Source organism: Hyaena hyaena, unplaced genomic scaffold (assembly GCF_003009895.1).
Source record: "Hyaena hyaena isolate Hyena2069 unplaced genomic scaffold, ASM300989v1 scaffold_159, whole genome shotgun sequence".
Classification (NCBI taxonomy): domain Eukaryota; kingdom Metazoa; phylum Chordata; class Mammalia; order Carnivora; family Hyaenidae; genus Hyaena; species Hyaena hyaena.
The window spans coordinates 799072-943250 of NW_024080791.1; the positions used below are offsets into that span (position 1 = coordinate 799072).

The window sequence follows — 144179 nt, forward strand, 5'->3', positions numbered from 1 at the left end:
GGTATGGCAAAAATGGCCATTGATAAGTTATGGACTTCTTAAAATTTTTCTAGGGGTAAAAGAAAATTCATTTTGGAATGAATCTGACCAGGAAGTGGGAATCTCACCTGATGTAAACAACCCTATTAAAAAAAAAACCCAAACAAACCTTGATTAAGGGTGTCTGGGTAGTTCAGTCGGTTAAGTGTCTGGCTCTTGTTTTGGCTCAGGTCATGATCTCAAGGTTAGTGGAGTTGAGCTCCACACTGGGCTTTGTGCTGACAGCATGGAGCCTGCTTGGGCTTCTCTCTTTTCTTCTCTCTATCTGACCCCCTCCCTTGGGCATACACCCATGTGTTTATCAAAATAAACAAATAAATATTAAAAAATAGATACATGAAAATATTGTATTATTTTCATAAAATATTATTTCATATATATTATTTCAATATATACATATTATTATGTATATATTTCCTAAAATATTAAAAAATAGATACATAAAAACATTATTTTCTTTACAAAATTTTAAACAACTGGAATTTCAGGTATATATTTTTCCACTTAAATTAATATCTGGTTTGGATGCATATATATTCATATAGCCAAAGTAACCGGGGTTTCCTGGGGTGGCTGTGGAGTAGGGTGGCTGGCTACAGTAGACTGTATTTAAGAAAGACATTCAAATTTTTAAAAGCCAAATTGAATTTTAGCAGTTAATCAGCTCGTGTGGATACATATGGCTTTAAATCATTGCTGGCACAAGGCTCACCGTTAAGCACTGTTAGTGTTTAAAAAAGCACTACCAGCCATGTTAGTTAATTTAGTTTGTTCAACAGCACTTATTTATTCAATCGCATAAATCATACAGATTTATGCATACAAATTGGAAAGAATCTCTAGACTCTTTCATTTTGCTGATGAGGAAACTGGCATCTAAAAGGCTGAAGCAATGTAATCAGAACTAAAACCCAAGATGCCAGCTTTCTGGGTCGATGACCACGATTGACTGATTAAGAGCTAGAGAAAGTTGGACCAAATCTATAACAGTTTTATTTTGCCATCAGTCCTTTTAAATATCTCTGCCAATGGGTCTGAGATTGATTGGGGTTGATTGATTTTAATCTTTGTTGCTAAAACTTAGCTTTATAGAACATATAACTTGATCTCTTCGATGTAGACGTTTCATAAACAGGAAGGAAAATTTTACTGCTCTACTATATAAGCCAGTAGTCATTCTCTGACCATGGTTCTGTAAGAAATTTGGTGAGAAAATGTGGTAATTGTTCTCTTGACATGTATTTCAGTGGTTAGGGTCACATGCCAAACACCCTTGATTTATTTCAATGTGTGATCCTATGGTCTTTAAATTTTTCTAATTACTTTTGGATTCCTGTGTGGTTGGCCTATCCTACTTTTTCTAAAAATCGGATACATAAGTATATTAGGCAGTATAAAATGATCGTGTTTCTTCTTATTGTTATTCTATATCATTTCCTTCAATTGATTTTGAGTGGGAAGGTAGCTTGCCCATTCATCCATTCATTCAATTATTCATTCATTCATTCAGGAATTATTTACTAAATATTATATGCTAGGCACTGTATGGGACATAAAAACCAGATATGGTCCCTGATTTCATTCTGGTAGGGATAGAAATAAATTAAAGAAATATTCACACAAATAAATACTTATTTATAAAATGTGATAAATATAGAAATATATAGGGCATTAGGAATGATTGTAATAGGATTACTAATATTATATCAGTTATCAGAGAAGATCATTCTCATGCTTATGAAAAAGGAGAGGAAAGACTGTTACACTTAAAAGAACTTTCTACTGACATCCTTTTTACATCTCTATAGGAGCTGGGGACTTGGGAAACTGGACTTATATGTTCTGGTGTATACGACAGTATAGTGGAATAGGGACAAAATCCCAAAGTTCTATCTTCAGTTCCCTCAAGAGCTACGTTTAAGACTTTAGGGAAGTCATATCGTATTTCTGACTCCAAGTTGGTTGTACTTGTTACCTCCACCACACACGGAGTATATATTCTTACTAAAAATTATCACTTTTTTTAACCTCTTCATATCATTCTGTGAGTTTATTTTATCTGAGTTATTTTAAGACATTATAATCCAGAGAAGTTAAAATATTCACCCTGACATTATACTAGGCATACCTTTGAGATCTTCTATAAATTATGACAAACTTGTAGAATTTGGACCTGAAAAACATGAGGAAAACTCTCAACATATTTAGTTAATATTCCCATTTAAAATACATTATTTTCGGGGCACCTGGTTGGCTCAGTCAGTTAAGCATCCGACTTTGGCTTAGGTCATGATATCACGGTTTGTGGGTTTGAGCCCCGCGTTGGGCTCTGTGCTGACAGCTAGCTCAGAGCCTGGAGCCTGCTTCGGATTTTATGTCTCCCTCTCTCTCTGACCCTGCCCTGCTCATGCCGTCTCTCTCCCTCAGAAATAAATAAACATTAAAAAAATTTAAAAAGATAAAATACATTATTTTACTTTAGTTATAAAGGCATTCAACTAAAATGTAAATTTATTTATCATGTTCAATTAAACCGCTTTTTTGCAGCCCCACAGTAAAGCATATCATTTCTTACTGATTCTCTTCCAAGTGGGTAACCACTTGTATAATGTAATAAAAGGTAGCCAGAATCACAAGTAAACAGGCCCTTAACCCAAAATGATTGCTTGCATATTTCTTCCGAATCTCTTTGATACATTTTCCAGACAATCATATTGCACATTTTGTTTTCTGAAGCATAAAGCATATACTTAAAATGATTTTACACTTGAGATACTGTAAAGCATCTCAGAAAAATTTAAGTGCCATAATGTTAAGTAAAAACATCAGTTAAAAAGTTGATGCACAACATCTCTTGTTAGTCTTATTAATTAACCAGGGCATGAGCTGATCTTGTAGAAAAGTATTACCACAAAAAGGATATGATGGTAAAATTGATACAGTGCTCACTATTTTACATTCATGTATATTCCATTGAGTGAATGGACCATAATTTACTAAAACATAGCTTTACGTTGGACAGTTTGAGTGGTTTCCATTTTTATATAGTATAAATTACACTGGGATAAACATTGTCAGACATATGGCATTTTTTAATATTTTGGATTATTTCCTTAGGATAGATTCCCAGAAGTAGAATTACTAGGTTAAAGGGTATGAACATTTTTATGACTCTTGAAATACATTGCCAAATTGCCTTCCAAAAAAAGGTTGTATCAATTTACAGTGCCACCAGCAATATAGGAAAGTGCTCTTCTCATAATATTCTCACAGGTATTTGACATCTTAGAATTTCTAGATTTGCAAATTTTGTGGACAAGAATGTAGTGCCTCATTTTAATAGACATTTCTTGGTGGTTTTTTTGGTTTGTTTTTAAGGCAATGTATTGTTATGAATAACTTGGAATTTATAACATGTTATTTAACTGTCTGTAGTGATCTGATAATTTTATAAGCTTAAACAGAATTATGTGTGATTATATTAAACTTTATATTGCAAACCGTTTTGTCTATTTTGTTGTTTCAACTTGGTGCATGTATGAAAATTTTGACAAATTCTAAAACAGTCTACTTGAATTTTCATTTCTTTTTGTTTATAAATAACAATTTAAAAAACTGTTCATAAAAATATTTTTAAAAAACTGTTCAAAAGGGATTTTCACCAAAATATATGCCTCTGCAATTATTCATATCTTTTTTTCATTTTAAAGGTAGCACCAGCCTATTTAAAAATAATTAGAAACATAATACAGACTGAAAAGAGTTATTCATAATTGCTCTAAAATAGGGCACAGTTAACGTTTTGGAGTATGTTTCTTTCAGATAGTTTGCTTTGCTAGTTGTAAAGATGTGGTGCATATTTATTTGATAGGTATTTATTGAGCAATTACTTTGTCCCAGATACCTTAGTAGGCATCGAGTCAGGCTTTGACCTCGCAAAATAGACAACTCCTGCCGTCATTAACATTTTATCATAATTCATTTTTGTATTTTGCATACTCCTCATATATCTTATTTTAATAAGTGCAAATTTCATTGTGTCATGTGAATCAGTTTGAGTAATCATTTTCCTAGAATTGGACATTTCTAATTTTTTAATGCTATTTTTTTCCACATTTAGAATGTCTCCTTAAGATACTTTTCTTCACATGGAGAAAGTTGGTTAAAGGCTATGAACACATGTAAGCTTCTTGACACAAACTTCCAGATTGCTTTTCAAAAGGTTAGTACTAACTTTCACTGCCAGTGGAAATGGACAAAGGGAACTTTTTTTTTTTTAGCAATTTGCAATGATTATATCACTAAAAATTGTTTTTGTTGATTATTTTTAAATTTTCCTTTTTTTGGTAACTAGCAAGATTTGAGTTTTTAAAAATTATTTTATTTTTAAAATATTTTATTTTATAATTTTTTTAAATCTTCATTTTTTTTGAGACAGAGCATGAGCAGGGGAGGGGCAGAGAGAAAGGGAGACAGAGAATCTGAAGCAGGCTCCAGGCTCTGAGCTGTCAGCACAGAGCCCGACATGGGACTCAAACCCATGAACTGTGAGATCAAGACCTGAGCTGAAGTCAGATGTTCAACTCACTGAGCCACCCAGGCACCCTGAGGGTTTGTTTTTTTTTTTAATAAGTTTAAAAAATATGTAGTTCTTTGAAAATTTTTCTGATCATGCTTTTGCTCTATTTAAGATGCTTATGTTTTATTTTAATGTGTATGAACTCTTTATGGAATAAATACATGAGCCTTTTTGGTATTTACCCTCAGAGTTATCGCAAAGGAGAAAAGCAGGAAATGATTGCTGAGTTTTGGGCCCTGAAGTCCTTGAAGTCAAAGGGAGGTTTAAGCCCCTGTCCATTTCCAGGGCCCGGCCTAGGGTCTAGCACACCACAGGCTTTCCATCCACGATGCAATGGAGGAAGCATTGCACAGATGTCAAGCAGTGCACTGGATCTTGGAGACCTAGAGACACTGAGACTAAGAATGGCAAGCAAACATGGCTTCTAAACTAAGCCTGGGCCAAGAAATGACTTCCTTGTAAACCAATCCATTTTTATGGGTAGAAGGAAAAAAATGTATTGCCAGAGGATGAAAGGATACAAGTAACTAGGTAGCATCTGAAACAGCCTGAGAAAAAGAAAGGGGTAAAATGAAGGGATGTGGAGTGGAAAGAAACAAACAAAAGCATTCTGAATGCAACGAAAGGCATTTGGTGTTTATTCAGTCTCCATTATGTTGTGAGGTATGGTGCTGGCTTTGGTGGGTGATTTAAAAAGATCAGTAGCCTCACCAAAGCTTATACAATACATCAATTCAGAAACTGCTTAGGCAACACAAATGATATATTCCTGTAAAATTCTTAGTTGTACACACATATATATTTATGTACACATATAGCACTGAGACTCACTTCAAGTTTCAAGAGAAAGCATCTCCTAAACTAAAGGATTCTGGGGCCTGCCTTCTCTCCTCTTATAAGGAAAGGTCTCTTTTGGTCACATAATGTGGGGGAAAAGGAGAGAGAAGGTAATTATGGTGACATCTGTTGCCATTGGATTTGGTATCTTTCTTCTTACCTCTGCCTCTCTCAGGGTTGTGAGTGAGAAAGTGGCATGACCCTACACCAACAAGAGAGAAACAGGAGACTGAGAGGAAACAATCCTCTTGTGGTAGCTGGTGTCTGCTTCGTGGCACTGTTTTGAGGGGTCATATGGGAAAATTTTTATTACGTACTTTATGGAATAATTCGCGGTAGGTCAAATTTATATGCCTATAAAACATGATCCCTAATTTCAAGGGTAGACATGGCAGACACAAGAAGCAGATAAAATAATTACCAAAAAAAAGGTGTCTTGTGAGGAATTGTTTCATGTTAGAAACAATTCGTAATTTACAAGTTCCTTAATTTACAAGTCATCTTATCTTGCAGACCTGTGAGCTGGAAAGAATCACTTGAATGACATGTTTAGTCATTTAGTCCGGTGAATAAAGGCAGCTGGGTACCTAATATTTTGGGGGCAGACCACTCTTCCCCCTAATCTTAAGGAGCCATTCATTTTATAGTGACTTTAGCAATATGATAAGTTATATTTATTGAACATCTATTATGTCCCAGTTACTTTGCCCAGAGCATTATCTATATTACCATCCATTCATTCCTCCAGGCCCAGTTCACTGTTATGTCTTTTGACCCACCCAGGACTTCTAACCCCAAGCTGAATTAATAATTCCATTACCCATTAACTGATAATAACACTCTACTCATTCTGTTAACTCCTTTAATGGGGCACTTACCTGTCCATAGCCTACATTTCCAACTGTCCCAATACCTACTGAGCTCCAGAAGAGCAGCACCCATGTTTCATTCTAATTTCCCGACATCTGGTCGTGCCTAAGTACCATATTCTGTTGAGTGAATGTGGAGTGGAACTTCATGACTTCAAACACGTTGAGGAATCATGTAAGTTTAAAATTTTTTTTTCAAGCTTACTTATTCTTTGAGAGAAAGGGAGGGGCAGAGAGAGAGAGAGGGTGGGAGACAATCCTAAGAAAGCTCTGCATGGTCAGCACAGAGCCCTGTGTGGGGCTTGAACCCACCAACCATGAGACCATAACCTGAGCAGAAATCAAGAGTTGGATGCTTAACCGCCTGAGTCACCCAGGCGCCCCAGAATCACGGAACTGTTAAGCAAGAGAGCACTTAGAAACTTTGCAAGCTACAGGCTTCTTTTACATATGAGAAGAATTAGTCAGAACAAGTAACATGCCATAGGTCACATAAACCTGGTAGAATGAGATTAGAATCCAGTTCCCTGGCTTTTCAGCCCAAAATAGATGCTACCAAAACACAACTGAATATCTTTATCTCCCAATCTCTTAGCCCCACCCCAATCCTATCTGCAATGGGCCTCTGGACCCTCAGGCTACTTCTGTGATACGTATTTTCTAAAAGAATCCACTTTTACAAATAGCTTTTTTTAAAAACATTTTTTAATATTTATTTATTTTTGAGAGAGAGAGAGTGTGTGAACAGAGAAGGGGTAGAGAGAGTGGAGAACACAGAGTCCGAAGCAGGCTCCAGGCTCTGAGCTGTCAGCAGAGCCCAACATGGGACTTGAACTCACAAACCAGGAGTCACGACCAGAGTTGAAGTCAGACGCTTAACGACTGAGCCGCCTAGGCGCCCCCAAATAGCTTTTCCTTCAATAGCTCCCCATTCCAAACTCCAAATTGGCTGGCTTGTCCTGTAGCCTCAGTGTAAAAGTTGGGGGGTACCTTCTGTCTTAGTTTCACTAACAAGCTTTCCACAGGCACCCTTTGATCCACGCAAATCGAAATGCTTGTCAACACACACGTCATGCTTTCTCTTTATCATTTCTTGAGACATGCTGTTCATTCTGACTGGAGTCGCCTTCCTCCTTATCAACCTGGGGAACTTTCATGATCTGGTCTCCTTCTGGACTGGGGAGCTTCTGGCACAGAACAGAGAGAACTGGCTTCAGTCTCACACAGCATTTGAATGAGTGGATTTTGTGTCCAGCACGTAGCAGCACAGCCCTCCATAAAGCTCACTGAAAGACTCTGTGTCTGGAAAATTACAGAAATGTAACTTACTGTTCGGAGTTGTAAGCAGCCCTTTACCAAAAGTTTTCTGTTTGGAGGAAAAATAAGTAAATACGTTGGCTCATTCAGTCTTTTTTTAAATTTCCTCCTCCTTTTTTCTTTTAGTCTGGTTCATCTCTTATGACTGCCATTGTCACTCCCTCTGTGAACTCCACATTCTCCCAGCACCCCCCCTGCACACTTGTGGGAGAGGAATCCACCAATTCCTCTGGGGCTCCATCCCTGGAGCAAGTTCTCAGTAGCTGGAGGAGATCTGGACTGCAAACAGGAAGTTTTTGTACTTCTGGCTACTTTATGCCTGGGGCAAAAACTGCAGCGTTCACCTGGACACTCTAAAAGAGAATGCTAGAACAAAACTAACCTTCGTTATCCCCCCATCTTCAGTTTCTGTGTGTGTGTGTGTGTGTGTGTGTGTGGACGTTCTGACCCAGCATCACTCAGGGCTTCTTTTTCCAGAACTGTTATCTAGCACGCACATCCGAAGGGCCCTGCAAGAAAGTCAGGTTTGAGCCCCCCCTAAGTCCCTTTCTTCACTTTAAAAAATCTGGAGCAGGACATTTAAAATAACGTTTTGAATTTTTAAATGTTTAAAGCAATCCGAAGGACTGCTGCCTTTGGTAGGCTGAGGGCCAAAGAGAAGCAGAGATTGGTCCCCTAGTCTCTAAACCCTCTTTTCCTCCTTCAGTGCCCTAGACTTCATCTTGCCCCTGTGGCTCCCAGGGGGCAAGGGGCAGTTTTCCTCCGCGGGCGTGCCTGGCCTCGTCAAGGACACCCATGAGTTCCCGGCTTTCCAGGGCAGAGAGGGACTCCCGACCACGCGTCCAGGGCCCTTCCCAAACGTAGGGGCCTCGAGGTCTACGCCGGCCCCAGCGCAGGCAGAGGGGATGTGGCCAGCCCTGGGGATGACCTCAGCCCGCCTGCCCCTAAGGCACCCCGGGCCCAGCCTGCGGGGCGGGTAGCTCAATGGGCAGCCTTGCTCTGGAGGCGGGCTCAGGCCGGAAGCCACCCCGCGGCACAGCGGCCCCGCGAGACGGCGCCCGCGCCCCCGCCCTCTCCGGCACGGGCTTCACGGCCAAGGGCGGCAGGGGCCAGCCCGCTGGGTCCCCGCCGCGCTCTTTGTCCTGGCCGCGCGCGGGCGGACGCGTGCGCCCCCCGGGTGAAGGGAGGCGCGGTGAGAGAGCGCGGGAGCGCGCAGGAAGAGCTCGCGCCCGCCGGGCGTCGGGGGCGCGCGTCCCTCCGCCAGGCAAGCAGCGAGCACGCGCGCCGCCGCCGCGCCCGCCCCTCCCCCCCGCGCTCGCCTCGGAACTTGCTGACTGCGCGGCCGGGAGGAGCCGAGCCGGGCGGCGGCGGCGCGAGGCCACAGCGCGCGGGGGTCTCCCGCGTCCCCTCCGCCTCGCCGGGAGCTCGCGCCCTCGCCCAGCCGAGCTCCTACCCCCCCCTTTTTTCCGAAGGCGCTGGGCGGCGCCACCCTCCGGCCGGAGCCCGGCACTGCACAACCCCCTCCGACTTTCAATGTTCCACACTCCCCGGCCAGAGCCTCCTCGGCTTCTTTTTTTCCCTCCCCCCCCTTTCCCCCCCCCCAGCTGCCTCCATTTCCTTAAGGAAGGGTTTTTTTCTCTCTCCCTCCCCCACACCGTAGCGGCGTGCGAGCGGGCCGGGCGGGCGGCCGAGGTAAGGCGGCGGGGCCGGGGGGCCGCGTGGGGGGCGGCCGGGGCGGCGGCGGCGGCGGCGGCGGTGGGGGAGGGGGCGGGGGCGGGCAGCTTTGTTCGCGCCGGGCGCCCGCGCCGCCGGTGTCCGCGAGCCGCGGCGGGGCCGGCCGGGCTGCTCGCATCACTTGGCGCCCGGCGCGGCGAGCGCTGCCCGCGGCCCCCGCGCGGCCCTCCCCACAAAGGGCCGCGGAGCTGCGTGGCCGCCGCCGCCGCCGGCCGCGGCTCGCCTCCGCGGCGCGGAAATTTGTTGCACTTCTTGGGGCTTTGTTTGTTTGTTTTGCCTCTGATTTTTTTTTTCGTTATTTTGGACAAAATGTCGGTGCGTGATGTAAAAATTGAGCGAGGAACCTTGATGGCATTGGGAGCTTTGCAGAAGGTGCAGTTTGGATTCTGCTTTTCCCAGGGTGGCAGCTCGGTCTTGGCCGGATGAATCTTCGCTGCTGGCCGTGGAAACGGCTAAAGCGGCTTGTTAGTTGATTTTTAAATTCCTAAGTGTTGTGTTTAAAGGCTTACGTGCACAGAGAAGGAATCGCCACCTTAAATAAGCATATGGGCGATTAACAGGGTATGTTTTCCTCTCGGAAAGGGAATTTGGTAGCTTTGACCAATGTCAGTGTGTAAATATTTAGACGTTATTAGTGACTTTTTAACATTTTTCAGCGAGATCTGTTATTTACAGCGTGTCATATGTTATTAATGCTCGCTGCCTAAGTTCCCTGGCAAATCTGCTTCGTGCCTTCTGAGAAAGTAGACAATTGATAGATTGTCCAAGGGATGGAAAAAAATGTGAGTGGGTTTTCTAACTTGAGTTCGGTAAATCCTTGAACGCTGGCGTTGTGAAGACACATCACCTCCCCAGTAACCTTGCTGTGTGATGAGATAAGTGTGAGCACTTTGAAGTGTTTTCATTAAAATAAGGATTTTGGGTGAATATTGAGAGAAGAAACTGCTACTGGTCTATTTCTGAGACTTACCATTTCCTTTCTCTCCTCCTTTTCTCTTTAAAAGTTTTCCAAGAAATAACTTCACCAAGATGTCCAGTGATAGGCAAAGGTCCGATGATGAGAGCCCCAGCACCAGCAGTGGTAGTTCAGATGCGGACCAACGAGACCCAGCCGCTCCAGAGCCTGAGGAACAAGAAGAAAGAAAACCTTCTGCCACCCAGCAGAAGAAAAACACCAAACTCTCTAGCAAAACCACTGCTAAGTTATCCACTAGTGCTAAAAGGTAATGTGTGAAAGGATTAAGCACATTATCAGGTTGTCTTCCAAACGGTTGGACACTTTTGTTGGTTTTACATCAGTAGCAATAGTTCAAAAATATTTACTTCATGATCACTTTTATTTGCACTTGACTGAGTTGTCATTCTTTAGGTGGTACATAAACCACCTCCCTAGAACTGTACTTTTAAGCAAACTTACTCTGTACTTTGGTAACTTCAGTAAGAAAAGTGTCCTTGAGTAGAGATTGGACCAACGTTTTGACAGATTGTTTTAGGAGTTGGCAAGGAAAATTTGGTGAGCCCAAATTAGCTGGTACATTGAGGATGTTCCTTTTTATGAGTCATACGCTTCTTCATTGAAAGTGACACTTCTAGAGATCAGCAGCACCTCTCTTCATGAAACTTAATGATTAGAAATGATTATGGTTGCTAGAAAATTTGTAAATACAAGGCCTTGACAACATCTGAAGGCAGACTTAAAATTGTGCTCCAAATTTGCTTTCAGTTTTACAAACGTGACTTTAAGTCACGCATCCCAGGTTATTACTTTTTGTAGTTAACTCACGGTTATGCCTCTGTTTTCTTGTGAGTGTAAATAAAACTGCGATGTAGCCATTTACAATTTTGGGTGGCAGTGGGCTATTGAAAACTTTCATTGTGCTTGTGACTCTTCACTCTAAAACTTGCGGATATGCTTGACATGTTAATACTCAACAGCAGAAGAAACATTTTGTTGGGTATATGTGAAAGGTCATTTGTTTCCTGTTGATTTATGTTATCTTTGATGGCAAAAAAAAAAAAAAAAAGATTGTGTCATTGAGACTCCATTGGTAGTTGTAGGGGAATATCCATGAATTCTATTAATTATACATTGTATATGTTTGTAGCATTACCCAGTATTGACATTTTGTTGATTTTTTATTGATCACAACTAAAGGAAAAAGAAGTATAAAACCTGTTCACATATTGAGTTCTCTGATTTAGAAGCACTCTTATTTTTCTGTGGATTTTCACCTCTACTGTATCAATAATCAAGTATTAAAAACTTGAGAATATTTTATTAAATAACAGCAGTCTTTTAAATAATTCAGAATTCTCAGTTTGCTGTGATCTTGTTGAGGAATATATAAAACACATCTTAAGTTTTGAAAGCATTTTAAATTTGAATAAAATCAGAGAACTGCTTCCTCCCCCCTTAACTCAAGGCTATATATCTTATTATTTCTTTCCCCTCAAATTTGTTCAATTTTAGTGCTGTACTTAAGATTAGGGAAAACAAAATTGGTTAAATAAGGTCAGAGTCCTTTAGAAGTTTTTCACTGGTCAAGATGTGTGTAAATTTGAAACTTTTTTTTGACATAAAATATTGTCAAACCTGTTAGTGTGCTCATATAATAGCTTGCTAATTCTTACCTCTGTAAAAGTGACTTGAAGTCATTGTCAAATATTCTAGTGCTTTCCCTCCTCCCTTCTTGTCTCATTTGCATATAAGCTTGAAAAGAGAATTTCTTTGGTAAAAAGTGTTTTAAAATAGATTTTATAGCCTCTATTGAGTACTAGTAGAGGACTATTTCTAAAATGTGGTGTGAATGTCATACTTATTTACAGTAGCAAGTGAGAAAAAAAGCTGCAAAGTTTCTGTTAAGGGATTTGGGTTATGCCTCTGAGAACAAAGAGGAAGCAGCCATGTTAGCATTACTGAAGGCAAAGAGAGCCTTGCATTTAACTGCATGGTGGTAGAGGGCAGTGTAATTCCCCGGTTATTCTGTAGACTATCTGAAATCCTTTTTGTCTGTTCTCATTTCACTAACAGAATTCAGAAGGAGCTAGCTGAAATAACTCTCGATCCTCCTCCTAACTGCAGGTAAGAAACAAATTTTGTTGTTTTGATTTCAAAATGTGCAAAAATACCGAGAGATTAATGGATCGGCTTGGGATATGTGTGCTGCAGAAGCAGCTACATTTGCTTCTTGTCAGCTTTGCAAGTGCATGAAACAAAAATTGTCTAAGGTGAATTAACCAAGTTTGGGGTAAAACACTCTTTAGCATATATCATACATTTGGAATTTATGTATATACTGATTTTGTGCTTCTTAACTGAGATTAGTGTGAATGGTGCTGATTTTTGTTCTCTTGTAACATTTCTGTAGAGTCTTTATTCAGAACTATATTGCAGAAACTTCTAAAATTTTGCTAAGCTTTAAAGTTACTGCTTGTGTGCAATCTGAACTGACCTTCCAAATTTAGAAATTGCTGAATGTGGTGTTACAAAATGTAAATGCAGTAAACAAGGGTATAGTTTCTGTTTGATTTATTCCGTAATGTGCCTTAAGGACAAATTTTATGTGCTAAGCTCATGCTTCTAGTTGTTTTCTGGAGAATGCATTCTTGGAATTATTTACATTTTAATCGAATGTCTTAATTACTTGGGGGAAATTCTTGCTAATTTTGGTCCTTGGAATACGTGTATGAAAAGCAGCATATGGATTGGAATTTGTAGGAAGAACTCATTTCGGTGAAACTCCTATGGAATAATTTAAGATTGTCGGTATAAGGTGCATTAAAAGTAACTGGTTGATTATCTTTTTCGTTAAACATTTTTTCAGTTTGTCTTACTTAATGCTTTGTTTTTCACCAGTGACTTTATGGCTTCCAAAATTTATCAAAGTTAGAAAAAACAGTTTTGTAGATAATTTGCATAGAGATGTGCTCCAGGGTGAGCGTGGCAGCTAGAAATCAGGCAGTGTTATGGTTTGATGTGAACATGTTTTCTTGTCTTAACCTATATTTTTGTTGCAAGTTGTGTTCACTTGTGATGATCAGACCTATCTCCAAAGTCTCCTTGAGATATAATTGGGTATAATTCAGTTGCTTCTCATGTGTATTAAACCAGACCCTTAGATAAGGTGATCTGATCCTGATCTGTTCAGTGAATTAACAGTTTTGCTCATATTTGTAATCAGCTATGTCAGCTCAAAAGGCAAACAGGAACATAAACTAGCTTTAATCAGGTAGTGGTATGTCAGCTCTCAAAGTATTAGGAGCTGTGCTGTCCAGTAATGCAGCCACTAGCTACTTGTGGCTAGGGACCACTTTAATTGTCCAGCATGAGATGTGCTGCAAGTAAATTTTGGAGAACTTCCTATGAAGAAGAGAATGTAAAATACCTTATTGTTTTTAAAAAGTAATCTATTACATGTTTAAATGATAATATGTTGGATATGATAAGTTACATAGAATGTTTTAAAATTTTACTTTTTTACCATTTTAATGTGCCTAATGCAAAATTTAAAATTACGTATGTGGCTTGCATTATATTTCTATCGAACAGTGCTGCTTTAGAGAATAAATAAATCAAAGTTTTCCTTCTAGCCTTCTCAGTGGTGTGTCAAATCTGTAGCCATTTAGCGAGGTCAAGTTAAATTTGCTCTCTGGAAGAATTACTTAACTTGCAGAGTGTGTTCTGATATTTCCCATTATAAAAGATACAAAGATCTATCAATTCAAAATATTTGAATGTTTTAAAATTACATGTAAGGTCAAACATTTTTAAAGGTTTCTGTTGATTTTCTGCAAATGGCACAAACTAGCATGTGTGTGCAAGTCTAGAGAGCCTAGTAGAGAATGTGTTGAATGAATGCCCTTGGAGCAGAAGTGTAATGTTGCAGTTGCTGAAGAAGTATGCTTTACATGTTTAACCCAGGAATAGTTCCACAAGGTCACTGAGGATTGTTTTAGAGGAAGTAGAATGTTTCTAGGAGGCAGAAAGTTTAACTTGTTTATTTTTCTCCTTATATACCATATGTTGTTTCAGTCCATGAAATGCTTCACCTTTGGTGATCAGTGAATAGCGAACGTGTGGGCTTGCAAACAATAACCTGGAATACATCATCTGCACGTTCCCTTGTCACAACTTGCAATGGCTGTAAAGTATTGCAAATTATATATTTCAGTTCTCTGATTCTTTTAGTACACGAATTTCTTTGTGGCTGTGTGACTAAACAGAAAACAAACAGAAAATGATGAGTCTTAACTGGGAACCGGGAGAAGTTGTGTCTTACTAGTTGGGGACAGTCTTATTCAGGTGCCTGACATGTAAAACAGTTAGATACTTTCGTGTCTTTTATTCTAAGTGTCTTCAGATTTTCTGGGGGGTGGAATATGATCTAGTTCTTGTCCTTGAGCAGGAATTTAGAATATTGAGTGTTCAGTGGAGGCATTTCAAGATTTTGACAGCTAAGTCTGAATTTGTATTGTATTTTTGCCATCATATCCAATACGTGGCAGATTGTGGTGCTCTTGTATTTCTCGGGAGCATGGGTAAGAATTTTAGCTTTATGGTAATTGTACAGGTTAAATTTATTAATGTTATAGTTAAAAATGGGATTCTATATTAATAAATCCTAAAACGTATGAATTCATGTTGCCTGAAATCTGTGAAACCTAATACTTTTCTGACTTTGATGCTTGACTTTCATGTCTAGTTAATTAATCAGAATTCCATTATGGTTTTGAAAATAATTTTTACAAGCTTGTCAAAGTGTTTGACGGACTTAATTTTTCCTCAGGGAAGAAATGTAAAGTATGTTTGTGTACATTCAGGAAAAAGTTGATTGAAATACCAGAAAACTCAGCAAAACCAAAATTACTCCGATGAGAGTAAGATTTCTCTTAGATCCCTTCCTCCTTTCATGTGTTTTATTTATAAAATGTTCTGTTTGTTATGTTATATATTCCCTTAGTATATAGCCGTGTCTAACATGAGTACACCAAGGGTGATCTTAGGATAGACTTACCTGTTGAATTAAATGTGTGGCTTTAAATGTGTTTGAATATATTTTGATAGTAATGATATTTCTTTTCCTGATGGAATAAAAGTTTGATAAATGTTATTTCCAGTGATTTGATGGTATTTCACTTTTTAGTATTGGAGTGCCTTAGGCCAGAGCATTCAAAATGTAGGGATATAATATTTATATACTGGCTTTAGTTTATATTATTTACATACTGTGTTTTAGACTATGGTATAAATAGTTGATACAACAGTGAGAATGGAGGGAGGTTGTGTTATGGGCATTTCTTTGTTTTTGGAGAAGGTGATTAACTAGAATTGTTGAGTAATGTGCTATTGAGACATTTATGTTCCATCTGTTTCCCAGAGGGTGCCCTTGTCCGCTCACAGTAACTTCTTATATGAGTGACAAAAGTTGAGGAAGTTGCTGGATTTTTAACTCCATCTCTAGTTCTTTCCATATATGAGAAAGCACAAATAATACACTCAAAATATTCTTTAATATGTTCAGATTGAATCTGTGCTAAAGTTACACATTCATAGGCATTTGTAATAGTTTTTAGATGTAGGAAAGGCCTTATTTGGAGGGAGATATAATAATACCAAGTATTTATTATAATGTGTTCACTTGCAAAACCTGAAAAGTACTATAATACTTGTAATTTTGGCAGCATTTTTCTTTTAAATACAAAATTATTAAAGGAAGCAATTAAGTTCTAAACCAGAAGCTGGCAATCCCTGATTTACTCATAAGCTTCTCATTGTCTAACGGTGGGTGAGCTCTGCCTCCTTTTGAGGGTCACCACCACTTGCCAGCATTTTCTAGGGTAGATTAGAACTTTGCTTGCCCACAGGGTGAATCTTCAGATCAGCAATGTCTGCAGCACAGGTAAGATCGTCAGAAATGCAAAATCTTGCCTCCCCCACTGCAGAAGTACGGACTCAAAAACTGAATTTCAGCAGGATTCCCAGGGGAATTGTAGTTTATTAAGGTTTCAACAGCATTGGTTTGGGTCCAGTCCCCACTCTCCCTTTTACTTAGCTGTGTTATCTTAGATCAGTTAGGATATATTTCTGTCTTTCAGTTTTCTTAAATGGAAAATGGAGATTAAAATAATCCCTCCCCCCCCCCACAGGTTTATTGTGAGGATTAAATGTTAATATGTTTTAAAGTTTGGTAATGGTGTAAATTGGGTCAGTAAAGTGGCCACAGCATGATGAAGGGAAAGAGGAACTTACTTAGCCAGACGCCCTCACTCTTGCTGGCATTTTCTCCGGTGCATCAACATGCTACTATATATGGGAGTAATTTTATTTTAATCAACTTAACATCTATTTGTTTGAGAACATGTAAACAAAATTTTACATGTCTGTAACTAAAAGGAGTTCTTGGAACTTGACTAAAAAAACCTAAGAACATTGGGCAAAGATGAAGAAATAGTGTATCCCGTTTAAAGGAATATGCATAAAGTTAATGATACTTAAATCATGGAGAATGCTCTGTCTCTCTCTGCAGTAAATTGTAATGAAAAATTTTGAAATAAAGGTGATAGTTATGTTTGCCCTTTAAAATATTGTTATTAAAATTTACAGATTTACTGAGAATGAGGTTATATTAATATTTGAAAAATTAGATTCTGAATTGATGTAGTTTGCCAGTAACCTAAACAGCGACTTTTTCTCCTTGTCTGTGGCTTTGGAAGCTTTTTGTAATTGGTTTAAGAAAACAGGTTATAATCAAAGTAGCACATGATATCTATAGCTTAGTTGGTTGCTTATACAGCACTTGACTTTAAATCCCCCACATATAGATAGCTTTTTTCTTTTTTACTTATACATTTGATTTTTGTTATTGTTCATGTTAGCGTGTGCTCTGTAAAGATACCCTATTTTTTAAAACAAAACTATCTCGTTTATCCATTTAATTCCTTTCTTCAAAAACCGATCCTAAAACTCTTTATTTTAATAAAAGAGAGACTTAACTGTCTCTTAACTGGAAGTTTGATTTCTAAAATAGATAAATACACAATCACTCTGATTGAAGGTGTTTTCCTTACCACCCCACTGTGGCCATATACTGATGCGTATTATTATTTGTTACGTTTTGGCATCTGCACAGTCTCTCAAAAATCATGAGGATTGGGGTGCCTGGGTGGCTCATTCGGTTAAGCGTCCGGCTTCGGCTCAGGTCATGAGCTTACGGTTTGTGGGTTCGAGCCCTGTGTCGAGCTCTGCTGACAGCTAGCTCAGAGCCTGGAGCCTGCTTCAGATTCTGTATCTCCCTCTTCCTCTGACCCTCCCCTGCTCATGCTGTCTGTCTGTCTGTCTGTCTGTCACTCAGAAATAAATAAAAAACGTTAAAAAAATCATGAGGATTTTTTTGGAGACTTGGGCATTACTGATAATTTTAAATGATGTTTTATGTTTTCTTAAGCTAATACTAACTTGAGCACAGCTGAAATACTGTGGTGTGTTAATGCTGTATATGGTGATTATTTGCTTTTTTATGTCTGCTTTCTGCAAGAGTAAGTGTCCCTTTGAAAGGAGGATGGGCTTATACATTTCTGTAACTCTTGCTTTACACAGTGTTTTGCATGTGAAAATTTGTTAAATTAATAGCTAAATTGAAATCTGTCAAACTAACAGGAATAGAACTTCCAGGCAAAATGGTGACTTTGGATTGGAGAAAATCAATTAAAAATCCCACATAGTCTTTACTTTTTTTCATAGTTAGAATTTTTAATATGATTATTCAAAGGCATTTAGCTTCTACTTCTATTATAAATGGAAATTGATAATCATAGTGAGCCTAATTATTTCTCTCATATGTGCCAGTGCAGCAGGAGGACCCAGCGCTGGGGTGACTAAAAACTTTTTCCAAAAGAATGATGTGTTTGAAAACACTATTCTTCCCCCAAAAGGTCACGTTTGTATTAGGGACCTATTATGCTCAAAGCAGGTAATATAGTTAGAAAGTAGGTGAGAACTGTGGACATTTACTCCCAATTGTTTTGTTGCTTTCTATAGCTAACCAGTTGGTACCTTATTCCCTCTTTGAGAGAGTTGCTGTAACAACAGATGGATATGTTTAGCTGTGAGAAAGTCAACAACTGTTTCATGCTTGGAGTGCAGGGGCATTCAGATTGAGAATGGAGAGTTTGATCCTACCATTCTCATCTTCCCTACAAAACAGATTAAAAACATACAATAAAGCCACTTACAGATCGAGAGAAATAGAATGTTTTCTTTCATCTTTTGACAGGGAAGTATATTTGGTATTTTATTAGACTCTAGAAGAAGAAACTTGAAAAAAAATAATTTTTTTTTAACATTTATTCGTTTTTGAGAGACAGAGAGACAGAGCGTGAGTTGGGGAGGAGCAGAGAGAGAGGGAGACACAGAATCTGAAGGGGCTCCAGGCTCTGAGCTGTCAGCACAGAGCCTGACGTGGGACTTGAACTCTCGAATCATGAGATCATGACCTGAGCTAAAGTTGAATGCTTAACCAACTGAAGCGCCAGGCACTCCCAAAAGAAGAAACTCTTTGAACTTCAAATCTTCCTTCTGCCTCTGGATCCGTGGTTCTCAATTGGGGGTAAATTCTGTCTCCCTTCTCCTCCCTGCCCGCCCTCCACCCCCCTCCAAAAAAAAAGCCTAAGGAACAGTTGGCAATGCCAGGCGACTTTTTTTGCTTTCACGACTGGGGGAAGAGGGGTTGCTACTCATACTTAGTGAGTAGAGGTCACGGGTCCTGCTAAATGTCCTACAGTGTGTAGGACAACCCCTCTACCGCAAAGAATCATCTGGATTAAAAGTCAGTTGTGCTCAGGTTGTGAAATCCTGCTGTAGATAGTTATTCTGATACCTAGCCTCCTGACTTGTTGGATAGTTTGCCTTTTGTCATTTTCCTGTCGTATTAGTAATGACTGCTTAGTACATTGTCTTGCACCTTTTCTAGAGCTGATGGCTCTACCTCTGCTACTCCCATACCATGGTTTACATTTCTTGTATATTTTTTGACATAATGTGTGTTGTTTTTTATGTGAAACCACAGGAATGGCTACATTGAATACCTACTAAATTATGGTCTGTTGAGGCCAGAAATGCTTTCGGCAGTATTTTTATTTCTTTTCTGTTTTCTACCAGTTAATTATACCCCTGCATGATCTAGCTTTAGGCTGCTACCAGAAATATTGAAGTACAGTGTATCAAGGAGAAATATCATTGGCAACTCATCAAAATTCAGTTTTACATTGAATTACAAACAGGTTAGAAAGCCATGCTCTTGATTTGGTGTTTATTTTTATCATTAAGACCATACAGAGAATATTCACTTCTATTGTTGTTCTAAGTCCACATTTCTTTTATTTCCAACCCTTGGGGCCAGATGTGTTTCAGAGTACAGAAAATTTTAGATTTTAGAAAGGGAGTATGATGTGTTTGCTGTATCTTAGGTAACATCCCCAGTGGGATCTTCAGACGCATCATATTTCTACACCAAAAATGTATGAATATTTATACTAAATGCGATAAGTAGAAACTACAGATAGTTTCAGGTTAATTCATGTTTGGTGTCACTGCTAAATTATTTTTCCCCAAACTTTGAATTTAGGGCTTTGGGATTTCAGAACTGTGGATAAGCAGGTGTGGTCCTGTACTACCTCTATTACAATGACAATTGACTACAGTCACTTATAGTGAAAAAGTGTTTTAAAGTTGGTCTGCTTTTCTTTGTGTTTCCGAATAGCTGTTTTTAGTTTTTCACTTTCTATTTTTGGATAATAGCTTTTTGTTGTTGATGTTGTATAACTTGTACGCTTAACTAGAAAAAATTTAGACACTTGATTTTTAGAATTCTTTCCCCTTAAGGTGAAATTATAAATACCAGTTTCTTTTTAAGTTGTTTGTATATGTTGGATTACTTTTCCAGTTTATTATTAAATATTGTCTTTTGATCATTTCCTTTTTTTCTAAATACATAAAATTATACTGAAAACAAGATGTCCTTTAATATTAAACAGAGAACTTGCCAGTTTTATGTATGCATTTTGTCCTGCAGCATTTGCATATAGTTGGGCTACAAGAGGATACTTTAAATTTTGCCTTGTTCGCAAACCCAGGTGGCTTATACTCATAAACATATAAAGGTTTATTTCTCTTGCTCATATGAAGTCCACTGTAGGTCCAGGAGCTCTCCTGGGTAGCTCTTTCATGTGTGGACTCCAGTTTGTGCTGCTTGCTTCTTGTAGTTCTGCCATTTGAAACATGTGTCCAGGCAAAGAGCTGGAGGGTCATGTGCCAGCTTTTAAGTGCTCTGGTCTAGAAGGAAGACGTGAATTAATCACATGGCCTCAACTAACTGTGAGGGGGCTGGAAGATGTGGGGGAGCATATGGATATTCAGTGAGAAATCAGGTTTTCTGCCACAAAGGATGTGTATACTTCCAAGAATAGATGACTTTCACTCTCACTTCAAAAGAGGAGATAATTGAGCATCCAGCCTGACACTGTCCTGGATTCCATACTATAGTGCCTGCAAATACAGCAACTTGTCCAGTTCCCAAAAGAACCCTATAAAGAATCATTCTTGTTAAGATTTCAAAATTGAATCTTAGAATGGTTGAGAAAATTGCCACATGTCACATACGTAGTGCATATATTTAATAGGTGCAGGGCAAAAATCTAGGCTTACTTTTTGATATAAAAGTAATCACTTTTGCTTTTGTACTGTGCTGCTTGAGAAATCTGGTAAAAATATTCCAAGTTGATTATGGGTCTGTAGGTTCATACTTAGTTTAAGCGTATCCCATTTGTTTGTTTATAGTTTCTTGAAGGATCCAAGAATACTCTTCGTGTAAGGTTTAGAACCTGGCAAATAAGGTTCAGATGATGAGTTGGAGAAGAAAAGAATTTCCTTGGGGAGCCTGGGTGGCTCAGTTGATTGAGCATCCGACTCTTAATTTCTTATCAGGTTGTGATCCCATGGTTCGTTAAGATCGAGCCTTGCTTCAGGCTCTATGGTGACAATGCAGAGCCCGAACCTGGCTTGTGATTCTCTCTCTTCCCTTCCCCACTTACACGTTCACTCTCTCAAAATAAATATTTAAAAAAAAAAAAAAAAAGTTTCCTTCTTTGGCTTTGGGGTACTAGCCTCTTGCTTTTTTTTTTTGAATCATTTAAGCAGTTTCTTTTCAGAGAGCATTCTCGCAGTTGTCAGCTCTCCTGCCCTATTCTCTTCCCCTGTAAGAAAGAAGGTCAGGGACTGAGTATGATCATAACAGAAAAGGCAAATCTTTGTTCTCTGCTATGTAGTTCTTTGTGTATGGCTTTCCTGTGGGCAAAGGAATATCTTTAAATCTACCTCTACTTTTTTCTCTAGGGTATTGTGAAGCAGTCCATGTTTATGAATTGCTTTGAAGTTGGAGAAAATCCCTCTGCAGATAAGAATTTCTAGCTTTATGGAGAAAAATCTGAATCCTATAGGATTTTAGGAGAATTTTAATGCTGATTTCTCAGCAGCATGTGCACCACTATTTTTTAATACTGGCTCTAGATCTCACTTTTTAACAACTTTGGCTTCATATTAGATTCCTCTTAATTTTGTCTTTTTATAGTTCATTTAATAACTGTTTTTCCTAAATTGTGAATTTATACAGAAAATTTTCCCAGATAGTAGTATGGGGATTTGCTTTTCCCTTATGGGTCTCTTTGGAAAAGCAGCTGGTCCACTTAGCAAAATAGACCTGATGTTCGTAGGGTGACCTGCTAGGTTTATATAGTTCCATTTTAGATTAATGAAACTAATGAGTTTTATGTATCAGTCTGTGCCTTGCATTTTGTCTAAAGGCGGTATTAAAGTTAAATTCTAAAGCTTTGACATATTTCTCTTTGTTGACACTTCATTGGTTTTATAAGTGTATATAGATAAATAGGATAAGATGAACTAACACCTGTTTCAGATGTGGTGGTCCGTAGGAAGTGATTAACCTCAAAAATAAGAGCAGTAAGGCCAAAGTTCTAGGATCATTACATTAAAAAAAATTTCAGTCCCCTCTTGATCCTTGGTGTATATAAAAATTATTTTAATTTAATGGTTATTTGCAGCAAACAAAACTTAAAGGAATTGCAATATTTCCGTCTCCATTCACTGTCTGTGGTTTAGCCTGCCTGCTTTGGAGAGATTTGGAGCAGTTATGCCATTCCAAAGTTTCTTTGCCGCTTCACTGTCCCAGAGCAAATACACTTTGTCATTCTGTTTAACTTCTAGCTTGTCTGGGGAAAAATAAAGACATCTCTTGTCTGAAATTGCTTTTGGGAGTATAGCTCCACATGTTTTGGTCTGAATGAAAGGCCTAGGGAAACATGAATTTTGTTACCTTTTTATTTTATTTTCCTTCACTTATAAATCATCATGATGATTCTCCCTTTACATCCATGCTCTCACTTTTTATAAACAACATACATTCCCTTTCTGAGGGTGGTTATTTGTAGTTTGTTTTGCCATTTACAATCTTATAGGTCCTTTACAAATGGATCATTTTTTCACATTAAATTTTAGTAGGTCAAGAATCCATTTATTCAGGGTCCCCAAGAGAATCGATCTCAGAAGATTGTGGCTACATATTTTTTATGGCTTCCTATTGCTTTCTGTAGTCTTCTCAATTTAAACAGTAGCAACAGCAAAATATAGAGGGTACCATAGGGCCTTGGCTTTATGGTTTTATTTTTGTTTCACACTTGTTTCTAAGGGTATTAGTAATATTTGTTGGATTTGTGATATATATGCTTGTAAGTTTACCTGCTATCGCAATGAGGAAAAATCTGGCATTCGATGGGTTTGAACATGAACTTAGATGCATGTGTTCCATGTGGAATTCAGTGGCAATTTTAACTAGTATACCTTTACATTTTCTTTATTTTATTTACACCAGTGTCTGTTTACAATTTTAAAAGATATTTCTTATCTTCCCAGATGCTTAATATCCCAATATCCATTAGAGGACTATGCCAAGCATTCATTTTCTTTTATTTTTTAAACCCTAAAATCAATATGTTGCAAGTGATTGTTTTCTCTTCCTGATGAGGTTTCTTTGTTTTTTTTTTTAAGTTAACTTTTCGTTACGGACAATTTGAAGCGTATATGAAAGTAGACAGACTAGTATGATGAATCCCCATATAGCCTTCACCCAGTTTGAGTAATTTGGACAATGTTGTTTCATCTATAATCCCATTCATTTTACCCCACCCCCCACCCCATATTACATCGAAGCAAATCTCAGACATCATTTCATCTGTGTTTTTAAAAAAACAGGTATGCACTGTGCATTTTCAAAAGATAAGGACCCCTTTTTACTTAATTCTCATTCCCTCTTATTTTCACAATTTATTGAAAGAACTGGGTGGGGTTTCTGAGAGTCTGGATTTTAACTTATTGCATTCCTATGGCATAGTTTAAAGCTTTCTTTGGGTTCAGTATTTCCTCTAACTTTTGGAGTTGAGATCAAATTCAAGTTTGGGTTTTCTTTTCTTTTCTTTTTTTTTTTTTTTTGACAAGTTGCCTCTTAAGTGCTTTTCTATCAGGATATTTGTAAGATCTGATTTTCTTTCTGTCATGTTAGCAGCCATTGGAGTAGATCTCTGATGAGAAACTTAACCACATCATTTCTTTGTTAACCCAATTGGGTAAGTTACCTAGTGAAGGTAGAGTCAATGCTTAATTCTTTCCCTTGTACGTTTCCCTTGTATGTTTAACAGTTTATTTTTAGTTTTGTTTTTTTTTTTCCAAAATTATAGTTGGTTTTCTAGTGTCCTTTTCAGAACATTGTGAACTCAATATTTATTGTGATTCATATCATTGCAGTACTTCCGTATATTGCCATTACAATCCTTACACACTGTCTTCATTTTAAACTTCAGCTTAAATTGCTTTGCCTTAGGAAATTTTGGATGTATAAAAATTGCATGGACATATAGAGTGGTAAAAAAAATAATGCAAATACATTGAACCAAACTATTGCCCTAGATATTATTTCAAAAACTGAATGCATAGTTTAGTTATTTTTTTAAACATGGTGACATTCTCCTAGCCACTCTTGATCATTTGTTAATGGATACTTAGAAAGTCTTAGCATTAGAATGACTGAAATACTCTTATTAGAACAACAGGTCTATTTTTAAGTTCTGAATTAAAATAAATCGAGGTGGAATGTAAGGGCCTTTATTGGAATCAAATTAATTTATCACAAGAAATGAATCTAAAAGTCAACCCTGTTATGGTAAAAAATATGCAGGATAAGCAGCCTTCCTTGTCTACTCACGGTGTTTCTCATCAGGGGCCCCCTTGGCATTTTGGGCTGGATTGTGCTTTTCCTTGGAAGACATTGAGCATCCTTGGATTCTTCTGACTAAATGCCAGTGGGGCTCCTTCCAGGATTATGGCTGCCAGAAACCACCTTCTCCCATTTCCAGATGCCTTGAAGAGGAAGGGGTTAATCACTTCCAGTTAAAGATTACTGGTCTAGGAGAACCTGGCAGGCTCAGTCAGGTAAGCATCTGACTCTTGATTTTGGCTCAGGTTGTGATCTCATGGTTCCTGAGACCTATCTAGCCCTGCGCCGAGCTCGATCTCTGTGCTGACAGCATGCTGCCTGCTTGCGATTCTCTCTGTCCCTCCCTCTTCCCATGTGTGTGCTTGCTCTAAATAAGTAAGTAAAGTAAATAAGTTAATAAACCTTAAAAACTAAGTTTCTAATGTAAAATCTGTCCTGACCAAATGTGTGGGATTTTACATCCTATGTCTTCTATGCAAAAATAGAAGTTTTCTTCCTCTAGCCTTTTTCTTTTTACACCTGCCCTGAACTCTGAACTCTTATACTAAATTTGAATTTTGTGCATGAGCTTAGCATAGCTTATGTATTACACAGTCTCTTGCAAATACGTGTCTTTGAATATTCTTTCAATCTTTTTATTGTTTAGTGAAATTATATTTTATTTACAGGAAAATCTGTGTACCTAATGGGATTTTTCTGCTAGCCCATTGCCTCAAACTCAGTGTTTCATTTTCTTTTATTTCTAATCTCTCTATTAATCTTTCCTGTTTTTCAGAGATTATTTAAAAGCACATTTAATTCTGTCATCTTTTCTCTATTTCCTACTCTCCAGCCCCCCATTCATCTTTATTGAGCCATGTGTACAGCCACTTCTACACTTTTCTGTCTTGTGTTTCTTTCATCTTTTTGTAATCTAGCTTTTCTTCTGTATTATTTCAGAAATGTCCTCTGGTAATCTTAGCTGTCAGTGTTTTCTTCATATGATTTATTTATAGTTCATTTTCTGTTGTTGTTTTAAGTGCACACCTTGCTTTGTTTCTTTACTTTTCAACTTCTTTCTGTTGTTTCTGAAATATTTCTTTTCCTAATTACTCTTTTTTAGTATGTAGTATTTCCAGTTACACGTGGTATTATTCTTATTTCAAGAGTGTATCTTTTATCTCTTCTTGTCTCCCCTGGGTACTCTTGCCACATTGTGTCAGAGGGCCTTTTGATTACAGAATTACCTCAGAAATCGCAGGGATTGACCATCAGCCTATTCTGCACTTGGCTCCTGACTTTATTTGTATCTTCTGTTGTGTATAAAAGCCCTGTGCTCTAGTGTCAGTGGGTCTGTTTCCCACCTTCTGGGCATGAAATGGGTTTTCTAGGCTCTGCAATCTTTGTTTATCTTCTCTCATCACCTTGATTGGCTTTCATCCTCCACGAAGTAGTGAGCCGGGAAGGCCCATTCCAAATCCTGCATTTTGTGAAGCCTTTCCTGCACATCTCTTTTTCAAGAGACTTACACATTATTATTTATTCTCTGCTACTTACTACCTCTTGTCATTTGTCCTTTCTTTCCAACTGGACTGGGCACCAGACCCGAGTATGGGTCTTATGTTTCTTTGTATTTTCAGCTTTTAGCATAATATTCTTGCATTACACTTCAGGATAATTTTAATGAAATTGTTGGTTGAAAGTGGTTCTGAAACTAGCCAAATTCTCAAAGTTTGGACCACTACAGGAACCCTGTTTGACCATACATCCTGGCTTATATCTGTTTCTCAGTGAGTTATTAATAGCATTTCTTTTCATTTTCAGACATACCCCAGTCAGTATGCTAAATTATTGGGTCATCTTACTCTCATGCTGTATGTGGGCAAGGGCATTGTTCTGGTTTGGCTTGGTGAATCAAGATTCTTATAATCAATTATTCAGAGCAGACATTTTGATTTAGGAGTTCCAAGCCTGGCCTGAGAATGTGTATTTTAAGAAACATGGCTTAGGATCAGGTACTTGTGGCCCTCTCCTCATTTTTTCACTCTGAGACTTAAGGTCTTATTTGGGATGGCAATAGTGGGAATGGGGCAGAGGAGATAATAAAATACGATTTATTCTTGGTAAAGCTAGAGAAGAACAGTTAAACTCATGTTTCTTAATTAATTTTAATGGCTAGCTATTTTCTTAAGCATCCCCTATACTTTGAATGCCAGTGTCATAATACCAAAGTATTGGTAAAAGTATGTGTAGAGGGGTCTGCTAAACTTAGGCTCTGTATATGTGTATGTAACTAATGACTTAATGAGGATGTGAAATTTTAGTGCAAACAGCTGAAAACAGAAGTAAATCAGAACTTAATAAGATGCAACCTTGGAGGAAGATGAATGAGCTAATAACTCCAGAGACATCTCTAAATCTCACTCATATGTTTTTATTTAAAAAAACAAGAAAATAAAATAATTCAACAGCAGTCTCTTAAGGTAATTAACAGAAGATGATTCATTTGAAAACATGAATTAATGTATTTGTAAAGTGACTTAAAAATGTTTACTTTATACTTTTGTTAAATACTTTTCTCTATAGATTTACGGATAAGATGTTTTAAACTTCTAAGTTGTAGATATTTTCTTATCTCTTACTCTAGAGCATAGGAGAACATGAAAAACTACCTTAAGCCTGTTTTGAGACAAGTATAATCTAAATCCCCAAGCATGATCCAGTGCTGCCGAAATGACAGTTGTCTGACCTCATCATAGACCAGCAGTATGAAAATTGTAAAAACAAGTAGAATTCATTTATTAGACTGTTACTTCTCAAACAAGGGAAGCTTGTCACAACACTGTGCAGAGTGGCAGCTTCCAGTCCTGTGACATACTACTATAGTAGGCTACAGAAGAAAAATTATTGAACATTTTGAAATTTAGAATACCAAATGAAAGCATTGGTATATTTTATCCATTTATCAGTTACAGACATTTGGGTCATTTCCACCACTGGTTGCTCTGGATGGTGCTACCATGGACATTTGTGTATAAGCACTTGTTTGAATACCTGTTCCCAGCTCTTTGGGGTATATTTCTAGGAGTGGATTGTCATGTAAGCCTCTGTTTATCTTTTGCCAAACCGCTTTGCACCAGAGCTGTAACATTTTAGTTTCCCACCAACAGTGTCTAAGGGGTCCAGTTTCTTTACATCCTGCCGCACCTCTTTTCTGGTTTTTTGACTCTAAGCATCTTAGTGGTGGTGAAGGAGCATCTCATTGTGGTTTGGATTTTATTTCCCTAATTGCTTGTGATACTGTGCATCATTTGGTATGTTTTAACTGACTCCCAATTTAAACATTGAAGTAGAAAGGTATTCTCCCTTAAAATAATAAAATACACTTCCCTTTAACAAAAAGCCAATTTCTGCTTATAGAAAATACTTGTGAACAGTTCATTTAATTTGAGGGGAGTAAAGCCAAGGATGCCACCATTGTAGTTGTATGATAACTGACTATAATATAAAGTTTGAAAAAGAACAGGTATAAATATTGGGAAGGCGGAGACAAGGTAGAACCTCTACCCACCCATCAGGCAAAATGTCCTTTACATTGTAGAACTTTTTGTCATCATCCTTGTTGTTGAGAGAGAGAGAGAGAGAGAGAGACAGAGTGTGAGTCCGGGAGGGGCAGAGAGAAAGACCAGAGAATCCCAAATAGGCGGTGCAGAGACTGATACAGGTCTTGAACTGACTCTTCCATCCGCCGTTGTCCTTTTTAATATATCCTGGAACTGCAACTGACTTAGACAAATATAAGGTCAATCCCAGCTTCACAAAGTAACCGAGATTTTGAACAAGTTATTTACTTTCTCTCTCATAAATATGGGTAGTAATCTTATTTCATCTGTTTTTTAGTATTAGATATTACATAACTGCTCTGTGTTACATGTAGTGGTAAATGGCAGTTGTTACGTGGAAAAATAAACCGACATATTTATGAAAAATGAGATATTAGAGTCAATTATGTACAAAAGTTAAACAACATTTCTAGTCCACACATAGCAAGGGTGAATGGGACTTAACTAAAAAAAATTATGACACGCTCTGGTCATTGACTGACTTCTGTGGTAAGACTAAGATTTTTGTGTTCTGTAACCACCTTTTACATTTTTTATTGCCAGCAGTTAGCACAGTTTCTGGCATTATGAATGTTTTTAAGTTCTGTTGAAAAGAAGTTCAGATTGAGAGACTTAGTGTATTAAACAAACCTTTAAAAATACTGTTAAAGTAACTTTTCAAAACGTGGAGTTAAGATTACTTACTAAGTGAAATTAGAATAAACAATTTTTTAAAAATTATTAATCACAACTTTTCGAATATAAGCTCCAGATGGATGAAAATCTTACGTATATTGTAAAAAGTCAAACCGTTGGAAAACTTTGGAAACTCGGCATATATATTGTCAGTTTTTCCAGAACATCCACATTGTACAACTCCAGGGGGTGTCATTTATACTGTATTGTGTTCAACACACCACAGCACAGAGTTTAGTATAAGTGACACTTTTGGTGTCAGTGCAGTGTGGTGGCCATGATTAGACCCCAAAGATTAACTTTAGGTTTGAATCCATAAGCAGAATTAAGGAGATGATTGAAATTCTAATATGTAAAGTAAGAGCTCTTGTGCTGTGTGAAAGAACAAAACTTTAAAAACACAGGAAAAATGTTTGCATCAGCATTGCAAAGAATAAGAAGCTCATGTCCATAATAAAGATAACAAGATTCATAATGATCAGATGAAAGATATGAATTCACAGAAGCTCTTAAAGAGGCAAAAACCGGAAGCAACATTGGAGAGGTTGCGCTACTTGGACTGCTTCAAAAACCTGTTGAAACCTATGAACCAACTGTTCAGAAAAATACTTTCTAAACTCTGGAGTTTTATAAATGAGTTGTTGCATTTAATGTCAACTAGTACAAAGAATCAAAATAAAATGTCACTTTTTGAAGAAAGATAGGTGGGAGAGAAATAACTGTATAACCTCCAGAAAATTGAGAGCTTGTATGTTGAAAGAATTTAAAGAGCTCCTTAAAGGGGAGCTTGGGTGGCTCAGGCGGTTAAGCATACGACTTTGGCTTAGGTCATGATCTCATGCTTTGTGATTTCAAGCCCCGCTGACAGACAGCTCAGAGCCTGGAGTCTGCTTAAGATCCTGTGTCTCCCTCTCTCTCTGCCCCTCCCCCACTCACCCTGTGTCTCTCTCCCTCTCACACTCTCCCTCTTGCCCTCTCTCTGTCTCAAAAATAAATAAATATTTAAAAAAATAAATAGCTTCTTAAATAGGTGGGGAAAAGAAAAATTATGTTTTGCCTTGAGTCCTGGAAGTCCACCTGCCAGGTCTGAATGTATAAGGGAACAAGAAGTAGAAATATAATAAAAGAGGATTCCGAGAAGGGGTGGGTTCAAAGAGCACCTCAAGTGCAATGGAAGAAATAGGCAGAAAAGTAGAAAAAAAATAGAGATTAGGCCTGGAGTGGCTATATGAACTCTCAAAACTGAAGATAAGGATCCTGATATGTAAGGGCAATGGGAAGTCTTTGCCCGGTATTGAAAGAGGAGTTGAGATTTAGAAGTAACGGATTAGCCTGCAACTTGAGTTGATTAAACAGACTTGGGTAACTAATTGACAAGTAGATGATTCTGGGGGGAAATGATCTGGATGCAGTTCGACTTCAAATCTGTTCATCTATTTTCAAATAGGGTTGTGGAGATTTGACTGTTTTATTCCTGTAATCCTCCAGTAAGATGGTTTTCTCCAAAATATTTTGTTACTAAAGAATAAAACTGTGATGTTTGTCCATGTCTCTATGTTTTAATACTGGAAGTTTACAAGGAAGTTGTTTGTGCTTTTCTAGCTGCTGCACATGGAGATTCCGGGGCTTAAATATCATAACAGGCAATACAGTAGATACCCCGTTGGCATTAGCTGGAAGTCTACGCGGCCTTCTACACCTAGCAGGCAGATGGAATTTTAGGAATTGGATTGACTTAATGGTTGGCCTCCCTAACTACCTCATGGAGTAGATGGTTTTGTGGATTTTTTTTAATGAAAATGTGTTGTCAGTTGTTGGCTGCATGATAAAAACACTAGTACATTAGTAACAGCATAATGTTTTCTGATCTATTTTCAGGAGTAATCTATATCATATTAATTACTATGTTTATTTTATATCATTTGCTGCTGTTAGCAAGGCATCCTGAGAGGTTGTATGAAAATGTGTGGGAGAGGAACAGGAAACATAGATTGTGTAAAGTGGCACATACATACATGTATACAACTTTATTGGTAAAAACAAGTTTAGAAATAATTATAAATGAAGAAAAATTTTGACTTTTAAGTTTAGGTGCCATGATTTAAAACAGTGTTGTGTAATAAAAACATCATATAAGCCACCTATATAATTTTTTATTTTCTAGTATCCACATTAAAAATTGAGAAATAATGTGAAATTAATTTTAATATATTTTTATTAACTTGAATATCCAAAATTATTATTTCAGCATGTAACCAACATAAAATTATTAATGAACTATTTTAACTCTTTTTTGGTACAATATCTTTGAAATCTGGTGTATGTTTTACACTTGACTTACTTCAGTTTATACTAGTTACTCTGTAAGGGCTTACTAATAGCCATGGGTAACTACTGGCTACTTTAATGGATAGCCTGTGTTTAGAATGTTTGCCCTGTATCCATCCACATACTAATGGATAAACTTGCCTTTCACTCCCTTTTACCTCTTTTTACTGTGCATAGATTTCAAGAAACAGGCACACTCCTGTTTATAAAAGGAAGATTAATAACCCTTTTTGGCTAGAGGTAGTTAGATGTGAAAGGTCCAAAAGTTCAGCAGTCAGTACAGAAATGCAAGCTGTTTTCCAGAGGATTTTGTTTTGAAACACGAATCTCTCTGCCCATGATTGTTCGTTATTGGTATCTTATGGTTGTATATGCATAATTGAGAGAGAGTCTCTCTGTTCTTTTTTCATTGGCTTTATTGTTTTTCTAAGCTGAAAGATCATTTGTTAGGAGTTTGATTTTTTTTTTATATTAACACCTTCTAAGCAAACATTAACTAGCATATTTATAAATGTTTTATCTTATTATAGATAATCTTGCCGTTAGCAATATTCATGTTTCAGACAACCTTTAAAGAATAAATGTAGTGTTCTCACTCTGGACATTTATAGAAGTGCTTTGTAAATAACTTTAATTCAAATTATTTATGTCTTTCTGAGAACTTCTAGGAGGGATGACATTGTCTCCCGATTTAAAATTGACTTAATCTAATTATAGTTGGACTTTATTTGATATAAACTTTAAATAAGATAGGGTTAGTTTCATTTTTTGACTGTGATTTTTATTCACTACCCTAATGCCATAAGGCAATTTGTTGTTTTTGAACACTATATTTTAATGTTTAAAAACTTCCTAAAACAAAATTTATTTGTACATAATACATGATAGAACCCACCTGTATTTTCCATGACCTCTGGTCTTGTACATTTTTATTGCCATTTACTGTTTTCTTGAATTATGACCCGTGTCACTTAATTGTAGGTGTGCATACCCATTTGAAACAATAGCTATTACTTACTGACTATGTTAGGTACTTTGTTGGGTAATTTACAGGTAGTATTTTCACTTCTCTCAGGGAGATGCTATTATCTTTTTAGAGATAAGAATAGGGGCTCCTGGGTGGCTCAGTTGGTTAAGTGTCCAGCTTTGGCTCAGGTCATAATCTTACGATTTGTGAGTTCTAGCCCTGCATCATGCTCTGTGCTAACAGCTCAGAGCCTGGAACCTGCTTCGGATTCTGTGTGCATCTCTCTCTCTGCCCTTCCCCTGCTCATGCTCTCCCTTTCTCTCTCTCTCTCAAAAAAAAAAACAAAAACCATTAAAAAAATAAGAATAAATCTTTTAGATTTATTAATCTGAAATCTTATGCAGCTTGTCTAAAGACATACTGATTAATGGTGAAAATAAGATTCAAACTCAAGTCTCTGATCCCAGTGGTCATGCTGTTCATCATACTGCCTTAGATGTTCTGATGGCATCAGGTGTGTGTGGGTGTGGGGGGTGAAAGAGTAAGGATAATCTGTTTAGACAGTACTCTGTGACAAAGACTACTTGTCAGTTTATGTTTGTGTTAAATGCACATGCTTAGAGCTTGTTTCTTTTAAAGAGGTGAAGGCATTATAGTCTATTGTGGAAAAAAGTAATATATGTTCTATAGTAAGTGACAACCAACACTGCCCTTGCTTCTTGGCCTTTTGCCAAGTGTAGTTTTGAAGGCTAGTGTTTGTATGTTAAATCTTAAGGTAGGCTATATCTTGTATAGAAAATGTTTTGAAAGAATTTTAAATAAAACCCAAAGACTTACACTTGCGTATACTTGCATATTGGCAACCTGTAGGCCAGACTCAGCACTGTGTGTTTGTGTGAGTTATTTTTAAAGATTGACTTTGAATGCCTTTATCAAGACTCAGTTGGTTGCAGTAGTAGAAACCTCAAACCAGACTGGCTTAAGAGACACATAAGTTTGTAGGGTATAACTGAAAAATGACACAACCGAATAAGTTGTTTCACATTACTGAAAAGTTCAGTGTAGAACTGGCCTGTAAGCATGTCCCCAGCATCTGACTTAACCTCCCATCTGTTGGCTTTACTCCCATTTAGTTGACTCCATAATGAGACTGGTTTTCTTGTTGGAGACACCAGGTAACTGCTGGTATCATCCAGCTACATCCTTCAGATTCAGATGAAGTATGAAATAGTGTGAGTCCTGGCTCCAATATTTCCATCACAAGTCTAACTGCATCTCGTTAACACTAATTGGATTCATCATTGAATCAGTCACAATGGAGTGAGTGGAGTGGAGTGAAGTGAAATGTTACATGCATATGGTTCATGCCTAGGTGACACTCTGTCCTGGAGACTGTTGCATCAACTCTACCTATATAACTCCATATACAGATTATGAGAAGGCCTGCAAATGTGAAATGAGTTACCACAAGTCAAGTAAATAGAGCTGAGTGGCAAATCAATATGCATCTCTTCTGGGGTGGCAGGCCTTTTTTGTTTCACCATAGTCCTCACTTTTCCCAGTATGCTGGCTTACTTAACTAATGTACATTACTTGCTTGGCACTTTAGAGCATTTGAATTTGATTCGCCTGATTTATAGCTTCCCGTTATAAGAACTATTGAAGAACTTGTTGTGGTTATATAAATGTCTTATTTCTTTCAGTTTAGCAGATTTATATTTATAGTTTCAATCTCTGGATATCTGTGTCTTAGATGTTCTTTATAAATATATTTGAGTTGTGGAGCAGCGAAGATGTTTATAGGCAATGCTTCTGAGATTTTGGGGATTTGGTTCCAGACTATTGTAATAAAGTAAATATCACAATAAAGTGAGTCAGATGAATATCTTGGTTTCCCAATGTGTATAAAAGTTATGTTTGCACTATGCTGCAATCTACTAAGTGTACAATAGCATTATATTTAAAAAAAATATCGGGACGCCTGGGTGGCTTAGTCGGTTAAGCGTCCGACTTTCGCTTAGGTCATGATCTCGCANAAACTTCTAAAAATATTTTTAAAAGTAAAAATAATAAAAGATAACATTGTAATCACAAGGGATACACTTTTGAAAAGAGGCAAAGACCATGTTGACAGATTAAAATACTTGCCTGTCTTGGGCACTTGGGTGGCTTAGTCGGTTAAGCGGCCGACTTTCGCTTGGGTCATGATCTCGCAGTTCGTGGGTTCGAGCCCCTCGTCGGGCTCTGTGCTGACTGCCAGCTCAGAGCCTGGAGCCTGTTTCAGTCTGTGACTCCCTCTCTCTCTGACCCTCCCCTGCTCACGCTGTCTCTCTCTCTCTCCTAGAAATAAATAAAACATTAAAAAATTAAAAAAAAAATACCATACCTTAATTTAAAAATACTTTATGGCTTATAAATGCTAATCATCATCTAAACTTTCAGAGAGTCCTATGTTTTTTTGTTTTTTTGTTTTTTTGCTGATGGAGGGTTTTGCCTCCATGTTCATAGCTACTGACTGATTAGGGTGGTGGTTGATGAGGGTAGAGATAGCCATGGTAGTTTTCCTTCCTACCTTCCTACCTTCCTGCCTTCCTGCCTTCCTGCCTTCCTGCCTTCCTCCCTCCCTCCCTCCCTCCCTCCTCCCCTCCTTCCCTCCCTAGCAGGGGAGGCAGCAGAGGGAGGAGAGAGAGAATCTTAAGTAGGCTCCACACCCTGACTTGGGGCTTCATGAACTGTGAGATCATAACCTGAGCCAAAATCAGGAGTTGGATGCTTAACCAGCTGAGCCACCCAGGTGCTCCCATGGTAATTTCTTAAAATAAGACAACAATGAAGTTTGCTGCATTGATTAACTCACAAGTGATTTGTGTGTGGTATGTGATGCTGTTTGATAGCACTGTACCAGAGTAGAACTTCTTTCAAAGTTGGAGTCCATTTTCTCAAACCCAGCCTCTACTTTATCAACTATGTTTATGTAGTATTCTAAATCCTTTGCTGTCATTCCAACAGTCTTCACAGCATCTTCACCAGGAGTAGATTCCATCTTAAAGTACTCTCTTTGCTCATCCATAGGAAGCAACTTTTCATCCATTAAAGGTTTTTTTGTAATTGTTTTACATTTATGTAATTTTTTGAGAGACAGAGGGAGATAGAACACAAATGAGGGAGGGGCAGGGAGAGAAGGAGACACAGAATCCGAAGCAGGCTCCAGGCTCTGAGCTGTCAGCACAGAGCCTGACATGGGGCTCAAACTCACAAATCATGTGAGATCATGACCTGAGCTGAAGTCGGGTGCTTAACCCACTGAGCCACCCAGATGCCCCTCATCCATTAAAGTTTTATCATGAGATTGTAGCAATTCAGTCACATCTTCAGGCTCCACTTCTTATTATTTTGCTGTTTTTAACACATCTGCAGTTACTCCTTCAATGAAATCTTGAAACCCTTTGAAGTCATCCATGAGGGTTGGAATCAACTTCCAAACTCTTGTTAATGTTGATATTTTGACCTTTTCGCATGAATCACAGGTGTTCTTGAGATGGCATCTACAGTGGTCAATCCTCTCTAGGAGTTTTCCAAATTACTTTGACAATATCTATCAGAGGAATCACTATGTATGTCAGCTCTAGCGTTCTGAAATGTATTTCTTAAATAGTAAGACCTGGAAGTTGAAATGACTCCTTGACCCATGGGCTGAAGAGTGAATAGTGTGTTAGCAAGCATGAAAACAATGTTAATCTCATTGTACATCTCCATCAGAGCTCTTGAATGACCAGGTGTATTGTCAATGAGCAGTAGTATTTTGAAAGGAATCTTTTTTTTTCTGCACAGTAGGTCTCAGCAGTGGGTTTAAAATATTTAGTAAGTAAGCCAGGTTATAAACAAATGTACTGTTATCTAGGCTTTGTTGTTTCATTTGCCAGGGTATAGACAGAATGTATTTAGCATAATTCTTAAGGGCTCTAGTATTTCCAGAATGATAAATGAGCAATGGCTTCAGGTTAAGGTTACCAGCTGTATTAGCTCCTAACAAGAGTCAGCCTGTTCTTTGATGTTTTGAAGCTAGACATTGACTTCTCCTCTCTAGCTATGAAAATCCTAGATCGCATCTTTTTCCAGTAAAAGGCGGTTTCATACTACATTGAAAACCTGTTCTTTAATGTAGCCACTTTCATTAATTATTTTAGCTAGATTTTATTTGCATTAATTATCTTAGCTGCATCTTCTGGATGACAGGCTGCAGCTTCTACATCAACACTTGGTGGTTCATTTTCCACTTTTATGTTACAGAGATGGCTTCTTTCTTTACACCTCACAAGCCAGCCTTTACTAGCTTCCAGCTTTTCTTCTGTAGCTTTCTCACCTCTGTCATCCTTCAAAGAATTAGAGAGAGTTAGGGCTTTGCTCTGGATTAAGCTTTGACTTAAGGTTAATGTTATGGCTGGTTTGATCTTCTGTCTAGACCACTAAAGGTTTCTCCATAACAGCAATAAGGCTGTTTCACTTTCTTATCATTAGTGTGTTTACTGGAATAGTGACAGATCTGTGACTCTTCCTTTCACTTGAACAGTTAGAGGCCATTGTAGGATTATTAACTGGCCTCATTTCAATATTGTTGTGTCTCAGGGAATAGGGAGTCTGAAGGAGCAGGAGAGAGACGGGAATAGTTGATCAGTGGAGCAGTCCGAACACATTCATTAAGTTCCTCGTATTTTGGTTGCAGTTCATGGCATCCCAGAACAATTCCAGTAGTGACTTAAAAGATCTCTGATCACAGATCACTAAATACATAAAATAATAATGAAAAATTCTGAAATATTGCCAGAACTACTGAAATGTGGCACAAAGACACAAAGTAAGCAAATGGCTGTTGGAAAAAATGGCACTGATGACTTGCTTGAAGCAGGGTTGCCACAAACTTCAATTTATAAAAAACACAGCATCCGTGAAGCACAATAAAGCGAAGTACAATAAAGCAAAGCATAATAAGATGATGTATGCTTGTATAGAGAATTGAATTAGTTAGTTTTTTGAAATGACCTTACCAAAACAAGTTTGCTTGTTGGTTAAACCTGAACTAGATGTCTTGAACTATTTCTGGCAGGTTTTAAAAGCCTGTAACCAAAATTTTGGCCTGTATATATAGTTACAAGTAAATCAAGAGCTCTTGATCTAAATATCCAGTGGATGGGCTGAGGGGTAGGTGTCTGCCATAGCTGGAATGGAGAGGGTCTAAGCCTAGTTCTTCTGTAGGAACAAATAAGGAGACATTTCCAGAGTCCTTCACTCAGAGCTCAAGCCTGAGCTGAAGAAGGTAGAGAGGTACAAGTATGTGGCACTATTTGGAATTTGTGTCAACAGGATGAAATTAACAGAGTGGGAGCTGGAGTGGGAGCTTGAATTGAGCACAGCTAATGTAGAAAAAATTTCTCTAACAAGATTCTCTTGAACTGAAATTAGATTCAGAGACGTAGGGCATGCTTACAGGCATGTCTTTACTTGTTTTAAAAGCACACCTCTCTGTAGTAATCTGCATTTACTCTATACATGTTGATTGTGATTTTAGATTTTGTCAACCTCAGGTTCCGTGAAGGCTAATGAATACCTTTGGGTCTAGAAAGGGCAGTTAAAATACAGTATACCTAATTTATTTTATTTATTTTTTTTTTTATATATATTTTTTAATGTTTTATTTATTTCTAGGAGAGAGAGAGAGAGAGAGAGAGAGACAGCGTGAGCAGGGGAGGGTCAGAGAGAGAGGGAGTCACAGACTGAAACAGGCTCCAGGCTCTGAGCTGGTAGTCAGCATAGAGCCCGACGCGGGGCTCGAACCCACGAACCGCGAGATCATGACCTAAGCGAAAGTCAGACGCTTAACCGACTAAGCCACCCAGGCGCCCCCAGTATACCTAATTTAATCTGAATTTCAAGTAAATAATAACTTGTTAGTATAAGTATGTCCCAAATATACACGGGATATACTTATACTAAATATTCCTTGTCTATCTTAAATTTCAAAATTAACTTGCTATTCTGCTTTTCTTGAATTGAAGTTTTTATTTTGAGATAATTATAGATTTGTGTGCAGTTAATAAGAAGTGATTCAGAGAGATTATCCTGTATTTTTATTTGCTAAGTCGGGCAACCCACTCTGGGTCTTTTCATCATAAGGCAACTCAACCTCCAAACATTTGTTTCACAAATAATACATACTAATTAGAAACCCTTTGTGGGTGCTATAACACTTCAGAGAAGACTAATTTTTGAAGGAATAATCTTTGAGGAAAGATAATCTTTGAAGAAAGTACTACTAAAAATACTTAAACATTTCTAAGTTTCAGAATAAAATTACTTTTAAAAGCCATGCAGAGTTTAGAATGTTTTATATTTAATCTCCTTTCTAAAGATAATATGTTGGAAGTACTATGAAACAATGAACTAGCTTAACTTGTGGCATCTCTGAGGATGTAGTATTTTGAGCCAAACAGTCTCAGGTCTCTATCATCCCTCAGTGTTTGAGAATTGTTCCAACTCTCTTGACTCAGATTTGATAATTCTGTCTTTTCCTGCAGCTTGTGGTGATTTCACACTGTGGAGTTAGAATTGGATTAAATTAGATCCTATATGCCCACCACCCCTTTCAGTAAGATGAGAAAAAAAGAAAAGAAGTGACCCTTCAGGTTTTCAGAGTTCTTGAGTCCAGTGGGAACAGCTTGTTTCCTTATCCTTTTCCCTCATCTGGACAGTGGGTGGTGTGGCATGGGGAGAAACATGGCCAGCTTGTTTCCCACACAACTACTTAGTCAGTTCCAGCTGTTAGCCCTCCATTGGTAAGCAAACCTGATTCGTACTTTTTTGTTTTGTTTTGTTTTGTTTTATAAAGCAATTAGACTGAACTGGGAAAAGAAGAGGAAATGGAACTAAGTAAAAGTGAACTAAATAAAAATTGACCATCTCTATTTTCTTTCTTTGTGCTTGGAAATACCTGGGTGAATAGCTATAGAACACTGTTCTCTAGTGAGGAGATAGAAATTGGAGTTAGAATTATTTAGGCCCCTGAACCTTCCATTGGATCAGTTTTGGTCTCCAGCTATGATCTTTCTGCAGGAGTAACACTGCCTCAACCTGTTCTTTGTGCCACCACTCAGTAGTAGGCAAGAGCAGGAATGGAGGCCGGTAGAGCAGACAGTAAGTAGTGCCACAGCACTTGGTCTATACCAGCGTTGTCCAAAAGAACTTTGTACAATGATAGCAAACTTTAATGTCTGCCACATGTGGGCAGTGAGCACTTTAGATGTGACTAGTATGATTCAGTAACTGAATTTCTGATTTTATTTTACTTATTGAAACATTTAATAGCCACATGTGGCAAGTGGCTACCGTATTGTGAATGGAGTCTTAAACTTTTATTTTATCCAAACTTCTACAGGAATGAAAAAGTCATTCTGTGCTTATATCCCAAGCATATATTGAAAATTAAACCATACAAATACAGTATTTTGTATTATGAATAGCCAGGAGTCTGGCTTTTTAAAGTAGGACTTGACAGATGTCAAGATAATCCATTAAAGCTTTGGCTTTAGAGGCGCCCAGGTGGCTCAGTCGGTTAAGCGTCCGACTTCGGCTCAGGTCATGATCTCGCGGTTCGTGGGTTCCAGCCCCGCGTCGGGCTCTGTGCTGACAGCTAGCTCAGAGCCTGGAGCCTGTTTCGGATTCTGTGTCTCCCTCTCTCTTTGACCCTCCCCTGCTCACTCTGTCTCTCTCTCTCAGAAGTAAATAAAACATTAAAAAAAATTAAAAAAAAAAAAAGCTTTGGATTTAGTGATAATGTTATCAGTTGTGACATCATGGGGTCTCTACAGTATAAATGAATATGATTACTATACCAAACAGGCAGTTATTTTGCATAAACGTTTTATTTTTCTACCTGAGGTTTGGCTGGATGCTTTGCAAATGATTCTGCTAGTATTTTTTGAATAATTACTATGTGCCAGGCATTGTTCCAAGTCTATAGCAGTCTTAGGAATGTTCTTTTCACTTTGAGATGAGAAAACTGAGTTATAGAGAGTTAAGGTAATTGCCTAGAATCATACAGTTGGTAAAGGTAGAACCGAGATTTGAACTCAGATTCCAGAGTTCGTGCTTTTAACTGCTACACTGCACTGGTCTAGCAAGTTGTTAAAGTGGCCACAGACATTTTGTTTGTATGCATAGAAATTGACTCCTGGTGGAAAAATTCATTCTTTGTTCCAGCTGAGGTCCAGGGATATATATTACATCCCTGATTGTGTCAGGAAAGGTTTCCCAGTTCCAGGCCATTGAGGGCAGTTCTACAGGCAGCCCTGGGTTCTTGCAGTGAGAAATGACCTGGCTCTCACAACAGTGTGTGGTGGTAAAGGAGGGTAGTGGAGAGGGAAGGAAGCGAATTCCTCAGTGGCTTTGGCCTGGGGGAAAGGACACACTTTAAGGGAGTCAGAGAGCAGTGGGCATACTTAAGGCAGGTCAGCTTCTTAACAAGCAGACATGAAACAGACACTGAAAGGTGATGGTTTAATTTCTTCAGAGCTGAGTTTGAAATAATTGTTAGATTATGACCATGTTTCTCCCTGGGAGTCTTTGACAAAGTCTGTCAGTCTCACGTTAGTCTTTCCTCATCAGACTAGGCTGTAATTTTTTTTTTAATGTTTTATTTATTTCTAGGAGAGAGAGAGAGACACACACACACAGCGTGAGCAGGGGAGGGTCAGAGAGAGAGGGAGTCACAGACTGAAACAGGCTCCAGGCTCTGAGCTGGCAGTCAGCACAGAGCCCGACGTGGGGTTCAAACCCACGAACCGTGAGATCATGACCTAAGCGAAAGTCGGATACTTAACCGACTAAGCCACCCAGGCGCCCCCGGCTATAATTTGTTTTAATGAAATAAGATTGGGTCTTGATGCACTAGATACTATAGCAATGCTAAAGATGGTTATTCTAAAACAGCACATTTTATACTGTTGTATAAAATGGTAAAAAGGCAAAAGAAGTAGTTATTTCTATAAGCCAACTCCGACATTGTGTCACCTGTCTGCTCCTTTTGAAAGAATATCCTATTTAATCCCTGATTTTCTTCAGTAATTGTTAATTTAATGTGTAGTGTGATGTTTTTCCTGGACATGTAGTATTTTTCATATTGAGATATGGGCACATTACTAAACAAGTAACTGAAAAGTAAATGATCTTTTTTTACTATTTATCTATAATGCTATCTATGAATTATTAAATTGTCATATTTGTTTGTAGTGTATAGAAAATGTTTGGAGTCAGTGAACAAATACAATTTTCTTCCTTTGAGTGTTGACATTCTTCTACTAAAATATTGATTGTGAAAATTTCATATGACTCCTGTACTCTAAAGTACATGCTAATACTAGTCTCTCCAAGAAATGTACAAAGCACAGTTTTAAAAATTTCTTAATATGTAGAATTGCAAGGTGGTATTAAAGCACATTGGTGTTTATCTACCTTATAAATTTTTTTATCATAAAAGTACAGTCTATTATTTTTCTTGATAAACTATTCCAGTTTAATACATTTGTTTACTTTTTAATTGTCCTCTGATGTATTTGTATTTTGATCTTGTATATGCTGTTACTCTTTTCTATTCTAGTCTAGTCAGATATGTGGTTGTAACCGGATTCCAGTCACATCCATTTTTGTTCTTAAACCCTTCTTGGACCAGGGTAATGTTTTATGAACTAGAAACAGAATAAGATGAAATCCTGCCAAAGAATTATGTCGTGTATAACACGTGTAATAATTAGAAGATACCTATTTGTGGTAGGTAGGCTGTATTCTTTTTAGTTGTGCTTCTCTGTATACTTCCTGTGTTCATTCAAAGAAATCAATAAGTAGAAAGTAAAATTTCAGGTGTGTTAGAGCTGGTTGCTAACATCTTATTGTACTACTATTTCTGATTTGTTCTATCGTTTATAATATTGAAGCATTATTGCTTGATGTAGTTGCTTTTAGTTGATTCCTTTTTAAAATAAGAGTAGTGGTTGGTTTTCTTAGCTGTAGAAGTCAAAGGGATAGTCCTGTATTTCAGTTTTGCCTTTCTGCCTTAATCTTTTTGTGTGCTCTTTGGTAATGGAAAGGCAGATTATTTGCAGACACTGTGCAGGTTTTTAATATTTCTATGAGATTGAAAATTCTCCTTGCTATGGTGTAAAAATTCTAGTAGGATTGGCACTGTTGCAGTTAGATTTTGGCAATTGTTTTGTAGCTGCCAAAAATGGATTCAGAAGTTATATGTGAAGTTGGTTTTATAGTTAGATATAAAAGGAAAACAGTAGCTAGTAGAATTTTTCTAACAGTAGCTGGTAGAATTTTTCTCAATATCATATTATACTTTTCTCTTTTCTATGTTTGGATAAACAGTGTTTTCTAGTGGGACTTCAAAATAAAACAGCCTTTGATGTTAGGAAAAAATTCCTTTTTGATAGAAAGAAGTATGATGTTTTATAGTATTGAATATATATACCTCCTGCTGGCAGTTTGTGTTACATCCTCTTTTTTCTTTTCATTTTACTCTTACATGGATGTGCTTATTGGCAATACTCAAGTGTGTCTCAGACTTTTCTGTGATTTTGGAGTACCTCTGCAAAGATGAACCTACTCATTTCCTTGTTAGTGTTGTGAGTTAAAATTTCCTACTGAAGACTTACTAGCTTTAGCTGCACATCCTGACAGGTAGGGCCATTATGGACTTATCCACTATAAGCCCCTCACTTTGTTAGTAAACTCAAGGAGTGACTTAGTGACTTGGCCACAGGATCCTGACTCATTTTTGATCAGAACCAGAACAAAAGTTCAGATCTCTAGGCTCCAGTCCAGTGTTAATTCCGGTGCTCCTCAAACCAAATTTTCTTTTAGAAAGATAACCCCAAGACTACAAAGGAATCATGATATAGAAGTGTCATTTATAACTGTATTAGTTGCCACTTAATGTTCTTCCGTTTTTCAACTTTTGTCTTAACGTCTTAATGTCAGCATTGTGTGAGCTGTAACAGTTTAATCACTGAGATCCTCTTGCAAGTATTGTTATAATAATTGGATCATACCATTGTTTATTGTTCTTATTTTAGCTTTTGAAATGAACATACCATATGTCCTCCTTTTAACTGCTTTTACGAAGAACATATGATAAAGATTGACCAACTTTTTTTTATTATTTAATTTTACTTTATGGACAGTATTTTTATTTGTTTGTTTTTAAATTCCCTGAGTATGGTTTGGGTAGGCAAAGTGGACTCCATAGACTGTATCATGTTTTCCTGTCACTTTAGTGTTTTCAGAATTAAGCTATCACTTTATGTGGAAGGGCAGCTCTGTTTTGCTTCACTGCAAGGTAGAGAACTCTGTTACTAGGTGGGAGGTGGAAAAATTATTTTCTTTTGAGAAAATAGAATATGATTGGTCACTAGCTACAGATTTGTTTTACCCCCTGCCAAGCGTGACATTTTTGAATAGTATGCATATTCCTTTTTTATGCAGCATTGCTGTTAGCAACACCGATTAGATTAGCTTTAGCAAATCTGTTATATATAATAGTGTATGCTATAAATTTGTAATATAACTTAAGTATTTTATTCTGTTTTATTCAGTTGATAAAAAAAACCAAGGTGGTTGTCAGTTACAGTTGTCATTAGAATTAGTATTGTCTTATGGTTTACATTATGTCCTAGGTGTATTTTAGGTACCTTGCTAGACCTTAAAAAACAAACATATGTGGTCAAGGGTGTGTGTCTGTGTGTATATGCGCGCACACACACACACACACACATGTATACACATTTCATGGATTCATGTCTCTGTGTGTAATTGATTCTAAGTCATTTATGTGACAACCATACAATATCAGATAAGCACACAGAAATTTCACATTTAATGCCATAAAGTAATCTCTTTGTTATGTCTGAAGCCAGTTCGGAAGATTTAACTAGCAAAATGACTGCAGTATATTGTATGTATACAAATACTTTGATACACACACATACCAACACACACATACACTTCTCTTTGTTATTTATTTGTAAGTAAATCTGTGTTTTAAATTGAAGTATTAAGCCATTTGATGCACACACATTAAACTAAAGTTTAATCATTATAACACATTTGTAGTTATGAATTTAGAGATACTGGTAAATGTTGACATTTTTCATTGAATGTTTCGGAGTTCCTACTATGCATCACACAAAATGGTGTCCTTACTTGGTATCAAACATGTAACATTGAATAAGTGAGGCTTTGTCTCTGTGCATATTCTCTTCTTTATTTAGGAAGACATATACCTTAATTTTTCTTTAATTGCAAAGATGTTAAATGTAACAAAGAAAAAACACTAAGTATTATGATAATGTACCTACTATAGGGGTGTGTTATCTATTGCTACTTAATAAATTACCCCACAACTTAGTAGGCTAAAATAGGAAACATTATTATACTATACTTTTTATGAGTCTGAAATTTAGGAGAGGATTAGCTGAGTGGTTCTGGCTCAAGATCTTCCATCGAGTTGCAGTCATGGTAACAGCAGGCTGTAGTTATCCACAGACTTGATTAGGTTAGAGAATCCATTTTCTCAGTGGCTCACTCACACACCTATTGGCAGGAGGTCTCAGTTCCTCACTGTCTGTTGGCAGGAGGCCTTTTTTTTTCACCACATAGGTCTCTTCATAGGCTGCTTAAATGTCCTCGTAATATAGAGCTAACTGCCTCCAGAGTAAGCACTGAGGCAAGCATTCTGAGAGAGTAAGAGAGAGAACTAAGTGGAAGCCTCATTGCCTTTTGTGATCTAGCCTTGGAAGTCATAAGGCATCACTTGAGCTGTATTCCCTTCATCAGGTTCGTTCCAAAGCCCCGCCTAAATTCCAGAGAGGAGAGATGAATCATGCCTCTTATTGGGAACAAGGTTCTAGAAAACACTTGCACCTCAAGTATTGATTTGGTCATTTTTGAAAAATATAAGCTGCTATGGAAGATAGCTCTTAAGAGGAGGTGCGGGCAGACCCATTAATATGCTTCTGATAGTTTGGTAGTTCAGGAGAAGGCTGATGGTGTGGTGGCAGTGGTGATGGAAAGAAGTAGATACCTGTGAGAGATGTGGCAAAGATGGACAGAATCTTGTGATTGGAAAGATGTGGATGGTGAAGGAGATGGGGTGTTAGGTATAGCTCCCAGGTGTCTGACACGAGCAGTTGGGTGGAGGTGGTGCCATATTTGAGATCAGGAAGCCTGAAGAAAGGCCAAAGTGTGGATGGGGGTTTTGTTTTGTTTTTGTTCTCAGTGGTTGTGGTTGTGGTGGGCTAAGTTAGGGGGAAGATTCTAAGTTCATTTTTGAATGAATTGAGTTTGAGTTACATGAGAGACATTGACTGAAAATGGAATGTTGGTAGTCTGGCTCAGAGAAGCAGCCTGGGCTGGAAATAATTGTTTGAGAAAGTTAGGTATATAGATGGCAGGTTTAGGTGTAGAGGTATCAATACAGTTCACTTAGGTGAATGTAGACAGAGAAGATAAATTTTAGAAAAGAACTCTGAGGAATAGCATCTCTTAATGGGTGATTGGAGGAGGCTACATCAGCAGTAAGAGTGAGAGAGTGACCTGAGAGGTAGGAGGAAAAACCAGGATAGAAGTCAAGGAAACCTAAGGAAGGTAGTGTTTCAAGGGTGTATCACAGTCAAGTAAGTTGGTGATTGAATAATGCCTAGTGGATTTGGCCTCTTGGAGGTGACTTTAGCAAAAATGTTTTTGAAAAGTTGTTGGTACAGACAAATGGGAGTAGCATGAAAAGTGAGTGGAAAAAGAGCTGGTGAGCCAGCTTTCAAGTTTAGTCAGTATGGGGAGGAGAGGGACTGAGGCCAGTAGCTGTAGAGGAATATGAAGTGAAGAGATTTTTTTATATGAAATTTATCCCATTTTAAAATGGGGGGGGGCTCGACACCTTTAAATGTTTAATGATCAAGAGAGAAAAAGATGAGGGTAGAACTGTATATATCTTTACTGTAAGTTTAGTTTAAAGGGGCATACAAAAGGATCCTTCAAAATTGAAGTAAGGTGTTTATGGCCAAATATTTAAAACCACTCCTACCTATGGCTGCATTAGGCTATTTTCAAAATCAGATTTTTACTTAGGTTTACTTTATCATGTAGCTTGTAAGTTAAATGTGTTCTTCCCAAACTAAATTGTTTTTTTTTTAAATTCTAATAGATCTGGAGCGTTTGTCAATAACTGCAGGATTTGTCTAAACAAATCAGGAATACATAGTACTTGATAGATTTTTGGAATAAAGACGTACAAATGTAAAGGATTGTATTTTTATTATTTAAAACAATTTTTAATGTGTATTATCTAGAGAGAGAGAGAGGGAGGGAGGGGCAGAGAGAGAGGGAGACACAGACTTGGAAGCAGGCTTCAGGCTCTGAGCTGTCAGCACAGAGCCCGATGCGGGGCTCAAATTTAACAAACCAGGAGATATGACCTGAGCTGAAGTTGGACACTTAACCAACTGAGCCACCCACACGCTCCTAAAGGATTTTGTTTTTAAAAACAAAAAATAAAAAAAAAACAAGCAGTGAAACAAATGATTAAGTGTAATCTTGTTGAAACAAGCTAGTGGCAGTGTTAAAAGACAATGTCTGCATTCTTGGAAAAATGAACAATTTCCATTAAATGATAAAGGCAAGACTTTTTACTTTGCATTTATTATTTCAGCAGTTAATTATTGGTATTAAAAAAAACCCAACCTAATTGGCTTAGGAAGTCCCCAAGAAATAATAGACATTTAAAAAAGATGCTACAGACTACATTAAAAGTGAATGGTTAAAAAAAAAAAATTTGGTAAGTACTTAAAAGAATGCAAAGTAGTCTGAAATGGGTATAATCAGTAAATACCTACTTGGTCCTTGCCCCATGTACTAGAGATGACATATACTTAAGAGCCCAAAGTAGAAATTGGGTCCTCCTCACACCCCGTGGACAATGTTGTAAAATACCATGGAGCATGTTAGAGCTTTGAAAATTAGATTGGAGTAACTGCCAGTGAGATTAAAATTTGTCCAGTTAACCTACTTTTATCAAGTTACAGGAATTCTTAGGAAGGTAAAATATCTACATTCTGCCTCAGGCATTCATATGCAGGCTTTGAAATAAATGGCAGTGAACAGTGTAAGCTGTTTGGTGTTAGAAGAACTGAATTTCAGTCCTATATTTGCTGCCAGTTTAGATGCACAAACCTTTACCTTCTCAGTCAAAGCTATGACAAAATGCAGCTTTATTAAGCAGCAACTATGTGACAGGCACTGTGTCATTTTCTTAGTATTTTCTCATTTAGTTCTTAAATCCATCCCATGAGGCTGCCCATGTTAGCTCCATTTTACAGATGAAGCCGGGTAAGTTGACAAGTGATAAAGGTAGAATACCCACCACAACTGTTGACCCCCAGACTGATGGTTTTTTACAGAGCATCAGTGTTTCACAAACTTCATGAATTTTGTACCATTTTAACAACTGTTGTCCTATCAGTGTGTCACTATTACTGTTACTTATTTGGTTTATTCTTTTAATCTATATTTATAGATTTTACTTAAATTTATTTCAGAAGGAAACTTCTTGGTAAATAAAAACACAACTGAACAAATTGATATGAAAGACTGCAAAGACAAGGAACACTCTCTTTTTCCCTATGCAAAAATAAATACGTTTGAAAAATATGAAGAACCAAGGGCCCAGAGAGAAAGAAAACTGAATTGGAGGCCAGGGCCTGGAAATGCCAGAACGTATCAGAGAAGCAGGTTTGGGACTGTCAGTTCGGATCCCATTTGAGAACTGTATCAAACACAAGAAGATGGGAATCAAATCAGGAGCACCTGCATTTGATTTAAAAGAAAGCGGTGGGCAGTGGTGGGGTGGTGGTGGTGAGGTGGGGTTTAGGAGACAGAATTTGGCCAAGAGTGGCACCTGGATTATCAGAGTCTAGAAGGGAGAGGATGGAACACTTTCTGGGAGAGGGAAGGATAGTAGAGCCTGAAGAGGGGACACAGGGATTGGGAAGTCAAGAAGCAGCATTGGACTGGGACCTCAGATTAAAGCAGAACAGTGGTCTGAGCTCTCCTGACATCAAAGGATTGTCAGATGAAGGCTGAGGCCCCAGGGGAACCACTGGGACGAGGAAGAGAAGGGCTTGTTGGAGAGGTTGGAAACGAAAGCTCATGTGTGGGTACGTCTGAGGCTGGGACCCCGGAGGCTGCGCTGGGAGCACGGTGTGGTGGGGAACCAAGTGTGATTTTCTCCAGTATTAAACCCACAGTTTTTCTCCTAAGACTGGACCACGAGTACTACAGTTCTAGGAAATTTTCTTCAGAAGACCGTTTGTATACTGTCTAAAAGCATCCTTTTTCGATGTGGTACTCCTGTGAACACCACCCTTTTGGTAAATATGTTTACTTGTAGATTTGATTTATCTGTCCCTTCTAGCTCTGGCTTTCTCCCTTGACATATTTTGTGTAGAAGTTCTTAGTCTCTTGTGCTCTGTGTTTGTATTTATAAACAGTGCTAAATGAAAGATATAAAACTTTTAATTTTTTTTTTATTTTTTTTTATTTCTAGGAGAGAGAGAGACAGCTTGAGCAGGGGAGGGTCAGAGAGAGAGGGAGTCACAGACTGAAACAGGCTCCAGGCTCTGAGCTGGCAGTCAGCACAGAGCCCGACGCGGAGCTCGAACCCACGAACCGCGAGATCATGACCCAAGCGAAAGTCGGACGCTTAACCGACTAAGCCACCCAGGCGCCCCTTAAAACTTTTAATTTAAATAATACTTCTTGTAGCTTGCCTTGTCTTTCAGCTCCCAGCTAAAAAGGGGCGGAGGCTTTTATAACCAGGGGATAGGAGGGGGGATAGTCTGCCTTTCTAAAGAGAGTGACTGATCTGAGACACTGAGTGTCCCACTGCTGCAGGTTTTCTGGGTGACAGGACTCCCTGCTCTCATGTTGTCTATAGCCGTCTTCCAGTTCCCTCTCAGTTTCGTTTACTTTTTTCTCCATTTTCTTCCAACAGTGTCATTACTTTCTGCCTTCTCTTTCTACATAGAAGTTCACCTTAGTTTTGTTGCTATTCTTTTAGTTTTTACCTAGTTCTATGAAAGGAGACTGCCATGTTGACTGTGCTTGGGTTCCTTCATGCCTGTCGGGCTTTCTTTTACTTTGCTCTTCATACTTCATTGGCCATCTTTTCTAAAATGGATATTCTTGAATAACTAATAAAAAGATTATATTACAGTAGTACCTTATGCCACTAAAATCTAAAAATTACTATTTATATTTACATATTCTGCCTCTTGGAAGAATGTATTCTGGTTCTGTACATGCATACATAAATACACACATAATATACATAACCATCCATGTTTACACATGTGGTTAATATTTTCATCTGTGTAGTGACACCTGGGTGGCTCAGTTGGGTAAGCATCCGACTTGGGCTCAGGTCAAGATCTCACAGTTCATGAGTTCAAGCCCTACGTTGGGTTTTGTGCTGACAGCTCAGAGCCTGGAGCCTGAGCTTCAGATTCTGTGTCTCCCTCTCTCTGTCCCCCCCCTGCTCATCTTCTGCCTCTTCTCAAAAATAAACATTTAAAAAATACCTTCATCTGTATATATAATACATTTGATCTATAGGAAGACAGTGTGTGTACTGTATATCTAAGGAAGTGTTGTGTATTTATATACATATATATGTGTATATACATGTATTTCAATGCAGATGTTTAATTCATTATTAGATTTTGGGTCTAAGGGACTCAGGAGAGTGTAGATAGCTAAAACTGTCTTACTGCTGACACCTCTGCATTTTGTTTCAATTCCTTCCTTCCTTCCTTCCTCCCTTCCTTCCTTCCTTCCTTCCTTCCCTCCCTCCCTCCCTCCCTCCCTCCCTCCCTTCCTTTGTCTTTCCTTCCTTCCTTCCTTCCTTCCTTCCTTCCTTCCTTCCTTCCTTCCTTCCTTCCTTCCTTCCCTCGCTCCTTCCCTCCCTTTCTCTCTTTCATGAGAGGCAGAGAAACGGGGATCCAAAGTGGGCTCTGTACTGACAGCAGAAAGCCCAGTGTAGGACTGGAACTCAGGAGCCTGAGCCGTAGTCTGCTTAACCAACTGATACATCCATGCACCCTTTCTTTCAATTTCTAATGTTTGTCCTTTTACTAGCCTTTTAATAAGCAGGTTCTGAAGAGCTTGAAGAAGGAAGTCATTTTAATCCCAGGACTTAGTTTGGATTTTCTTATTCTTGTTTTTCATTCAACCAGGATTCTTCATCTTTGGTTTGATACAATGGTAATATTTCAATAAATGACCATAGTGTGTGTGTGTTTGGCTTGCTTTCCCCCAGTATCTGGAGGATCTAGAAGAGCTCATGCCGTTTGTATAAGGGAGAATTATTTTCTTGATCATCACTTGTCTAGGCTAGAAGCAGAAGAAATTTGGTTCCCTGCTCTCAGATTTTTCATTATAAAATGACGAAGTTGGAACCGAAAATTCTGAAGTTCCCTTGCTACTCTAGAATATGGGCCTGTAAAATTCTTAGTTGACAGACATTAAATCATGAAGCATGTTCAGCCAGTGCTCAAAATTCTCTCCCCATAAATGTCACTCAGAAGCATATTAACTTTGCATTAATCTCTTTCCCTCCTACCAATATAAACTTTCAAACTTTGAAAATACACTGTGCAGTGGCATTCTTAACTTACTGTTTCAGGTTGTTACTTCAGAAAACACAGCATGGATTTTATTTTAATTTTGCATTTTGAAGGAATAATGGCAACCACAGAACTCCGAGGAGTTGGGAGCTTCATTTGTAATTATAGCAAAACTCATTTTCATTGCAGGGCATAATGCACTAGTGATTTTTTTGTCTATTTAAATACTATTAGGTGTTGGGTTTTTTGTTGTTGTTGTTGTTTTTTGTTTTTTTTTTTTGAAGGTTGATGTTTTACTTTCTTTGGGCTCTGGAACAACATACCCCAAACTGAATGGCTTTAAACATAAACTTACTGTCTCACAATTCTGGGGGCCAGAAGGTCTCAAAACCAAGGTGTAGGCAAGGTGCTCCCTCTGAAACTTGTAGAGGAGAATCTTTCCTTACCTCTTTTAACTTACTTTTGGTGTTTACTGGCATTCCTTGACTTATAGTTAATACATCATTCCAGTTTCTGTCTCCTTTGTCACATGGCCCTCTTCAGTGTATCTGTGTCTTTTCTCTTCTTATAAAGATAGAAGCCATATTGGATTAAGGGCCAACTTTACTTACTTATGATCTCAGCATACTTTGCAATGATTCTGTTTCCAAATATGGTCACATTTTGAGGTACTACAGGTTAGGACTTCAACACATCTTTGGGAGGAGGGACAGGATACAATTCAAACCATAACAGCTATTAAAATTATGGTCATAAATAATTACTAAAACCAAATTATTGTCCTTTTACTTTTCATTTCCTAATTCTTTCAACACTGTCACTACCACCTTTCCATCTGTTGAGCAAATGTTACCAAACTCTTTTTTGTTTCTGGTGTCTAAGATCAAATAAAAGCCCTAGCGTAGATTCAGAAGAAATGTTCAAACTAGTTGTTCATATAAAGCTGAAAGAAAGAACTTTCAGTGAACAGTTAGAAAGAACTGGTGCACAGTTAAAAGTAGATTTCATATGTAACGCATAAGAAAAAATATTAGTCATAGGAACTAGAAAAAAATTTTTTCAGTGTTTACTTATTTTTGAGAGAGAGTGTGAGCGGGGTAGGACAGAGAGAGAGAGGGAGACAGAATCTGAAGCAGACTCCAGAGCTGTCAGCAGAGTCTGATGCAGAGCTCGAACTCACAAACCATGAGATCATAACCTGAGCTGAAGTCAAACGCTTAATTTATTGTGAGCCGCCCAGGTGCCCCGGAACTGGAAAATTTTAAATTCACCTTAACATACCCAGTAATTCTTTGATGTCAGTATAAAATCTAACTGGGTAGATTATAATTTTTATTAAATTTTTAGATTTAGAGAATGATAGAAGGCAGAAAAGAAAGGGGTAATTTTATCCTTCCCTGTTTCATAGTATTTTATTTAGAAATGTTTCAGTATTTTAATGTTTCTGAAATTAAAAAGTTGTTGCATACTTTGTCAATAGTTTTATAGATAGTCATGCATAAAAAAGCAGTAATTACTTGGAGAAAGGTGGCCGAATGGGTATAGAAATTTGGAGTAGATAATTGCTACAGCAGTATACCAGTCTTTGTGGACTTCCCTATATAATATAGTTACAACTGAAAACGCGTAAGTCAGGATTGTGGTACTTCTACTGGCAAACAAGATTATTAATCTCAGTGGAGTGTTGTTTTTCTCTTGATATTATATATTCTCTTGAATTATACTTTCCTTGTCCACATTTTAAAAATTAATTATTCAAATAATTATAAATAGTTCTTACAACTTTTTTAGATGTGTAATATTTTAATATCTGTTGTCATGGAACCAAGTATAGTGATTTAGTGATATGTGAACTGATAGATTTCTTAATATTCTGTTAGACTGTTTCTGTTGGCTTATACTTACCGTTTTCAGGAACCATATGTACGTTGGAAAATGTTTTTGAATTTTGTTTACTTAAATGATTTCCAAGTGCATCTTCAGGTTCAGAGTAACAGTCCTGAGAATCCATGCCTTTACTGTTGCCTGTATGTGAAACCACCAATTTTTCTCTCTTGATCGTTCGTTTTGTTAAGAGTAAAAGTAATCTTACCTCACTCACAACTTTTACAAAGGTAAATAATAATGTGTGTATCGTTTTGGAAATCGTTAAGATGCAGTATAGATGGAATAGTATAGCATTAACAGTGATATCAGAACTTAAGTGGGAATGTGTTTTGATATCTTTCAATTAATGATTGTTATGGTAAATATACTGTAAATCTAGGAATCATGGACGACTGTTTTTTAAAAAGAATGTTTTCTGATAGTTGGGAAATTTAAGCTTGACTCTTGAAAATAAGGTTAATTTTGCTAACTCTGTTCATTTCAGGAAAATTTATCAGATGATTTCAAAAGGAAATTCATTTGATTTTCATTCTTTGCAGTGGTTATGTTGCCGTGAACGTTGAATTAGTGAACACTGAACCATTGCTCCTAGAAGAAATACAGGGTTAGGTTCCTGTGAGCCTCTGGTTACATTTCATTGACACGTCAGTATAGAACTTCTGGTCCTGGGTTTTTTGTTTGTTTGTTTGAAGTGGTTTTTTTTCTTTTTAATTTTTTTTTTTTTTTTATTTAAAGAGAGTGAGATAGAGAAGGAGAGAATCTTAAGCATAGACCCCTGTGTGGGCTCAGTCTCATGACCCATGAGATCATGGCTCCACTGAAATCAAGAGTTGGTTACTCAGCCAACTGAGCCACCCAGGCGCTCCTATGTTTCTGTTTAAAGACCCCATATTTAATACATATTGTTAATTCATTATCATTGAACCTACCGCCAGTGGTACTATGTATTTTCTCATAAGGTACACCAGAGCTTTCTTCCATGTAGGGACACTAGGCAGCACGTCAGCACTATACTTAGGGGCCATTTAAAACAGTGAAAAGCACAAAAATGCAAAAAATGTGGTACTGAGTGGACTCTGAAAAGAACACTTTCTTACAGTATGAGAGCTGAAACAAAAAGGCAGAGTATTGCCTTATTCTACCTCAGCTGGGACTCAAATTTTCTGCCACTCTACATATGCCTCGAATGACTGAAAAAACACTGCTAGTATTCATTTGGAGTATATAAATACATTTTGGGGAGTAGGTGAATTCAGTTTCAAAATCCATGAATGAATGAGGATCAACTATATACAGAACAGTGAAAGAGTGAGTTATTTTTAAGTTGTTAAGGTTGGATTCAGATAATTTTTATTTTAATTTCCTAATTTTATGTTTATAGTAAATAGTACATTCTGTTTGTCTTCTGATTACTCAGTGTAGCCACAAAATCTCTATTATCAGTGATATTTGTAATGAATAAATTTAATGCTTTGCCCTTTTCTTTGAGGATAAGGAATCTGGAACTTAAAAGAATCATGAATTACTGTGTGGTATCAGAAGGAAGACAGAGGACTTTGATCACTGTAGTGAGCATGCAGCATCCCTTTTACTGCTTTACTCAGTAATAGTCAACCTTCAGGTATTTCAGGGTGTAAAAATCAGGAACATTGAGTATAGCAAAGGGGTTATGAGTATGGGCTCTATCTTGGTGTCGTCTCTTACTTGATGTGTGCATTTAGGTCCATTAAGTTCTCTGTACCTCAATTTCTTTCTTAAAAAATTTTTTTTCTTAATGTTTATTTAGCTATCATAATTATTACTATTATTATTCTCCTAAATTTAAATAGACCCTTTTTATTCCTCCTTTACCCCCTTACTATGAGGGGGTGATAGAGCAATTGAAAAACTTGTGTTTTATGATATTTCTCGTATTTGTAACCTCTCCTAGCACTCAAATGTTTGTTGTTGATTTGACTGGTTACTTCTTATCTCCCCACTTTTACTATCATTGCAAGAGATCATGTAGGAGCAGACCACATATGATCAGTCCTCCATTATGAGCCAATTAAAGCCATTATGAGGGCTTTAGCAATGAGTCACTAAAGGTTTTTTTTTTTTTAAATGCTTATTTATTTTGAGAGGGAAAGAGCACAAGTTGGGGAGGGGAAGAGAGAGAGAGAGGGAGAGGATCTCAAGCAGGCTTCCTGCGCTTCCTGACACAGGACTTGATCTCACAACTCGTGAGATCATGACCTGAGCCAAAATCAAGAATCAGGTGTTCAACCAACTGAGCTCCCCAGGTGCCCCCCAAAAAAGGATTTTTTAAAACATACTTGTTTTAATATCTTCTGTCTTCTTCCAAGATTAATTAGTCTTTTGACTGACTTGTTCTCAGAAAATGGTTGACTCTGTATATATAAGATTGATTCTTAAGGTGAATCATGGATTAAGACTTCGTTTAGGAACAAGTGAGACTGTCCTTTCATCTGCCATCGTATCATCCACTTGCCTTCTATGAAAAACAATCCAGAAAACTTTTCAAAACGGAAGGAAGATTTAATATTTAGTATTTTAGAAACTGAGTTTCAGTCGTCATGGAATGAACAAGCAGTAACCAAGATGGGTGAAGCTATAATAACATAGAATTATAGAACTATAAATAACACTTTGAATTTTTTTCAACTTATTTTCAAACTTTACATTTTATATATAAGGACTTTGTAAATAGAATAATTGCAGCATGCTACTGGGTAGATAAGATACAGTGTCATAGAAATCTGTTTTTCTCTCAGCATTTTATTCTGAAAATGTTAACAGCGTACCACAAAACTAAAAATTTACAGTGACCACCCATAGGTAGTAACTGAAATACAATTTCATAAATAGGTTTTGTGATATATATTATAATACTATTTCACATTAGCTCTACTAATAGAAGTAGAACAATAGCAGAATAATTCTCATGTTCTCATTGCAAGATAGTCAATTAAAAAAATAGTTTTATTAACTAGAGTTTTAGAATTCTACATAACCATTTTATGTGACTTTGGTTATTCACACCTGGCCAGGGTTCTTGGGACCGAAGGTGGAAGTATTCTTGGAGAATTAAAAATAGCAAATAATTTTTAGGGACAACACTGCTTAGAGGTACAGGTTAGGATTTAGGGTAGGTCTGGGCATTTGTCCAAAAACCAGACCACTTTGCTAAGATACTTAATTCCTAACTGTATTCACTAGCCTAGTAAATACAGCAGAAATCCTGATCCTAATAACATACAGTCAGTGAAGTGAATTTGTTTTCTGAACATGTTTTCATTTTTATTAGCAGCATTTTATTTACAAATAGACTTTTCATGGTGTCATGTTGATTCTGTCAATGAAGATGTTGACTTTTTTTCCTTGGTATTTAGTGTTAAATGTGTTTAGCCCTGTCAGGCAAGATAACTTTAATATTTTTCTACCTGATTTATTGTGAAAACAGGTATAATTGCCTGGAATGTATGCATCTAAAGGTACTATTTTAGAACAGTTATCTTAGAGATAGTGTTAATTACTGTTGTTAAATACCACATGTCACTCTCCAGATTTAAGCAACTACCATGCTGTGTTATTGAACTTGTCTCAAAATTATGGAAATACATGGTCATTATATTAAATTAATTCTGGATTTGAATCATGTTATTGGCTATTAATAATATTCGAGAATCACATCTACATACATTAGCAGTAGATTCATTTTAGTGACAATCTGTCTTAATAAAAAAGAAGACAGAAAAATTGAGTTCACACCTTGTCCTCTGTAAGAACGAGTTTAATGTCAGTGGACAGCCCTTCCTTTTTTGTTTTTAAAGCACTCTAAGATAGTTCAGTTTTATATGGAAGCAATTTTCAAAGGAGTGGGAAATGGATTTATGGAAATTTTCACATAAATTTGCACTCACATTTTGTCTAAAATGTGTACAGATTATTTTCAGTGTTCACAAAAATGTTAACATTTGAATAATACCAAGAAGCAATTTTATTTCATTTAGAGAGTTTATAGAATAGTTAATAAAATGATGATAGAACTGAAAAGACTTGGGACGCTTGGGTGGCTCAGTAGGTTAAGTGTCTGACTGACTCTTGGTTTCCGCTCAGGTCATCATCTCACAGTTTGTGGGACTGAGCTTCATGACTGACTCTGTGCTGACCGTGCAGAGCCTTCTTGGGATTCACACACTCTGCCTCTCCCCCACTCACTCTCAAAATAAATAAATGAACTTAAAATGGTTATTGTTTAAAAAAAGAACTGAAGAGACTTGTTGCAGGATCGAGTGTGTTGGGATAATGAATACATAAACAGCTCTAATTAAAACATCAGGAAAAACTGAAAAAGCAAACTCAACCCCTTTGAAAGATTAGTAAAAAATTTGGAATATAATGATTTGAGGCTAATATTTTAGACATTTTCATGGAAGTAGAAAAACAGGTTTTTTGAGTATTGCAGATATAGAGTACATATTCTATAAATTTATTTGGTGGGTGCTTGGGTGGCTCAGTTGGTTAAGTGCCCAACTTGGCCTAGGTCATGACCTCACAGTCTGAGTTTGAGCCCTTGCATTGGGCTCTGTGCTGACAGCTGGGAGCCTGGGTTCAGTTTCTGTCTCCCTCTCTCTCTGCTCCTCCTCTGCTTTTTCTCCCTCTCTCTCCCTCTCTCTCTGCTCCTCCTCTGCTTTTTCTCCCTCTCTCTCCCTCTCTCTCTCCCCCTCCCCCCCCCAATAAAGAAACATTAAAAAAATTGTTTTGGCATTTTTTTTGGTAATCTGATTTTTTTTTTTTTTAATTTAAGAAGACACAGTAAACCTTAGGTAACTGCTTCAGTTAAAACACAACTTCAGTCTCTCATGGAGCATTTGGATTTCTGCTTATTTCCATATGTTTTTTGTTTGAAGGTAGGGAAGAGGTGTGTGTGTGTGTTTTCTGTCACTCAGTTATTAAATCTTTGATCCATTTTTTGCTAATCCTTGGGAAATGCCCTCCAAAGGTTGAGAAACAAGAGCATGGAAAAGCTGCATCTAATGAGGACTAGATGGGATTAATTAGTGTTCTTCAAGTTGCAGTAATGCCATTAATTTAAATGTTTGTCTCTGGTCTGGCCTCTTTGTAGATGAGATACATATGTCTTTTGCGTCAAGCACTGTTGGTTGTGTTTAAACCTTTGGTAATGGCAGTACTGGATGTATTGTACATATATTGTCAGTAAACTTCTATTAATTGATTAGAACTCCTGTCTAATTTGAGTCTGTTGACCATATGGCATTTTGTATCATTTTTACGGTTATTGCATAGGTAAGGTTGATAACCAGTTACCCAGGAAATTGCTATTTTAAATGTTTCAGTATCAACTTTACTAATCAAATACCTCTGTCCATGAAGCTAATTATTTGTAAGATTTGTGAATGAGCATCGTGTACAATATTCAAACTTCTAATTTTTTCTAGTGTTCCTAATTTACACTGCATTTAGGAATGTTCTTAAGATGTCTGTTAAAAATTTATTTGGACATTTTTTTGGTAATCAGTATCTTGAGGTGCTTCGGTGGCTCAGTCAGTTGAACATCTAATTCTTGATTTCATCTCAGGTCATGATTTCCTGCTTTGCTTGTCTAGGATTCTCTTTCCCTCTCTCTGCCCCTCCCCCTCTCACATGTGCTCACTCTCTCTCTCAAAATAAATAAACTTAAAAAAGATAATAAAATGGTATCTTTAACTTTTAAAATTGTAGGTTATGTATTTTGTAATATATGTGAATTTCAGATTGGTAGGAAATAAATGTATATGTATGTATAAATTAGATCTTAGAATGAAAGATCGATTATAACAAAAAGTGTGGGCAAGTTTTAGAGACACAATACCCTGCTTTTGGTTTTTCTGGATAAGATACTAGTAACTATCATGACCGGCCAAACCTCTTGTTTAAAATGAGAGACATGGTTAACCATAATTAAAAATGCCAAATAAATTTGAAAGGAGAGCTATTTGACCTATTAAATGAGAAGAACTCACCAGGAATTCCTAGATGTCAAGTCATTTGATTTTGAAGTCTAACTTACAGAGTAAGAATTCATTTGTGGGTAGATTTTTAAAATTTTTTTGTCACTCACACAGGCTAGAAATTTTATTTTTTATTTGAAGGTCTGAGAGGAAAACTCATGAGAAGCAGGATACTAGAAAATATTGTATATTTCAAAAGTCCTGTAGATTGACAGAAAAGCCTCAGTTCTCTCCTAGTATTATTTTTAAATACACTGTTGAAATTGAATGTAGTTCAGCTCAGTTTTATTTTCTTTCCCTCCAGCATCACATCAATATAGCTCTACCTTTTTAGTCATTTCATTCTACAGAAAAAGTATCCTCTTTTATTTTGTCAGTATACTTTTAAGTATTCATGCAGCACATAATGCTTAGAAAAGTATAGGAGTCACAGGTTATGAACATAATAATAAATAAACATTAATTATTTTCTCACTTATGAACCATAACAAATCATTAAAGCTATAATGTTCATCTTTATCCAGTCCTCTGCTTCCCCTCATCCAGATGAGATCTTTAAAAATTACATTCTTACTATTTAAAACTACAAGTTCTGGGGCACCTGAGTGGCCCAGTTGGTTAAGCATTTGACTCTTGATTTCGGCTCAGGTCATGATCTCATGGTTCATGGGATAGAGCCCCGCATTGGACTCTGTTGACAGCGCAGAGCCTGCTTGGGATTCCCGCCCCCTCCCGCCCCTGCTCTGCTCCCTTCCCCCCTCATACTCACGCTCTCCCTCAAAATTATTTATTTTAATTAATTATTTATTTTAAAAAAATACAGGTTCTGTGTATATTCCTAAATAGTATATCTTTTGCTTATTTTGAAGCATTATATACCTGGTATCATAATGTAACTAGACTTCTGCAATCTTATCTTTATCATTGTTTTTAAAAGCTTTTTTAATGAGATATGTTGATGTATAACATTATATTAGTTTCACGTTTATAGCAATAATTTGATATATGTACATCCGACAAAATGATCACTTCAGTAAGTTTAGTTAACAATGATTATTGATAATCACACGTAGTCAGACACCTTTTTTCTGATGAGAACCTTTAACATTTTCTCTTATCAACTTCCAAATATGAGATATAGTATTGTTAACTATAGTCACCATGCTGTATATTATATACCCAGGGCTTACTTGTCTTACAACTGGACGTTTGTATCTGTTGACCACCTTCACCCATTTAAGTCACTCCCCATTCCCTTTGCCTCTGGCAACCACCAGTGTCTTCTCTATATTTATGCATTTGGTGTATTTTAATGAATTTGGTGTTTTAGTGTTAAGAGACCACATATAAGTGAGATCATGTGGTATTTATCCTTTTGTGCCTGTCTTATTTTACTTAGTGTAATGCCTTGACAGGCCATCCATGTTGTTACACAGGATAAGGTTTCATTCTTTTTTATTGGTGATTAATATTCCTTTGCATCCGTAAACCACATCAGTGGACACTTCGTTTGCGTTCATGTAGTGAACATGAGATTGGATATATCTATTCAAGTCTGTGTTTTCGTTTCCTTCAGATAAGTACCCAGAAGTAGAATTGCTGGATCATATGGTACTTGTATTTTTATTTTTTTTTAATAAAGTTCCATACTGTTTTCTGTACTGGATGCAGTAACTTATGTTTACCCCAGTGGTGCACAAGAGTTCTCTTTTCTCCACATCCCCAAACTTGTTATTTTTTGTCTTTTTGATAATAGCCATTTTAACTAACAGGTGTAAGGTACTGACTCGCTGTTGTTTTGATTTGCTTCCCCTGATTAGTATATTGAGCTTCTTTTCATGTACCTGCTGGCCATCTGTCTTTGGGAAATTGTGTTTTCAGATCTCCTGCCCATTTTTGTTTATTTTTTTATTATTTATTATTACTATTGGTGCAAAAATGGTGATTTTATTGAAGCACGGGGACAGGACCTGTGGGCAGAAAGAGCTGCCCCTCTGCCCATTTTTAATCAGATAGTTCTTTTGCATTTGAGTTGTATGAGTTTTTTATATATTTTGAATATTAACTTCTTCATTAGATGGGTGATTTGCAAATATTTTCTCCCATTCAGTGGTTTGCCTTTTCATTTTGCTGATGGTTTCCTTTGCTGGGTAGAAGCTTTTAGGAATCTTATGGTTTCTGGTATTACCTTCAAGTCTCTATCCATTTTGAGTTGATTTTTGTCTATAGTATAAGGTAATGGTAAGGTTACATTCTTTTGTAAGCATTTGTCCAGTTTCTCCAGCACCGTTTCTTTTTTTTTTCTTAAATAGTTATTGTCAAGTTGGTTTCCATATAACACCCAGTGCTCATCCCAACAAGTGCCCTCCATGCCCATCACCCTCCTTTCCCTCTCCTCCACCCCCATCAGCCATCAGTTTGTTTTCAGCATTCAAGAGTCTTTCATGGTTTTCCTCCCTCCCTCTCTCCAACTATTTTCCCCTCCTCCTCCTCCCTGGTCCTCCGTTAAGTTCCTCCTAATCCACCTATATGCGCAAACATATGGTATCTGTCCTTCTCTGCCTGACTTATTTTGCTCAGCGTAACACCCTCAAGGTCCATCCAAGTTGCTACAAATGGCCAGATTTCATTCTTTCTCATTGCCATGGGTATTCCATTGTATAGATGAACCACATCTTCTTTATCCATTCATCAGTTGATGGACACTTAGGCTCTTTCCATGATTTGGCTATTGCTGAAACTGCTGCTATGAACATTGGGGTACATGTGACCCTATGCATCAGCACTCCTGCATCCCTTGGGTAAATTCCTAGCAGTGCTGTTGTCCTTAGCACCATTTCTTTAAGAGACTGTCCTTTTCCCACTGTATATTCTTGGCGCTTTTGTTGTAAATTAATTGACTAAATATGCATGGGTTTATTTCTGGACCCTGTTCTGTTCTATTCATTTCATGTATGTATTTTTATGCCAATACTGTACTGTTTTGATCACTACAGCTTTGTAATAAAGTTAAAAATCAAGAAGTGTGATGCCTCCAGGTTTAATCTTTCTTGTCAAGATTGGTTTGGTTATTTGGAATCTTTTGTAGTTACACCATATGAATTTTGGGATTGTTTTATTTCTGTGAAAAATGTCGTTGGAATTTTGATAAAGATTGCATTCACTCTGTAGATTGCTTTGAGCAGTGTGAATGTTTTCATAATCTTGAGTCTTGTCATTTATGAGCATGGATTATCTTTCCATTTATTTCTTCTATTTGTTTCATCATGTCTTAAAGTTTTTATTGTACAGGTCTTTCACCTACCTGGTAAAATTCATTTCTAGATATTTTATTCTTTTTGATGGCAATTGTAAATGGAATTGTTTTCTTAATTTTGCTGCTAAATCATTGTTAGTGTATAGAAACTCAACTGACTTTGTGCATTTGATTTTGTGTGTGTGTGTGTGTGTGTGTGTGTGTGTGTGTGTCCTGTAACTGAATTTACTTATTGTTCTAACACTGTTTTGGTGTAATCCTTAGGGTTATCTTTATGATATCATGCCACCTGCACAGAGGCAGTTTAACTTTTCTGGTTTGGATCCATTTGTTCTAGCTAGAATTTTCAATACTGGATCAAATAAAAGTGGTGGGAGTAGTTATCATCATATTGTTTCTAATCATAGAGGAAAAGTTTTAAGCTTTTCTTCATTGAGTATGATGTGCTTGAGATTATTGGCTTTATTATGTTCTCTCTATACCCACTTTCTTGAGAGTTTTTATCATAAATGTTGAGTTTTATCAGATTCTTTTTCTTCATCTATTGAGATAATGATTCTTAAATATTTTTTTAGTATTTATTTTTGCCAGAGAGAGAGAGAGAGAGAGAGAGAGAGAGAGAGAGAGAGAAAGAGCGCAAGTGGGAGAGGGGCAGAGAGAGAGGGAGACACAGAATCTAAAGCAGGCTCCAGGCTCTGTGCTGTCTGTACAGAGTCCCGTGTAGGACTTGAACTCACCAACTGCGAGATCATTACCTAAACCAGAAGCAAGAGTCAGACACTCCACCTGCTGAGCCACCCAGGCACCCCAAGATGATACTGATTTTCATCCTTCATTTGATTAATGTAGTGTATCACAGTAACTGATTTGCATATATTGAACCATCCTTGCATTCCTGCAGTAAATGTAATTTGATCATGGTATATGATCTTTTTAATGTACTGTTGAATATGATTTCTTCATATTTTGTTGAGGATTTTTATATCTATGTTTATCAGGGTTATTGGCTTATAATTATCTTATAGTGTCCTTGTCTGGTTTTGGTATCAGAGTATGATGATCTTATAAAATGACTTTGGAAGTGTTACCATTTTTTCTATTTTTTGGAAGAATTTGAGAAGGATTGGTATGAATTCTTCTTAAATGTTTGGTGCAGTTCACCAGTGAAGTCATCTGGTCCTGGACTTGTGTTTGTTGGGTGGTTTTGACTATTAATTCAATCTCCTTACTGGTAATTGCTCTGTTCAGATTTTTTATTTCTTCATGATTACATCTTGGATAGATTGTGTGTTTCTGGATATGTATCCACTTCTTTTCTTCGTCCAGTCTTTTGGTGCATAAGTGTTAATAGTAGTCTCATGATCCTTTGTGCTATCCATTGTTTTATCTGCTGTTTTTTTTTTTCCCCCTAACTTTGAGTCCTCTCACATTTTCTTGGTGAGTCTGGCTGATGGCTTGTCTATTTTACCTTTCAAAAAACCAGCTCTTAGTTTCATTTCCTTTGTCTTTTAGCTTCTATGTCATTTATTTTTGCTCTTATCTTTGTTATTTTCTTCCTTCAACTTTTGGCTTAGTTTGTTCTTTTTCTAGTTTTTTGAAGTATAAAGTTAGGTTTGTAATTTTAATTGACATCTTTCTTGTGTCTTAATTGTATGCATTATGAACCTTTCTCTTAGAACTGGTTTTGCTGCATTCCATAAGCTTTGGTGTGTTGTATTTTCATTTGTGTCAAGGTATTTTTTTAATTTTTAAAAATTTATTCTTTGACCCAGTAGTTGTTCAGTAGCATATTGTTTAATCTTCACATATTTGTGTGTTGTATAGTTTTCTTTTTGTAATTGATTTATGGTGTCATACTATTGTAGTTGGAAAAGGTGCTTGATATGATTTCAGTCTTCTTAAGTTTATTAAGACTGGTTTTGTGGTCTAACATGATTTATCCTAGAAATGTTCCATGTGTGCGTGAAAAGATATATTTTGCTTTTGGATGAAATGTTCTGTACATGTCTGTTAAGTCCATCCAGTCTAGCCTGTCATTTAAGGCTGCCTTGTTGATTTTTGGTCTAGATGAACTGTGCATTGATTAAAAGGGAGAATTAAAGTCCTCTACTGTCATTTTATTTATATTTATCTCTTTGTACCTGTTAATATTTGTTTTACATGTTTAGGTTCTCTTATGTTTGGTTTATAAATATTTACAAGTGTTCTATTTTCTTGTTGGATTTTCTTTATCAACCTTATTTGTCTCTTAGTGCATTCTTTGTCCTTAAAGTCTGTTTTGTCTATTGCTTTCCATTTGCATGGATTCTTTTTCCATCTCTTTACTTTTAGTCTCTGCGTTTCCTTATATTTAAAGTGAATCTCTTGGAGTGAATGTGTTGGTAGCTGTGGGCTTTTTTAATGCATCTGCTAGTCTTTGTTTTTTGACTGGAGAAGGTAGCCCATATACATTTAAAGTAATTATTGATAGGTATGGACTTACTGCCATTTTGTTCATTGTTTCTGGATGTTGTATAATTCCTTTGTGCTTCTCCTCTTGCTTGTTTATGATTTATTTTCTGTAGTGATATGCTTACATTCTTTGTATCTTTTGTGCATGTGTTGTAAGATTTTGCTGTGTGGTTACTAGAGGCTTACATTAAATAACTTCTAACAGTTAATAGCAACTTAACTTTGAATGAACTCATTCTAAGTGTCTATGTTTTTACCCTCTTCCCCGGGTGTTTTATGTTTATGTTACCACTACTTAACACTTTTTTGTCTTGTGTATCCATTAACAAAGTATTATAGTTATCACTGCTTTTAATACTTTTATCTTTTAAACCTTCAAGCTAGATTCCCAAATGATTAACCAAACACCTTTGCAGCAGTGGAATGTTCTGAGTTTTATTATTTATTTATTTGCTTTAAGGAGAGATTTGTACTTTCATATGTGTTTCTGTTACTAATTAGCACCCTTTCACTTCAGCTAAAAAGTCCCTGTAATGTTTCTTGTAAGGCTGGTCTGGTGGTGAAATCCTTTAGCTTTTGCATGTCTGAAAAACTCTCTTATTGAACTTTGAAGGACAGTTTTGCTGGTAGAGTATTCTTGTTTTTTGGCTTTTTTTTTTTTTTTTCTTTTCCCTTCAAGCACTTTGAATTCTATCTTTCCAGTTCCTTCTGTCCTGCAAAATGTCTGCTAAAAAATCCAGTTATGTTACTCTTGTATGTTACAAGTTGTTTTTTTCAGACTACTTTTAAGATTCTCTCCTTGTCTTTCCTGACATTTTAATTATGATGTGTCTTGATGTGGGTCTCTTTGGAGTCATCTTATTTGGGTCCTTTTGGGCTTCCTGGATCTTTTGGGCTGTCCTTCTCCAGGTTAGTGAAGTTTTCAGTCTTTATTTCTTCAAAAAACTTTTTGGCTCTCTTTTCTTTCTGAGACTTTTATAATGCAAATGTTAGTACACTTGATGTTGTCCAATAAGTCCCACAAGCTGTCTCCACTTTTTTTCTTTCTTTCAGTCTTTGTTTTTTTAATGGGCGTGGTTGCGCTGATTGGATGAGTCCTTAAGGTGGCTGGTCCTAAGGTCAGCTGAACACCCTTCATTGTAGTTTTCAGTTCAGTTACTATATTCTTGATCTGTACGATTTCTGTTTGGTATTTTCCTTTCTTGTTTTTTATCTGAGAGAGAGAATCCCAAGCAGGCTCTGTGATAGGCACAGAGCACACCATGGGGCTTGATCCCACAACCCTGGGATCACAACCTGAATGCAAATCCAGAGTCAGACACTCAACCAACTGAGCCACCCAGGTGCTCCTATTTGGTGTTTTCTTGTATATTCTGTCTCTCTTGGAAGTCTGTCTTTATGTATTGTTCTCTTGACTTCAGTGAGTATCATTATGACTGCTATTTTGAACTATTTATCACTTCTCTTTCATTAAGCTCTCTTTCTAAGGTTTTATCTTCCTTCATTTGGAATATATTCCTCTATTTCTTTATTTTCCCTCACTCTCTGGGTTGGTTTTTATGCCTTAGATAAAACAGCCACCTCTCTCAGTTTTAAAGGAATGGCCTAGTTTAGATGAACCCCATTGTTTAACCCTGCCGCAGCTCTTAGGTGTCTTTCAGACCTTGTGATTGTCCATTCAGCCTGCTTTGTTCTTAGTTGCTCCCAGTAATTCAGGGTGTGTTAACATTTTGTCAGTGTTCCAAAGGGGAGGATCTCAGCCAGCACATGGATTCAGCCGATTAGAAGCTGGGCTTTTAGGTAGTATCTTTTAAAGTTGTGCAATTAAACCTCTTTCACAGAACAACTGGGAGATGGATGTTCTCTCTGCTCTCTCTGTACTGACCCCTGGGGTGATAGCCACGTAAGAACTGTTTCTTTGTTTCCTGCCATCTGTTGAACCTGTCAACACAAGCTCTGGTGGCCATCAGAGCTGCGCTGTCAAGGGGGTGGGTGCCAGACATATTCATAAGCTCCTTTCTAGGAGCTACCATGACCTGGAGTGAGGTGAAGGGAGAGACTGAAGATGGTGCCCACTGGTCTTTGCAGTTTTTTGGAGAGTATTTCAGTAGGCTAAATATGTATTAAATTAGATGCCTGCCCCTTAAATAGAAGCTTTCAAGATAAGCACTTAGGCCTCTTTCATGGAAAGACTTGAGTATTTCAGTAAGCTGCTTCTCCTCTGGGTCCTGTGGTGTAGTGTAGCCCCTGTGAATATGTGTGAGCCTCTTAAGACCTGGTTCTTAGTTTACAGTAACCTTATGGGTATTGTGGATATATGCCCTCCTGGCTTTCAGAGCTGATGTTTTGTGGGCCTGTCCTTAGGTGCAGGCCTTAAATGTTGTGGTGCCAGATGTGGGGTTCAAACCTTTGTTCTTTAGGGAGAAACAACCCTTTGTTTCTCAGGGAGAAACTCAGTTTTGAGTTTTCTCCTGATGTGGATCCCCACACCAGGGGGGTAGTAGCAACAGCAAGATCATGTCTCAGCCTCTTTTACCCATTTCATTGTGGGTTTTTTCTTGTTCGCTCAATGTATAGGAGTAACTCCGCTAGGTTTTAGGTTTGTTTCAAAGAGACCTGGTCCATATGTAGCTGTAGATTCAGTGTGTCCATGGGAGGAGGTGAGTTCAGGATCCTCCTACATTGCCACCTTGAGGCAAAACTCCTTTTTCCCTAAACTCTTGCTTCAAGGTTTGAGTCATGGCATGTAGATATAGCTCATTAAATTTCATTGCTGTATACCATTGTATTATGTGAATATACTGTGATATAGTGTAGTAGTAGGGAATATTGTTATAGGAAATTTTAACGTGAAGTTTATTTAACATGTGTTCTGGTATATGTGAGTAGGTTCTTTAGTTATATATCTAGTAGTGGAATGGGATGGGGGGGTGGGGGAGTCACAGAGTATGTTTTATGTTCATCCATGCAAGCTAATGCTAAGTAGGTGATGCACCGTTGTGCGGTCCCATCCCGCAGAGTGTAGTAATTCCCTTTGCTCTGGATGCTTTTCAACACTGACGGTTTTCAGAGCTTTTGATTTTTTCCTAATTCACGTGTGTAAAAATTGTATCTTGTCATAGTTTAATTTTGCATTTTCCTGAATGATAATGAAGTTGAACATCTTTTATGTTTATCTTCCATTCCAACTTTTATTTCTGTGTAGTGAACTTTGTTTCTGTCAGTCTCTTGGATAGTTAGCCCTTTTTTTAATGTCTGGTTTAAGAACTGTTTCCCTGCTCTAAGGATTTGAAGATATTATTTTAAATCTATCAAGAATAGATTCTTTGGACAGTGTAAATTAGTGGTCCAATTGTATTTTCCCCATCTGAGTGACTGTTTTAGTATTCTAATACCTTTGTTGAATTGAATAGTCTTTCCAGTGTCCAGAGTGCCACCTCTGTCATTTCATGGTTCCATATATGTGTTTCTATGTCAGGCTCTTCTGATTTATTGATCAAGTTGTCTGTCCTTGCACAAATATTACGTTATCCTGTGTTGATTACCATAGTTCTCATGAGTCTTTATGTCTGGTAGGGCAAGAATCCATATCTCCACCAGGAGCTGCTTGACGCATCCATATAGTTTGAGAATCAGCTTATCAGTTCCTTAAAAATTTCTTTTTGTAGTTTTGATTCACATTTTATCAAATTTGTTTATCAAATTAGGGAAAAGTAAAATTTTTAAAAATGTTGACTCTTCATTGTGAAGAGTGCACTAATAGTGCATAAGCACTAATTTAAGATTTCTTTGATTGAAGTATTGCATATCTATTGTTAGAATTATTGCTAGGTGTTTAATATTTTTGGTGGTATTATAAATTATATCATCTAAAAATTTCAGTTCCTGTCCTGCTATATAGAAATTAAGTTGATTTTTTCTGTTGTCTTTTTATCTATATCTAGCACCCTTACCTAAAGTCTTATCAGTTCTAATAATTTGCATATGTATTTTTTGAGCTTTCTGTGTAGACAATCCTGTTATTTCTGAATGACCAGTTTCCTTATTTTTTGAAATCCTTTTCCATTCTGTTCTTTTTCTTACTGTAATTTTCAGGTCTACAGCATCATAGGTGTGCCTCCTGTCTTATTCCAGATTTTAAACAAGAATGATACAGATTTTCATCTTTGAATATGAGGTTTCTTTTGAGTCTTTAATGAAAGTCCCGCTCCCCTTTTTTCTGATTTTCTAAGAAAATATTTTGTGTTAGTAGTGTTCCTATGTAAACTATTTATTGGTTATTAAATTTTATCAAAATGTTTATTTGCTATCAAGAAATAATCATGGTTTTATGATTATTTTATCTGTTATGAGAAATTAAGTTTGTATGTTTTTATGATGGCAAAAAACATCACAGTTTGGTTGTTGTATATTATCTTTTTTTAATAAATATACACTTGGATATGGTCTTTTATTAGGAATTTTGCATCTGTGTTCATTAATAAGATTAGCTTTTAAGTCTTTTTAACTTGTACTTTTAAAGCCTTTTTAATATCAAAGTTATATTGGCCTCAGAAGGAATTTTTTGGAAATTGGAATGACTATTGCTTAAAATTTGTTAGAACTCTGTAAAATAATATTTGGATCTGGAAGTTTTGCATTTGGGGTGGTTTGGGGTGGGGAAAAATGTAGAGGAAAATTACCAATCAATTACTTCATTGATTACAGCAGTATTCTCATAGTAGCTTCCTTTTGGTAACTTAAATTTCTCTAAGGATAGGATCATTTGTCTAAGATTTATTCATGTCTGTTGTTTGTGCCTTCTCTCATTCACTCTTGTCTGAGATTATTTATTTTATGAATTTTAGCCAAAAAAAACCCTTTCAATCTTTGTTGATTTTGTATTTTGTGTTTGTGTTCTTTTTCACTAATTTATACTCTTCCCTTTGTAACTTCCTTTCTTATTTATTGTAACTTTATACTGTAGCTCTTCTTGTAGTTGTAGGATGTTTAGCTTGCTGATCCTCAGCTTTTTTACTTTAATATGAGCTGCATTTGTGGGTCCTCTGATACTGTGATTTTAAATATTTGATGAAATTTGCCTTTTGGCTTAATACATGGTTAGATTTTGTAAGTATTTTCAGTATGTTTGAGAAAAATGTGACTTCTCTATTTGTTAGGTATAAGGTTCTGTAATGTCTCCATTATATAAAGTTCTATATGTCTTCATTAATTTTGTGGTTCAAATATTTTATATTTTCATTTATTTTCCCTGCTTGACTTAACCAGAATGAAAACTGGAAGTGTGGGAAGGTATGCATTTATTTCATCTTTCCTGTTAGCAGTGTCTTGAGGATATTTTATTAGGTAAAAGCTAGTTAAAAATGATAGGCCTCGGGGCACCTGGGTGGCTCAGTCGGTTGAGCGTCTGACTTCGGCTCAGGTCATGATCTCACGGTTTGTGGGTTCGGGCCCCGTGTTGGGCTCTGCGCTGACAGCCAACCCAGAGCCTGGAGCCTGCTCCGATTCTGTGTCTCCCTCTCTCTCTGCCCCTCCCCTGCTTCCGCTGTGTCTCTGTCAAATAAACATTAATTTAAAAAAAAAAAATGATAGGCCTCAATAAATTGAAACATCTTCATAGCTTTGGTTTTTTTTGTCTTTTAAAAATACCATATTACTGTATGTATATGCATGTGTGTGTGTCGGGGAATTCAGTTTTACAGTCTCTGAAAAGTGATCTACTTACATTTATTGTGGTTGGAATATGTTTCTCTCATCTACCTAGTGCTTCCGATTTTTCTTTTTCTGTCCCTGACTTACTACTTCCTCCCCTTTTTCTTGTACTTTTTCTTTCTCCCTTTGTAAATTTATTGAAGACTTTTTACTTGTTTATTATTTTTTTATTCCATTTTGGAAGATATACACTATTTCAGTTTTATTATGGTTCATTTGAAATTTTACCATGTCTGCTCAAAAAAGGCCTGTGTTAATATCTTAGTGCCTTCTCCTATAACACAGGGACTGTGTAACAGTTTAACTTGGTCAGCTTTTCCCCTGATTTAAATGGTTCCAGACTAATGACTTTTTAAACACTGTTGTTTCTGTCTAGTTCAGAGTTTGCCAGGCCCACAAAAGCTGATTTGGAAATGCCATGTAACCAGGTCTCACTGTGCAGAAGTTATTTTCTGCTTTGAGGAACCTGTATCAGGGAGGTACTCCATTAGCCAGAACTGGAAACCAAAAACTGCTGATAATCACTCTTCTGAGGCTTTTATTCTCTGAAGAAGCAGAAGCTTAGAGTGCTACTTGGAGCACATTCTGTGCCCAGCTTTCCTTGGGAGACATCTCTGACACTATGAAGCTTTGTGCTGAAGTAATATCTCATGAAAGCTAAAGTGAACATCATTATTTCAAAAGAAAAGAAAAATAGAACTTGGCCTTATTCATCTGGTAGCAATTGTATGAAATAACACATATTCAACATTAATATTTAAATGGAAACATTTATTTTTCTGGAGAGTCAGCTTCTGCTATCTGATAGAGATGTATATTATTCTTGCATACATATTGACTACAGAAGAACCGTTTGGCTAATTTATTCAAATGGCTGCTATCATAGGGAATCTCTGTAGTGTAGATGATACGGATAAAATAATGAAGTTTCAAAAAAAATACCAGAGTGAATCATGCTGTGCTTTTGAATATGTTCTTTGAATCTTAGTACTTTTTCATTTGTACATATTCTTTTGTTAACTCTATAGCTTTTTTTTAAGCTAGTATTTTTCTAAAGAAAAATTCAGTCTGAAAAATAAAAGAAAAATTTAAGTGTATCATTATAATTTGAACATACAAAGAAAATGAGATTGAAAAATATAATTTTTAAATTTGCTTCCATATCCCAGCTATCATTTAGAACCATTGGAATTTTTACACAAACCTAATTTTAGGCTTATCAAACTCTATCTGAAATTTGCTGGAACTAGCATGTCATAATATTATTTTATGCCCCACTCAAATTATAGTATGTATACTCAATTGTATGTTAGTTCAGCTTATATTGATGTCTCAAAAGAGATATTGAGAAGAACAAAATAATGGCTTTCAACAGGTGAAGTGGTTTGAGTAATAGAAAAAATCAGAATTTGAACTTAAACAGAATTTTATCATTGCCATGGAGATTTTTCTAAAGTTAACATATTTGAAGGATATGTGATAACATTTTCACAGAAGAATTTTGACACAATTTATGAAATGTAGAGGAAAAAGCAAAGTGCTAGTGTTTAGATAATTCTAGGTAGATACTTTTTTTTTTTTTTTTTGAGAGAGAGCGAGCAGGAGTGAGGGGTGGACAGAGAGAATCCCAAGGCTCTTAACTGACAGTGCAGAGCCTTCTGACATGGGGCTCGATCCCATGAAATGTGAGATCATGACATAGGCCCAAATCAAGAGTCAGACGCTTAGCTGACTAATAGATAAATTCTATTTAGATAATTCGCAAAATCTCATTTGGAAAAATTATATAATATATAGTATAAATATCATTCATAAACTGTTTAAGTAACTTAAGGACTTTAGAATTAGGATTCATAATTTTTAATTTGTGTATATTATAGAAAAAACTTTTGTTTCTGTATTTGTATGCATTCTCTTTAAGGAACAACACCATTTTCAGTAGTTTTTAGTGAAATCTAGAAGTAAAAAATTTCTGAGGTAACACTTATTCTGTGATTTATATAATATTAGCAAGATGTACATGGAAATGTATACAGGTAGGTATGTAGATAGATATAGTGATCTATATATAATATCTCTTCCTGAGGTATTTTAGTCATTATACAGTTCTTATAATGACTAAATTTTCTTTATATACAAGAATTATCATTTTATTGAGTTTTTATATGTTTTTAAAGAGTATGAATTAATTTTTAGATAATTATTATTGCTAATACAAATCTTACTCTGTACGTTCTCAGGGTTCTTTCACTGGGGCCATGGGGGCAGGAGGAGGCTTACATAATGACAATATAAGCTGGTAATGAATTCTTTTGATCTTTTAATAGTCAGCTGTCTTAGTGTTCAAGATTGATTTTATATGAAATTGAACTTTTGGTATATGTTAAAGTAAGCCTCCAGCGTTGTAGGTGATATTAATACAGTATATTCTTTAAACAACAGAGCTGTAATTGTCTTTTTTGGGGATGATATCTTTGAAATACCGTATTTCATAAGTTGAAATGGATAGGATAGAGGGAATGGATTGTGTCTGGCACCATTTTGGACATTCTAATTTTTGGAAATGAAAAAATGGGAGGATTCACACTACCTGATTCCGAGACATATTATAAAGCTACCGGAATCATGTGGTATTGGCAGAAAGGTAGATATACAGATCAGTGGAACAGCATAGAGAGTCCCCAGATAAATCTACACATAACTGACTTTTTACAGAAGTGCCAAAATAATCCTGTGGGGAAAGGATTTCAACAGATGATGCTAGAATAACTGAATACCTGTTTGTAAAATAACCAGCTTTGACCGTTGCCATTCATCATACATAAAAATTAATGCAAAATGGTAATAGATCTAGATGTAAAAGCTAAATATGATAAAACTTCAAGAATGGAACAGTTTTCATGTTCTTAGATTAAGCAAAGATTCCTTAGGACACAAAAAAAGCATGAAGTAAAAGAAAAACATGGGTAAATTGGACGTCCTCTAGATCAAAGACTTTGTTGAGAAAATTAAAAGTAAGTTATAGACAAAAATATTTGCAGAACCTATATCTGATAAAAGGCTTGTATCCAGAGCATTCAACAAACTGTTACATCTTAATTGTGAGAAGCAAATTCAAAATGGGCAAAGGATTGAATAGACATGTCACCTACAGAGCTTTATAAATTAACAGTGATGTTTAACATCATTCGTCATGAAGGAAATGCAAATTAAAACCACAGTGAGATATAACTACACATGAACTTTAAAACAAAAACGGATCATACCAAGGATTGGGGAGGATGTGGAGCTGACCTACATTGCTGTTGAGGTACAAGGCAAAATGTTACAGTCACTTTGAATAAAGGTTCGCATTTTGTTGGTTATCAACATACAGTTACCATATGACCCAGTGTAGTCAGTTGAATTGTGTTCCCCAGAGGTGTATATTTAAGTCCTACCCCTCAGTACCTCAGAATGTGACCTTATTTAGAAGATGAGGTCATTGGGGGCACCTGCGTGGCTCAGTCGGTTAAGCATCTGATTCTTGATTTTAACTCAGGTCAGGATCTCATGGCCTTTTAATTGAGATCAAGCCCCATATTGGGCTCCTCACTGAGCTGTGGAGCTGGCTTAAGATTCTCCCCCCTCCCCCACTCCCTCTCCTTCTCTCTCTCCGTCTCCCTCTCTCCACTTGCCCCTCCCCTAAATGCAAGCAGCTCTCAAAAGAAAAAGAAAAAAAAAAAAGACTATCACAACTTAAGATAAATTCATACTGCAATAGGGAGTTTTTAATCCAGTATGATTTGTGTTCTTACAAGAGAAAGCCACAGAAGACAAAGAAGGGAGAGAAGGCCACATAAAGACAGGCATAAAGGGAGAATGCCATATGACGATGGAAGTATAGGTTAGAATTATGCGATTGTAAACCAAGTGCTGCCAAGGATTACTGATAGTACCAGAAAATAAGAAAAGACAAAACAGATTCAGTCCTAGAGGCCTCAAGACAGTATGGCTCTACCTACACCTTGAAACACTTCTAGCCTATGCAGTTGTAAAGGGAGTACATTTCTGTTGTTTTAAGCCACCCATGTTATGATACTTTGTGGTAGTAGCTTTAAGAAGCTAATACACTCAGTAATATCATTTATAGGCTTTTACTGAAGAGAAATGAAAGCATACTTCCACAGAGATGTACTTTGAATATTTCTAGCAGTTGTGTGGTTCTAATTGGCCAGAGCTGAAAATAATCCAGTGTCTCCTAATTAGTTGAATGAATGAATGAACAAATTTGTGAAGTATCTGTGTGATTGAATGAACTGTTAAACACCACAACATGGATGAGTATAAAGGGATTATGCTAAACGAATGAATTCAGTTACAGAATCCTACATACTGCATGCTGCCAATGATAGGGTGTTCTAGAAAAGACAAAACTAGAATGGCAGAAGGTAGATCAGTAGTTGTTAGGAGCCATGGACTGGGAAGAAGAGATTAACGGCAAAGGAACACCAGGGAACTCTTCTGAGGTAGTAGAAATGTTCGTTTCAAGATTGTGGCTATGTTATAGGATTCATATACATTTGTCAAAACTCATCACATTGTTTACTTCAAAATGGTGAGTTTTATTATAAATTATACATCAACCAACCTGATTAAAACAGTTAAAAGAATAAAATAAATGGTTAAATTGAGCATATAATGAATAAATACCCTTTTAGTCTGAATGAAAAAACATTGGTCTTAACATTGTACAAACAATACTTTGGCTGACAACAGCATCAATTGAAGAATCAAAAAGTGCTGCATCTCAGTAATTTAGAAGTGAAGATAATATACTCTAGAAAAGACTTCTAGTAACAATCATAACACTAATGATAAGTTGAATAAGTTTTTTTTTTTTTAATGTTTATTATTTTGAAAGAGAGCAGGGGAGGGGCAGAGAGAGAGGGAGAGAGAGTCCCAAGCAGGCTCCAATGGTGGCAGCTCAGAGCCTGACGCGGAGCTCAGCTCACCACGAGATTATGACCTGAGCCAAAGCCAAGAATCAGACACTTAACGAGCTGAGCCACCCAGGCACCCCAAGGAGTTGAATAAAATTTTAATGAAACAGTGGAAGAAAGCATTATTTGCAAGTTAATTTATTATTATATTAGGTGATTTAAAATATTTGTAGCTAAACTAGTAAATAATTTAAGTGGCTATGTGACGGCTTCCTTGGTGTTCCAAAAATTAATACACTTAAATTGGGGAAAACTTGGGGTGCCTGGGTGGCTCAGTTGGTTAAGCATCCGACTTTGGCTCAGGTCATGATCTTGTGATTGATGAGTTTAAGCACGGCATCAGGCTCTGTGCTGACAGCTCAGAGCCTGGAGCCTGCTTTGGATTCTGTGTCTCCCTCTCCTTGCCCCTCCTCTGCTCATGCTGTTTCTCTCTCTCTCTCTCTCTGTCTCTCTCCCCATCTCTCCCTCATTCAAAAATAAAAATAAGCATTAAAAAATTTTTTAAAAAATTTGAGGAAAACTTTTTCTCCTTTTACTGGGAAATGGAGGATTGCCATGTGTTTGGGCATGCATAGAGCCTCCTATTCAACCCAGTTAAACAGAATTAATACCTCCTCCTCCTCCTTCCATGGGTCATTGCACTATCTGTAGTTTTGCACCTGTTATATACCCCATTGCATTTAACCATTTTCATATCTGTAAGTTTAGTTAGGTGGCATCTTATTTATCCCTACCACAGTCTACAGTACCTGGCTTTTGGTGTACATGAAGTAAAAAATTGGTGGATAGGACAAAACAATTTTTATAAAGAATCCATCTTGTGCCATGATGCCTTTTATAATGTTTGACATTTATTCAGCAAGCATTCATTGAGTGTTATGTGTAAAGCATTATACTAGCTGCTTTGGGACATATAAAAATGCTGTAACATCTAAACTGTTAAGGTTAGAATAAAATGTAATCTCTATTTAGTGTAAGGTGTGATATAAAGGATGAGGATAGGTAATCACTAGAGCTCTTAGGTAGATCGCAGGTTAAAAATACTAGAAAAACTGTTTAATCTGGTGACAGGAAATCACTTCAGCAGCTATTATTCAAAATAATCATAGTTTAAATGTCTTTTAACAAAACACTTGCTGGGATTTTTATAAAACCATTCTCCTTACTGTCACATTGTTAAGTTGTTCAAAAGAGTTGGACTGTGCAGTAAATGAAATACTTTTTACCTTAGGAGAGCAGAAGACTTGAATTTTCATAAGTAGGCTCTTAGTGGTTCCTTCTGATACTTCACATTTCCTTTTCTCTAAAAAAGTATAAGGAAGAGTAATACCTCTAAGATTCAGTGGCATTTCTTGTTTATTTTTTACCCTTTTAAGTAGATTTTGGTCCTCATACAGGGTATCAAATGTGAGACAAAACCTTTACCTCTACTCATAGGAAAATTGAACGGGACATAGAAGCTTAGTAGGAAATATTTTTTATATAAATGATCAGTATAGCTCCATACTACTTGTTAAAAATGGATGCCATTTCTGGGAATGCTGTGAAATAAAAAGATTCTTAATGCTGTAGTGGCTGAAACCTTCCCTCCGTGAGCTGAATGAAAACCAAGCCTTGGACATGAGGCAGTGTGGTCCAGAAGAGCACTGGTGTGCCAGGCGAAGACTTCATCTCTACCCACAGAGTAGAGAGGGTCATATCGACTTTCCTTAGTACTACTGTTGACTTAGTACTGTGTACTGGTGCCTGTCCCTTAGGCAATAGAAAGCAATTGCAAATGACAAAGTATTTATGAAGTCTTCTGCTACATTTGTGACAAGTAATATTAGTAACTAGAAATTAATACTGGATTAATATTAGATACTTAGAAAATTAATACTAGTTTCTGTTAAGTAAACTCCAGGCTCTGTTTATATTTTATCAGTTTTTCACTAATCTCCCTTTTTTTGATTCCAGGGTCCATTCGAGGATACCACATTTGATTTAGTTGACCTGTCTCTTTGGTCTAACACATTAATTTTAAGTGTTAAAGAATATGTGCTGAGGAAACAAATTATGTGCTGAACATCACTCAGTCTTTTCCTGTTAATTCAAGGCTGTTATTTTGAAACATGCTACTATTCTGTGCCTTCAGGGGTTGTTTATATGTTTCTTGTTTTTTCCTTGACCTCAAGTCCCTGTGCACTTCTAGTTGGCCTTCAGTCAGTGCACCCTTACCAAAAAGCCAAATAGCAGTATGTTCTAGATAAGCTCAAAAAGAAGGAGGAGTCCCTCTTAACATTACAAAGGGCCTTCTGTTTATTAGTGAATTCAGATATTGTATTGAAGGAAGTAGGAATGATGAGGTTAGGGAGAAGAAATGGCTTGAGCAAAGACCTGAGTAATGTTTGCAAGGGTTCTAAAGGACTTCCATGCCCTTCTGATACCGTTAGTTTTATGCCTTCATAGTTGGTGATAAAGTGCCGTTAAAATTTTTTTTTTCTAATTATAGAAGTATAATTATTATACAATATTTGGTAAGACAAAGGCAAAACCATATATAATCAACTATGAGTTTACTGTAGATATAACCACTATTAATGTTTTTATCCATATACATATTTTACACTTTTAAGTTACTATTGGTATACAGTTTGGTGACCTTTCTCACCTTAACCATATTTTTCCATGCCACTGAATAACCTTCAACACTTGATTTTTAGTTATCATTGTTCTTTGAAAACCACAAATGATTTAACTTAGTACTTTTTGTTGGACATTGAAGTCATTTTGAGTCTCATTACTGTTATATATCAGCCTCCTTGTAGAAAAATCTTCATCCACATCTGTGTTTATTCTCTTAGGATAGTTTCTCTAGGAAAGTTGTTCTCCTTCCTCCTCCCACCAGTCGTGGATAAACATGACTGTCCCTCCTGCACTTTTGTCAAGTGCTATAATTTTTGGACTTTAGAAGGGCAGGTTTGTTTCAAAAATTATTTTAACTTCATTGAGTTTCAGGTGACAGTAGGACAGACAAGTACTGTGTTTAATATTTGAGGAAGCAGAGTGATAAATGCAAATCTGCAATGCTACAACTGAAGATTTAGGAACTGTCTATGAAATAGGATATTTCTAAGCAATTAATATATAATGGGTGATAATATCTGTGGCATTACATATAGCAAAAAGTAGGAAGCTAAAGACTGAACTGCATTCAGGGAGAGCCCAGATCATATGGGATGGAAATAGAGAAAAGAATCTATCAAGGTGAGAGAGAATACTGGAGATAACAGAGTATGGATTACATTAGTAACAAGTTCTATGTCAGGCCTATCCTAAGGAGTATTTGGTTTTAGCTTACTGTGTAGCGACTGCTTTTGTAATATCAAATTTCTGACCCCATCTTAGTATTCCACTATTATACCAATAAAACTGTTCTGTGTCACATAGATTAATGTATTCTTCTTTTTTTTTTATTTATTTTTTGAGAGAGAGAGAAGCAGAGAGAGGGAGACACAGAATCTGAAGCAGGCTCCAGGCTTGAACTGTCAGCACAGAGCCTAATGTAGGGCTTGAACCCACGAACCATGAGATCATGACCTAAGCCGAAGTCCAACACTTAACTGACTGAGCCACCCAGACACCCATAGATTACTGTATTCCTTTTTTTTTTTTTTAATTTTTATTTATTTCTAGGAGAGAGAGAGAGAGACCGCGTGAGCAGGGGAGGGTCAGAGAGAGAGGGAGACACAGACTCTGAAATAGGCTCCAGGCTCTGAGCTGGCTGTCAGCACGGAGCCCGACGTGGGGCTCGAACCCATGAACCGCGAGATCATGACCGAAGCGAAAGTCAGATGCTTAACCGACTAAGCCACCCAGGCGCCCCGATTACTGTATTCTTGATCTTCTTAGTGAATCTTTGCTTTTGTAGATGATAAGGTATTACTAAATCCTTGAATGGCAGTTACAGGTCTCAAATTGTTCAGTTCTGTTAAAAGTATTTTACAGCACAACGATCCTGTAGTAACTAGTGATGTTATTGGTGAATGTTCTAGATTTAATAATTATATATTACGTACAATTAATAATATATTTTCCTATTATGTAGACTTTTCTAAATGTTGAATATAATGTGAGAGAATTTAATAAATGTTTTCAAGTAGGATTTTGAAATAAGAGTTTACCTGTTTCTGATAGCTCTACTTCATGTTTATGCTTTTAAGTCTGCTTCTGCTTTATAAGCAGAAAGGGAGGGAAATGGCAAGAAAGCACAGAGCAGAAAGAGCAAGGATCTTAAACTGTCAATAACAACCTTTTACTTTTTAATGGCAGATATACATTAGGCAAAGTTACTTGTGCATTATATGAGTAAGAATATTTTAAAAACCTTCCCTTATTTGACCAGTGCTTGGAAAAAAGTTGTCGTATTCTGCTGGTTACCGTTGCAGCTTTTTAAGGTGTGGTGATCAGGGAAGTTGTGCAGGGGGGTGCCATGCTCCTGGCTGAACCCACCAGAGTAGGATCACCTTAGTAAATTCACTATAATCCAAATATTGTATTGAGTTTGGCAAAATTATTAAAGTCTCTTACATCTGTCTGCTCAGTAGGCGTAACAGTTACAGAGCCCAGGATACTTCTTTCATGTCTGAGAATTGGAATATGTTCTTATGTTTCCATTCTTTCATTTCCCATTCTTCCTGCATATCAAATCTTTTCCCCCCAGTTGTTTTGAATCTCAGTTGCACATCATATCACCCCATCAGTTTTTAAACCTCTTTAACAGCTGTGTTGATTAAATCAGAATCTCCTAGGTAGAGCCTAGGAATCAGTAATTTTCAAAGCTCTGTGGTTCATGATTTTAAATGTGGTAATGCCATTGGTGAACTTACTAGTTCTTAAGGAGGTTGCTTATTAAAATCACCTGGAAGATTTCTCCACCCTATTCCTTACCTTTCCCCTTATTACTTGAGTGAACCAGTGTTAATTGATGGGAGTGCAGTCCATGCTTTAGATATGTTAGGACAAAAAAACAAAGGATCAGTATGTTAAGTAATGTCTTCTTGTACTCTTTTTGCTAGATAATTCTGCTTACATAGGTGACTTTGCATTTATCTAGTGTTATTTCATAACCATATCCAATGATAATTGGATGTTGTTTGTTCACTATCTGTGCATTCTTTATGAGGCAGATGTCATATCTGTTCTGTTCATCACTCTTATTTTTAGTTCCTGTCTGTGCCCAACACATAATAGGTACTCCGTAAATGTTACAAGAATGAATCCTTAACACTGAGTTTTGGGAATGCCTCACTGTTTTATATCTATGTGCACTACCTATATTATTAAGCTTTGTAAGTACATTATCCACTAAGGAAAAAGATCTTATGTAAAGCTGAATATAAGAAGGAAAATAAGAATTACTGAATTTTGAACGTCTTTTTCAGGTTAGGGATTCTGTGTGGGCAGCTCACAATAGAAACATTTCTTCGTAGAAGTATGTATTTACATACCTGCCCCTTATATCAAGTGTCAAAGCTAAAACATTTAGAAAAACTAGTGAACGGGTACTTTTATTAAGAGTTGCGTTTAGTTTAAACTTCACAATAAACTAGACTAGAGCTTGGCACATTTATTAAGTTGTTAGTTGTATTTTACCCAGTCATAGTTTGTCTTAAAGTGTAAGGTGGAAAATAAAAATGAGATGATGCAATGAATTGTTATTGATTTGTGATACTAATTTACAGTATATTGGCAAATGGCTCAAGTTTTGGATGAGCCCTTAATTTTACAATGTACAGAGGAAGAAAGTACTTGAGAAAGTGTAAGTAATTCTAGCTAAGATATCTAAACGCTCTTATTAAATCTGCATTATTTCAGAGGTGCCTTGGGTGGCTCAGTCAGTTAAGTGTCCACCTTCAGCCCAGGTCATGATTTTGCAGTTTGTGGGTTTGAGTCCTGTGTCAGGCTCTGTGCTGACAGCTCACAGTCTGGAGCCTGTTTCAAGTTCTGTGTCTCTCACTCTCTCTGACCCTCCCCCACTCACACTTGTGTGTTTCTCTCTCTCTCAAAAATCAATAAGCATCAAAAAAATTTTTTTTAAATAAATATATCTACATTATTTCAGAATTAGGGTATCTCTGGCACCACAATTCTCTAGTTTTAGGTTTGAGGATAACAAAACCTATCGTATAAATTCACTGTACATATTTAAAATCCTTTATGGTTTAGATGTTCATTGATATAAAACTCACTGGGATTTTTCCCCCTTATTTCTTTAAATTAAAGAAAGCATTTTTGAACAAGTAAATAATTAAGCATAGAAAAAGAATATACTGTGAAAAGTGGGTTCCTTTTTATTCCACAGCATCAGATCCTTCTTAGAGGAAACCACTATTAGCATTTTCTTGTGTAGCTTTCTAGAAGGAGTCTGTTCTTACTGCTAGCGTATGCATGTAGATAGCTTTTGCGGTTTATAATAGAAGCATTAATATACACGTGCTACTCTGTACCTTCCGTTTTTTTTTTTAATTTAACCTATATCTTGGAGATCTTTCTAGATTACTTCTTTATTTTCCTCACTGTGAGTTGATATGATCCCCGTATCCTTACCAGATGAAGTCTTCCTTAGATTCTGACATCCTTTTTCAAACCCAATTTGTTCTTACATCTCTTCAGGTAATTAATCTCTCCTCTGCTTCACTTTCATTTACTTTCTCCTTCTCTTATATACTTCTTACGGGTGTGCCTTTTGTGACACATAATCTCATCTCACTTGTCCCTTATCTCAGTTTGGTCCACCCTGCCTGCAAGACCTGAATTCCCACCTAAGTACCTAGGTTTCACAAATGTGTATGTACTGCCCAGGCCTCAGCTCTGAGTTGTAGATACATATCTCCTTGAGAGATCTATTTCTTGTGTATCTCTAAAGCATCTTAATCCCAATAGGACCAAAATGAGCTCCTTTTTCAGGGTCCCTATCTTGGTGAATGGTATCTGTATCCATCTCATTGTACACTCCAAAAAACTATGAGCTATTCTTGATACCCCTTCTCCTGTTCCATATTGCAAAAACATAACTTTGGTTGATTTTTAACTTTGAAATCCCTCTCAAATCTGTCCTTTTCTGTTTTTCTCAAGTACTGCTTTAGTCCAGCCTACCATCTTCACCTGGATTACCACAGTAATCCGTCCACAGCCCCTCTGGTCCTCTTCCACACCACTCTCCACACAGCAATCTGAGGAGGTTTTCCAAAATGTGAATATTAGTATGACCCCCTCCCATGCTTAAAATGCTTATTGACTTTCTCTTGCTTTTAGTATAAAACCAAATACCTTTCATATTGCCGGACAAGGTCCTGCATAGACATTTGTTACTATTTCCCTCTTTAGTTCATTTTTTGTTGTACTCTCCCCTGTTGACTTTGTTTCTAACTACCTTGGCCTCATTTTTAGTGCATGATACTGTACCTTGGTCCTTACTGCCTCAGGGCATTTACATTTGCTATTCAGTCTTCCCCAGTTCTTCCCTTTTAAAGCTTCTAGTTAGCTCCCTTTAGGTGTTTCAAATATTATCTCAAGCTTTGTTCTCTTTGTGACACTTCCCTGATCTTCCTAACTAGGTCACATTCCCCTGGCACTGAGCAAGGTATAACTCTCCTTTGTACCAAATTTTCTCTTTTGCTTGTGTGTGTGTGTGTGTGTGTGTGTTTCTTTGATTAATATCTTTATCCCCAGCTAGGTGGTAATCTCCCTGAAGGCAGTGTCCAGTATGTCTTTAGTTTCCCGTGTAGGTGCTCAGCACAAAATAGCAAACACTTACTAAATTTTCAGTGAATGAATGAATTTCTTTCTATTTTCTCCATTGAATTTTTTGAGGAATGTATGCAAAGTACTGTAATTTGCATATTATAAAAGCTCAGAGAATTTTTCAGATTCAGAGTGAATTCATATGCTCAACAAGGCACAGTATGAGTTAACAAGCAATAAATACCATCATTTTTCACCAGTTTTCACAGGTCTTATATTTACTGGAAAGAGGTCTGTCTGGGGACACCTGGGTGTCTCAAGTCGGTTAAGCGACCGACTTAGGCTCAGGTCATGATCTCATGGTTCGTGGGTTCGAGCCCCAGGTTGAGCTCTGTGCTGACAGCTAGCTCAGAGCCTGGAGCCTTTTTCAGATTCTGTATCCCCGTCTCTCTCTGACCCTCCCCTGCTCTTGCTTTCGCTTGCTCTCTCTCAGAAATAAATAAAACATTAAAAAAAAGAAAGAAAGGTCATTCTGAGGGAGGTGATAGGGAGATAATTGTGAACTGCTAACAGATAGCTAGACCTGTCTTTTTAGTTAGTAGAATTATTTCCTTGTATTGTTTCCTAAACTACTCCCCTCTCTCATTGTCTTTTGTCTCTCCCGAATAAGTTGTGAACTTCTAATTACGTTCAACCTAGAGAAATAGGACTATTTCCAGAGCACTCAGGAAAGCACCTGTTGACTTAAAACAAATTGTGGTTAAGCTTACATTTGTTCTCTAGATAGATTCACTGTGTCTGCCTTCTTAGGAACCAGGAGACTTTAGGGGGAAGCTGCTTAACTGCCATGAGCTTTGGTTTTCTCATCTCTGAAGCTGGGATAGTTACTGTGTCTATCTCATAGTATTACCGTGAGGATTAAATGAGATATATAGCATTTAACATAGTGACTCCTGGCAACATACAAATGCCCCATCTTTGCTGTCTGTTGTTGTTGCCGCTGGTATTACAGTTAGCACACATTTTCCCAGTGCAAAGGTTGCTTAGGTTTCCAGTCTAGTTCACACATGTCCATTTAGTATTTGAGGTTACTTAATGTAATTAAATTGCTTCTTCATGCCAGAGATACTCCAAAGCTCCAACGACCACTGATAATCTTGTTAAAGCGAACTCCTCATTGATAAATTAAGATTACCTTTGTTCCCCTTCTTGCAGCTGAAAGATAGTAGAAGACCTGGGAGGGGGAAAAAAAGGATGATGGGTGTTGGAATTAACAGTTTGTAGTGGAGGATAGGTATTCTTGATGCCTTCAAAAGTTATGGGGGAAGTGGTTTAAATTGTCTTTTGTGAGCCAGCATTGAAACCACCGTTTATATTACTGTGTTCAAGTTCCTAAGTACCTGACTTTAACACAAATTTTTGGAAAGCATCCCTTTGTAGGTTGGAAACTTTTTAATAAGCCAACACTTAAATACTTACTACTTATTGCATTAATATAGAAATATCTATTCATCTAAACTTTATTTGTATTTTTTAAAATTTTTTTAATGTTTTATTTATTTCTGAGAGAGAGAGGGAGAGCAAGCCAGCGAGCAGGAGCAGGGGAGGGTCAGAGAGAGAGGGAGACACAGAATCTGAAACAGACTCCAGGCTCTGAGCTAGCTGTCAGCACAGAGCTCAGCCTGGGGCTCGAACCCACAAACCATGAGATCATGACCTGAGCCGAAGTCAGATACTCAACCGAGCCACCCAGGAACCCCTGTATTTTTACATTAAAAAACTTTATTTTTAGGGATGCCTAGGTGGCTCAGTCAGTTAAGCATCTGACTTTTTTTTCTTCAAAGTTTACTTAATTTAGAGAGAGAGAGAGCAAGCAAGCATGGGGGAAGGTCAGAGAGAAAGACAGAGACGGACAGAAAGAGAGAGAATCCCAGGCAGGCTCAGTACTGTCAGCACAGAGCCTGGTGTGGGGCTCAAACTCACAAACCACAAGATCGTGACCTGACCTGAATTGGGACAGGTAGCCAACTGGGCCACCCAGGCCTCCCAAACGTCCAGTTCTTGATTTCAGCTTAAGTCATGATCTTGCAGTTATGAGATGGCACCCAGCATCGGTCTTTGTGTTGACAATGCAGAGCCTGCTTAGGATTCTCTCTTTCCCTCTCTCTCTGCCCCACCCTTGCTCTCTCTCTTAAAATCAATAAATAGACATTTAAAAAATAAACTATATTTTTACTAGCAGTTTTAGTTTCATAGCAGAATTGAGCAGAAAGTACAGAGTTCCCATATACCTACTGTCCCCATATGCACAGCCTCCCCACTACCATAGTGACACGTTATAGTTGATGAACCTATATTTGTTGCATCATTAATCACTCAAAGTTCATAGTTTATGTTAGGTTTCATTCTTGGTGTTCTTTGTTGTATGGGTTTTGACAAATGTGTAATGACATGTATCATCATTGTAGTGTCATACAGAATATATATCCTATAGTTATTGTCCTAAAGATCTTCTCTACTCTGTTTATTCATCTTTCCCTCCCCACTAAGCCCTAGCTACTACTGATCTTTTAACTATGTTTATAGTTTTGCCTTCTCCAGAGTGTCATATAGTTGTAGTCATACATACAATATGTCCTTTTGACATTGGCTTTTTCCACTTAGTAAAATGCATTTAAGTTTTCCTCATGACTTTCCATGGCTTGATAGTTCATTTCTTTTGAGTGTTGAATGATGCTCCATCATCCGGATGAATGACAATTTATCCATTCACCTTGTTGGGTCATTATGAATAAATCTATTGTAAACATCTGTGTGCAGATTTTTGAGTGGACCTAAGTTTTCAATTCATTAAACACCAAGGAACACAATTGCTGGATTATATGGTAAGAATTTGTTTAGTTTTTCAGTAACTAACAAACAGTCTGCCACAGTTGCCATACCATTTTCCATTTCTCCCATCAGTGAATGAGAGTTTCTGTTGTTCTACATCCTTGCCAGAATCTGTTGTTGTCAGTGTTTTAGATTTGGGCCATTCTAGTACAGAGTTACCTCATTTTTGGTTTAATTTGTAGTTCTCTAATGACATGTCTCTAACACCATACATTAGGGGGCTTTTTTTTTTTTTTAAGTTTATTTATTTATTTTGAAAGAGAGAGGGAGAGAGAATCCCAGGCAGACTCCATACTTAGTGCAGAGCCCAACATGAGGCTCCATGTCACCAACTGTAAAATCATGACCTGAGCTGAAATCAAGAGTCAGATGTCAAACTGACTGAGCCACCCGGGCACTCCTAGACTGGGTGGCTTATAAGCAACAGAAGTTTAGTTCTTATGGTTCAGGAGGCTGGGAAGTCCTAAGATTTGGCATCCGGTGAGTACCTGTCCCCACGTGCATAGATAGCTGTTTTCTTGCTATGTCCTTCCATAGCAAAAGGGACGGGGGTGGGGGGGTGGGGGTGGGGTCTGTTTTTGTTTTTCTATGAGGGCACTAATTTCATTTAAGAAGGGCACATGCGCATTACCTAATAACTTCTCGATAGCCTCCCTCCTGATTGATACCAACACTGAAAGTTAAACAGATTCAGCATGAATTTTGAGGGTACACAAACATTCAGTCCATAACAACATATGATATTGAACATCTTTTCATAAATTTATTTGCCTTCTGTATATCTTCCTTGGTGAAGGGTCTGTAGAGGTCTTTTGCCCATTTTTTAAATTGTGTTATTCATTTTTTTATTGTTGTGTTTTAAGAGTTCTTTGTATATCTTGGACAACAGTCTTTTATCAGGTGACTTTAGCATATATTTTTTCCCCCAGATGTGGCTTCTCTTTTTATTCTCTTGACATTGTCCTTTGCAGTGCAGAAGGTTTTAATTTTAATGAGGTCCAGCTTTTAGTTATTTCTTTCATGGATTGTGCCTTTGCTGTTGTCTCTAAAAAGTTATTGCTATACCTAAAGTCACCTTTTTTCCTGTTATTTTTAGGAGTTTTATAGTTTTGCATTTTATTGTAGTTCTGTGATCCATTTTGAGTTAATGTTTGTGAAGGATAGAAGGTCTGTGTTTAAATTTTATTTTTTTACCTCTGGATGTCCAGTTGTTCTAGCACCATTTTTTGAGGAGGCTGCCTTTATCTTTGTTCCATTCGCTTTTCTTTGCTCTTTTGTCAGAGGTCACTTGACTCTATTTATGTGGGTCTATTTCTGGGCTCTCTTTTCTCTTCCATTGATCTGTTTCTCTGTTCTTTTGTCAGTACCATCCTGACTTGATTACTGTTGCTTTTGTACTAAGTCTTGAAGTTGGGTAGTGTCTGACTTGTTCTCTTTCAGGATTGTGTGAGCTATTCTTTTGCCTCTGCATATATAAACTTTATAAATCAGCTTGTTGATATCCACAAAACAACTTGATGTTATTTTGATTAGGATTGTATTGACTGAATAGATCAAGTGGGGAAGAAATAGCCTGTTGACACTTGAGTCTTCTTATGCATGAACATAGAGTACCTGTCCCTGTGTTTAATTCTTTTTGGTTTCATTTATATATTTAGTAGATTTTGTATTACTGCCTACTACTTTAAAATTCAATGAGGGTGGATAAGTCCTATTGAAGTAATGCCATTATAGCATCTTTAATTCAAGGTGGTTCATTATGTAACCCATGCTTCAGTAGAAACTTTATGTAGTAAGATTTTTTTTTCATTTTAATTGCATCCTACACACATAGGAATGCTCATTTTAACATTTTAATGATTTCAAATGGAACATTCACCATTACACCACAGTTTTCATAGTTCTGTCAAGTTTTGACTTAAGTCATTGTTATGTCCTTTTCTCTTTGAATTTAGTTCAGCTCATTTTAAGATAGAACTTTTTGCCATTGGGGTAGAAAGCATATGGAATTTTAGTATAAATCTTGGCATTTAGTTTGGTAGGGATTAAAACGTGTGTGTGAAAGCTTTGTGTTAAAAAATGGATATTTGTAAAATGAGTCTCTTATTAAATTGAGCATTTGAAACCTTGTGTTGGGAATTATTCCAGTGCTAGAAAAGGACAGTGTTAATGACCCTTGCAGTCACAGTAATTGTTGAATTAATATCCAAGCAATGAGAAGATGGATTTTGCTGATATATCCTTCCTCATGCTGCTAATGTTTAAAATTATATCACTTGTTAACAGTGAGATCAGCTAGTAACAAAAATTTTAGGCTAAGTTTGTCACCCTATCTAAACTTTCTCCATGTTTTTTACTTCTGTTGTTTTGTGTAGAACATAAACTACCTGTGGGAAACATGGTATTTAAAAGGAGGAATGAATGTCTGTAGGGAAAAAAACAATAGAGTAAAGGTACTTCTCATTTTCTTAAGAGCATTGAAACAAAAAAATGAGCCCTCATGGAACTTAACAATCTTTTCTGTTGTTGTTTTTTGGTATTCGTGCATAGTGAGGTGTCAGTGAACAGTTTTGTCTCTGTTTTCTCATAATTTGACTCAGAACTGGAATAAATTTTACTTTGTTTTATCAGTGAAGTAAATAAGTAAATGAATGCTTCTTTGTGGAGGTAAGGTAAGAAAACATTCCCTTTCCCTTCGTTCCCCTCCTTTCTTTCCCCCTGTTATTAAACTTTCTCTGTGTGATCTCCCTTTCTTACCTTGGGCAGATCCCATAGCTCTTCAGTCACTTTGAGTTACTAAAATACTTCTAATTTTTAGGCCATAAAAGCACCACCCACTGTAAGTTAAACAGCCCAGTCCTGATCTTATAACCTTGTGGAGCTTATATTTTAATGAGAGAGACAATAAGTAAGATAAATAAGTAAACTATATATTAGAGAGTGATAAATTATATGGAGAAGAAAATAGAAAGGAATGTATAAAATATGTGGAGATGAAGTATCACATTTTTAGAGAGTGGCCAGGAAAGGCCTCACTGAGAAGGTGACTTTGCAATCAAGACCTGCAGGGGCACCTGAGTGGCTCACTTGGTTAAGCGTCCGACTTTGGCTCAGGTCATGATCTGACGGTTTGTGGGTTGGAGCCCCGCATTGGGCTCTGTGCTGACTGCCAGCTCAGAGCCTGGAGCCTGTTTCAGATTCTGTATCTCCTCCTCTCTCTGACCCTCCCCTGCTCATGCTCGCTCTCTCTCTCTCTCTCTTTCTCGTTCTCTCAGAAATAAATAAAACATTAAAAAAAAAAAAAAAAAAGACCTGCAGAAAGTGATGAATCCTAACCATGTTGCCATCTTGAAGAACATTCCAGGCAGAAATACATCTATGCAGAGCCTGAGGTGGAACTGTATGTTGTGTGTTGGAGAAACAGGTTGTTACAGCCAGTTGAACAGGGAAGAGAGGAACAGATAAGAAGGATGATGGTGATAATGGGGGCAGCAAATTATACAGTGCCTTTTAGGTCAGAAGGCTTTGATCTTCACATAAAACAGGAGGGTAGGCCTTTGGAACTTTTTGACCAGAGTTAGAAGATCTGACTTACTTTCTATTGCTTTGCTGGCTTGTCATTTGCAAATAGAGCACCATGGTGGGAGTAGGGCCAAAGGTGGACAAAGAGACACTATTGTAACTAACCAGGAGGGGATTCTGGTGTTTTGAATCAGGGTCAGGATGGTAAGGGGTTGTGATAAGTAGTACAATTTTGGGTTTGTTTTGAAGATAAAATCGATAGAATTTACTGATGTACTGGATACGGGGTAAAGTGTTATTAAAGATGAGGTCTGTGCTTTCACCATAAGGAACTAGAAAAATGGAGTTGGCATTAACTGAAATAGGATTGTAGGAGGCATTGGAATATGAGGAACTCATTTTGGGACATGTTACATAAATATGAGGCAGTTTTCAAAATTACTAGATTTCCAAATATTGGATTTTAAAATAAAGACTGTTATTAAGCATTTCAATGTATAACTCTGGAATTCAGGATAAAACTCTAGGCTGGAGATACAGATTTGGAAATTAAGAGCCTACTGGTGCTGTTGGAAGCCACAAAAATTGTATGAGATCAGCAAAAGAGTGGATGTTAGTAGAAAAGAGGTCCAAGAACTGAGTTCTGAGGGACTGGCTATGTTTATAGATTAGGGAGATAAAGAACAGCATTAGTAGGTGAGAAGAAAGGACCAGGAGAGTTAGGAGGAAAACCAGTAAGTATGTTATTTTAGTAACAAAACAGAAGTTTATGTCAAGGAGAAAGAAGTGATCAACTGTGTCAATATGTTGCTGGGCCAGTCAAATAAGATGAGGATTGAGAAATGAGCATTAGGTCTAGTAATGAGGTCACTGGTTACCTTTGATAAGTGCCGTTTCAGTGTAGTGATAAGGAGTAAAAAGCCTGTTCAGAGATCATTGAGATGGGAGCTGGAAGGGGTAGAGTAATAGAGGTTTATTTTTTAATAAAGATTGGGGGAATGGTATCTTGATATTCTTGTGAACATGATTCACCAGAGAGGGAAAGAACAAGTGATCTAGAATGGCATATGGGACTACTGGAGTGTTTCCCTTGTGCAAAACAGAATGTGAACTAATGAAAAGGTATGAGTAGCACCTGTCTTGAGATTGTCAGCATTTATCACTAATTTTCAACTCAACTGTGAAGCCTGAGTGGCAGGTCTGATGCCAGCCTGTAAGAAATGTTTTGGATGAATTTTGGTGGAGTCAGTTCTTGCTTCCAGTACCTCACTCCCCCATTCCCAACCAAGAATGTCTGGATTTGCAGGTGGCACCTTCTAAGAAGGGTAAGGATCTCCTTATTCCAAACAAGGCAGACAACACCAGGGCTGAATTTTAGCCCTAACTCACCTTAGGCTCAGTATTCTTGGAGCAGTAAAGGAATCATACTACTATAAGCTTTGGCCTTGCTCAGTCTTCTCTAAGACAACAAAGGAATCGTCATTTAATATTCTGCTGTAATAAACACATCCTTTGCCCTGGGACAAAACAGTGTAAGTGAGAAGAAAGCAGCAATCTTAAGAACCAATACAAGTTTGGTGTAGGAATCCCAGCTCTACTGCCAGCTGGCAGAGGGGATTTAAGATGTACCATTTACTTTCTGTGCCTTGGTCTTTTCAAGTGTAAAGAGATGGGATGATGTAAAAAAATCATCCAGATTCTTTTCATTCTGAAATCTTGTGATTCATTAAGATGTCTAGTAACCCCAACCTAACTTCTTTTTATTCTCTGAAACATAGTACTGCTATGAACTAAGAAATATTATTGAGGAAGTTTGTGTTTGGATGGTAATGTTTGGATTTTTTTGTGGGGTTTTTTGTTTTTTGTTTTTTTTTTTTTTGGATAACAGCTCCCTTTGGGTTCTTAAACAAATAGACATTAGCATAATTTGGAGATTAAATTAGATGTAGCAGTACTGAAATTATAACAGGAAATATAGCACACTATTGAAGACAATGCAGACTAGTTCACAGATTTTGTCCAGGTTCTGTCTGAGTCATTTTGTGGCTTTGGGACATATGGAAAGTTATTTAACTCTCTGAACCTTTGTTCCTCATCTAAAAATAGTAATGTACTAATAGTACCTACTTTGTAAGGAGAATGAAATGAGTTATCCTATGATGCTTTGAACAATGCCTGGCTTGCAATAAAGGATAGAGGAAACCTTAACTAATGTTAATAATAATATTATTACTACTACTCCTACTATTACTATTATTATTCTTAACATTACAAGTGTGTGACATGTGTAGTATAGAATCATTTTAGTAAAGCAGTTCTACCATAAAAGTCTCTGACACTATAATTTAATTTTATGATGATTACTTTAAGTCACCAAGGGAAAAATTAACTTAGAAAAGGAAATGCTGTTGAATCAGGTTAAACCCTTTTTTGTTTGTTTACAAAATTAGTGCTCAATTTTATGTTTTTAGTTACAATGAAAATTCACTTAGGGAATATACTTGATTCTCAAATGATGACAGAACAGTGAGCCATTATTGTAATTAGTTTCACTTGCTGTAACTGAAACGTGTAAAACAGTATTTACATTAAAAAATACTTTTCCCTAAATAGGCCAAAGTAATAAGATTTTATTGTTCATGGACCTGCCTTAAAGATAGGTTTTTAAAACAGGCTGCAAATATTTTGATTATACCATCAAGTTTTCTACATCCTTTCTGTACAAACTGTGTTTTAGAGCACACGTTTGATTTCATAGCATCACCTATCTGATGTTTATAGTTCAGTTTGTTTTACAGGATTAATAATACACAGCTGCTATTTTGACTATACCTACCTGAAAGTCTGTCCTATTGTAATTAATACAGTAGGTTTTGATTATCAAATTGTTTGATTTCTCAATGCTGGTTTACCCTTATTTTCAATCAGACATGCAGATCATTTGTAAACTAATGGTCACTTTAAAAGAAGAAATGGATTATATGTCCAGATAACTTATGAAAGTCTAGGGAAAAATAAAACTCTATAAGGTAAATTTGAAGAGAATTTAGAATATTGGATATGCCTTATCAGCAAATAATTGTGAGTTTAAATTTTATTTGAATTATCTTTCTTGTTTGTATTTTATAAATGGTGTTGTTGAACACAGTGCAGTGTGCCTGGGAATTAGTAGGACCCAGCATTCAGGCTTGGCTTTCTCACATTCCCTAAATATGGGACTAAAAGGAACCAGGGCTCCTTAAGGAAATGACTGATTCCAAGCCTGATCCTGGAACATCTTGTTATGCCAGAAAGTAAGGCAGTATTTATAAAAATACAGCAACCTATCACAAGAATAGAGGGGCCATTTTGAAGGGGCTCCCACTGGCCAAATTTGGGATAATTTGAGCATCAAAACAATTAAAGGCAGTGATGAATTGTATAAATTATTAAGGGGGAAAAAAAGAATCTATGGGACCATATGAATAGGACACACATTCATACAAACCGGAGAAGAGAGGGATCGAGGGCCAGCTGGTAAATGGAAAGGAAATGCTGAAGTTGGAAAATGGTAAAGTTTAGTTCGGCCAAGAATGACCAATGGATGTTAAATCTAGGGGAGAAATTTTGTTGAAGAGCAAAGGTTGCTTATTAGTTGTAGTAAAAAGATAGTGAGTAAGCAGTAGGAAAATCACATAGCACTTGATCCAGATGATGAAAGTTAACATCACCATTTAGGGACAGGTGAGTGAATATTTGGTACTCTGAGAACACATCACTTCTGCACTGTTGTGGCCAGGAATCCACTGTCTGCATCTAATCATGAAATATCAGAGAACTCCAAAAAGATGAGCATTCTATTAAAAGAAGGAGATGATGGGAAAGGAGGATGACTGTATTCTTCAAAAATGTTAATCTTATAAAAGTCAAGGCTGAAACGTTCCATATTAAAGAAAACTAAAGACACAAGCCATAGATGATCCCGAGTAGATTCTGTATCTGGACGAGAATTAATTTTTTTAAAAGGGATTATTATTGGGTCAGTTGACAACATTATTTTCCAGATAATAGGTTCAAGTGTTTTTTAATATTTTATTTACTGAAATGTGGTTGTACTCTGATTATATTGGAGGTTAATTTAGGAAATGTGAAAACTTAAGTATTTATGGGGAAAGGGATGTATTCAGCTTACTCTCAAATGACTCAGAAAAAAAGTTCTGGGTGTCAGTGTGTGTGTGCACATGCGTACATAGAGAGAGACAGCGTGTGTGGGAGGGAGAGAAGATCAAAAAGCTAATGGGTCAAAATGCTAACAGGGAGTTCTGGGTGAAGTTATACAGGTGTGTTCTTTGTTTTTCAATTTTTCTGGAAATATAAGATATTTGCAAATATGTTTATACATATATGTATACACACGTTTGGAATTTATTTCTTTTGTATTTTATATTTGTCTCTTATTGCTCTAGATTGCTAATTTCCCTTTAATACTTAATTGGTTTAAGATGTTAACATTTATTGCTTGTAGATATACACATTGATTTTTAATTTCTTTTAAATAGTGCTGGGCCTAAAGGAGATAACATTTATGAATGGAGATCGACTATACTTGGTCCACCAGGTTCTGTATATGAAGGTGGTGTGTTTTTTCTGGATATCACTTTTTCATCTGATTATCCATTTAAGCCACCAAAGGTAAGAACCTACAAGTCCATTCTTTAATATTTATCCTTCTCTAAAATTCTAGAGGTTAAATATGTACTGATGTAATCGTTTTCATTTCATTGCTTTTCATGAATTGTTATGGAAACTCTTAGAGCCAAGGATTTTAAAACTGAAAAATTGGTTCCTGCCTTGTACAGATAACTTAATAGTCAGCAGAAAGAGGGTTTATTAATTGTAAATAAAAATATGCCACCTTTGCACACCAATTAGGAGATAAATTTTAGATTTATGTTATAAGGGAAAATACCCTATGAAGCTTCCTTGAGATACCTTTCGGGATAAAAAGTAAACCTATTTGCAGAAATAAGAATTAAGTAACTTGAATTTTGTCCTCAAGACCATCTCTTCCCAGCAAAACTAGAAAACCACAGCAAAGAAGAAGGAAACTACTACTATTTAAAAAGCTTACTTTGGGGCACCTGGGTGGCTCAGTTGGTTGAGGGTCTGACTTCAGCTCAGGTCATGATCTTGCTGCCTGTGAGTTCGAGCCCCATGTCGGGCTTTGTGCTGACAGCTCAGAGCCTGGGGCCTGCTTCTGATTCGGTGTCTCCCTCTGTCTCTGCGCTTCCCCCACTCACGCTCTTTCTTGGTCTGTCTCTCTCTGTTTCTCAAAAATGAATAAACCTTTGAAAAATGTAAAAATTTAAAAAATAATAAAAAGCTTACCTTGTGCCCTCTGTAGATACGATGTAGTTAGTAATGGGAATAAGGGTGGGCTGGGTGTCTTAAGCCTTAGTTGTCTCTCAGTATGAATTAGATGGATAACAGAGGGGTTGTGTCTTGTAATGATTGGCACTTATTTTTCAAGTCTTAAATATAACAATTACCTGAATAGTTACCTCTTATTATAAAATGGTCAAGCCAACAGGTAAAAACTGCCAATATTAAGCCTGAACATGATTGTGGTCTAGTTACAGAGACTTCTGACATGTCAGGGAAAAGTATATTGTTATCAGGCCTTTAAATATGATGGAATGTTTTTCTTTTCAACATAGTTCCTCATGATCCTTATGATCCTTACACTATTTAAAATTTATGTAGCAATTTAATGCCTGTGCTCACATGTATACTTGGGTGAGGGTGGGGAGGGGGAGAGAGAAAATAAAAATCAAGGACTTTTTTTTTTAAACCCAGGATTATTTCTCCATTATCTAGTAAGGTAACAACAGTTCTACCTAGTGATATCTACCTCACAGTGGAGACACCCAGGTTTCCTATCATCTAGAGGTATTTGCTGTGTACTAGGGTTACCAGTTTTTTGAATATTATACTGTCTCATCTGAACTTAAGTTCTTTAAATGATTGACTTATTTAATTCTCCCAACGATGTAGAGTATGTCTTGCCAGATTAAATAAAGGAACAAAGCCCTCATGTTAATAATACTACAAATTGCATTCACAATGATACATGTTAAATGCTGGTATATCATTAACTCCTCAATTTGCATTCAATGGTTAAGTTTTCTGTATTACAGAAAACAAAACCTTAGCAAAATAGCTCATGGCTGTACTTATAAATAGTGATACTTATTTCTACATGCCTCATTTTTCTTGAAATTAGTATTTAGATGTAGCAAAATTAGCAGAAAAGTTTGCAAGATTTATTTTCTACAAAATTATATTTGCATATGAAAGAAAAGACTTCTATTTTTCTTAACATCTTTTACTGTAAAATAGATATTGACTAAGATAGGTATACAGAGTTATAGTTTGAAACCTATCAGTTGTTTTGGTTAATATAGTGGTTATGTTTTATTTTAGCATGTTACTTTTTTTTTTTTTTTGGCTGAAGTCTCAGTATTTTAATTTTCTAACCTTCCACGTTGATTCATTTTTCTTGTCTGAGATATATTACACAGTATTTATTATTAAGCATTATTCAGATCTGTAGTTGGACAAGTGAAAAAGAAATAATGCTTCTATTCTTATCTTGGTGTTAGGTACAATTATTTTTATACACTTCTGCTTATTTTTGAAGTTCGGATAAAGTATTGAACTTTGTGCAGAATAGTACAAATTTAATTATCTTCTGTTCACTGGTTATTAATAGCTGAAAGGATTCAAAGTATTTATTTCATCGTGTTTGTAAACTACACACATCTATTGAGTAGTCAGCTGTCAATGATCTAAACATACTATTCCCATTTTCTAGAACACAGTTGTCTGATAGAAATACAATGCAAGCTACATGTATAGTTCTAAATATTCTACAAGCTACATTAAAAAAGATAGAGGGGTGTCTGAGTTGCTCACTTGGTTGAGCATCTGGCTCAAGTCATGGCCCCAGGGTCCTAGGATCAGCCCCCGCTGAGCCATGCTCATTGTGGAGCCTGCTTAAGATATTCTCTCCCTCCCTCTGCTCCTGTCCCCTGCTCATATTCACTCTAAAATTAAAAAAAAAAAAAAGAGTGAAATTAATTTTAATAACATTTAACCTAGTATACCGAAGATACTGTCATTTGAACATGAAATCAATGTAAGTATTATTAATGCGATGTATGACTAATATGTGTACTATATTAGACAAGTTCTAGAGGTACAGCCTCTTCCTTCTCCTCCCTTGCTAGATTACTGTTGTCTTTCTTGTTTTTAATTATGCACCGTTATCAGAAATGCACTCGAGGGCTTTTAATATTTTCTTTCTAGATTCCATGTGGGAGATCATAGTACACTGCTAGTTCTAAGACATCAGGAACTTTCTTTTTTTTCTGCAACTCCAAATTAAGAATTACCCACCCAGTAATGTTTGTGATTGTTTTGAAACTTGCCAGTATTTATTCCCTTTTTTTCATATATAGAAACATGAAAAAAGATATGTTCGTTTCCTTTATTCAGTACCTTAAGTACCTTGCTTGTTTCATTTTATTCTTAGTCTAATAAGATAGTGAACCAGTTGTAGAAATGAAAGGCTGGAAAATAGATTGGTGTTCATCAACCTTTCTTTAAATCTTTGTCCATTATTTTCTGATACATGACAGGACATTAGCAGAGTTGATACTGATCTTTCCTACTAAGAAACTAGCATAATGTTTGTTTTATGGCAGAAAAAAAAAAGAATTCTTCACCAGTTCTTACCCTTGGCAGTAAAACACTTCTCACTTGCCATGTTTAAACAGAGGGCTGTATCTGCATGTGTGTGCACATATGTGTATATGGTATATATATGGTCATAGGTACCTAGAATTATTGTATCATTTAGAGAAAACCAAGCGAATCAGCAACTCACTTTGGTGTGAAGTCAGCATAGTTCCTGCTCTGGTGGGTGAAAGAAATGTCTGTCAACTGAATTGAATAAATAAAAACCACTTATTTTTGATATTACTTCCACCCAGTGTTTAATTAGCTCTTCAGTCAAATTATTTTCTATTTATTATCCGTGTTACCCTTCACTTTTGTTGGTGAGAGTTTCAGTTGGTAATAAAGCATTCATTTTCTTTGTTTTTTAATGGAACTGCCCTTAGGTTACTTTCCGCACGAGAATCTATCACTGCAACATCAACAGTCAGGGAGTCATCTGTCTGGACATCCTTAAAGACAACTGGAGTCCTGCTTTGACTATTTCAAAGGTTTTGCTGTCGATTTGTTCTCTTTTGACAGATTGCAATCCTGGTAAGCAAATCTTTATTAACACATACAATGAGGCTGCAAAAACCAGTGTGTTTTCTTGGTTACCTTAACTGTGGATTTGAGAAAGTAAATGCTACTGGTGGAAAGATCAACATAAAGCATTTTGCAAGAAAATGACCAATGTCATTTCAGTTAGAATAGACCAGAGCTTCACATTAACTTTCTTATTTAAAGCTACCACCGAGTAATGAGAAGCTTCTTGTTCTCCCTTCCTTCTTGGGATTCCATTGGTTGTTTTAAGTGTAGTAATAGTGGATATTAAAATGATAGCTGGTGAGAGAGTTGGACTAGGGTTACGATTCTAGAAATTCAAAGTCATTAATATATAATTCATAACATTTTTAAGAAATGCATAATTGCCACACATTAATATGTGTATTTGACTCGAAAAAGTGACGTTTAAGCCTGGGATCTTGCATATGTTATCTGTCTTACTAAGTGGTCATTTTTAAAGAAGTAGAATGATTCTTTCTAAATATTGGACTAATCACCAAAGGCTCTTAACTATTATCTTAAGCCCAACAGTTATACTATATGCTAAAAGTAGAAAAACAGGATTAAAAAGAGTGAGGCTGCTCTAACTGAGCTGATAGAGAAAGCTCGCTAATATATATATATTAAGTGGAAGAGCAGGCATCGAAAAAAAGTACGCACGCATACCTGTCCTATTGTAAATGCTTGTCCATGTGCATACTGTCCCTGGGTAGAGATGCTGTCAGATGATGACATAGTTTGCTAGGTAGAGAAGCTTCTGAGTAATTGGGAATCAGGAGGGAAGATGGCTCTTCTTTTCACTGGCTTTCTTTTGGTGCATTTCAAGTATGATGCTGTGTGTACATATTTACCTTTTTGAAATACAAATTCAGAGTAGGAGTTTACAGCTGAGATTCAGTTTTTAGTTTAGAGTTCTGTTTAAAACAAAACGACAAGTTTTCAAATGGAGATAAAGATAAGGATTTGAATCCTGTTATTGCAGAATGAAGGAAACACTTCACTCTGAGTAGCACTGTGTTGTAGGATTTGAGTTTTTATTTAAAAATTGCATTTAAAATTTTTTTAATGTTTATTTTTTGAGAGAGAGTGAGCGAGTGGGATAGGGGCAGAGAGAAAGGGAGACACAGAATCTGAAGCAGCCTCCAGGCTCTGTCAGCACAGAGCCTGACGTAGGGCCTGAACTCACGAACCGAGAGATCATGACCTAAGCTAGTCAGATGCTTAACTGACTGAGCCACCCAGGCATCCCTAAAAATGCATCACTAAAAGTTTATATTTTTAAATATTGATAAGAAGGTAGAAACATAGTCACCTAGCATTACTGAATAAAATGCCAAGAGTGAAAAAATAGTTTTTGTATTTTATTAAAGGCATACATTTAAAAAACAACAGCAACAACAAATGTATTAACTCAACATGCATCTTTTAGTTAAAAGGGCATTTTTAATTTGAATATTAAAATATACAGATGATTATGTTAGTATTTTAAGTTTGAAAATTTAGCCATTATATATCTATCAAGGTTCTGCCTTAGAAATTAGTGTTTCGATTTAATTGACTCTTGAAACTGTAACTTCAAGACACCATATATTATTTTTTTAATGTTCTTTCTACTTTTTCAGCGGATCCTCTGGTTGGAAGCATAGCCACTCAGTATTTGACCAACAGAGCAGAACATGACAGGATAGCCAGACAGTGGACCAAGAGATACGCCACATAATTCACATAATTTGTGTGCAGTGTGAAGGGGCAGAGGGCCTCTTCTCACTGTGCTGCAGATCTTTATAGCCTTTACAATACGGACTTCTGTGTATATGTTATACTGATTCTACTCTCTGCTTTTATCCTTTGGAGACTGGGAGACTCCCCAAAAAGGTAAATGCTATCAAGAGTAGAACTTTGTAGCTGTAGATTAGTTATGTTTAAAACGCCTACTTGCAAGTCTTGCTTCTTTGGGATATCAAAATGTATTTTGTGATGTACTAAGGATACTGGTCCTGAAGTCTACCAAATATTATAGTGCATTTTAGCCTAATTCATTATCTGTATGAAGTTATAAAAGTAGCCGTAGATGACTAGGAATTATGTCATTTGTATTAAACCCAGATCTATTTCTGAGTATGTGGTTCATGCTGTTGTGAAAAATGTTTTACCTTTTACCTTTGTCAGTTTGTAATGAGAGGATTTCCTTTTACCCTTTGTAGCTCAGAGAGCACCTGATGTATCATCTCAAACACAATAAACATGCTCCTGAAGGCATAGTTTCCTGTCGTAATATTTTAAGTCAATCTTGTTAGAAGGTGTCTCTGAGATGATTGTTGACGAGATAAAAATGCGGATATGAAGATTGACTACTAAGGACCAGTACAAATAAATGAATTGTTAAGTTGAAAACATTTGAAATCTTGTTAAATGTGTAGAGTTTTTTTTTCCCTTGAAGTACTGATGAGAAAATATAATGAACTTAAATATGCAAAACTGAGTTTTAAACCATTGATTTCAAAACACATAAAGCTCTACTTTGATAAGACGGTATTTGAGCGAAAGATAATATAAAATCGCGCCTCACTCAGGAATCTGGTATTATCTTGTAGAACATTTTGTTTCCAAATTGGTGATTGCCATCTACCATTGGACAATATTGTCAAATAACTTTAATCTGATAGCGCTTCTGTCATTGGTGTATTTTTCACTTCTAGTCCTGTCTAGCATTTTCATGGTGTATGGTATGCATTACCGTTCTTTTTGTGGCACTTAGCCAGCAGATAGAGCTAGAGGCAGAGTTGAACACAGAAACTGTTTCAACAGTGTCTGCCCGGAAGGTGGAATAGAACTCTGGATTAGTGTGCAGAGGCGGCATTAGTTCTTAATTGGAAAAAATAAACATATTTTAAGGATTTTGCAGATAATACAAGTTTCTTCTTTTTCATTACAGTTTACAAACTATTAGATTTCTTACAGGAGTTAGTTTCTTTGCAATATTCAGGTTTGGCAAATAGTATAAATGCGCTTTTTTTAAATTACTATAGTAATTATTGAGGTAATATTCTGGTCAGGTAGCCAAGAGAATGGAATATGGAGCAAATGTCTTCTCCAGTTCTAAATATGGAGCCTCTTAGAGCACCACTTTAAAATTTATGGAGTGGACTTACTAGCATAAAAATACATTGCTTCAGGATAGTAAAGTAAAACATTTATAGTTGCAAAGACCCTCACTAAGAATACTCAATACTTGAGTATTGGTCACCAGAAGTCTTAAATCAGGGTAAAAACAAAGCTACATTTATATGCCTATTTTTTACTTATTACCCACTTCCCCCAGTCTCTCCACATACAAAGGAACACTAAGCAAATAGGTAGAAGAATTCAGGCTTGGATCTCTGAAAACCTCTTATCCTTGACTACTTTAGGTGGTAAAAATCTGTAATGGAGTTCAAGTCAGTGTGATGAGAGCGGGGACCTTTTATGTAAGCGTAAGGATTTCTGTGTAGGTGAGCTGCAGTTGCCCCCCCCCCCCCCCCGCTTCCAGTAACGTACTTTCTGCGTCTTAGAGCAATGAACTTTCGTCTTGGTGCTAGAAAAGCTGTCATCATACTGAATATTAGGATGTTTGGGATGCTGTCATTGGACTCCCTTTATTTGTTATTACCCTAATGACTACCACCAACCTATTTTGCTGTTTGTAGGCTATACCCCATACTGACTTGGGACGTTTGAAAAGAGGGAACTGGTTCCCTAAAAATATTTGTGGCTCTTTCACAAGCTACCTTTGTAGCCTTGAATAAAACACTCCAACTTTTTGGATTTTTTTTTGTAGTTTATTCATCTATGAAACAAAAATTGAATTTGATTATTTTCCTCAAACCCAGTAGGTCTAACCTTGTAACATTTGTTACATTCATTCTGCTTTGTTTTTTAGGAAACAGGCTACAATCTCAAATGGACTGAAAACTAACAGTTATCACTTGGTTTCTTCCTCTGAGGTTCCCTTAAAATTCTGAGGTTTCTACCTTGTTTTCTATTTCTGGAAAACTGTAGATCCATTTTTCAGTCACATAGTTGCTCATCTATGGGTACTACAAATAGGGTAGGTTTTATTCCTGTGAAACTTTGCTCTAAGATGTAAACGGTGATACTTTAGAACCCAGATTTTTTTCTTATCCATTAAGAACAGTTTTTACAAGTAAAAGTCCAAGTGTAGCTCTGTAAGTGTTCAAGAGTAGTCAGGGCACTGAGCATCCCATTGTGCCTGGAGTGTTCTGATCGTGGTCATGTAGCTCCAGAGGTGCCATGTGGCATATAGCACTACATGCCAGGACCACTTAGTGACTGATGCATCTTATCATTTAATAGCCCCTAAAGAGCTTTAGGACAGGAGACACTCCAGTGATCTTTGGTTGACAGAGTGAAACTGATGCATAGACTGGTTAAATAACTTGCCCAGATTACACAACTTCTATGATGAGGAAATACAGTCTCCATTCTTTACCAAGTTTCAGTTTATAACATCACAGTTCATATAGATTATATATATGTATATATGTAAAATTAGATATACATAGATTGATAACTTCTGAAAATGACTCTATGGGATAAAGTAAAATTTGCATTTTATTAAATTCTTATTTTAATATTCTGTTTTAAAGTTTCAAATGTGACCTTATAAAATAAGGTTTTATTAATTGATTCCAAGAATATGAGGTATGTTTGTTTATCTCTGCCTTATATATTTGTCATAGGAATACTTTTAACATCACTAATTTCCCTTTTTATTTTTTTTTATTTTTATTTTTTTTAATGTTTTATTTATTTCTAGGAGAGAGAGAGAGACAGCATGAGCAGGGGAGGGTCAGAGAGAGAGGGAGTAACAGACTGAAACAGGCTCCAGGCTCCGAGCTGGCAGTCAGCACAGAGCCCGACGCGGGGCTCGAATCCACGAACCGCGAGATCATGACCTGAGCGAAAGTCGGACGCTTAACCGACTAAGCCACCCGGGCGCCCCTGTTTAATANGGCTCCAGGCTCTGAGCTGGCAGTCAGCACAGAGCCCGACGCGGGGCCCGAACCCACGAACCGCGAGATCATGACCTGAGCGAAAGTCGGACGCTTAACCGACTAAGCCACCCGGGCGCCCCACTAATTTCCCCTTTTAAAATTGGGAGCATGATACTCTGGTTTCTCTTCAGGTTGCATAAATCTTTTGCCTTTTACTAAAATTGGTAGCATGAGCTAAATAATATTTTTTCTTTTCTTTTTTTGAGAAAGAGTACACGCGAGTGAGGGAGAGGCAGAGGGAGAGAGAATCTTCACTTGATCTTAGCCAAAAGGCCAGGAAATGATGGGGGGGGGGGGGGAGAGAATCTTAAGCAAGCTCCATGCTCAGCCTGGAGCCTGACATGGGGCTCGATCTCAGGACACTGGGGTCCTGACCTGAGCTGAAATCAAAAGTCAGGTGCTTAGCCAACTGAGCCACCCAGGCGCCCATAAATAATGTTATCTTAAATTTTTTTTTTTAACCATACATCACAAAAAAACACATCAGGAAATTTATATTGGTAAATCTATCAAGCATTTAATAATTACCTTTTTCAGAATAACAAAGATGTATTAGTTATCTAGACATTGCCCCCCCCTTTTTTAAGGCAGGAAATCTTAAGTAATCACAGAGATAAAATTCTTCAGGCATTTGTGGTTTGAATTGACCTTTGTATATATGTTACTCTTTCTAAAAAGAACTTTGAGGTGTTGGATTTAGAGTCAGCCCACTAATTTGTCCAAGTAACAATACAAGAATGTATTGTAAAATTTAAGTCACTTCTGGTCCTATGACTTCATATATTAACCTGTGTTATGTTAATGCAGTACATTAACACATTGTCACTTGACATTTATATTGTGATCTTTGGACAGAATTATGGCATGATATGAAAACATTATTTTTATAAAACTGCAGAATATTTTAGGAGGCTGAGATAATGAGTCTATAATAATTAGATTCTTCAGTTACTGAAACCGTTAATTTTCCTTATTGAGATGAGTAGAGTATATAAATAAATAGTTTTATTTCATGTCTAAATAAATTACTGTCTTTCAAGTTATATTAGTAAGACCAAACATTAAGAAGCTAAGTTTAGAGGGAAAAAAAGTAAGTAGATGACCCAGATTCAGGCACAAGGACAGTATAAACATCCCTTGACATTATTTATCATTAATTTAGTTGTATATGAGAAAGAGAGATTTGACTATGTTTAGGCAGCAGAGCTCTGTGTCCTCGCCCTGGATATATTCAGAAACAAACAGAACAGTGGCCTAGCAAAGGAATTGTTCAACAAATCTAGATTTTACCAATAAATATTTTTGGAGAAATTTAAATTCCATTTAAATCTATTGCTTCTCAGCATTTTGGCTGAGATCAAGTGTAAATTCAGTTTAGCTCTTCCACAGCTATAGGTTACCTTGTTGAAATCCAGTAAGCTAGAGCCAGTTATGTCAGCCTACCCAACACAGAACACAAAAAGCAGGTTTCTTCCGTCCCTAAATCCTCCATCCCTAAAGTTTATCTCAAGTCCACATGCTTTCATGACCCCTTTCCGTTTTCCTGTCATATGCTTTTAGTCTGTCTATTTCGGAGACCCCATGTGCACAAACATCAGATATAATAAAAGGAATTCAAGCATGTGCATATCGCCAAGTGCCTTCCTCGGCAATAATCCTTCTTTTTTTCCTTTTTTTCCCCCCCATCCCTATTTGAGGCAGTAGATGGAGGTTGGTTATGCTATATAACCCGTTAACTGCCCTCCAGTTCATCGTACATATTTTAATTGTTTACTGATTGAAGATCATTTCAGGCACTGTCCTGCATACAGAGATGAATACCTTGTCACATCCTTAAATAGTTTATCATTTTCCTGTCCAGATAAGATTTTTGCCTCATCTAAGCAGAGGAGAACACATCTTTGCTAATGTGTTTCCATTTTCTGTTGAATGAGAAATTGAACAGCTGTCCCTGCTGATTTAGATATGAAAATATTAGTATAATAATTTGGTAAGTTTTATCCAATTTATATAATATTAAACATACTTAATACTATTTGATGCTTTTAAAATAATTACTGTCTTTCAAACTACTATTAGTAAGTACCCAGTGTCTGTAGCATGTATTTTGGCATTTTATTACATTCAGTTTTACACCTTACACATATTCCTGGTTAGTGAGCTTTTTAGAAGATAATACCTATACTGCTTGTCTCTGTATCACAGCCTAATTCCTAACATGATAATATATTTGCTGAGTGAGTTAATATTATAGGTATAAATCTTCTCCAGAAGGTTATCCAAAGACCATGTGAAGCAAATCAGTCATGTGTTCTTTAATTCCTCCTCACACCAATTCTGTGCTTAACATGTAGTAGATGTTAGACTTCGCCCTGTCAACTTGAAATAGAAGTAGCAGTGGGTTGTTCCCATAACCTACTTGATGTCTACGTGTTCATAATGGAGAAGGAATTAATCTTGTAATTTTAAAAGTCCTTAAATATACCAAAATGCTTTTTGTCCTGTAAAGTTTACATAATTTTCCATTGCCATAACTCTTTTCTTAATTGATCTATTTCTCCTATTCTCTTTTATTGGTAAAAAGAAAAAAGACACAAAGGAAGAAAACCTGCTTACAGTATTCTTTGAAGAAACTCTAATAGGAAAAGTGAAAAGTCAGAGCCTTTGAAGAAATTTCTGTTAAGAGAAATATTTCAAGGGAAAGGAATTTGTATCCTATGTAGTAGTTTGGAGGGGCCAGTCCTTGAGTGTTGAAAGTTGATTATTGAAGGGGCACCTGGGTGGCTTAGTCGGTTAAGCGTCCGACTTTCGCTTAGGTCACGATCTCGCGGTTCGTGGGTTCGAGCCCTGCGTCGGACTCTGTGCTGACTGCCAGCTCAGAGACTGGATCCTGTTTCAGGGTCTGTGACTCCCTCTCTCTCTGCCCCTCCCCTGCTCACTCTCTCTCTCTCTCTCTACTAGAAATAAATAAAAAATTAAAAAAAATTTTTTTTTTTAAAAAGTTGGTTATTGAAATACTGTCTCTGTTCTTTCATTTCTTTTTCTTCCTCACTTCTAGCTTCTGTGAATAAGGGGATAGAATAAAGAATCAGAGTCCTTTTTTTTTTTTTTTAATTGCTCCTTGTTATACCTGCATCAGTAGGTATACTTGAAAGGTGACTGGGTAGAAACCCCCTGATACAGAAATGTAATTCCAGCAACTTCTCACACATTGTAACTGGAGTATTTTTTTCATGGATCAGCTGAGTAAACTCAGGCTGCTGCCTGTTGCTCCAGGCCCACCTCAGACCAAGAGGGGAAAATGATAAACTGGAGAAATGGCTTACAGAGAGGTCTTGGGCACCAAGAGATGTCTCGACAGTTATGGGGCCACGTGTGTAAGGAAAGTTAGATTCCCTCCCCTAGTGGCAGAAATTAGAGTGTTTTGGCCAATCTTTACATGATCGTCTCATGTTTTCATCTACAAATGATGAAGAAGAGTAATTATGAGGAACACGAGGAAGTGAGGGGATAAACATACATGTCGAGTACCCCTTTCCTGATTCCGTTTTCATGTTTTTAGAGGACTTTTGCCCTCTGCTGAACTCTAGCCACTCAGCTCCCAATGCTAAAAATCATTTTAAATATACATGTGAGATAATTTTTTTATGACACATCATGTGGTTGCGTGTGGTCTGTCTTGATCATGAGCCCTTAGAAATCAAGGACCCAGTTCACTTAGTAAGTTACTAGTTGTATACTCTCCTAAATATTTTTTAGATGCTTAAGATTAGCAGTGAACAAAGCACACAAAACTCCCTGTCTTTATGGTGTTTACTTGCCATTTTAAGGAAACAAAAGTTTTAAAAACAAAAACCACTATGGTAAGTGCTATGGAGAAAACTCAAGCAGGGAAGGAAAAGAGGGAGGGTGTGTTGAGCAGGAGAAAGGGGCTGTTGCAGTGCAGTTATAAAATGGGTAGTGAGAGAAGATAAGATCAGAAAGATGGGGATAAGCCTCATGGCGGAAGAGGATTTCAGGCAAAGGGAATACAAATGAAAAACCCTGTGGTGAGAGCCTGCCCAGTGCATTCAAAAAGCCCTTAAGAGTTGGGAAGATGGAGAAGGGTCACCAACTAGGAAAAGCATGGAAGGCAAGGTCAGGACTGAGAGCTGGACCGACCACATAGGGTCTTGTAGTCCATTGTAGGGAGTATGGGTAGCATTCTAAATAAGATGGGAAGCCATTGGAAGGTTTTTTAGCCAAAGAGTGTTACTATAGGATGTGTTTTATTAGTATCTCTAATAACTGTTAGGGAAGGGACTTGGAGGGGAGGAGGAAAGCAGGGTAAGAGATAGTGATGACTCCTACCTGAATAGCATTAGTGGGTGCTAATATGTGATAAGAAATGACCAGATTCTGGTTGAAAGTAGAGCTAACAAGATTGCCTGATGATGCACTTAACTAAGTGGTGTGGAAAAGGAATCAACATTTGGCGCCTAAGCAAATTCTAAAGCTGGAGTTGAAATTGACTAAAATGAGTAACCTGGAGATGGAGCAAGATTGGGGGGGGGGGGGGGTTTGACAGGTTAAGTTTGAAATGCCTCTTCAGTATGCAACTGGAGGTATCAGAGCAGCAGTTACACCAATCTGGAATTCGGGAGTAGTTCTGTGCCAGGCATGTACATTTGGGACTCGAGTGGATAGGCGATACAGCTGTGAGACTGTATATTATCGAGGAAATGAGTGCCATTAGAGAGAAAAGAAGTCTGGGCACTCCAACGTTAAGCCGAAGAGATGAGGACTCCACAAAGGAACGCAGGAAGAAGCAAGCAGAAATAAAATGAAAACCCTAGGAGCATGTGGGTACCTGGAAAGGAAGTGAGGAGTATCGTGGAGGTGGGAGTGATCTACTGGATCTAGTGCAACTGCTAAGTCAAATAAGCTGAGGACTGAAAAATGCCCATTTCATTTAGCAATTGATGGGTGGTGGGCATTGGTGACTTTCGTTAGCATAGGTGTATTGGAGTGTTGGGGACAAATGCTTGATTTGGAGGGGGTGCCAAAGATAATGGAAGGAGAGAAATTAGAGACCCCTGACAATGATACAGTAGAGAAATAGGGAATAGTTGGAGTTTTGGGTTTTATTTTTTTTAACGTGGGAAAAACTGTTGATGGGAAACATTAAATAGGAGGAAATGAATGAGTGGGGCAGGAGGGCAGTGTCCTGGAGAAGATCATCCACTACGCTGTTTACCGAGAGTGTTTCCAAAGTTCCCTGCACTTGCCTTGGACATTTCTTTCTGACTAGATTTGAGAACTCTTTGGGTAACAGTACCCCTACTTACGGCAGTCTAGGTCTTCACCAAATTCTTCAATTCTCATAGGTAAGCAGGAGGGAATGGGATCTAACACACAAAGGAAGTGGTTGTCCTTTGCTGGGAACTCCAAAATGTCATGCCATCCATAGTTCACAGGAAACTAGGCAAAGGACGGGAGAATAGGTCCAGGCTGCAGAGTAGATGTAGCAGAAAGCTTTCTTGTTACTTTTGTGCTTCCATGAAATAGGAGGTGGTTATTTACTGAAACGAGATGGGAGAGGACTTATGTGTGTGTATGACTCCTCTGTGCCCTGAGAATATATTAAGTGATTTTTTAAATCTAGATTTAGGCCTTCTATTTCATAGTTACGTGTCAATAATGAAGCAATTAAAGTTCCAGTATTATTTGGAATGGCTTTTATCCAAGTATGGTCAGCGATTGTTAGTTGGTTTCAGTCTTAAGCACCTTAAAATTTTCTTTCCTTTGACTTTACTTGTCATTGAAGGATCTACATTGACACCAACTTTAGAGAAATTTTAAGTACTCACTGAATGCTAATACTGCTATAAATGCTGTTAACAAGAGAAATTTAGGTCTCTTAAAGAGCTCATCATAGTTTAGTTGGGAAAAGGATGTCCTAAGTTAAGTACAGAGAGCTTTGGAAGATGATATGGCAGAAGACTTCTGAATTAGGTAGAGCAAAATGGCTTATCCAAGATCCTTTCTTGCTTACTCAGATGATTCTAGGAATTGAGCGTTCTTGACCCCAGTCTACTTTGTGGATGTGATGGTTAGAGTAACACAGTAAGTAACACTAACCCCTACTACCCTGACTTGTACCCTAGTCCCATGGTAAAGAGTTCCCGAGTAGTTCCAGGCCTTCATCCCTCTGGACCCCACCTTACCCAGGAAGTAGGGAATCTGAAGAGCAGGTTTCATTTCCAGAGAACCCTTAGGGCAGTGAGCTATGACCAGCACCCCACCTGTTGGGCTTTCCATTTCCTTGCTACTGTCCCGACTTCCTGCTGCCCAAGGTTTATGCATAAGAAAGAGGGCATATCTTAGCTTATTTTCTCTGAACACCTAGTTAGATAGGCCTGATTTGTGATCGGCTCAACTACTTAATTTTGCTTAGAGTCAAGAGTTAACAAATACAAGTTAACTTTTTCTTTTTTGGATGGAGTCTTACTGGACACTACCTTTGCTGTGATTATTGTACATTAAACCCAGCTGTATTTATGATCTGAAATTAAAGAAATAGAGTATGATTCTTCTTTCCCAGGTTTGTCATAACAATATCCTTTAGAATATTCCATATGTACTATACAGGATGATTGCCTTTTCCCCTTATTTCTGAAGAACGTGTTTTCATGTTCTGTTCTCCTTTTTTGTTCTAGCCTCTAATTTTTTTTTTTAATTTAATGTTTAAATTTAGCCTCATGTTCCAGTCCTTGTCTTATTCAGGCCCTCAGTTATCCCTTATCTATAGGAGCCTTTTAAGTTAACCTCTTGTCCATATAAAGGACTCTGGTCTGTTCTTCACACCCCTATCACACTATCACATTAACCTTCCCAGAGTAAGCTCTTTATCAGGATACTCCTTGCTCATAAGACGTGTTTGAGTGCTTGCCCATTGTTTACAGAATAAAGTCCAAACTCCTTAGAACCCTGGCTTTGTGTCATGACCTCCATCATGCTCCCAAGATGAATCCAGCAGCATCTATTTCAATAGCAGCTTCAGATGCTCTCGTTGTGTAGTGAAATCCCAGGGTCACTCTTGCCAACGGTAGCGGATCCATCTATCACTTAAAAATATTTTCTCAGAGAAATAGCAATAGTGACTTACTGAGAACACTTCCTTAATCCTCTGACTTCTCAAGGCTTTCTGCTCCTAGGACCACAACTCTTTGGTGCTCGACATTTTTATAATTTCTTTTCCAAGTAGCGGTTCAAAGTATTGATGCATGCAACCTTGTTGCTGGCCGTGTTAGGTTTCAAGCATCAGCAAATGAATTGCTTCAGATACGCTGCGAGGCACACCAGTATTTGAAATCTGACTTGATATACTTGGTGCTTCAAGACAGATGGTGCATTGCTTCTGTGCCTAAGAGCATTTGGCAGTGCTGAAATTGAGCCTTCTGTTCAGTCCAGAATAATTCAGTGATGAGTGGGCAACTTTGTACCTTTTTTTTTCTGCTGGATTTGAATATTTGGAAATGTTTTTTAGCTTCCATGTTAATGGCAAGCACCTTCATGAAATGACATTACAGGTGTAGTAATACATAATCAGTGGATAAGCACTGTAGCAGTTTGGCATATGGCAGCAACTTGTTTTTATTTTCATTACAGTGATAATGTTTCTAGTAAGATTAACAAGTATTTGGCCACATTTAAACACAGGCATATAAAACTTTGCAGATTTAAAGTTAACTGTTAGCTAAGCTAATGTGGGTTAAGATCAAAAGGGAAGCCTTCCAAATGTTACCGAAGGGAGTTTAAAGAAGCAGAGATTTTTTAAGTCTCGTATTGGTCATCTGTCCTCAGTTTCCTTTTATTCCCTCTGGTTAACACCTCTTCTCAGGCACCTCTCGAAGACAGCATTTCCTTCTTTAAGGCCTGGCCTGGAAGACTGCAATGAAAAACATCTCTAAAACCCTATATTTTGTTACTTAAAATTAGAAATCGTTTTGTATTCTTTCTGATGTGCAGCTTGTTAGAGCCTCCTTGGTGATTAGCTAGAAATGTACTTTTTCTCTTCATAACTCTTTCATAACTCTGTAGTTATCATTTGAGGAATGCTGGGTGTTAAATATAGGATGCCAGAAGCTCACAAGATAACACTCCAGTGGGGATCTCTGAAGAAAACTAGCAAAAGCACCCTATTCTGCACTCGGTTGTGGGTCATAATGTTGATGGAGGACAATGATGGTTGATTCAGAAGAGGGTACCATACTGCAGAGAAAACGTCCAGACCATTTTAAACTTTGGGGAAAGGTATACTCTTTTGAGCTTGGGTTAAAATATTGTATTGCCTGCTCTCATGATGCTGGAAGGATAAAGAGATCAATAAAAAGTTTCTTCAGATTTTGTAAATCAGACTTGTCTCTGTTTTCTGTGCATTTCCTGGGACGCCAAGACAACAAAGCCTGGTGGATTCTGGTGGTGGGGATATTAGTATTGGTTCTATAATGTTACTGTAAATTCTTTTAATGACATTAAATGTCTTGTGTACACTTACCCTGACCATACCTCTAGATCTATTTCATATCACACACCCATGGACCAGTCTCTTAGTAAGTTGCCTCTTCTTTAGTATGTATACTTTGCGCAGGTCTGGAAGAGTCCATTCCTGTCTACCACATAGTGGCATATTCATAGAAGAGTGAACTAGAAGAGCAATTTAGGACACACACACACGCACACACACCCCAGAATGACTGATGACTTCTCTGAAAAATCACTGGACCCTGCTTATCCAACACAGTACGGATTGTAAACCTTAGTTCCAAAGTTGGGGTCCTGCCCAGAAGTGTTTAAAATCAACATTTCCAAAATAAATCTCTATCCTCCAATGGGATCCGTATTACACATATACGAAAACTAATTACCAAGGGTTGTAGCCTGACATTTTGCCACTTCCTCTTGAAAGAAATGAATATGGAGATCACAACTTTTAAATACAACTTTTAAAGCTGTATTACCAGTTAGAGTAATTAGAAGTCACTGATTTATCACAATAGTTTGCTTGTGGGTAAAACACCCAATAATAATTATTTCAGTTTGGACTGTGGGTCTTTGGGATACTGAACTCCAGAGCCAAAAGTCTATGAACCACCACCCTGTGATAGAATAACTAAGCTTTCAAAGTTCTTTATGTCTTGCTCTGTAGGTATGTTTGTTTGTTTGTTTTAACGTCTCTGGACCTGAATTTTCTGAATTCTATAATTGAACAAAAGACAATGAATAACACTGCAGAAATACTGTAGTGATGGGCTAAAATACTGGGCCTCATAAACAATCTAGAAAGATTACTTAAAGCAGTAAGACAAGACAATTGTATGAGTAATTATACGCTTGACTGCAGCATGAAGCTTCACTATTAGAACATTGTTTTTGCTTGTGCTAATAGGTTGTGTCGCATCTTTTTTTGTTTTTTGTTTGTTTTTGTCTCTGAGCTCTGAAGATTGACGTTTACTATTAATTGCCAAGAAGGACATAAGTGAGTATATTTCTTCTTTTAAATTTAACAACACTAATAATGGATAAATATTTACTAGACGATGTTTGATTATAATTGAGATTGAATTTAAGCTGCCTGAAGATTCTTCTAGGATTTTACATGTGTGATCTGGTCTAGTCTAATCATTTCTAGATGATCCTTCAGATTCTCAGACATCCATGAAAGAGTGAAGGAGTGAAAGAATTTAGAAGCATTCTGGGTGTGGTGGGAACAAATTCCTGCACATTCTTCTCAAGAGAAAAATCACACATTTCCTAGTCTTGGAGGTTTCTTTTAGTTCCATGCTCTTTCCTCCAGACCAACAGTTAGATGTTTTCATGCTTTTTTCCTTTCCTTCCTTCCTTCCTTCCTTCCTTCCTTCCTTCCTTCCTTCCTTCCTTCCTTCCTCCTTTCTTTTTCTTTCTTACTTACTTTCCTTCTTTCTCCCTCCCTCCTCCCCTCCCTCCCTTCCTTCCTTCCTTTCCTTGCTTTCCTTTTTTCTTTCCAGAAGAGGTGTGGTGAAAGGGTCTGCAGAACCAGAAGCTAAGCACACAGCAGTTAAAAAAAATTTTATTCCAGCTTTCAGAACTCTTCCTCTTCAACCTTTCCTGTTCATTGGAATAATGAAGACATTAAACAGTGGTGTAAAGAAGTCCCATCCAGGGGCACCTGGGTGGCTCAGTCGGTTAAGCATCCTACTTCGGCCCAGGTCATGATCTTGCGGTTCGTGGATTCAAGCCCTGCGTCGGGTTCTGTGCTGACAGCTAGCTCAGAGCCTGGGGCCTGTCTTCAGATTCTGTGTCCCCCTCTCTCTGACCCTCCCCTGCTCACACTATCTCTCTCAAAAAAAAAAAAAAAAAAGTCCCATCCAGTGGTCAGAGCTCTGTAAAAAACAAGGAAATAGGCTGGTGTAGATGAAGCACTCAGTCCTTTCCACATTCACCAAAGTGGGAGGAGGGGACAGTATTTACATTTAACTTGTACTGTAGCAGATATAATGGGATTGTGACCACCTTCCAAAGAATATTTGTGATCTTAATTTAAATATTCACATGTTAGAGCATGTAGGTGCCAAACTGACTTTCTCCTAAAGTCACTTAACATTTATTTCCTATAGCCTTTGAAAAGGACAGAGATGAAATGTAAAGCCATAATTTACTGATGGTGCTAGGTATTTGTGAAAGCTCAGGGTAACAGAAACATTTTATTTTCTATTTTTGTTGGAAAGTAAATACAATATATTTAGTTGAGCGTGTTGCGATATACTAAAAAGCTTACACGTATATTTGCTTAAAGGAACTTTACCTCTGGATTTAATAAAATCCTCACCACAAAGAGGTACAGAAATTGATTCAAGAGACGTAACAAAAAACCTAGAAAGTTTACTTCCTCCACATTTCCCTTCCCCTTTCCTTGCCAACCCTTCCCTGCATTCACTGTAGAAAGAAAAGAGGAAGTGAATACACAGTTACACATCCGTGCTCATTTAAACCGAGTCAGAAGGAGGGTTTTGGGGTATGTCTCACAACTCCACCACCAACCAACCAGATCTTTGCCACCCCCTCATCTCATCCCATAAACTTTTGAGTATCTTGAGAATCGGCCAGTGTTTTAATTTGGTAACAAGCAAAAGTTTAAATACACAAGAAGTGTACCTTTCTTTTTTAATTCATTTATATTTTTTCTTGATGCTTGACATAAAGACCAAAAAAGAGCTTTGGCTTTTCTCTGGTCCCACCAGCGCTGTGAAGTTATTTGGGGCTGTGCAGTGTCCCACAGCTCACCATAAATCTCCACTAGATGTCAGTGTGTCACTACCAGAAACTTGTTCAGTGTGCTTTCTAGATCTGTTCTGGAATATATAGGGTAGGTGAACTCATTTATAATTTTCAATAAGAATGATACAGAAAACTTTTAGTATACAGGTTAGTAATAAGTTATATTTGTCCTAATCAATACTGATAAAAAATAAACTCTTTTATCTGAAGATTTTTTTTTCTTAAATAGTTTATTGTCAAGTTGGTTTCCATATAACACCCAGTGCTCATCCCAACAAGTGTTTTAAACTTATCTGAGGATTTCAATATTCTTCACTTGTATTCTGATTTTGCCAGAATAGCCTCACAGAGATAGAATGCAAATATTCGTTTTACATTTTACAGTACACTAACCTGATGTGCAAGAGGACAAAATGGCCCAAGATCATGTAGTCAGCATCTTGTGGACCCAGGCTTTCTACAATCACAGAACCTACTCTACCTAAGTAGTGCTGTTTAGGTATGGAAGTGTTCGTAGCTGCAGATTCCCCCTCATCTGTCGTTTGTATTAAATACCTTGCCTATAAAACAAATTCAAGAAGAGCGAAATAGAAAAGAATCATTGTGGTTATTGGTTAAGGTAGTATAGGGATGTTAGAGATGTAATTTTAAGATTTTAGCAAGATTGTACAAAGACGATGTGCTAAAACAAGACAGTAACAACTATATTTTCCACATACTATTTTAGAGATGATGAACTCACCCTCATGTGAGAGGCGTCTTAGTTCATGTACTCAAGTGGAGAAGGAAAGAAAGGCAGTTGTAATTTGGTTTTCAAGTTTTAAGCTCTTTGGTATTTCGAAATCATGAGGCATATTGTAGGTTTTATGCTGTATAATTTCTTTCAATACATACATACATATAACCCTGTAAATTAGTATTTAAATAGTGATTTCCCCAAATTGTATAAATTGGCAGGTTAAAGCTATGTAAGTATGTTTGTAGATAAAGATAAAGAATACACAGAAAAGACGTTAGGGTGGTGGATTTGTGGGTGAGTTTAATCTTTCCCTTTGTGTGGTAATAAATAAAATTTATAATAAATAAATAATAATAAATTTAAAATAAATAATTTTTATTTATAATATATAAATAAAAAGACATAATCATTTCTCCTTTATTGTCCATCGTGTAAAAATTTGCCACAATCTCAATTTCATACAGGCTTGTACATTGTGAACAGTTGAAATGCAAGAAGATTCAGTTTGGTTTGTTGACTTCAAATGTGTCAGTTAAATCAGAAATCAGGCATAAAATGGCAGAAGTACAGGGTCATATTTTCAAACTTGACTGTGAATTTTAATTGAAAATAAATGATTGTCCAAACCCCAGGAGGCTGTTTGTTCTCGTTTTTGGTGCATTGTCAATGTTAACTAAATATTGATGAAGAAGTGTTTATTAAATGTAGCTCTCCTCAGCCTGTGTTTTCATTTTAAAAACTGCAAGATTAAAAGAATCACAGTAAAGTTAGAGATATTTTCAAAATTAAAAATCCTAATAGCTATTGATTTTGCATACTTGAACCAAAGTTTTGATTCACAACTTCTATATATCAAATCATGCGTGGATCAAATTGAGATATAAAATAACTTCACATGTGTGAAAAAAAACTTGCACTTTTGTGCTATGGCTCATTTCAAGTAATAACACTGTGGCCACCATTGAATTATATATAAAATTCATGGACAGTAATAAAACTTACACAGCTGATCAGTGATTATCAGTTGGAGAAGTTGGGCATGTGTATCAGAATCGCCAGAAAGCTTTTTTAAAACTATATGTGTTTCCTGGCCACCATTCCATCCGGTAACCATGATATTTGGAAACCTGGATTTCCAGATGTGGCAATGGGGTAGGTGGATGAGGGAAGCAAATGTGCAATTCCAGGACTCCTCAGGGTGCTGCAAAGTACTGATGCAGATAGTATTTACTGAGGCAAAATCACCCCACCCCAGGTGTGTGCTCAGTTTAAGTTAATTCTGTAACTGCTGGAGACACGAGAATGTTACAAGCCTAAAACACAGTGAATACTGGGCTTGTGGTCGTCTGGAGTTATGAGATAGTTGAAACAAATCTAGGTGATCGGTTAGTAGAGGTGACTGGATTCCCATTTGAGGGTGAATTCTTTTTTGATATAAAGGAAAAGAATCCAAGTGAAGACCAAGACCAGCTCAGCCCATCTCCAGTCTGATCTGCGGCATATCAAAACTACCCCTTCCACAAAGCCTTTATTTTCTCTACTAGTTTCTCACTGTGCCTACAATCTTACCATTAGAGATTCATTCTTTGGCTTCAAATAAAGTCAGTCACATCCAGAAGTCTTTTCTTTTTAATACTGATATTTACAGGAATTAGTAACACATTGAGTTTTATCAGGAGTATACACTAAAGCTCACTAGCATCGAAAAATCACTCCCGTCCCTCCACACTGCGCTACGCAAGTTGTTGCGTAACTGGAAACCCTGATGGAGGAGAGAGTGGAACAAGCCCGGAGCATTGTAGCTACTGCTTAAGAGCAGGCAGGGCTGATTAAAACCTCCTGGAGAACAGAGGAGATTGACTGCCAACTAAAAATGAAGATTCTTGATTTTGTAGGGTTGAGGCAGGTGATTCTGTATTTCTAAAAGCTCGCAGGTGATATCCCTGTAGCTGGCATGGGGGAACTTAAACTCCTTCACCTGTTTGTAGCAAGTCCTTTCACGCAGCTGGCAGAGGTCCATTGGACCAGAAGTCCTTGCACTTGAGCGAGCCCAAGAACCACGTGGACAGATCGGTGGGCCCGGTCACAGAGGTTCTGGTTGAGTAGTTGGACCACGGATTTGCCTTTCTAACTTCTGATGCCAAGAACCGACTTGGGGCAGGAGTGCTTTTCACAGCACGTTCGCAAGGCGTGTCTGCAACTCTCACAGAGCTGGTACCCCAACATGTGCTGAAGTTCTGAATTGTGGGTGCTTTCTGACATGCTGCAAAGGTGAGCCCAACATTGTTATTTTTGCCACACAAAAAAATCAGGAGATCTCCTCATTGGAGCTCTCATGACGTTTTGTTTGTTTGTTGTCTGTAAGCTTAGCCACACACAGTAAGATCAAGGTTTTGTATTGATGCCTTTCATATTTATTTACAGGAGACATAGGAGGCACAGGACCACAAAATTATTTATGTCACAGTTTCCTGGCCGCGGTGGGTTGAATTGCTTAAAATCGCCAACTTGCTTAAGGATATTCAGTGGGAGTTAGGAATGATACTGTTCTAATTTTTTTTAATGTTTATTTTTGAGGGAGAGAAACAGAGTGTGAGCAGGGGAGGGGCAGAGCGAGAGGGAGACAGAATCCAAAGCAGGCTCCAGGCTCTGCGCTGTCAGCACAGAGCCCTACACAGGGCTCAAACTCAGCGTGAAATCATGACCTGAGCTAAAGCCGGATGCTTAACCGACTGAGCCACCCAGGCAGCCCCAACGATGTTTTAAATGTTGCAGGCTTGTCTTGGCAAAATCTCTTCAAAACTTCCATAGAAATATTTTAAGAACTTGAGAATTCTTAAATTTTTTCACTTTCAAAGTTCGTATCTCCTTAGAATAATGCATATTCTATTTTTGTTAAAGGATAAATAGGCTAAATATAAAAGTATTATAACTTAAAATATGTTCCCTCGAAAGGAATTTCAGTTTTAATTATTGTTCCAACAACCTAAAATACGAAACTGTTACTCAGATTTTTGTCTTCCAGCTAGCAGCTCCCTTTCCATTCATATCAGCTCTCTTCAGTCTCTCTGAATCTGCCATCATCATCATTATGAGAAATATGGTTACAGTTCCTTCACAGAGCGGTATTTGATAATAATTGCTTCAGCTTAAGGGTTATCACAATTTAATTTGTCTCAAAGATTAAATATGGTAAATATGTTTAAAAATACATTTTAAAACATGTTCAGTATGGAGATCCTACCTTTTCCATTTTCAAACTCATTTTGCTCCTTTCATTAAAGTACAGCCATTCAATTTGAGTTACATAGTACTGCGGTTTGAGGAATTTCTCCGAGGGCACGAACTTAAGAACGTTAGCTTTCCTTATTGGTAATTGGTATTGAGAACTGCTGATAATAAAGCATCTCATGCCACAGCTGGGTGTTAGAACTGGAAATAACTAAGAAACCCTGCTTTCCTTCCTAACAACTACTCTATGAAACTACAATAATAAGATTCATCAAATACTGCTTGTTAGAGGCTGGTCTACTTAGCAGTGCTAATCTGAACAAATCTATCCAGAGCACATTTCTTTTCATATTCACAGAATCCTATAGGTCATCTACTATAGTGGATGGATTTCCTCAATAATTTTCAATGCTAACAGTTCAGTTACATACTGTTCTATTACTATAAAAAATTTTCACATGGGAAGCCTTCTCCACCTCACTAACCCACTTTTGTTATGTGGTCTATAGAACCAGGCTCTTAGGAGAAATCAACTTAGTTTGTAATTAGGATATTTTCTCATTTGGGTATCCATCTGACTGTATATCTTCTCTGAGCATCTCAAGCAGGTGAACACAAGGACCAAGTCTTCTTACTCCTTCATTGCATGCCCAGGGTCTAGCGTGCTGATGGTAGCTTAAGAAAATACTTTTCACCTATTTGCTATTAAAGATGGCTCTATACTCCTATGTAACTGACATTATTTCCCTAGTTCATTGGCCTTGGGGTCCATCAGAAAGTGTGTTAATAGATAGTTTGTGCTTTGGTCCCCCAAATGTCTCTCTAAGTAAAGGAGAAGTTGCTGGAAAGTCTCTCTACTGCCTTCCTTCTGTTAAAATCTAGCGCCCTTGACTTTCTCTGACTGACTTCCTAGCATAGGCCCCAGAAAGCCGTGGCCATAGCCATGGCCACCGCCCCACAGCTCCCACCCCTGTGCTGAGAGTGCCAGCACTGCACACAAAGGCCATGTCCTCTGTGGAGGTGGGAGCTATCAGGGCTTGCAGAGCTCAGTTTCTCCTCCGTATCATGAACCCATACTTCTCTTTCTCTATTCCCAATGAACTCAGCAGCCCCCCACCCCTCCCGGTAGTTGGGGCCTGGTGAAAATCTTGTTTGTCTCATCCTAGACTACAAATAGGCTCCTTGGAAACAGAGTTGTCATTTTTCTATATTCATTGTCTAACCTAATGACTGTCACATTTTCATGCCTTTAATAAATTCTTGTGGATGAAGCTTAGTTGAGCGGGTATTTTTTCTGACTTCAGTGTTACACACTTGAAGCTTTGGTTTTGTTCCTTCTCCTGGTAAAACTGAGTCCCCCCAGAGCCCATCATCAGAAGGGCTAGCTGATGAGGCACACTTTTCCTGATGCTTCGCAAACTGTTTTATGAGTTGTTTCTTACCATTCTCAGCCCAACCCAGGCTGAGCATTTTCTCCTTCCTCTTCCAGGGAGGTGTATGTTCATCAACAGGCTGTGTCCTACCTAACTGCGTTCCAGATCGTCTCCCCAGCCTGCCACGTGTCTCCCACTCGCTGGCATAATTTCCTGTGGAAGAGGGGGTGGGGATTTTTGACTACAAAAGTGCTCATTCTTAAAATGTGACATGAAGGAAATAGACAGAAGCAAATGTTTTGCATCAATTTTACGTCTACATTTAGTGTTGTTGCTATTTGGGAGAGGGTTGTAGATCCCAATTGTTGTGACTTTTATGAGTTACAACATAAAAAGATGTTAACTAGGTCTTGCATTCATACAATCTGGAGCCATTTGCACAGTTTTGATTTCTTTTTGTTTTTAATGGGACAACATTTAGACCTTGGGAACATTGCTGGCTTTTCCACAGCCTCATTTTCATGAAGACAGCACTCCCCTTTCTCTGAGTGCCCTGGTATCTTTTTCACAGTATCCTTCACTTATCTTGATTGATTAAATCTTTAGTTTTATGCTCAGTAGACAGGAGGAGTTGATAACTACCCTAAAGCTTTTACCAAGACTTTGTTTTGTTTTACCACTTTATTTGAAGTAGACAAAATTTAATTATTTAAAACAAATTTCAGTATTACATGGTACGACTGGCCAGATAGTGTGGCAGTTACCAACATGAGCTTTCTACCCCATGTTTGCTCTGTAATCTTGGATAAATTACTGAACCTTTCTGTGGCTTAAATATTTCATCTGTAAAACGTATATAACAGTAATGCTTATTTCACAGGGTTGCTACTAAGGATCAGTTAAGACAAGGGCTGTAAAGAGTGTAGCACAGCTCTGCATCAGCCTGGCACAGATTAGGTGCTCTGTCAATGCCAGTTATCGCTTTTGGATGTACACTGCCTGATAGTCTTTATTGCCAGAAAAGGAACCCTATTTCCTACACAGTCTGACTAGCTGTGCTCTTTCTCTAGCTCTAATCTCGTGATTAACTGTACCTACTTCACCCTCTTACAGGGGACTTATTTCTTTAGTTGGCATAAGCATTTCCAACCATAAATGACCTTTTAAAAATGCTACAGAAGGATAATAAAGCGGTAGGTAATTTGTGTCCTAGAAAAGCCTCCTTATCATGATGTTACAGAAGCATCAGTGCTTCCCCCACTGAGTCCCAGGACACATTCTTGTCGCCACCTCACGAAGCTGTCTTTGATTTGGTAAATGTTTGAATAAATCTCTTAATCATTGCTAAGTCCTAAATGTGTTTAACCCTATTGAAGACAGCTTTTCTGGACCATTTATGATGGACCAGTCCCTGGGGCCCACACATGCTGCTTTTCTCTTCCTGACAGTTTTAAGCTGCCCACTGCTGGGTTTATAACTGTGCTCTCAGTAATTGACATTCAAGCCTTCACAACTAGGTTCCAGGAATAGGCAGCAGCAAGACCAAAGCAACAACATTCTCCTTGGATTTTTTTTCCCCCGATCATCACTTTATATTTTCTGTAATTGTTCTTTTTCATATGTAGGTCTATCATCTATATATGGATTTTGAAAATCGATTGATTTCTGAAAATCGCTTATTTAACAAATGTTCATTGATTTATTGGTTTCCTAACATGTAATTTGTGGTGTTTAGCCAGAAACTATTTGGAGGAACCAAGGCAGGGATATAGAGTAGCTATGCTCCAAGATACGTCGTTTGAAATGTTTTTCATTCTTTTATTTCTTTAAAATTTTTCTTTCTTTCCTTCTTTCTTTTTAATTTAAATCCAAGCCAGTAAACTTACAATGTAGCAACGATTTCAGGAATAGAATTTAGTGATTCATCACTTACATATAAAACTCAGTGTTCATCCCAACAAGTGCCCTTCTTAATGCCCAATCACCCATTTAGCCCATCCCCCCACCTACCTCCCCCCCAGCAACCCTCAGTCTGTTCTCTGTATTTAAGAGTCTCTTATGGTTTGTCTTCCTCTCTGTTTTTATCTTATTTTTCCTTCCCTTCCTCTGTTCATCTGGGTTTTTTTCTGAAATTCCACATCGTCATTCTCAAATAGGTAACTCAGAGTTTCCTTCTTGGAAAGAAATCTTTTTTCTCTGAAAAGGTCTCTTCGATTTCTTGTTTTCTCGGTCTATTTCTAATTAGCATAGATGGTCTTTGTATTTTAATTCCCTTTGTTAATGTACACTCAAGGGAAACTCCCTTTACTCAAACTGAAACCATGGCTTTATCTGGCCTAAGAGCTCTGTGACAGGGGAGATTCATTTCTCTTTCCTAAGAGGTAAACCCCAGGGTGAGCTGGAAGTAGGCATTGCTTTGCACAGGCAGCCTTAGGAGTCTGAAGATGGCAGAGGCAGGTATTGGTGACATACATTAAGGATGACAACCTTCTTCAGTACTCCACCAGAATTTATGTTAAAAGGTCACTCGTTAACCCCTATAGAAGGGGTCCAGATGAGGAAGGAACTCTATCCTATGGAGTAATGCATGGGTACAGCGTCACAGTTTCGCCGGTAGCACTGTGGGGCACTCAGCTGCCTTGTTACCCTTGGGAAGTCTGGGCAGCCCTGAATGGTCAAAAGCTTTGTGACATTCTGAGAGCATGAGACCTTGCTCTCCTAGAGAGGAGGGGTGGAAGGGGAAGGATATTCTAAATAAAGAATGCACCAAGTATAAACACCTGATAGAGCAGGTGGGAGTCGGTGAAGTTTTCAAGAGCAGAGTTGATAGACTTGGTGACTAACTGGATAAGAAACATGAAGAAGGGGTGAATTTTTAAGAACCACCCTGAACCTTCTAATTGGGATGACTTACTACACAGTCATACTGTTAAGAAAGGAAATGCTACTGAGAAAGGGAATAAGAAGGGTTGAGAATTCACTACTTCTGTGCCTTGTCATTTCCACATGAAATTTTTTTGATTCCTTAACACACCCACACACACACACACACACACACACACACACACAGTGAGAGATTCTATTGAGACTAATTTGCCCAAGGTGGCAAACCTCAAGTGGCAGAAGGAGGATTCAAACCCAGGACGCTGTAACTGCAAAGTCAGTGGCCTTTGTTACAGCATAGAAAATACGACCACAAGGCACCCTATCTTAGAAAAGGATGTTTCTTATGCTGCTGGTACTGTGCCCCAATTCTAAATATGATCCTAGGTACTGAAGTGCCAGGAAACCAATCATACCTTCTCAATTTGCGTCAGATCCTAGCTCTTTAATTAGAGAAACCTATCCATACAATCAAATCACTAAAAATACATCACTGAAGTCCTTCCTTACGTAGGACTTTCTGCTCTTTCTCTCAACATGATTACCTGCCTCGGAGCCCAGATTGACTCACGTCTGGAACGGTACTAGGGTGAAGAGGGGGCAGACCCAACAACATTATTTCCATTTCTCATTATAGAGAGCATAAGACCTATGCTCTGTCCAAGATCCAAAGGAGTGTTTTTATTTTATTTTTTTATGTTTTATTTATTTTTGAGAGAACGAGAGACACAGAGCAAGCAGGGGTGGGTCAGAGACAGACGGAGACACAGAATCCGAAGATCGGCTCCAGGCTCTGAGCTAGCTGCCAGCACGGAGCCTGACATGGGGCTCAAACCCACGAACTGCGAGATCATGACCTGAGCCACAGTCGGATGCTTAACCGACTGAGCCACCCAGGCGCCCCCAAAGGAGTGTTTCTTAAAGTGTAGTCCTACAACTCATCTGAGCTGATAGCTAATCTGTGGGTGCTTGGGCCCCACTCCAGGTGTACTCTGACAGAAATTATTGCCAAGTGGTCCGAGAATCTGCATTTTAATAACATCTAATGTGATTCTCATATACACTAATGTCTAAAATAATTGGTCAAGATCTTTGTAGACACGCCATTATTGCCATATAGTGTCATTGACAGTGAAGGCATTATGCCCAGGATAATAGGCAAGAACATGCCTTCGAAATGTTTTGCTACAACTGTCTATTGTTCTATCTATTTTCTTATAGATATTCTGAGATAAATAGGGATAGAAAATGTCATAATTTTTATTAGCTTATGATCATTGCTGCAGTCAAGATAACCTATATGATAACAATGGCCTTTTAAAAAGGTATCTCTTGATGGTTAGGAGTTTTTGTGCTTCAGTGAGAAGGGTATTTCATATTGTGTTCAGTTCTCATGGCATGATTCTTTTTTAACTTCTGTAGTTGTAATCTGCAGTGGTGGTTGATGGAGTTAGCCAAGGGTATTCTTCTTGCAGCGAATGCACTATTACAGTGCTATGCAGTGCTACCCCAATGCGATGCTCAGTGAAGCTGCAGGCAAAAATGGGTCCCCTAGGGAACACAATATGTCATCATTATCCTGATTTCTTTTTTTTTCTAATTTTTTGAAATGTTTATTCATTTTTGAGAGAGAAAGTGAAACAGATTGTGAGTGGGAGAAGGACACACAGAGAGAGAGACAGAATCCAAAGCAGGCTCCAGGCTCTGAGCTGTCAGCACAGAGCCCGACGTGAGGCTCAAACCCACGAACTGTGAGATCATGACCTGAACCGAAGTCGGACACTTAACTGGCTGAGCCACCCAGGTGCCCCTACTCTGGTTTCTTAAACAGTGTCATCTGGCACCAAAAGTGACCATGAAAAAGCAAAGTGTTTCTGTGAACAGCTTTGTGGCTCCAAAATTCCATTATTTCTATATTTATAGAGTGATCAATAAAATAATCTGCGCCTATCCAGGTTATTTAAAGGTGTGAGATGTTGACTGAAGACTCTCAGCCAAAAACATGTTGTGCCCAAAAAACCATACTTAATACTAATAGGAAGTCCTTTGCAAGCGGTACTTCACTGAGCATCTGATCCGTACACAGAGCAGATCTGCTCTTCACATTGGGGGAGCCCATGCCTTACCCTCCTCCCAACATAGCACATGTTGTTCTTTGTGATCATGATGGTTGATCTGGGAGTACCAGCCAAAGCATTGTGACAGTGGAATTGGCATAAAATCTCAAAGAAATGATAATTAATCCGATTTGATGTTTTATTAATTGTTCTGCTTAAAACATATCGCTGAACAGTTGAGAAAATTGGACAACTTGGTATTTGTCTCTGCAACATTAGACAATCATACGTTGCTCTGTTAAAAGTTACTTCATGAATGTACTGCCCCTTTCCCCTGAAGCAGTCTAGAGACTAAGGTGTATGCATATGAAAAGATCAGGATAAATCAGCAAACTAATGATACACAGAAGTAATGAAGACATGAAAGTGAGGGGTGGAAGTGGGAAGAATAGCTCTATTAGCATAATCAAGAAGGCTTAAGGGAAGAAGGGAATATTGAAATGAATCTTACATAGAGATTAAACAGGGAGAAGATGGGAGAAGATGGTAGTAATACCTCTGATTAAAAAAAAAAGTGCATTTGATCGGTGATGTGCTGAGAAGTAGTTGTTGGAGAATAGCTGGATTGAGAAGGAGTGGGAAATAAGTTTGGAAAAATGAGTTCTTGAACACTAGTAGGTTCCTTGACACTTAGGAGACCCACCCAATACCTTCTGCTCCAGGGTCTTCAAAATATAAGTTCCCGAGAATAAAAGAACCAATGTACAGATAAAAGCCCCTCTTCACTTCCATGAGCTTACTCACCTCCCACAGAAGTTCAGTGTAGGGGACAGTGGAGATAGAAACTTGCATCACAGCTGTCTCAAGCACACTACGAAGGTGCACACCTGGGCCGTGTCTTTTCATGTCAACTTTATTCAATCACAAAGCAAGGTTATCATAACTGTTAAAGCAGGCTCAGGATTCCAAACTCAATGACATTTCAGTATGCATTTAAATTGGCTTCAGGGAAGCCCTGGTGGCTCCGTAGGTTAAGTGTCTGACTCTTCATTTTGGCTCAGGTCATGATCTCAGGGTTGGTGAGTTTCCAGCCCTGCATCAGTCTCTGCGCTGTGGAGCTTGGTTGGGATTCTCTCTCTGTTCCTCCCCTGTTTGTGTACTTACATTCTCGCTCTCTTTCTCTCTCTCAAAATAAACTTAAACATTTAAAATAAATAGATCACTAAATAAAGTGGTTTCATACATGTCACACAAAACAAACCTCAATACAAAGTTACACAACCAACAAGATATAACCAGGGATATGAAGTTAACAAACCAAAGATGAAATTGGTCCATCACCACACCATTGAAACGCAGCCTCGATTTGGTCTGGGTCAGTCCTTGTCACTTACCACTTATTATATTCACACAGCGGAGGGTCCATTGTGTTGAGAGATCACTTGGGCAGGGCCTTCAGCGACAGTTGCCTTTGTGAAATGGTCAGCACCTGGAGAGTCTGTTTGCTGCAAAAGTTCTCCCTTAAAAAGTAAGAATTTAATCAGTCTTGGGCCTTTGCAGGCCTCCTCTGGCTCTGCTGGTTATCAGTTCTGAGTGTCTTCAGTGTGGGCTGGTTTTAGAGATGTCTGGCCTCAGCTGCAACGTCCTTGGCCGTTTGCATAGCTGCTTGACGTGAGTGACTCCATCTTGCTCTCTACACCAGCAAAGTAAATACCTTAACATAGCACAGTCACATCAGGCATGTTTTCTTTGGCCATTTCACCACCCCAAGGGGTTCGCTGATGCTTCTCAGCTTCTCCCAGGTTTTTTCCTATCTGCTGGCTTCCCCTTCCTCCTTCATTCTGCCTTTACTCATTCCATCCAGAGGGGAGAAAACAAAAAGACTCTCCCTTCAGCTCCCCTTCTCCCACATCATGTTTCCTGCTGTCCCCAAGCTCCAAGCCAAGTAGGGAAGGAACATACAAACATTACTCCTTCTGAACAAAGATGGTCTCTTTGGAGGAATTCTGGTGCCGGCTAGTCAATTCCTCCTAAAAATTAACCTCATTATACCTACAGTGACAAGCGAGGACTGTTGCAAAAAATATTTTCTCTGTTTCCTCTTCACTTGCTCAATTTGAACCTCAAGCTCTCTGCATCCACTAACTTGGACATTCTTCCTATTTTCCTTCTACATGACAGTCGTTTCGTTTCAGGGCGATCAGAGCTCTCCCTCCCTCCCTTCCTTCTTTTCTCGCCTCCCCTCCTTTCCTTTCTCCTTTCTCTCCTCTTGCTCGGAAGAGAGCTGTGGAAGTCCCCTGCCAGGAAGAGTCACTTAAGACTTGGTGTCCTTTAAAGTGCTCCCTGGCAGCAACAAAGATTCATTACTTGTTAATGACTTCTTGCCCAACATGATGTGGGTTTTATATTCGCATTCATCCTCTTATTTAATTATCTCTATAATCATGCAAGAGGTATAATTATCCCCATTTGTATATACATGAGAACACTGTTTTAATGAATTAGCTGTTCTAAGACTGTACAGCAAACTCAAGACAAAATAAGGATTTGAAACCGATGTTGTCTCCAGGGCTTTGAAAGTCCGTTAGTTTGGTTCCTCCCTACTTTCTACTATTTCAGCTTCTCTCCCAGTTTGTTCCTGGGTCTTTGGCCCAAGTGAAAGAAGAATCACAGCTGTGTTAATGTGAGCACAGCCACCAGCATGACATCTCTTAAACTTCTATGACAATTTAAATCTGAGAACAAACATGCCTCATATTAACGATCCTTTTGATGCAGTTCTCTGTACAGAAATCATGCAAGACACCTAACCAGTTTATCTTTGTTTTTCCATCATCTGAGGATTGTTTACAGCACAGCTCACATTACTCAAGTAGTTCAGACTCCTTCCTCTCTGCTTACACATCCATTCTCAATATATCCTTAAAACCCTACAGTATTAGGTTCTCCAGAGAAACAGGACCAGTAAGATGTATGGAAATACACAGACAGATAAAAAAGGAGAGCAGTTTATTTTAAGGAATTGGCTCACATGATTTTATGGAGGTGGCGAGGGCAGAATCCACAAAGGACACTGGCAGGCTGGAGACCCAGGGAGGAATTGGCCCTTCTGGGGATTTCAGTCTGTTTTCTCTTAACATCTTCAATGAGTGAATGAGGCCCACCCACATTATGGAGGCCTATTTACTTTACTCAGAGTCCACTGATTTAAATGTTAAGCCCATCCAAAAAAATTCCTTGACAGAAACATCTAGAATAATGTTTAACCAAGTATCCGGGTACTGTGACCTAACCACACTGACACATAAAATTAACCACAGCAACCACTTACCCCTCAGCTGCTTCTTTTTCTTAGATGTGAAAGTGTATGTACAGGGAAAAAACATGTCCTGAAGTCTACACACCACATTCTTTACAACTCGAGGGGATCTGTCACCCTGGGCTCTGGGGAAGGAGGAGAAACTTATTTTCTCAGGAGTGCCATTCTGTATTGCTCACATGTTTTCAAAATGCATTGTGATTCCTATTAGGTATATTTTCAAGTTAGTTTTTAGTCAAAATAACACATAGAGTTAAAGTGAAATGAAACTACAAAGTTAATGGGGGAAACTTCCAGACCTCTGTTCTACCCCTCCCCCACCCCGATTCCCATTTCCTGCAGACACTCGCTTTTAACTCTTTCGTACTGATTTTAAACTCTGTTTCCAATAGCACATTTATACTGCTATTTCTTGGCTTTCTGGTTTGAGATGTTACCTACTGGCATGATAGTCTAGCCTGGAAGATGGAGCTGAACACAACCCTCCCAGTTTCTCCAGGGGTGCCTGGGTGGCTCAGTGGTTAAACCTCCCCCAGTACCCCTCATTCTGTGCCCCCCCACCCTCAAACCATGTCACATTTGGCTTAAAAATCTCTTCCGTGCTATAGTATAATGGCAGCATAAAAGTCTTCCGCAGCAAATGTATATATTATTCTATGATTAAATTTTTAACTAATTAATTAATTTTTAAAGTTAGATCCAAGTTAGTAGCATATAGTGCAACAATGACCTCAGGAGTAGATTCCAGTGATTTGTCCTCTATGTATAACACCCAGTGCTCCTCCCAACGGGTGTCCTCCTTAGTGCTCCTTCCCATTTAGCTCATCCCACCGACCCACAACCTCCTCCAGCAACCCTCAATTTCTCTGTATTTAAGAGTCTCTTATGTTTTAGCCCCCTCCCTGTTTTTATATTAGTTTTGCTTTGCTTCCCTTCCCTGTCCTCCCCAGAAAATTGCCTGATTTTATATGGCTTACTTTTCTATGTTTCTACTTGTTTTCAAACTCTTCAGTAGATCTCTAAAACTCTTACTACAATTTAACACATAGCTAACTGATCAGTTTCAATTTTCCCCTCAAAGTTAGCACTGCTGAACTGTCTTCCATTCCAATCTGAATCCTCAATTATTTCATATTCATTAATTTCTTTCTTGTTCATTTTATCTGAACTCATTTTTTTAGAATGCTTGTTAATAGATATGGGAGTTCCTCACTTGATTTTACTGTTTTCTTATTTCTTTTATTTTCAGGGTTTTTCTGGTTTTGGTTTTTGTTTTCTAAGGGGTATCTTCAACATTACCTGCCAATCTATTGTTGAATCTTTTATATCTGCTGTGTGTTTGTTGTTGTTGTTGTTGTTGTTTGTTTGTTTTCAAGAGCTCTTTCTTATTCTGTGAATGGTCCTTATTCTCGTATCCTCTTTATAAGTGTAATATCTTCTCTCTCTCTCTTTCTCTCTCAATTGTTTTTCAGCTTCCTGCCTTGTTCTGACTCTTTCAAAACTCTACTGTTCCTGTTTATCTTCCTCAGTTTCTGTCTCTAACACCTGAAGATTTCCTTAAACTCCAGGTGATTCTTGCTTGTTCACATTTAAAAGCCAGTCTCTGCAAAACTGGTGGGAAGTTCTGTGTGCATGGTTATTCTTCACTGTGTGGGTTTCACCAGAGGATGATAAGGATTTTCCATGGTAAAAACACTAAAGGGCCAGTCTATGTAGGATTTTGTTGGGGTGGGATAGAGGGGGAGGTATAGTAACTAAAGGAATCTTCCAGTCTTCAGTCTCAGAGTATGAGCAAGGTTATACTCTAGATGTCTAATTAGTGTAGGTGTCTAATTGACAATTAGACAAACTTCCATTTCAATCAGTTCTCCATGCCCATGCTCCTGCTTTCAGAGGTACCAGATGGGTCCAGTTCTGAGGCAACAAAAATAGGTAAAGAGAATTTACTTTTCCTCTTAAAGTTTCTAATTTATGTTTTATGGTTAATGGAAAAATTATAACACTCTTTGGTTTTAAATGTACATAGAGGAAATATTTAAGACGGTTATAAACAGGAAGAGAAAGCGATGTTATAGGGAGGTAAATTTCTTGCACTTCACTTGAACTGATAAACTGATGTTATATGTAGATAACGTGTATCTAAAGCTATCGCTAAAATGACGTACTAAGAGATACACTCAAAAACACAATTCATGAATAAAAATAAAATTTAAAAAATGTTAAGTAACTCTTAGGAAGGCAAGAAGAGGAAAATCAAGAAATTAAAAACAGAACAAACAAAATGAAAAACTGACAGATTTACACTTTGACATACCAATAAATACACTAAATAAAAGCTCTATATCAATTAAAAGACAAAGATCAGCAGAATGGAAGAAAAAAACAAGACCTAACATTTTAGCCTATAAGAAACTTACTTAAAATATAATTAAATAGGCAGGTTGGAAGTGAGAGGATGGAAAAATATACATTGTGCTAACTGTAATCACAGGAAAGCGGAATGACTATATTAATATCAGATAGACTTCAGAGCAAAGAACATTACAAGATACGGAGAAGGACTTTTTTTTTTTTAAGTTTTGTTTATTTTGAGAGAGCAAGTAGGGGAGGGGCAGACAGAAGGAGAGAGAAAGAGAATCCCAAGCAGTCTCTGCACTGTCAGCATGAAGCCTGATGTGGAGCTCAAACCCATGAACCATGAGGTCATCACCTGAGCGAAAACCAAGAGTCAGATGCTTAACCGACTGAGCCACCCAGGAGCCCCTGGAGAGGACATTCTATAATGCTATGTCAATCTACCCCAAAGACATAGTAATCCTAAATATGTATCCACTAAACAATGGAAATGCAAAATATATGAAGCAAAAGTTGGTAGAACTGAAAAGAAAATAGAAAAATCCACAAGTATAGTTAGAGACTTTAATCCCTCAATCTTACCAATTATTAGAGCTAGTGAGAAGATCGGTAAGGATATGGGAAAACTCAAAAACCCCATCAAACAATGTCTAATTGACATTTATAGAACACTGTATCTAACACTAACAGGATACATACTCTTTTTAAGTACTCATAGAACATATACCAAGATGAAGCAAATCCTGAGCCATAAACTGAACTTTTAAAGAATTGAAATCATATAGCATGTGTTCTCTTGACCACAATAGTATCAAACTAGAAGTGAACAAAAGAGAGATGGGAACATTTCCAAATACTCAGAAACGAAATAATACACTTCTAAATAATCCATGCATCAAAGAGGAAGTCCTAGGAGAAATTTTTAAAAATATATTAAAGTGAGTGAAAATAGACATGCAACATATCAGTACTTCTGGGACACAGCTGAAGCAATGCTGAAGGGAAAAGCTATAGCACGAAATATTTATATTAGGATATATTAAAGGAAAAGTATTAAATCAGTTATATAAATGACCACTTCAAGAAACTGAAATAAAATAAAAGCAAATAAAATAAAAGCAAAATAAACCCAAAGCAAGAAGAGAGGAAATAAAGCAGAAATCAATAGTATTGAGAAGAGAAAATAGAGGAGAAAATCAATGCAAATAAAATAGCTGGTCCCTTGAAAAGTTCAATAACATTTACAAACCTCTAGCAGGACTGACCAAAAAAAAAAAAAAAAAAAAAAATAGACACAAATGATCAATATCAGGAGGAATGGAACAAGAGGTATCACTATACATCCTACATATCGCAAAAGTACAGTAAGAGGACACTATCAATAATACTACATACAGACATAAAAATGCCAAGCTAGATGAAATGTACAATTTAAAAACATAAACAAAAACAAAAAACAAGCTAGGGTGCCTGGGTGGCTCAGTCGGTTAAGTGCCCAACTTCGGCTCAGGTTATGATCTCACAGTTTGTGGTTTGAGCCCATGTTGAGCTCTGTGCTGACAATTCAGAGCCTGGAGCCTGCTTTGGATTCTGTGTCTCCCTTTCTCTTTCTCTGCCCCTCCCCCACTCATGCTCTGTTACTCTCTGTCGCTTAAAAATGAGTAAATGTTTAAAAATTTTATTAAATACAAAAAACAAGCTACTATAACTCATTCAATGAGAAATAAATAACTTGAATAGTCCTATGACTTAAGCAAATTGAATTCATAACTAACATATTCTCAAAAAAAATTTCTAGGCCCAGATATTTTCATAAGAAAATTCTACCAAATGTTTAAAAAGAATTCATGCTAATTCCACGCAATGTCTTCCAGTAAAAAGGACTTTATTTATATGAAGCTTCCAATTTATTTATATGTAGCTAGAAATAGCCTGATACTAAAACCAGTGACAGAAAAACAACAACTAAACTGCAGATGAATATCCCTCATGAATACAGACACAAAAATGCTTAACAATAACTATGAAATGGAATTGAGCAATATCTGAAAAGGATTCATGACCAAATAGATTTCATTCCAAGTATGAAAGCCTGCTTTAATATCTGAAAATCAATCAGTGTAATCTACTATATTGATAGACTAAAGAAGAAGAAAGTCACAACCTTTCAACTGATGCAGAAAAATTACTGGACAAAATTTAACAAACACCCTGATTAAAAATCTCAGAAAAATAGAAATAGAAGAAAACTTCCTTAGCTTGATCGAGGTAATCTATAAAATACCTATACATAAAGTCACTCTTTTTTAAAAAAAATTTTAATGTATACTTTATTTTTGAGAGATTGACAGATCATGAGTGGGGGAGAGGCAGAAAGAGAGAGAGACATAGAATCCAAAATAGACTCCAGGCTCTGAGCTGTCAAAACAAAGCCCCATGCAGGGCTTGAACTCATGAACCATGAGATTATGACCTGAGCTGAAGTCAGATGCTCAACCCATGAGCCACCCAGGTGCCCCACTTAATGTCATTCTTAATGGTGAAACCTTGAATGATTTCCCCCTAAGAGCAAAGGAGTGATGCCCATACTCCCCATCCCTATTAAACATGACATTGGAACTTCCAGTCTGTTCATTAAGGCAAGAAAGGGAAATATAAAAAGGAATACAAATAGGAAAGGAATAAAACTGTCCATATTTTCAGATGGCATGGTGGTTTGTGTAAAAAAAAAAAAAAAAACCCTAAGGAATCTCAAGAAAACCTCTAGAACTAATTCTAGAACTAATTAGTGAATTTAGTAAGGTCACAAGATAGAAGACCAGCAAACACAAATAGATAGTATTTCTATGTACTAATAATGAGCTCATGTACATTGAAATTAAAAATTTAATATTATTTATAACTACTCAAAAACAAAACAAAAAGAGAAACACTTAAATCTAACAAAACACGTGGGACCTGGATCCTAAAAACTATACAACACTGATGAAAGAAGTCAAAGGTCTAGATCACTGCAGAGACACATTATTTTATTTTTTATTTTTTTAATGTTTTATTTCTGAGAAAGAGAGAGAGAGAGAGACAGCGTGAGCAGGGGAGGGTCAGAGAGAGAGGGAGACACAGAATCTGAAGCAGGCTCCAGACTCTGAGCCAGCCGTCAGCACAGAGCCCGACGCGGGGCTCGAACCCACAAATCACGAGATCATGACCTGAGCCAAAGTCGGATGCTTAACCGACTGAGCCACCCATGTACCCCGAGACACACCATTTTAATGGATTGGCAGACTTCATATAACAAGCCAAGGTCTTTTCTCTCCGAATTGATGTATGAGTTTTAATTCAATTATCAAAATCCCAGCAAGATTACATGTAGATGGAGAAAAGATTATTCTCGAATATGTATGGAATAGTGAAGGAACTAAAATAGCTAAAACCATTTTGAACAAGAAGAAAATGAGAGGAATTCGTGTACCTAATTTCAAGACATCACATAGCTGCAGTGAACAAGACTGTGTGGTAGTCGCAAAGGACTAGAACCTAGAAATAGATTCACATAAATATGCGCAACTAATTTTGGACAAATGTGCAAAAGCAGCTCAACGGAGGAAAGATAATGTTATTAAAAAACAAATGGTGCTAGAGCAACTGAACATCTATAGGCCAAAAATTGAAATCTGAGCTAAATATTTATACAAAATATTTTATACACTTTACACAAATATTAACTAAGTTGGAGCAGGTACTTAAATGTAAACCATACAACTCTAAAACTTGTAGGTAAAAAATAATATAAGGAAATCTTTGGGACCTACAACTAGGCAAAATGTTCTTAAACTCGGCAGCAAAATCACAATCCCTAAAAAGAATTAGACTTCATCGAAATTCAAAAATAAAACTTCTGATTGGGGAAAGACCCTCTGAAGAGCATACAAAGAAAGGACAGACTGGGAGAGAGTATTTACAAACATATCTGACCAAGAGCTAATGTGTAGGATCTATAAAAAATCCTCAAAGTCAACCTTCAAAAAAAATCCAGTATAAAAATTAACAGACGATGCGAAGAAACATTTCATCAAAGAGGATATACTGATGGCAAATAAGCAGGGGAAAGATGTTCAATCATGTAACTATTTGAGAAATGCAAATTAAGACCACAGTGGGCTATCACTATATGCCTAACGGGACAGCTAAAAGAAAACAGTGACCATTTCAAATGACCCAAGGAATCTGAGGAGCTGAATTCCTCTTCCATTGCTGGGGGCAATGCAAAAAGTACAGCACTCTGGAAAGCAAGTTGCCTTTTGTTAACAACAACAACAACAACAACAACAACAGTAACAACAAACTAAACCTGCAACTACAATAGACCCAGCAACTGGATTCCTGGACATTTGTCCCAGACAAAGGAAGAATTACATTCCTGCAAAAACCTGTACTCAAATAATTAGAGCAACCTTATTGGTAACAGCCCTAAACTAGAAGCAACCTAGATGTCTGGCAACAAGTGAATGTTTAAATAATCTGTTGTGCATTTGTACGATGGGTTATTACTTAGCAATAAAAAGGAATGAACTATCGGTAGAGACACCAACTGGGATGAATCGCCAGAGAATTGTGCTAAGTAAAAACAACCCATTCCCCTAAAGTTACATAGTGCATGATTCCGCTTATATAACATTCTTGAAAGGATAAAATTATAGACATAGAGAATAAATTAGTGGTTGCCAGGGGTTAAGAAGGTAGTGGGGGTTGGGGAGAATTGGGTGTGGCTGTGAAAGGGCAACACGAGTGACGCTTTCAGTGATGAAAATGTTCTAGATTTTCAGTGTAGGTCAGTATTTTGGCTGTGATTTTGCACTACAGTTTCGCAGTATGTTGCTCTCAGGGGAAACTGGGTAAAGGGTGTACAGAGCTCTTGTCTTCTTACAATTGCATTTTGATATACAATAATCTCAAAATAAAAAGCTTAATTTTTATAAATTAAGAAACCATGTTCAAGAGATTATGTAGATTTAAAAAAATATTTTTTTTAATATTTATTTTATTTTTGAGAGAGACCGAGTGTGAGTGGGGGTGGGGCAGAGAGAGAGGGAGACACAGAATCTGAAGCAGGCTCCAGGCTCTCAGCTGTCTGCATAGAGCCAAACGAGGGGCTCAAACTCACGAACTATGAAATTATGACCTGAGCCAAAGTTGGACGCTTAACTGAGTGAGCCACCCGGGCCCACCGAGACTATGTAGATTTAATGTAGAAATAGATTTATTATGTTGTTTTCAAGGGTCAGCACTCATATGAGTGAGTGGTCATTCAATTCTGTCCCAAAGCTAGAAGGCTGGACTGAAGAAAATCTCGCTTTAATATATTGCTTCTTGGACACATCTTCTTCCCCATATCTTTGCCCACACAGAACCTAGTCACTTCTGATCATTAAATATGCTAAAATATCCAATAATATTTTTCAGTTTTTCAAATGTTAGGTTTACAGCACACATTGATTTAGGCTTTTACCCGTATCAAGATGTTGTACAGATTTCATGCTAAGTTTCCCAGAAACTGTCTATTTGTAGTTTAAAGACTAAGTATTTTACATGTTTACCTATTTAAGAACTTTTTATAGAATTTAACACCTGGAAAAGTAGCTTTATTTGAGTTCTCCGGAGAAACAGAAATAGAACACGTGTGTGCATGTACGTTTGTAGGTAAGCACGTAGGTGTTTATTTATTATAGGGAATTAATTCACCTGATTATGGAGGCTGAGGAGTCCAAGGCCAAGTGTACGTCCAATCTGAATTTGAAAGTCTGTGAACCAGAAATGCCAATGGTATAACTATAACTGAGCCCAGATTTCTTCTGCTCGCGACACAATCAGCCCATGAGCCAACAGGCAAGGAAAAAGCAACATTATTCAGAAACGCAGCAAACTGAGGGGATGGTTGACTGTTGTCTCAAAGAACCATCTGCCCTCCCGTGTGAAATCCAGGCTTCTTTTATGTCAACAAAAGGAGAAAATGGAGGGGATTGGAATGAAAAGGTGACTGACGTCTGCAGACATCTGAGGAAGGTTGTGCAACTTTGTCCTTCATCGGTTGATCTTTGCATGTAGGAATCTGGTGTGTCATTCCTGTAAATCTTAAGCATAGCATAGTCATCTCTGTAAGTACTTCCTTATCATCTTGGGCGAGGCAGGTTTTGGGTAAGGGGTTTTTGCAAATCTCGTCTGTAACATGTCTATGTGCAGGGCTAATCAGAAGTTTTTAAACTATAGGTCGCAGTAGCAAAAGAAATAGAAGCAATAAGGAGTCAGATATGGCAAATTTCTGTCAGCAACTTCCAGTCGGGGTTTGGGTCTGAAGGCAGAAGGCTAATGCCCCAGCTCAAAGAAGACACAATTCTTTCTTACTCAGCCTTTTAGTCTATCTGGTCTTCAAGTGATTGGATGAGGACCACCCAAATTGAGAAAGATAATTCGCTTTACTCATTCAACACATTCAGATTTTTTTTTAAGTTTATTTACTTATTTTGAGAGAGAGAGGGGGGACATGAGTAGGGGAGGGGCAGAGAGAAGAAGAGAGAGAGAATCCCAAGCAGGGCCCATGCTGTCCGCACAGAGCCTAATGTGGGGCTCCAACTCACGAACCATGAGATTATGACCTCAGCCAAAACCAAAAATCCCATGCTTAACTGACTGAGCCACCCAGGTGCCCCTCAGGTTCAGATATTAATGTCCCCCAGAAACACCCTCACAGTCCTACACAGAATAATAGTAAATCAAATATCTGGGTACCCCAGGGCCCAGTCAAGTTGGCACATAAAAAACCTTATATTGACCTTTGAAATATAGTGAATGGTATGAATGTCAAAGGAGGCATATCAATAGTAGAAAGTTTTTATCGGGTCACGAAAGAAAAGTCAGGCATTCCAGTGCATTTCTTTTAGGGCAGCAGGCAAGGGAAGTACTTCCTGGTCTGTGCTCACCCCTGCTGGGCTTCCCTACCTTGCTCTTCTCAAATGCCCTTCTCCAGTCCTTGACCTCACTTTCCCCGGGTCGCGCTCACCATCTGTTGTCTTTTCCTTTCTAAACCATCATCTGGCTTCTCCTGCATACTCAGCATCTTTTCCAGGACCTCTCAGAGATCTGTGAGACTCTTCGTGTAACAAAACCAAAGGAACTGCACTACCAAGTCAGGACTACAGAAACAATGGTAGATGTTAACTACGCATACTAAAAAAAATTTTTTGAGTTTGTTTATTTTGAAAGAGACAGAGGAAGCACATGTGCGATCATGCAGAGACAGAGAGGGAGAGAGAGAATCCCAGGCAGGCTCCGTGTGCTGTCAGTGTAGAGCCCCACATCGGTCTAGAACCCATGAACCCGAGATTGCGACTTGAGCCAAAATCGAGAGTTAGACACTTGACTGACTGAGCCACCCAGACACCCCTAAATGTGTATATTTAACAAATGAACGTTTGAACACATCGCCTTACAGTGGACCTAATTCCTCTGCCAGTTGTATCCACCTCTGGCTGCGGCTCATGGGGAAGGTAAGTGGTTAACCTCTAACAGCACAGTTCATTGTGAAAGTTGAGTGGAGTACAAACAGTCCTGGTCTCATTTCACCTCTATTCGAGATTTCCTACACCTTTCTTACTTTTCACTCCCTATTGTTCTCAACTTTTCTAAAAGTCGCCTCCAGTGGACTTTCCTAACCACCCACGCGGTTCAGCCCAGAGCGGGAGGCCCAAAACATGTCCAACTCGGGTTTGCAGAGCCTGTCAAACTGTGGGTGAAATGGTTTTAGTACTTCATTGCTTTAATGTTATGCCTTTTACAAATAAATTCTCCCCTCTGAACGACAGCAGTATTTCCTTTTACAGGAGAAAATTGAAACTTCGGTGTTTGTCACAGTTACATGAAGTTTACATTCTCATTCAGAGTGACAGGTATTTCTTTGAATGAAAATTTTCACAGATGGTTTTATTGACTTAAAAAAGCCACATGTGGGACGCCTGGGTGGCTCAGTCGGTTAAGCGTCTGACTTTGGCTCAGGTCATGATCTCACAGTTGGTGGGTTCGAGCCCCGTGTCGGGCCCTGTGCTGACAGCCAGCTCAGAGCCTGGAGCCTGTTTCAGATTCTATGTCTCCCTCTCTCTCTGGCCCTCCCCTGCTCATGCTGTCTCTCTCAGAAATAAATAAAACATTAAAAAAAAATAAAAAATAAAAAAAATAAAAAAGCCACATGTAAAATACTTGGTTTCTTTGGGTGCTTATTTTTTAGGTTTAAAATTTATTTAAATGGTCTTTTAATTGTATACTGTTTTTTAGGTTTCAAATTGCGCAGTTTTGAATGGAGAATATATCCCCATGGTGTAAACTGCAAAACATCTCCTTCCCACCTCGGCTTCCAATTTGCCCGGTTCCCCTCCATGAATGTAACTTTTCCAGCTTCTTGTCTGTCCTTGCAGAGAGAGTGTATACATGTAAAGGAAGACCTAAATTTTGATACGAGTGGTAGTACGCTTTTCCCCCCACGAAACCAAATTTCTTAGAGATTGTTCCGTCACAAGATAAAGATCTATTTCATTCTTTCTGTACGTGCCGTGATCTATGTGACTCTACCGATCATCAGTAAAGCTATCACAACTAATTGTACAGGCTTAGGCAAGCATATCTGTAGGTTCTGTACTGTGGAATAATTCTGTAGTTATATCAACGGTAGAATTTTCATGTACTTGATAAATGCGCAAGGCAAAAGTGGTTTTAAATAATCTTTTAATTAAAATTGATAATATTCCATGAATGTTATGAGCAAGTAGATCCTAATACCTGGAAATTAGATGTGTGCTTGTTTTTGTCTTGTTTTTACTTCTTTTTCCTTTCCTTTTTGTATTTTCTTTTCTGTTTTTCTCCTGCCTTTCTTCCTTTCTTCTTTGCTTCCTCCCTCCTTCCTTCCTTGCCCCTGTTCTTTATTTCTCCTTTTCATTTTACGATATCACACAGCAGCTACTATTTGGTTTTTATTGATGGGCCGATTGAGAGCTATGTAACCACTAGGTGGTGGTACAAGAACACAAGGAGAAGTAATTTCGTAAACAGATGAGGAATTAGTTTTGATTTCCTGCTCAGTTTTTAAATTGCTATACACTTGGGCCCTTAAATGCCTCCTAAGGGATGTCGCTGTGATTGCTGTTTAGCAGTTGAGCCGACATAAAATTGATGTTGAGCTTTACAACAGCTGTTCTAGACCACTTTATGTTGATGTTGAGACTTCTTAAAAATGCTCATTGCTTGAAAATGTTAACTCTTCAGGAGGAATCTGTTAAGTTTTCTGAGTGATTTGAAGGGCTTGCTTATATTTCTGACTGATTTACACATCTTACGATGTTACAGTTGAGACTACTTAGAATTTATAATCCTGCTTTATTTAGCTGCCTGAATTTTCAGTAAAGAAATGACAGTTTCCTAGCTACTTCCTATGGAAACGACAAAAGGCATCTGCTCACTATGGTTTTACCCTATCCACTGCAATCTGGTGTTTTATACAACCTTGCAACATTGATCTTCATCGAAATGAGTAAAACAGATATTTGAAATGACTCTGGAATTTGATGGAAAAGTATTTTCTGCGTGGGGGTTAGCTTACTTAATTTTCTGAAAGCCTACCTTGTCCCTTTTAATATTCTGAATGTGTGCTTAGACATTTTGGATTTGGTTAACTCTCCTTATCACACACACACAAAGGAATCGAGCATAAATATTGAAGGATCTCTGCTTACGTTGGAATGGTATGATCATTGCATTTACTTTCTGCTGAAATTCTGGGTAACACATTCATTAACAGGCGTGTGGGTACAGTGAGCCGTGAATGTTCCGCCGGGAGCCAGCGCATGCGCACTCACGCTCTCATCCTATGTAAGGTCCCTACTGGATTCATGGAAGCGGGTATACAGTGGCTCTCCCTCCTTGTTACAGCATGTCATGTCAAGTGACAAATCCACATCTTCCCAAGAAGTAGTCACCTTACAACAAAGTTCCCACTGCCTTGCTTTGATGGTTTAATTATCTTTGGACAAGTATCGACGCGGATCCCTTCATTTCCACAGGTATTGATAGTTCTCCGCGTCATTTTTACTAGGGCTCGCTGGATTAGAAAATGAAGAAGCAACCATTCTAGCTAAATTGTTCCACAGGTTTTGATGATGATCGTGCTTTCCTACCATTTAACACATGTAGTCTCTCTAATGAAATTCTGTGATCCGATATCTAATAGTGGTTGTTATAACATCACACCTGAAGCTTCGTGTAAGGCATTTGGTGTTTAACTAAAAGGAAAAATGGCTGCTTTGTACCTGTTAACACATTAGGGGGAAATAATCATAGCGTTCAGTTCAGTGGAAGAGCACTAATTTAGAAGAAGCCTCCCTTAGATGATGAAACCGTTACAACATTGTTCTAGGAAATACCATCAACTGCAGCTGATTCTTTGCTTTTATTAGGAGAGATAGCCCACGTTGTGATCTGTAATGTTTAAATCAATTGAACGATACTGAAATCTCTCCCCTGAAATGGCTGTTACGCAGCTTGCAACCTTTTGTTCGAGAGATTAAGTTTGCATCTCCTCACATTCTCTCCTTGTAATTGGAAAACTTTCATTTTGACAGAGAAAATGTGCCAGGATCCCTGTGAGCTTTGCCACAAGCCAACGCAGAATGCCATCTGGAGGATGCGCGCCCAAGCCCCGCCACAGCCTCCTGTCGGGCTGTATCTGGAACTTTGCAACAGAAAAACTAATAGCATCTTAAGCTCCATTTGTCTAGCTCGCTAGTGCTCTTGGCAGAGGTCATAACCAGCAGTGGTTTTGTTGATTTGCTGCATCAAATGTAATTAGGTTAAAGCACTCACTGACAGCGGCTCTGATAATGGCATACACGCCTCGGGCAGAAATTTACCCATTGTGTCAAATTTAAGTTTAGATCAGCAGAGACATACTAATTTCATCACTGGCGCAATAGAACTTAATAATTTTTAAAGATGCTTATTTGGGACAAGATTTTTTTTTAACCTGTGGGATATCATAATTTTTTTTTTTTTTTTGTCTTTTCCTTTTTTAGTCACTGGCTCTGCAGTGAAGTGGTTGGTACTTTCTGCAAGGAAAGAGCGTGTCATGTGTACCCAAGCCACACATCCATTCCGAACCTTATCTTTGAGTACATTATGGAAAATAAGACATTTTTTGAGTTCTATCAAACAACTTTGAACTCTATGAAACTCAACAGTCTCATACTTGTAAGAGCAGAGATAACATTATTACTGGCCCTTGAACTCTTGCTTACTGGAAAACTCCACTAGTGCCTGAAACCTCTTTGTAAATGAGTCAGTTTCAGGCTCTGAGTAAGAGAGAGAAACTATTACTTGGGGTTAAATTTAGGGCAAGGCTGGGCCCAGAGCATAAGATAGGCTTTAGCTGTAACGAAGAGCCGTAAGAAAACTACACAAAAGTTTCTGCTTGCTGCACAGGGGGACAAATGCAGCAGAAGTGAGGGGCACCGTTTCCAGCATGAGTGTTGTAAAATGGGTCGGCAGCCGTGTGTTGCAGAGAGGGAGAGCTTGGGTCTGGTCTGGGCCGGGAGTAGTGCTTTGCTGGAATGGTTGTGCTCATGATCTGGGTGCTCTGAAGAACTGGCAGAGGAGTTAAGTATTATGATGTCCTCTACCAAATGACAACGACCCGTAAAATGCGTTGTTTTACTGACATCCAAATTTCCTCTCACTTTTCTGCCTCTGGACTCTACCTCTGGTGCTAGTCTTACAGAGAAATCCTTCCGAAATGTCCAGGGGATGGCAGTAATGTCTGTGGACTTCGTGTCGCATTGGGAAGCTGTCTTGGAGCTTTCCAGGTATGCTGCTTTTGATACCGGCAAGAGGCGTATGTGAGAATGAGGTTAAGGAAGTGTTTATTTGAGGATTTAATATCGCATACACTGTAGGAGTAAAGCAATTATCATGCTGTTAATTTCACATTCATGTATGGCTTATTTATTTGTTGTTTACCTCTCTGCATAATGAAAATGCCGTGGAAATCTGCTGCTTCTGGTGCTCTAATTTTAAATGAAGCTGAATGTCATGTATAATTTTAAGTTACAGATTGCTAATTCCATTCTATTTTAAATACTCTATGAGCAACCCCTTTGTTCTTCCAGAATTCTTTTTAAGAGGAATTAAAGCATAATCGTCCAAGTAATTAAGAGATTACTACATGAATCTGAAGCGTTACATTGAAGTTTCAACCATATAGTTATCTGAGCCTTTATGCGCGTGTGTGTTTCTAAAATGCAACACCTTAATTACTTTTCTGACAAATATCATGTGGTCAGAAAATAATAACACATTGCCGCTACTGATAAGTTGTTTGTCTCTGGCCTACTTGTGACCTGATGGCAGACTCAATGTTTGGTGATGCGCTTCAGAAAGCTCCAGGGCAACAAGGCTGTCCTCTATTTACATGACATGATGTTTTTAAGAACCAGTAACTGGCAGAATTCTAAGTTAGTTACCTTCTGGAAATGGAGTAAAAAAGCAGAGGAGTAAGGGAAGGAAGGAATGGAGGAGGAAAGAATGGAAAGAAGGAAGAAGAGGAAGGAAAGAAGGAAAGGAACGATACTCATTTTCAGTGCATGTGAAGTCCTTCTCCAGTCTGGGAATCCACTCAAGTTACATGCCTCAAATTCCACTCCCTGACCTTTCCTGCTCTTCTCTGCCTAATACCAGGATCCATATCTGGAACTAGAATGGCGTGCCATCCAAGTTATTCCACATATTTTATTCATTCGACAAGCATCACAGTGGGCCCACCATATGCATAGATAAGGTCCCAACCCCTTGGTGGCTGTAGCCTGATGGAGAAGATAACACACAGGTGTGAAATATTGAATAAAAACTACTGCAAGTCCGTATACATTTAAATGCTCCAAAGGCAGAAATTGTTATGGAAATGCATTTCTGAAAACCTTTAACACAGTCTGCAAAGCTTGGTATGTGCCAGTTGTTCAATCTCCATTGTTATTTACAAAAGTGAAGCTTTGAATTAAGAAAAAAAAATGCACCATCTGCCTACCCATGTAATAATGCTTGGTTTTATTCCCAAGCATATCAACCGCTGGCTTGGCATTTTAACTAACTGGAGCACTTTTTTCATTAGCATGTGTCTGTGTCTACCAACAGCCTATTTTCCCGATTGCTCATTTTAATATCTTTGCCCCTTAACTCTGTCTTTTGTTGGACTTGAAGCTTTCTCTCTGTAAGTATGGCCAGTGTGCCAAATGACCTTTGCATTTCAGGTACCTCATGTGCAGGTAACACCTGATGCCCCTCTTTTTCCAGTTACTTAATCAATTCTTGTTCTCAGCTGACTGCATAGTCTGTATTACATTGCGTGCCTTTTTTCCTGTGGACACACAGGGTATATACAGCCCTGTAGGGATACGAAGAACTACAACATGTTATCGGCCCTCAACTGAATTTCAGTCAAAGGAAAAGTACATATAAAAATACTCTTTTATGCAGAATTATCTAAGTGCCAGAGTGAATGTTACACATTTATTCATTCAGCCAACCATTTGCTCAACAAATATTTATTGAGTGTTGTGATGTGTCAAGTACAGTGTGATTCACTGGAGACATAAACATGAATCAATCATACATGGCGCCTGCTCTGTCCTTCTTAGAGGAAGTAGATTCCATTATAGGAGAGAATTTTGTTACTCAAAGCGCATCCAAGGATCGGCAGCATAAGCACCACCTAGAAGCTCGTTAGAAATGCAAAATCTCAGGCCCCATCCAGATTCGTCGAATCCAAATCTGCATTTTAACTAGATGCCCAAGTGACTTGAAGAAAAAATTTTAAAGCACTGGCTACAAGGAGTAGAAAAGTGCTTTGCAGAGGAGCTGAACTAAGGAGTCACCAAGTTTTATTAATAGAGGAAGGAAGGGAATTTAGACAGGTTAAAATTTGCTTCTCATCCTGTTGGGATGCGGTAACAGAAAATCATAGCATGGGTGGCTTCTAAACAAGGACATTTATTTCACACAGTTCTGGAG

At 37.6% G+C, this 144179-nt stretch overlaps 1 protein-coding gene across 3 annotated transcripts; it reads left to right on the forward strand.

The window, feature by feature from the left end:
* Positions 1 to 9017: 9017 nt before the first annotated feature.
* On the forward strand, positions 9018 to 100034 carry UBE2E3 (ubiquitin conjugating enzyme E2 E3). 3 transcript variants are annotated; one of them, XM_039239643.1, is made up of 6 exons: positions 9018 to 9333; positions 10380 to 10598; positions 12407 to 12457; positions 93990 to 94122; positions 97614 to 97761; positions 99396 to 100032. In XM_039239643.1, the coding sequence occupies exons 2-6, from the start codon at positions 10405 to 10407 to the stop codon at positions 99491 to 99493; spliced, it is 624 nt and encodes a 207-aa protein (XP_039095574.1). In that variant the 5' UTR covers positions 9018 to 9333; positions 10380 to 10404; the 3' UTR covers positions 99494 to 100032. The 3 variants fall into 3 exon arrangements, with proteins under 3 accessions (XP_039095574.1, XP_039095575.1, XP_039095577.1); XM_039239644.1 differs by lacking the exon at positions 9018 to 9333 and adding an exon at positions 9646 to 9747; XM_039239646.1 differs by lacking the exon at positions 9018 to 9333 and adding an exon at positions 9794 to 9936 and having other exon boundaries at positions 99396 to 100034.
* Positions 100035 to 144179: the final 44145 nt, after the last annotated feature.

Bases quoted from the DNA above. Each gene is read 5' to 3' on its own strand.
- UBE2E3 (XM_039239643.1), top strand. From the start codon at position 10,405: ATGTCCAGTGATAGGCAAAGGTCCGATGATGAGAGCCCCAGCACCAGC. The intron at 94,123-97,613 runs GTAAGAACCTAC...AACTGCCCTTAG, and splicing joins ATCCATTTAAGCCACCAAAG to GTTACTTTCCGCACGAGAAT. The intron at 97,762-99,395 runs GTAAGCAAATCT...CTACTTTTTCAG, and splicing joins TTTGACAGATTGCAATCCTG to CGGATCCTCTGGTTGGAAGC.